This window comes from Felis catus, chromosome B4, assembly GCF_018350175.1.
Source record: "Felis catus isolate Fca126 chromosome B4, F.catus_Fca126_mat1.0, whole genome shotgun sequence".
Classification (NCBI taxonomy): Eukaryota; Metazoa; Chordata; class Mammalia; order Carnivora; family Felidae; genus Felis; species Felis catus.
Genome location: NC_058374.1, coordinates 41,366,343 through 41,510,521, shown reverse-complemented (window position 1 = coordinate 41,510,521; position 144,179 = coordinate 41,366,343). Strand labels below are relative to the sequence as shown.

Below are 144,179 nucleotides of genomic sequence, written 5' to 3'. Positions count from 1 at the left end.
TTCTGTGCTGACAGCTTGGAGCCTGGAGCCTGCTTCAGATTCTGTGTCTCCCTTTCTCTGCCCCTCCCCTGCTCATTCTCTGTCCCTCTCTCTCTCAAAAATAAATAAACATTAAAAATATTTTAAAAATATATGGAATACTTAAAGTGCCTCTGATACATGTTCTTTTTCTTTAAAGCTGTCATGTTCATCTGTTGAAAGTAAATGTGAAACTTTTCACTTCCTCCTCCTTGAAGTCATGCAAATGTGCAAAGGAGAACAGACCCAGACAGGGTGGCTGAGGACGCTGGCCACACTCTTTCTAACCACTGACTGCACATTGAGGGCACTGAGCAAGCTTCCTAGTGGGTCGACATTGCCCAGATCCTTTTTGGGAATCACGAATCCCAGATCCTTTTTGGGAATCACGTGATTTGGGAATCACGAATAGTTTCCAGATGGATAAGGCATGGAGGTCTGTCATGAGTTTGTCACCTGCATGATATGATACCTTTAGTATTTCATTTCTTTGTGTCCAAGGGATTCTCCCTTGGGACATGGGCATTCTTGAACAATTTGGGGGGCATGGAAATTAACACCACCTTTCTGCTGCTCCACTCTATGCTATATCTGAATCTAGAACATCCCAACATGAACCATAATATCTTCTTTCTTTTTCTTTTTTTTAATTTTTTTTTTAATGTTTATTTATTTTGGGGACAGAGAGAGACAGAGCATGAATGGGGGAGGGGCAGAGAGAGGGAGACACAGAATCGGAAGCAGGCTCCAGGCTCTGAGCCATCAGCCCAGAGCCTGACGCGGGGCTCAAACTCACGGACCGCGAGATCCTGACCTGAGCTGAAGTCCGACGCTTAACCGACTGAGCCACCCAGGCGCCCCCCTTCTTTTTCTTTGAGTAGGTTCCACACCCAGCATGGAGCCCAATGCTGGGGTTGAACTCACGACTCTGAGATCAAGACCTGAACTGAAGTCAAGGGTGGGATGCTTAACTGACTGAGTCATCCAGGTACCCCATAATATCTTTCTTCTTTTAATGTTTATTAATTTTTGAGAGAGAGAGAGAGAGGGAGAATGAGCGGGGGAGGGGCAGAGAGAGAGGGGGACAAGAGAATCTGAAGCGGGCTCTGCACTGAAAGCAGCAAGCCCAATGTGGGGCCTGGAACCTGTGAGACCTATCACAGGTTTGTGGTGATTTGATTACAGGGAGTTTCACCGTATTTCGGCATTTTTTTTTGTTTGGGGCCACAAAACTTTTACACTCTAAGCATTAGATCTTAAATTTTTTTTCCCCCAACGTTTATTTATTTTTGGGACAGAGAGAGACAGAGCATGAACGGGGGAGGGGCAGAGAGAGAGGGAGACACAGAATCGGAAACAGGCTCCAGGCTCTGAGCCATCAGCCCAGAGCCCGACGCGGGGCTCGAACTCCCGGACCGCGAGATCGTGACCTGGCTGAAGTCGGACGCTTAACCGACTGTGCCACCCAGGCGCCCCTAAGCATTAGATCTTAAATTCAGGAGGGATGACAGCCTCAGGCTGAAGTGTTTGACACCTTTTTCCTCTTTTAGACAAAATTATTTTTAGCAGTAACCCTGAAATGAAGTAATTACATTTCATGCCTGCTCTTACTAGACAAAAGGGGTCCAAGTTGGAATCTGCCCTCCTTTTCACAGTTTTAATTTTTAAACACAAAAAATCCAAGGAAACAGGTAAAATAACTCAATTTATTCCTTTTGTCTTTACATCCTTAGTGCTGTCATTGTTTCCTTTGAATCTCCTGTTTAAACCAGAGATAAGTAGTGTGCCCAGATGGATGGGCTGACCTAGCATGAAGGGCCATCCCACTGGAAAGGGGCATGCGTGGCTGAATTGGAAGTCGAGGGGACCACCGTGTAACTGGAGTTTCCGGAATGAAATTCTCTGTAGAAGATAATGTTTCTTCTTATTTTTTGCAAGTTTATTTATTTATTTTGAGAGAGAGAGGTAGGGAGAGAGAGAGTGTGGGAGTACAGTGGGGGAGGGGCAGAGAGAGAGAAGGAGAGAGAATCTTAAGCAGGCTTCACGCCCAGCATGGAGCCTGACGTGGGCCTCGATCTCACAAACCGTGAGCCCAAATCAAGAGTTGGACACTTAAGCAACTGAGCCACCCCCGTGCCCTGAATATAATGTTTCTTAAAGATATGCTATGAAAATATGCTAATATTTATTATTGAAAGCCAATGGCAACCAAAGCATTAGTTTAGATTTATTTGTTTATTATTATTTTTTTAATGTTTATTTATTTTTGAGAGAGACAGAGACAGAATATGAGTGGATTAGGGGCAGAGAGAGAAGGCGACACAGAATCCGAAGCAGGCTCCAGGCTCTGAGCCGTCAGCACAGAGCCCGACGCGGGGCTCGAACTCACGAGCTGCGGGATCATGACCTGAGCCGAAGTCAGACGCTCAACCGACTGAGCCGCCCAGTCACCCCTAGATTTAGAACTTAGACCAACAAGATATATTTTCGGGAAGGAATATTTTGTTACTGATGTCGTCTAGAATTGCTGGCTGAGGTGATAAGAGCAGCTGGCTTTTGGTTGATCACTGTTTTAAAATTCTCGATAGACAGTGCACCCCTTTGCCTCCCCTTGGTGGCAGGGTGACAGTTTCCACTACCCTGCTTTTGTGCGCAGTTGATGAGAGGTCTACCTTTCGTTTATAAAGTGGCAAAACAGTGGCTCATGCCAACAGACAGGTGGGACAAGAGAATTGGCAGAGGCCCTGACTGTAGGCAGAAATATCTCAGGAAGGAGGTGACAGAATATGAGCTGGTGGAAATGAATTGCCCTTCCAATGGTGCTGAGTACCTGTTGGCAGATTTAATGACCTCTGTTTTACACAGCAGCCAACACAAGCCCTTGGCCCCCTTTTCCTTGTTCCTGTCTCTATTCTGCAATCCCGATGCAGATATTGCCCTCCTTGACCATGAGGCAGAGGGACTGACCTGTAAGGGCTGGCAGAGTGGGAAGCAGTCTGGGACCCCAGGACTCCATTAAGAGCCCTCATATCTCCAGACTTTACTCAAGTGAGAGATAAATGAGATTCCATGCTTTCTGGGGTTTCTAGCACTTCCAGGGGTCAGGGAAGGCCCTGACATTTAAGGGACCTAATATTTAAAGGATGAATGGGTGTTTTTGGAGTAAAAAAGAAGAGTGAAGAGAATTTCCAGGAGTAGGAAGTTCATGTAGGAAAGTCAGGAGCCAAGAGACAGCATGGTGAATATAAGGAATGGAAAGGAGCTCAAGGTGGGGAAACTCAAAGTTCAAGGGGATTTGGGGGGTCTTGAGAAGGAACTCTGGAAGAATGGCAAATGATTTGTCTGTGTTTGTTAGCCTCACCTAACATCCCAGTTGGGGAGCTCTGCTGTTCTAGGAAGTTCTCAGAGGCCAAACCGAGAAATCCAGGGCCCTGCCCTCCCAGGGTTGCCCCAGGCAACTTCTATTAGTAAAGAATCCTGTTTATTACCATGTGACTCACAGGCACCTGTGGTTTCCATGGTTGCCACCCACAATGAAGCATAAGTCCATTCCTAGAGGGTGGGGTTTGCTGGTGGGGCTGTTCTCTCCCTTGTCTGGTTCAGCACCCAGCAGAGCTGCCCAGCATATAGCAGAGGAGATGGGTGGGGGGACTCTCGGGGGTGAGTTTCTTTGGGAGGGGATGAGAGAGAGGCTGGGGCACGGGGCTGAGTGGGGTTAAGGAACTGAGTGGGGTTACCGTGTGTAACGGAGAACTGTGCAGCCCCTACTCTCTCCAAATACGGGAGGATCCCAGGAGATGGAGAGACAGGGGACCTTGGGACACGGAAGGGTTAGAGCAGGATTTGGGAGACCTGGCCAACTTCTTCACCAGGGACAAGCAGGGTTTATTCCCCATTGTGGTGGTAGGAATGATAGGCCAAGTATACAAATGCAAAGCCAGGGGGATTGGGCTGTTTGACAACTGGTGGGGTTGTACAGGAAGGAACCAGAAGAAGAGGAAGCTAAAATATAGACAGCACTTTAAAAATTCATTAACTAATTAATTTTTAAAGTTTATTTATTTTGAGAGAGAGAGAGAATCCCAAGCAGGTTCTGCACTGTCCATCACGGGGCTCAATCCCACGAACTGTGAGATCATGACCTAAGCAGAAATCAAGAGTCGGACGCTTAACTGATTGAGCCACCCAGGCACCCCATATAGCATTTAGGAAAAATGATTTCATCTCATACATTTGCACAGTCTCACAGGTTACAAAGCATTTGAGCATCCATTGTCTCATTTGCTTTTCACAGAAGCCCTGGGAAGAAATCAGAAAAAAAAAATACCAATGTATTCTAAACTGGGGAGACTGGGGTTTATAGAAGTTATTTAACATACCCAAGGTCAAAACCAGGACCAGAATCTAGCCCTCCTTGCTCCCTGTCCAGTTCTTTGTATTAAATCTGTGTTTCTTAAACTTTGGTACCCATAGGACATTTTAATGGATGTCTGGTACATAAAAAGTTCCTAAATTTAAAAAAATGTTTATTTTGAGAGAGAGAGACCTCACAAGCAGGAGAGAGGCAAAGAGAGAGACATAGAATGAGAAGCAGGCTCCAGGATCTGAGCCCCCAGAGCCCAACACGGGGCTCAAACCCACGAACTATATCACAATCTGAGCCAAAGTCAGATGCTTAACCGACTGAGCCACCAGGCACCCCATTTTGATAAATTTTTTAAAATTTATTTTTATTTTTTTTAACGTTTATTCATTTTTGAGACAGAGAGACAGAGCATGAACGGGGGAGGGTCAGAGAGAGGGAGACACAGAATCTGAAACAGGCTCCAGGCTCTGAGCTGTCAGCACAGAGCCCGATGCGGGGCTCGAACTCACGGACCACGAGATCATGACCTGAGCCAAAGTCAGCCACTTAACCGACTGAGCCACCCAGGCGCCCCTCATTTTGATAAATTTTAAAAATTATCACAATTTTTAAAATAGTGTAAAAAAACATGTAAAAGTAACAACAATGGCTTTGTTTTAAATCAATGAGAATGATATGTTTGTAATCTTCACTAAGGTATTTGTATTCAGCTCGATATCAGATAGTTTGAGCCATAGCTTGGATCCCATAACCAGCAGGGCTGTTTTTTTTTTTTTTTTTTTTTTTTTTTCCTAAACGTTTCTACTAAGTTAAGAAAATTGAAGGAATGGCATTAAGTGCTTCATCAGCCAGTCCTGGGTAAGCGGATTAAACTTGGACTCAGAACTGTGGAGAGCATTCTTAGTGACAATTGTTTGCAAACTACCAGGACCTAGGTCTATTAACACATGACGCATAAAAGTTGGAATATTAACTATTGTAACCTAGGAGGTGGGGGCAAATGGATTTCTTATCCAATCCTCAGCTTTGTTCAGCTTTGGAAAGCACTTCTTGTTATGATGTAGAAGTTCAAGTGTGTGTGTGTGTGTGTGTGCGTGTGTGTGTGTGTGTGTGGTAAAATACATAACACAGACCTTTCCGTTTCATCAAAGTGGTTTTAAATATGCCCAATAATGTGGTTTTTTTTATTTCTTTCTTAAATAAATCAAATATGGGACGCCTTGGTGGGTCAGTCAGTTAAGCGTCTGACTTCGGCTCAGGTCATGATCTCGCGGTTTGTGAGTTTGAGCCCCACGTCGGGCTCTGTGCTGACCGCTCAGAGTCTGGAGCCTGCTTCAGATTCTGTGTCTCCCTCTCTCTCTGCACACCCCCTCCCGGCTCATGCTCTGTGTCTCTCTGTCTCTCAAAAATGAATAAATGTAAAAAAATTTTTTTTTAAAATCAAATGTTAGGAAATAGTAAAACTTTGATGCTGCCATAGTTCTAGTTTTGAGAAATCCCCATATTGTATTCCCAACATTAAAATTGTGAAATTTCACTCAGAACCTGAGTTCTGAGTTTCTGACATATTGCTAAGGTATGTGAGTAGACCATTCGCAGTTGGAGAGATGTTCTTTGTTGACATTATCAATGTCATGAAGTGTCACCGTGCATTTCAAAAACTCATATAGTGAAAAGGAAGAAGTAGAACTATCTTTGTTTATCTTTATAGTAAAACTACTATATATAAAAAGACATGATCTTTTATCTAGAAGACCCTAAAGAATTTACAAAACACCAATTAGAACTAATAAATAAGTTCAGCAAAGTTGCAGGATACAGGATCAATATACAAAAAACAATTGTGTTTCTATACACTAGCAATGAACAATTTGAAAATGAAGTTAAGAAAATTCCATTTATAATAGCATCAAAAATAATAAAATCCTGGGGCACCTGGGTAGGCTTTGTCAGTGAAGCGACCAACTCTTGATCTCGGCTCAGGTCATGATCTCATGGTTTCATGGGTTTGAGCCCCACATCGGGCTCTGTGCTGACCATGTATGGAAACTGCTTGAGATTCTCTCTCTCTCTCTCTCTCTCTCTCTCTCTCTCTCTCTCTCTCCCCACTCTGCCCCTCCCCTGGTCTCTCATTCTCTCTGTCTCTCTTAAAAAAATACTTAGGGATAAACTTAACCAAAAAAGTACAAGACTTGTACACTCTGAATCATTGTTAAAATAAGTTAGAGATGGTCTACGTAAATCTAACCACATCCTGTGTTCAGTGTCTGGAGAGTTTAATATTGTTAAGATGGCAATACTTGCCAAATTGATCTCCAGACTCAATGCAATCCCTGTCAAAAATGCTTTTTTTTTTTCCAGAAATGAATTTCAAATAAATGAAATAAATGAATTTCAAATAAAGCAAGGGACCAAGAATAACCTGTAAAACAGTCTTAAGAAAGGACAAAGCCGAAAGACTCACACTTCTCAATTTCAAAATTTGCTACAAAGTTACAGTAATCAAAATAGTGTGGTGCTGGTGTAAGGAGACCTATAGACCTATGGAGTAGAATTGAGAGTCTAAAAACAAACTCATATACTTATGGTCAGTTGATTTTTTTTAATTAATTAATTAATTTATTTTTAAAATGTTTTTATTTATTTTTGAGACAGAGAGAGACCGAGCATGAGCAGGGGAGGGGCAGAGAGAGAGGGAGACACAGAATCGGAAGCAGGCTCCAGGCTCTGAGCCGTCAGCCCAGAGCCAGACGCGGGGCTCAAACTCGCGGACTGTGAGATCATGACCTGAGCTGAAGTCAGATGCTTAACTGACTGAGCCACCCAGTCACCCCCAATCAGTTGATTTTTGACAAAGGTGCCAAGACAGCTCAATGGGGAAATTTTTTTTTCAACAAATGATGCTGGGACAAGTGGACATCCACATGCAAAAGAATGAATTTGGACTTCTATCTTATGTCATCTACAAATCTTAACTCAAAATAGTTCAAAGATCTAAATAAAAGAACTGAAAGTAGACGGCTTTTAGAAGGAAACACAGGTGAAACTCCACATGGTTTCAGATTAGGCAATGATTTCCTAGAACACCAAAAGCACAAATAAAGAAAAAAAAATATCAATGCGACTTTATCAAAATTAAAAATTTTTGTGGGTTTAGGGTGCCTGGGTGGCTCAGTTGGTTGACCGTCTGACTCTCAATTTTGGCTCAGGTCATAATCCCAGGGTCGTGGGATCAAGCTCCATGTTGGGCTCTGAGCTGAGCATGAAGCCTGCTTAAGATTCTCTCTCTCAATCTCTCTCTCTCTCTCTCTCCCCCTCCACTCTTCCCCCACCCTAAAATAAAAAAAAAATGTGTGTGTCAAAGGACGCTAACAAGAAAGTGAAAAGACAATAGAATTAGAACAAATATATGCAAATCATATATCTGATAAGGGTCTAGTATCCAGAATATATAAAAAAACTCTTACAGCTCAGCAATAAAAAGAAAACCCAAGTAAAAAATGGGCAAGAGATTTGAATAAGCATTTCTCCAAAGATATACAAGGGGCCAATAAACACATGAAAAAATGCTCAATGTCATTAGTTATTAGGAAAATGCAAATCAAAACCTCGAGACACCACCTCACACCCACTAGAATAGTTATAATAATAATAGTAATTACAAAAAGGAAAATAACAGGTGCTAGTGAGAAGGTAGAGGAATCGGAACCCTCTTACACTGCTATTGGGAATGTAAATTGGTTCAGCAGCTGTGGAAAACAGTTTGGCAATTCTTCAAAAGTTTATAGAATCACCGTATGACCCTGTGATTCCATTCCTGGGTATACGCCTGGAAGAATTGATAACACGTTCACACAAAAACTTGTACATGAATGTTCAGAGCAGCATTACCCACAATAGCCAAAAAAGTAGAACCAATACACTGTTCGTCAGGTGATTAATAGACAAAATGTGATATAGCCATGTGATGGAATACTATGCAGCCATAAAAAGGATTGCAGTATTGAGGCCAGCTACAACACGGGAGAACCTGGAAAACATGATGCTAAGAGAAAGAAGCCAACCCTAAAAGACCACGTACTGTGCGGTTCCATTGATAGAAAATGTCCGGAATAGGCAAATCCTTAGAGACAGAAAGTAGATCAGCAGTTGCCAAGGGATGGGGGAAGGAAGGAATTTGGACTAACTGCTAATAGGTGTGGGGTTTCTTTTTGAGATGACAGAGACGTTTTGGAATCAGTAATGCTGGTTACATAACATAGTAAATATACTAAAACCTCTGCAGTATATCCCGTAGAATGGTGAATTTTATGTTACATGAATCATATCTCAATGAAAATGTTAAAACAAAACAAAGCCAATCCATGTGACCACCTTTGCCCTCTAGAGTCAGAGGATCTGCTAGGAGTTGGGAGGAGGAAGCAGTTTCTGGGACACGCTGCCTATTTCTATGTGAACGTGTTGGAAAGAATGTAACCTTGGTGACTGCAATTTGAATCACGGTGAAAATATTTTCTACTTCCTTCAACACTGAATTGGATTCAGGAGGCATATCGAAGGCTGTCAGCGGTTCTCTGTGAATTGAAGTGTTCAAACTAGCATTCGTGTGATGCAAACAATAATCACCTTTATTGAGCACTTTCTGTCTGCTAGACATTGTCCTGAGCACTTCGGATGTATTTCTTCACTGACCTTTACCAGAACTGTATGAAACAGGAATTATTATTATGATTACTATCATAACCATTCCCCTTTTTTAGAGGGAAAGAACCCGAAGCACGGAGGAGTATAACTTCTTTCATTACGATTTCAACTTCCTGCCTTCTGGCTCCCGAAGTCAGTGCTCCATCTGTACTAATGCCAATGTGCCTCTTTCATTCACAAAATGATCTCTGGTAACACAAAATAATTTTTCTCTTGTGGCAGGGAAGTTTAGAGGTAAGGAGAACAAAAATTCATGGACTGTTTTGCCACCATACGTCTCGTCTCTACTCTAAAAGCGATGTCACGGTCTGCGTGTCAGGATTTTAGCCAACTCCGAAGAGACATGAATACTAGTGTGCATTCAGGATGGTGACTGCTCTTGTACCCCGTTTGCCAGTTATGTGATACCCAACAGTAGTATTTGCTAAAGCTGCTTTCTCTCTGAGTATTTATGTCATTAACTTCACAACTGGTTTGTCTGTCTTCTCTGTTGTGTGACTTGTACCTGTATTTGCTCTGAGGAGTGAGGACAACTTGGAGTGATGTGCTATATTTTTGGTGCCTTTTTCTGCCTTTGGCACAAAATTAAAATTTTATTCTGGGAAGTGCTAGTGTGTGCTTATTTTGAAAAAAAAAAATCATTAGGCTCTAAGTTTTGATGACTTTGAGCCATGATTTGACATTTCACAGCTTGATAAAGCTTTGGGGACAAGGGGTGAATAGTCAATAAAACCTAGTTTCCAGATAATCTTTGTGGTAGCTCCTATCTGCAGTTTCTTTTTTGCTTATTGTGCAAAATAATCACTCTGACATTTTTCTTTGTCTCAGTACATGTAAACATATTATGTTCCCACTGAAATCCTGCTCACTGTTTATGGATGACATTGTTCTGAGTTGTCAGATCTATATTACTATCTTCATTGCTACTTTTATGACTCCAGAAAGAACTCTGAACCATTAATGACTTTTTTTGTAATTTGGGGATAAAACATAGCACAACACTCTGAACACGTAAAGTACTTTTAAAACCTAAGCAAAAACATGCATAGACTGGTCCCTTGAATGAAAGCAGTCCTGAAATCTTTAGAAATGTAATAATTGTTAACATGAGAGATCTGTGACAGCCATAATCAATGCTGTATTTCAAATTTGTGAAAGATGGGGAACAAAATTGTTTATCACGTTTTCCCCTGAAACTGCCAGTCTCTAGTTGATAAAACTGCCCTTGGAAACATTTCGGTGCTCCAAGAGATTTTATTTTATTTTATTTTATTTATTTATTTATTTATTTATTTATTTATTTATTTAATATGAAATTTATTGTCAGATTGGTTTCCATGCAACACCCGGTGCTCATTCCAAAAGGTGCCCTCCTCACTACCCATCACCCACCCTCCCCTCCCTCCCACCCCCCATCAGCCCTCAGTTTGTTCTCACTTTTTAAGAGTCTCTTATGCTTTGGCTCTCCGAGAGATTTTATTTATTTATTTTTTTAAGAAGTTTTTTTTTTTAATGTTTTTATTTATTTTTGAAGGAGAGAGAGAGACAGAGCATGAGCGGGGGAGGAGCAGAGAGAGAGGGAGACACAGAATTCGAAGCAGGCTCCAGGCTCTAAGCTGTCAGCAAGAGCCCAATGCGATGCGGGGCTCAAAACCGCAAACTGTGAGATCTTGACCTGAACCGAAGCCGGATGCTCAACCGACTGAGCCCCCCTCCCCGCCCCCCCCCAGGCGCCCCTGCTCCACGAGATTTTAAATTCCAAAGAGATGAGCTGCGGGGATGGTGATTGAAGGATAAATGGTAGACAAAGGCCCCGGGAAGCACTGAGGGTAGACTCCCAGGGTGGATTCAAGCACCTTCCCAGGAATCATGCATTTCCTCCTCTGGCCTGGGGGGTCCTTATGCCAGAGTTACAGCCCACCACCAGGGGGCACTGTACAACCAGGGACGCCAGCCATGTTTCTTCTTGGGTCTATTTAGAGTTCTTTGTTTCCTCCAGGCGTTCCTGAACGCTACCCAAGCCTCAGCAATTTAATCCTATTCATCTCATTTTTCTCCTTTATATTCAGGGTTCTGAACCTGGGGACTGTGGTCAGGCTTCTGATGGTCAGTGATCATCTAGAATTTATATATAAAATTTGCGTGCCTGTGATGAGCTAGCTGTATTTTTCTAGTTAGAGGAAAGTTTTATAGTTTTAGTCAAACTTTCAAAGGGATCTGTGACGTTCCTCCACCCCGGACCCCCAAAAAGCAATAGTATTCCCTTGAAGGTGTAGAATGTAATGGTGTCAGGTACTAATTTGTTGACATCTACTAGTGGCAAGCACCTAATATACACTTAATATAATGTTATTTAACATAATCCTGAAAAACACCTTGTAAGATATCTTCACTTCACAGATAAAGAAACTGAAGTTCAAAGAGGGGAATGTACTTTGCTCCAGGTCACACAGCGGCTTCACGGGGAGGCTGGGATTTAATTCCAGGAGTGGTTGATTCTCACTGCGCTATTGATACTCCGAGCAAAAAGCAAGGGAGACTCACCAGCACACATGCAGGAGGTACTGGCTTGTGTCCAGTGGTGTGCTGGGTGCCAGGGACAGAGCGGGGAACCAATAGACTTGCTGCTTGTCATCCTCAAGCTCAGCTGCTAGTGGTGGTCATGTTCATGGGAAACAGACAGTAAACAAATACGCCTTCAGTTGCACATTAAGAAAAGTGCTGGAAAGGAAATAAATAGGGGACAGCGACATAGAAAAACGGGGAAATCTCCAGGTAGGTTGGCCAGGGAAGGCCTGAGGAAATAGCATGTCAGCTCAGACTAAAGGGTGAAGGAGCCTGCCTTGGGAAGGGGCAGAGCCGGAGCCCTCCAGGGAGGGAAGAGCCTGGCCTGGGTGTGCATCTGATGGGTTGCTGGCGTGGCTGAGCAGGGGACCATGAGCAGAGGTGAGGGTGACAGGGAAGCAGAAGTCGTAGTCTCAGAGAAATGAAAGGCCATCGTGGGGTTTAAAACAGGCGAGAAATGCCAGCTAATTTATGTTTTTCTTATTTTACTTTTGATTGTAAAATGAAACACATGAAATAAAATTTACTGTCTTAACCACTTTGCAAGCTTACAGCTCAGTAGTTTAAGTGCATTCAGATTGTGCATTCCATTTCTAGAAGTGTTTTCATTTCGCAAAACTAAAACTCTACACCCATTAAATAACAGGTCTTCTCCCACCTACTTTCCAGCCCCTGGCAATCACCATTCTACTTCCTGTCTCTGTGAATTTGACTAGGCTAAGTGCCTCCTGTAAGTGGAATCGTACAGGACACAAATATACGGTATTTTCTAGTGACTGGCTTATTTCACTCAGCATTATGTCCTCAGGGTTCATCCATGTTGAGGCATGTGTCAGAATTTCCTTCCATTTTGACGCTGACTAATCATCTTCTGTATGTGTACCCCGTTAGGTTTACCTAGTCATCTGTCAGTGGACACTTGTGTGACTTCCACCTTTTGACTAGTGTGAGTAATGCTGCCGTGACCATGAGCGTCCAAATATCTCTTCAGGACCATGCTTTCCGTTGTTTTTCTTTTCTTTTTAATTCATGTGTTAGAAGTGATAATATATGAGTTTGACACGAATTTCAAAAGATACAAAATCACTGTGTCTGGGGTGGAGGAGCGTTGGAGCCAGTCAAAAGTGCGAGGATGTTATGTGGTCCAGGTTGGCCACGGGGTGGCCTGGCCTGCGGTGGTGGCCTGCTGATGGAGAACAGTGGACAATATCGGTCCATTCTTAAAGTCCTGGGAGGCCTTCAAGGAGCCACGTCAAATAGGCAGTCTTGTGGGCAGGAGTCGTGTTGACGTAGATGATATCTGAGGTTGTGAGGATGGTGAAGATGGCTGAGGCAGAGCGAACTGGAGAAGACGGGGGCCTGGGACCAGATCTGGATGTTCAGTTGGGTAAGAGGAGGAAGCTGAAGAGGAGACAAAGGACTAGAAGGAGGGGGGAAGCATGGGCCCCAGGGGGTGAGAGGAGGGAGTGATCCACTATGGGGTCCTGGTGGTGACAATGGCAGGGCAGAGGGGCAGCGCCCCCTGGATGTGAACAAGAGTAGTTCCAGCCCAAGCTGGGGGCAGAGGCCAGCAGAAGCAAGAACAGGGGTGCAGGAGTGCAGACAGCAAGGGCAGACAGCTCTATCAAGAAGCTGGGTTCTGAAGATCAACAGAGAAATGGGCAGTCCTGAGCTAGAGGGATGTGGAGAAAGAGCCGGGTTTTTGGTAGTTGTTTGGGCTTTTAAAATGCCTTCCACTATGGAAAACAGTATGGAGGTTCCTCAAAAATTTTATTTTATTTTATTTTTTTAAAAGAAAATTTTTTTCAACATTTTTTATTTATTTTTGGGACAGAGAGAGACAGAGCATGAACAGGGGAGGGGCAGAGAGAGAGGGAGACACAGAATCGGAAACAGGCTCCAGGCTCTGAGCCATCAGCCCAGAGCCTGACGCGGGGCTTGAACTCACGGACCGAGAGATCGTGACCTGGCTGAAGTCGGAGGCTTAACCGACTGCGCCACCCAGGCGCCTCTCAAAAATTTTAAAATAGAAGTAGCGTTGGGATCCAGTAATTCCACTGTTGGGTATTTACTCAAAGAAAATGAAAACACTAATCAAAAAGATATAGGCACCCCATGTTTACCGCAGCGTTATTTACAATAGCCAAGATAAGGAAGCAACCTAAGTGTCCACCAACAGATGAATGGATAAAGAAGATGTGGTGTGTATATACATACCATGAATGTTACTCAACCATCAAAAGAATGATATCTCGCCATTTGCAACAACATGGATGGACCTAGAGGGTGTTATGCTAAGTGAAATAAATCAGAGAAAGACAAATACCATATAATCTCACTTATGTGGAATCAAAAAAAACAAATGAACAAATGAACAGAAACAGACTCATAAATACAGAGAACAAACTGGTAGTTGCCAGAAGGGAAGGGGTTAAGAGACACAAACTTGCAACTATAAAATCATGGGGATGAAAAGCATAGGAAATGCAGTCAATATTATCATGATAACTTTGTATGGTGACAGGCAGTAACTATGCTTAATCATGGTGAGCATTTCATAATAGAATTGTGGAATTGCTATGTTGTACACCTGAAATGAATACAATGGTACGTGTCAACTGTACCTCAATAAAAATAAAAATAAAGAAAATTAAAGAAAATTTAACTAGAAAGCAAATGCATGTATAAGACCATGATTGATGTTGAAGGGAATGATGGGGGTGGCAGAGAGAATGAAGACAGCAGCTGTCAGAGTGGGGATAGCAGGAGAAATCAACAAGATGGATCCAGGGCTCCTGTGGATGGCTGGTTTTGGGGAAGAGAGACTCTTCCCCTGTGGTATCAGGAAAGGAAAAGGAGATGGGGTCCGGTGTTGGTGGGTGAATTTGGTCACAGGAGGTTGAGAAAGCTCCTGTCTGCTGGCTCTATGTTCTGAGGAAGTGAGAAAAAAGCTTTCAGGTGAAATTCAGGAGGGTCAGGGCCAGGAGCAGGTTTGGGGGGCAAGGAGAATGCGAGAGGGAGCTTGCTTCAGAAACATCTTAGGATCATTGGCTGCTCCTGGGGCCCTGCTGGAGGGTGGCGGGCAAGAAGTCATAGCAACATCATCCGCCTGGTTGATGTGGTTTCTCCAGCAATGTCTGACTCTGTTTGTGTGGCCTGAAGAAGTTCATCCAGAGCTGAGGTTTTGTTAGCCGAGTATGATGGGAGGAAAAGAGGAGATTGAGGATTTGTGAGTGGATCTAATGAGGATCCATTGACCGTCTCTTGGTGGAGAGGGAAGAGAAGCCAGAGGAGGGGCGACAGGCTGGAGGTCTCTGTGACACCAACGGATTGGTTTGTAGGTAGTCTGTGAGCAGGTGGCCCGAGCTGGGATGACGGCACAGGTGCTTGGGGAGGCGGGGCAGTTTCAGGTTGGAGATAAGAACCAGGGTGTGCTGAGGGGGAGGAATTTGTCATCACAACGGAAGAGGAAAAGAGAGGCCGCAGTGATGGCAAGGTCATGTGTGTGGATGTGGAGGCCCTGGAAGAACGGGAGGAGTGAGGTGGAAAGCAGGGTGGGGACCAGGGGCTGAGCCTTTAGGGAAGGAAGGGGAGTGGCCAGGAGGCCAGAAGATGGCAGCAAGAGGGAGGACAGGGTGCTAAAGCTGGATGCCCAGATTCTTCAAGGACGTTTTGAAGGGGTGGCAGGGCTGGTGGTGGGACATAACTTCTGGAAGCAGCCATGAAAAGCCGGAAGGGCGCCAACTCACTTCTGGCCCCTAACGTATGTGGGGAATGTGAGCATATGTTCAAGGCTGGATTTGAAGAAGAAATTTCTGACCTTGCCGGGCAGGGTGTGAGGCATGAAGACTGGCAGCTAAAGGAGTCCTAGGAGGTGTCTTTTCTTCCAGGACAGGTTGAGAAGCGGAACTGTCCCCACCCCCAATCCTTCATTTCCCTATCTCCCAATCTTTCTGAAGCCTGTTAGGGGCTGTCTGACCTCATGTGCTGGAGAGATTTCATCCATTCCACACAATTCTACTGAGCCACAGATATGTGGTCTGTTCCAGGCACTGCAGAGACAGAGAAAAAAAAAACAACAGAGAAACATAACAGAGAAAAGAAACCCCTGTCCCCTCGAGCTAGCTGCCTAGCAGGGGGATTTGTTTAGTTTTTTTTTTTTCTGATGCAAAAGCTACCAGCAGGGTAGATTACTCACGAGTTCTGGAATCTGGATGTGGAATGAGTTAAGAGAGTGAGTCTCTTTTGCTTCTGGGGTGTAGGAAGAGATGGGGTGACTGGAGAGACACGGAAAGAGCACCAGGGCTTGGTGTTCCAAGGGCTGGGGGCTGTGCGACCTTGAATAAGTCATTTACCTTTTTTTTTTTTTAAACTCATCCTGTTGGCTGATCTGCAAAACGGGAATAATCTCTCATTCCTTGGATTGTTGTGGAACTGAACGAAAGCGTTGCCTACATAATTAAGTTGTCTACAAATTGTCATCATGCTATGAAGTCTTTCTTTCTTTCTCCGAGTATGGACACATAACAGCACCTGCTTCACCCAGGGTGGCTGTGGGTGTTTAAATAAAATGAGGCACATTAAAAGGCTTAGCAAGATGTCTGGTACATGTGCTGGATCAATGTTGGCCACTGACATCAGTCCCCAGTTCATCTCCAGAGAATTCTTTGCTGTCTGAGGATCAAGCTCAGCCGGGAAGCGGAAATGGGTAATTGTGCCAGGCTGAGGGCGGGGGTTGAGGATGCTGGGGGCCAGGCGTGGGATCCCCCTGGGCCTGACATGGTGAGCAGATGATGGAGACAGGGGAGCTCAGGGTGGTGTCTCAGTTCCTTGGAGATAAAGGGAAGAGGAGGAGGCCCACTGATGAGGAAGTCTTGTGAGATTTCTAGGGGTAAGGGTAGCTGGAGGAGTGGATGGGGACCTCTGCTTTCCTTTTGCCTGCTCCCTTCTCCCTGTGGGACAAAGTCCCTCACCCATTCATTCATTTGGTACGTTTTCATGGAGGGCCTACTGTGTGAAAACCCTGCGTTTCGAGGGGGGTGAGGGGTGGCCAGCCTGACAAGCAGGCTCACTGTTCTCGCAGGCCCACATCCCGGGTGTGGACAGAGATGGATAGGAGTGGCAGGTGGTAGGCTAGGTCGCTGGTCTTCTCCCTGGAATCTAAGGGTATTTCTGGTCTTTCCTCTCGGAGGTTGGGGTGGCTGGGTAGGCCCCCCCAGCTTCCAGCTCCAATTTGGCATTGGCGTGGGTCCCGAGCAAGGCCAGAAACTCATCTTTTAAAAGCACAATGTAAAAAAAAAAAAAAAAAAAAAAAAAATCACAATGTGTTGGGAGAGAGAGAGGGAAAGAGATCTCTCCCCCCCCCAACTTTTTATTTTGCAAATGCTCCTCTCTACAAGAAAATGAAGAAAGCCCCACAAGGAACCCCATACAGCCTTAAGTTGGCTTCCCTGGAAGCATCCCGTGGGGGCTCGGGCGCGGGCGGGGCGGCGGGCTCGGGAACCCAGGCGGGGCGTCCCGGCTGGCCGCGAGGGGGCGCCGCTGGCCGGCCGGAGGGGCCAGAGCCCGCCCCGTGGGGCCGCGGCGCCCGCGGGTGACTCAACGCAGCGGTGGGAGGATGAGTCAGCTGTCCTCCGACTTCCCGCGCTGCGTCCGGGCCTCGCTTTCCCCCCCTCGGCCTTCCCTGACCGCGCGCACCAAGCTGACCCTGGGAGGGGGCCGGGCCCCGGGGCGCCGCCCTGTCGGCGTGCCAGCTCTCCGCCCGGGCCTCTTGGGACTCGGTTTGGGCCCAGGCCAGGGGCCCCAGGCCTTCCCCGAGGCCAGGGGTGCGCGCTCGGCCCAGCAGCCCGCATTTTCTCTCTGTGGAACCAGGGCTTCAGGAGGAGACTCTGTGCTTGCTGGGGCCCTGGCCTGCCCCGTCCCCCGACGCCCCCCTCCCTGGATCCCGGGGCTGCCGCCCCACCCGGGTTCCTGGAGGCGCTGGCTGCCCTGAGGGGGTTCTGGGACTGAGCCCAGGTGGCATTTCCTGCGGGGAAGAGTGGCCCTCACCCTCCTGTCGGGAATTGCTTCCCTCTGGAAGGGGGCTCAGGGCCCCGCCTGGGCCTGGACCGGGATCTGTGGGCCTTCTCTGCGTGCCAGGGCTGGGCCGCGGGCGTAGCGCAGAGGGAAACATGCCCCCTGCCAAAACCACACGGGAAAGAGCCTGCTCTGTTTCTTGGGTGTGCCCGGGTGTTTTCAGCTCTTCTCAGAGCAGGTCAGAAAGAATAGGAGCCCCTGGGTCCTAGCTGCAGGTTGAAGAAGGTGCCCTGGGAGGGTCTCGCTCAGACCCTTAGGCTGCAAAGGCTTCAGGAGACATGGCAGAGCCTGGGCTATCAGCCTCTCTTTGGGGATCCCTCTCAGGGAGGGAAGTGACTTGTTCCAGGGCCTCAGAGAGGGAGCCCAGAGCTCCTGGGTCTGGGCCTCCCACTCACCAGGTGCATGGAAAGTGACTAAAATAGCGCTTGGCACATAGTCAGCCCTAATATATATACCGCTAATCTTTATGGGGCATTTATGGCATGCCAGGTATTGTTCCAAGTGTTCTCCACATGTTAATGATCTTATCTGACCTCACAACTACACTAAGACATAAATACTATTGTGTCCATATGACAGCTGAGAAAACAGAAGCTCAGAGAACTTAGGTAACTTGCACAAGATCACACAGCTAGGAAGTACAGGGTAGGATTAAACCCAGATCCCTTGACTTTAGAGACTGTGTACATGAGACTGACTTTAAATATTGATGGCATCGGGTAATACAGTAAATGGTTTGCATTCAGGGTCTCTGAAGAGGAGAGTGTTAAACCCAGCGCCAGAGGGAGGAGCCATTTTCCTCTAGCCTTGTTAGCTCTGCCCCTCCTGCCAGAGGCCCAAGCTCTATAGCCTTCTTTCTCTGTAGCCACAGGCCAGAAGAGAATCACTGAGTAGCGCTCTTGTCCCACTGTTGACCATCTGTGTTGTCCCAGTACCTGGTCTCCTGCCTCCACCATTATCCCCGCTGGTTGGGTAGGCCACACTTTCACCTTTAAGGAAAGGTGCCTTTAGCAGGGTTTCCCAAATACTTGTCAAAAGAGTGAAGTGGACTTGGAGTTAGAATCAGTTGGGGAGCATGTGAAACACACAGATCCCCAGCCCATTGGAGAGCAGAGATTCTCAGCCTTGCTCATATGCTGATACCCAGTGGACTTGAAGAGAGCCTGGGTTCTACCCTCTAGAGATTCTGATTGAATAGATCTGGGGGTCAGCCTGGACGTTGGGATGATTCTGGTGTGCAGAGGACGTTGAGCACCACTGAGTCTCCAAAGACTGAATCAGCAGGGTTGAGATGGCCCCAGGAATCTGTAATTTTTAAGACGGAGCTCCAGCAATTTTCTTGTGCAGCTACGTTTGCAAACCTCTGGTGTAGAACCCACTTTCTTCTAACTGGCTTTCAATAGTGTCCCCAGTTTTTCCAATGGAAGCATCTGGGTCAGTCTTTTGGAGTTGCGTCCCTTCTCAACCTCTCCTGGCCCCTACCTCAGTTTACAGAATTTCTCCCCTTAGCAGGCCCGAGCATTCTCACCACCACCCCCACCCTGGTGGGGTTCACTTCTCACTGGTCCTGGGCCAGGTGGTCGGTCACTCCTCTGAGCTTGTCACCTGGACCTGGGACCCTTGAACTCTGAGGGCTCAGGCTAGCCATGTTGGCAGCCACAGGATGTTAGTGACCTCTCATATCTGTCTTCTTTCCTCAGATCTCCAATAGACTGTGTTATCAAGACATGTGAGCTGGATAAAGTGATTGCTTCTTCCCTTCCCCTGGGTCACATTGTTGATCCCTCTCTTTCAGTGTCATATTCCACCCTGGAGTAAAGTTATATCTGTCATCTCTGAGCTTGATAGCCTTTTTTGCTTGCCTTTGGATCCTGAGTGTTATCCTGGATGTTAGATGCACATGCTGTATAGTTGGTGTTGAGTGAGGAGACTAGGGACCCGTGCACTGAATTAACTGTGTGCCCTGGGTCATATCACTTCACCTCTCTGATCCTCAATTTCTGTATCTGTGAAATGGTCACAAGGCTTCCTGTGTGGTTCAAGTGAGGTAGTCTGCAAAGGTGTGCTTTTGTGACTGCAAATCAATCGTGACACCAATGTCATCTATATTCATTGAGTTGGATAAAGTGAGCTTTCTCTTTCCTGGTTGGCAGTATTCGTAGGGAATGCTCAAGATGTCAGCAGCTGATAGTAGAGTCCTTGACTATGGTACATCCTAGAAATGTGCCTCCCTTCCTCATTGAATCAGAATGTACTCACTGAGAGCTTACCCTATGTACCAGGTGTGGAGTTAGGTGTATGGAGGTTCTAGGCCTTTTGTTGGGAGGTAAGGCCATCTACATAGAAAAAGAAGTGGGTAATGCTGGGTAAACACTGAGTACTATAACCTGTGTATGCTTTGGAATTTCAGAGGGACAGTGTGGCATTAACGACCAGAGAATAAATACTCTTTGGGGGGAAGGCCTGAGGGAGAGAGACTGCATTGACAGGCCACCCCTCACCCTGATTTCTATAGTAACCCAGCTCAGGAGGATCGTCCCAGGCAAGGAGGCCTCTTAGGCACCAGCATCAAAAAAGGGTGTCATATAGTGGTCACCAGATGAGACGATGGCCCCTTCCCTGTTTCTTTGCTTTTTATTATCTATCTATTCATTTATATATTTGTTATTTATTTATTTATTTATTTATTTATTTATTTATTTATTTTAATGTTTATTTATTTTGAAGAGACAGATTGAGAGAGAGTGAGCAGGGGAGGGGCACAGAGAGAGGGAGACAGAGGATTTGAAACAGGCTCTGTGCTGATAGCAGCAGAGAGCCAGATGCGGGGCTTGAACTCATGAACCATGAGATCATGACCTGAACCAAAGTCAGACACTTAACTGACCAAGCCACCCAGGTGCCCTGCTTTCTTTTTTTTAAAGTTTGTTTGTTTGTTTGTTTGTTTATAGAGTGTGGGTGTGCATGAGCTGGGGAAGGGCAGGGAAAGAGAAAGGGAGAGAATCCCAAGCAGGCTCCACGCTGTCAGTGCAGAGGCTGATGTGGGGCTCAATCTCATGAACTGTGAAATCATGACCTGAGCCCAAATCAAGAGTCAGATGCTTAACCAACTGAGCCACCCAGCTGCCCCTGTTCTTCTGCTTTTTTATTTTTTATTTATTTTTTTAAGCAAAAAGGCACATCCTTTTTCAAGTAGTTTCCTCTGAAGGGAGAGCTGGTGCCATGCTCTTCTAGAATCTGCTGCTCACTGGTAACCTTTTTTGGTGCACTGAAAAGGAATGACAAGTGAAAGCCTTCCTTTTTCCATTTCACTGGCCGGGGGCAGAGGCAGGGAGCCATGGTTTGATATGTCCTTATGTTGCCAACACAGTAAAAGTTGCTTATTGACGACAGTCTGAACATGTTAGGTTTCCAGATCAGCCCTCACAGATGGCTCCCCCATAACCCGCTCTCTTTCACCCTGGGTTCTCAGGCACCCCCTGTGCCACCTCATTCTGTTATTTCTTCTCCAACGTAACATCATTTGTCCCTGCCCAAACGCACCCCCCCCCCCCCAGCTGCCATCCATTGTTCTCAGAAAAACTCTCTTTGGGAATGGATGCAACAAGGGAAATTACTCTGGGACTGAGGAGGAAGGAAAGAAGGACAGGAATGGAATGGGTGGGTGATGGAAAAAGTGACTTCTAGCCATTCCTGGAGCTTGGGTCTGAAAGGCAATGCAGTGGTTGCCGTGGTGATGGCCAGACAAGCACACTGCTGTTTCCCCTCTTCTCAGAACTGAACAATGTTTGTTGTGCCTTTGTCTTGTACTCTAATACCTCAAGCCCATGCCTGGTATGGAGTACGGATTCTCTAGGTTTAGCTGCTCGTGCCTCAGTTTCCCAGCCTGCTCAAAGGAAGACAAAGAGGGTGTGCTAGATATTCCGTTTGCCCCTCTGTACTCGCTTTCCACCCTTCTCCACCTACTCTGCACCCCAGTGGGCTGACCTTTGTGGACCTCTGCTAGTGGGCTCTTGTCTGGCTTCCAGTCAGCCCACTGGAGGCACCCCAGGACCTGGAGGCTGAGACGAGAATGGGAAGGGCACTCATCCCCCTCCCCTGGCTCACTTGCCACTGGGCTGCTGATTGGCAGTGGTTTCGTTCCTTTCCTGAAGGCCACAGCTCCTGTCAGGTAGCCCTCCCTTGAAGCGCCAGGACTTGCTGGCTCCTGCTCCCTTCCCCTTGCTTCTTTATGCCTCAGAGTGGCAGTGGCTTCTAGCTTTTTCTAGCCCCAGAGTGCTTCACCATCTCTCGTTGGTTTTCTTCAGCCCTGCCTGTTCCTCCATGGTTAGCCTCTGCATCACAGTCTTCTCGGTCACCCCTTCTGGATGCATTCTCTGCTTGCCGCTGAGACCCTGGCTGATATATCTAACAATGAGGAAGGAAGGTAGCTGTCTCAGCACTCCTTTCTTTGTGGTCAGGGCTCCTGCAGGCTGGCTGTGTGGGAGGGGTAGCCGCCTCCGCCTCCGTGTAATCTGAGACATACCCAGAAGTCTACCCTGCTCAGAAATAGCCAGGCTGTAATTCTGAAGTCAGAGGCCATTTCTCTGAATTAAAAAGCTTATCTGTAAAGAGGCCACCCTTCCTAGGAAGGTGAGCACATGATCTAGTCATTCATTTCTCAACGTGTCTTCGTTTCGTCAGATCACAAGCTTGACTTAGCTTCATAAATTCAAGGGCTGTGTTTGTCTTCATTGTGTAGACATGGGTGGCATTTGGCCTGGTGAAGGGTAGGCTTAAATAAATATCTAAATATCTGGTGAATAAATGTATTCACCATTCAGTGACTACTTCCCGAGTACCGACTATGTTCCAGGCACCATTCTAGGTGCTTGCGATATATTCATGAACAAAATAGACAAAGATCCCCCTCAGGCAGAGTGACAGACAATAAATTATATGTATATATAATATTAGAAGATGATGGGTGCCATACAAAAAAAAAGAGCAGGATAAAGGAGATAAGAAGTGGCTGGGGCAGGTGTTATTGAAGTGTTATGTGGGGTGTTTGGGGTAAGCCTTATTGAGAAGATGACATTTACGCAGACCTGAAGGAACAGTGAGGTCTCTGAAGTTTTTGGAAGAGGAGAGTGATAAACACAGAGGGAAGAGCCAGGACAAAGGCTCTGTAGCTGGAACCTGCCTGGCACCAGTAAGACACAATAAAAAGCCCAGTTTGTTTGGAGCAGAGTGAACAAGGGGGAAGTGATTTGCTATGACATCTCGCTTTCTTTTCTGTGCCTGACCTAACATTTAGGGTCTCTTGTACCAGCCCTTAGGCCTCCAAGGAAGCCTCTGGAGAGCCCCACTGAACCCCCTGACCCCAACACAAACTTGCTCTGCTTCCACTGCTATTAGCAGCCGAATCTCCTATTGTTTCCTTAGTGTATCTGATCTCATGGGTAGTTGATCAGGAAAGCAAAAGCTCCTTATAAATTCAACAAATGTTGCTCCTAGGAGTCTTTAGAGTGGATCTTTTATAATCAATTCCATATTGGTGAAATTGAATGCAGTGTAACAGACTGTATTAAGAACAGTCAGGTTCTGTCTGGTCCAAGATGGCAACATAGGAGGCTCCTGAACTCCCCTCTTCCCATGGACTCACTTAATCTACAGTTACATGTAGAGCAGCTTCCTCTGAAAGAAATCCAGAAATCAAATCAGTGACTTCTATACAGTAGATAAATGGGAAAATACCCACCTCAAAATAGGTTGGAAAGACTGGGGTACACTCTTGCTGTAACCCTTACCTCCCACCGTGGCACAGCAACATGCAGATAGAATTCACAATTCCCAACTTCTCTCCAAGGAGCAAAGGGTTTGGACCCAGTATCTTATACCCTAACTTCTAAGACTTCCACTTGAGGGCTAGGGTCCCAAAATACTGAGCTCTGAAAACCAATGGGGCTTGCATCCATAGGACCCACAAGACTATAGGAAACAAAGCAATGGTCCTTAAGGAGAAACCTCCCCTCCCCTCCCCCAGGGCTCAGTGCAGAGGGAGCAGAGAAAATGTCCACCTCCATATTTCCCAGAAAGAAGCATATTTGGATACTTTAAAGTCTGCTGCCTGAGGGTCAGCCTTCTAATTTAGCACACATCTGGGAGCTAACTGTTATCCTCCCAGAAAGTGGAGATGGGAACCCTGGCAAGGCTCTCTCGGTATTCTCCCTCTGGCCTGCTCCAAGTAGCCCGTGTCTCCTTGGAAGGAGCTCGTGTACATGTTTGGTGCCCTGGCTTTTGTAGGTGCCACCTAGAGGACGTGGCCATTGATCATTTGGCTCTGGTGGCCAGCGCTTGTGTTCATGAATCCCACAGGACTGTAGCAAAAAAAGAAGAAAGAAGAAAGAAAGAAAGAAAGAAAGAAAGAAAGAAAGAAAGAAAGAAAGAGAAACAGTTCTTAACTAGCTATCCCTTTAGGACTGAGAGAGAGCAGACAGAAATGTCCATCTCTCAGTCTTTGCCTGAAGGAGATTTATTTGATACTTTAAAAGCTGCCAATAAGTTTGCATCTAGGTGCTGATTAAAATCCTCCCCTTTGGGCACTAACAGGTCTTGGCACATGCTAAACTACTGGGAGCCACTAAGAGCAAGGAAGGTGGCTTGGAAAGTCACATAATTTTGAGAGACAACTAAAGGCTCAGGCTGGGTTGAACAATAAGGTTCATCTCCTACCTTACCAATCTTTCAAGACTGGGAATGAAGTCTGTTTTATCTAATGTGCAGAAACCAATGCAAAGAGTCAAGAGGAGTGGAGAAACAAAGGAATATGTTGCAAACAAAAGAACAATGCAACACTCCAGAAACAGACCTTAATGAAATAGAGATAAGGGATTTACTGTATAGACAATTCCGAAAAAAAAAAAAAAAAGACCATAAAGATGTTAACTAAAGTTAGAAGAACAATGAATGAACACGGTGACAATTTCAACAAAGAGATAGAAAATATAAGGAAGTACTAAACGTAAATCATAGAACTGAAGAATACAATTACTGAACTAAAAAATTCAATAGAGTGGTTCAACAGAAGACTAGACAAATGGAAGAAAGGATCAGCAAACTCAAAAATATGACAGTGAAATTCATCCAATCAGAAGAGGAAAAGAAAGAGAGAGAGAAAAGAAAAAGAGTGAAGACAACTTAAAAATTTTTTTAACGTTTATTCATTTTTTGAGAGACAGAGAGTGGTGGGGGGGAGGGATGGAGAGAGAGAGAGACACAGAATCCAAAGCAGGCTTCAGGCTCTGAACCGAGAACACAGAGCCTGACGCGGGGCTCAAACCCACGAACCGTGAGATCATGACCTGAGCTGAAGCCAGAAGCTTAACTGACTGAGCCACCCAGGCGCCCCATCTCTGAGTGAAGATAACTTAAGAGACTTATGGGATACAGTTAAGTAAATCAATATATGCATTATAGAAGTCCCAGGAGGGAAAGAAAGATTGAAAGAGGCAGAAAGATTATTCAAAGAAATAAGGCTGAAAACTTCCCTAACCTAGGGAAAGAAACAGACATTCAGATCCAGGAAGCTCCGAAAGTTCCAGTCAAGAGGAATCCAAAGAGACCCACAATGGGACACATTATAATTGAATTGTCAAAAGTTAAAAACAAGAAGAAAATCTTAAGAGCAGCAGAAGAAAAAACTGTTACATACAAGGGAAGCCCCATAAGACAATGGGTTTTTATTTAGCAGAAACTTTTCACACCAGAAGAAAGTGGCATGTATATTCAAAGTGCTGAAGAAAAAAAAATTGCCAACCAAGAACACTCTATCCAGCAACAATGTCCTTTAGAATTGAAGGAGAGAGGGGCACTTGGGTGGCTCAGTCGGTTGAGCGTCCGACTTCGGCTCAGGTCATGAACTCATGGTTTGTGAGTTTGAGCCCCATGTCGGGCCCTGTGCTGACAGCTCAGAGCCTGGAGCCTGCTTCAGATTCTGTGTCTCCCTCCCTCTGCCCCTCCCCAACTCATGCTTTCTCTCTCTCTCTGTCAAAAATAAATAAACATTAAAAAAAATTAAAAAAAAAAAAAAGAATTGGAGGAGAGAGTTTTCCAGACAAGCAAAAGCTGCTCATCCCCACTGGACTGGCTTTACAAGAAATGTTAAAGGGACGTTTTAAAGCTGAAATGAAAGGATGCTAATTAGCAACAGAAAAACATATGAAAGAATAAATCTTACTGGTATGGATAAACATATAGTTACATTCAGAATACTGTAAAATGGTGGGGGGTAAAATGGTGGGGGGTGGTGTAGTATGAAGGTTAAAAAACAAAATTATTTTTTCAACTTTTTTTTTTTTGGGACAGAGAGAGACAGAGCATGAACGGGGGAGGGGCAGAGAGAGAGGGAGACACAGAATCAGAAACAGGCTCCAGGCTCCGAGCCATCAGCCCAGAGCCTGACGCAGGGCTCGAACTCATGGACCGCGAGATCGTGACCTGGCTGAAGCCGGACGCTTAACCGACTGCGCCACCCAGGCGCCCCAAAAACAAAATTATTAAAAATAACTATAACAACAATAACTTGTGAATGGGTACCCAAGGGAAAATGATGTAATTTGCAACATTAAAAGCATAAAATGTATGTGAGGGGAGAATAAAAATATAGAGCTTTAGTATGTGTCTAAACTTAAGTTGCTATCAGCTTAAAATAGAGTGCTATAAATTAAGATGTTTGAAGTAAGCCTCATGGTAATCACAAAGCACAACTCTATAGCAAAATACACAAAAGATAGAGAGAAAGGTCGCTAAGCATACCACTAGAGAATATCATCAAATCACAAAGAAGTGAGCAAGAGAAGAAAGAGCAAAAACTTTACAAAACAGCCAGAAAGCAACGAACAAAATTACAATAATAAGTCCTTTTTTTATCAATAATTACTTTAAATGTAAATGGACTAAATTTTCTAATCAAATGACATAAAGTGGATGAATCGAATTAAAAAAAAAAAGACCTAGGAGGAGACCTATGTTGCCTCCAAGAGACTCACTTTAGCTTTAAGGACACACACAGACTGAAAGTAAAGTGATGGAAAAAGATATTCCATGCAAATGGAAACCAAAAGAAAGTAGGGGTAGCTATACCTACATCAGACAAAAATAGACATTAGGCCAAAGACTACAATAAGAGACAAAGAAGGTCATTATTTAATAGTAAAGAGAGTCAATCCAACAAGAGGATATAAGATTTGTAAATATTTACAGACCCAATATGGAAGTACCTAAATGTATAAAGCAAATATTAATAGACCTGAAGGGAGAGATAGAGGGAAGTATTATAATAACAGGGGACTTCACTACCTTATTTTTAATAATTGACAAATCATCCAGACAGAAAATCAATATGGAAGCATATGGTACCTAAACTACATGTTAAACAAGATGGACTTAACAGACATTTTACATCATTCTATCAAACAGTGTCAGAATACACATTCTTCTCAAATGCACACGAAATATTTTCCAGGATAGATTATATGCTAGGGCACAAAACAAGTCTTAATAAATTGTAGAAGACTGAAATAATCTCAAGCACCTTTTCCAACCACAATGGTAGGAAACTAGAATCAAAAGAAGAAAAATGGAAAATTCACAAACACGTGAATATTGAAAAACATGTTGCAGAACAACCAATGAGTGAAAGACAAAACCAGGAGAAATTTTAGAAATCTTGAGACAGATGACAATGGAAATACAACATGCTAAAATGTATGGATTTCTAAGAGATAAGTTCATGGTGATAAATACCGACATTAAGGGGAAAATAGGCCTCAATAAACAACTTTATACCTCAAGGAACTAAGAATAAACTAAGCCCAAAGTTAGTAGATAGAAGGCAATAACAATGATCAAAGTGGAAATAAATGAAATAGAGACTAAATAGACAATAGGAAAGGTCAATGAAACTAAGAGCTGGTTTTTTTTTTTTAATGTTTATTTATTTTAGAGAGAGACAGAGACAGAGTGTGAGTGGGGGAGGGGCAGAGAGAGAGGGAGACACAAAATCTGAGCAGGCTCCAGGCTCTGAGCTGTCAGTATAGAGCCCCACACAGGGGTTCGAACCCACAAACTGCAAGATCATGACCAGAGCCAAAGTCGGAGGATTAACTGAGGCACAGGCACCCTAGGAGCTGAGTTTTTTTGAAAAGATTACAAAAATAGACAAAGCTCTAGCTAGATTCAACACAAAAAGGGGACTCAGACAAAATTATAAACGAAAGAGGAAACATTAGAACCAAAACAAATGATCACACAAATACAAATGATCATTAAGAGACTATGCGGGGGTGCATTGGTGGCTCAGTCAGGTAAGCCTCCAACTCTTAATCTATGTTCAGGTCATGATCTCATGGGGTTGAGCCCTGCCTTGGGCTTTGCACTGACAGCATAGAGCTTGCTTGAGATTCTCTCTCTCCCTCTCCCTCTGCACCTCTTAAAATAAAAAAAAGTAAACTTTAAAGGAAAGGAAAACAGGATATGGAAGAGATTATCTGCACTGTTCACTGCAGCATTATTTACAACAACTAAGATATGGAAGCAACCGAAGAGTCCATCAGTGGATGAATGGGTAAAGAAGATGTAATATATACGTACAGTGGAATAATATTCAGTCATGAGAAAGAGGGAAATCCTACTGTTTGGAACAACATGTATGGATCTTGAGGGCATTGTGTTAAGTGAAATAAGCCAGACAGAGAAAGACAAATACCATATGATATTACTTATCTGTGGAATCTTAAAAAGAGAATAAAGTCTGAGGAACTGATATATAGCCATGGTGACTATAAGTAACTATAATGTATTGTATAATTGAAAGTGATAAGAGTATAACTTAAATGTTCTCACCAAGAAAAAAGAAAAGAAAGAAAAGAAGGAAAAGAAAGAAAAGGAAAGAAAAGAAAAGAAAAGAAAGAAGAAAAGAAAGAAAAGAAAGGAAAGAAAGGAAAAGAAAAAAGAAGAGAAAAAAGAAAGAAGGAAGGAAGAAATGAAGGAAGGAAGGAAGAATATGTATGTGCAGTGATGGAGCTGTTAATGAACTAGAATGGGGGGGGTCCCCTCTCACAGTGTATATGTATATCAAATCACCCTGACGATGTACACCTTAAATGTCTTCCAACTTTTTGTATCAACTGTACCTAGATAAGGCTGAAATAAAAACATCAGGTACTGTATATGTGTGTGTGTATCAGTGTCCTTAGTTGCAAAATGTAGCAGTCATTCTTGTTGTGGTTGGAAAAGGAATTTGTTTTAGAATATTTAATTCCCAGGGAACCTCGGGGAGGACCAGGGAAACTAGTTTGTGGGCAACACAGACCCTGTCTCTGACCACATCAGAAGACCACATCAGAGACCAAATCTCTGACCACCCTATCTCTGCCCACCACCCTCCCTGGGTAAGGGCAGTGCATCCCATGCTGCCCATGCTGGCCCCCAGACGCCGGAGCCTCCAACCCTTCCATCACCAGGGCTTGCGTCCCTCGTGGTAGCTGCCTCCTTAGGCTCTTTCTTCACCTGCACGGTAGTCCTCATTTAGTTTATCTGGTTGGTGGGACGTGGGTCACATGCCTGGTCCCCAGCTACAAAGGAGGCTCGTAAAGCCCGTTTCCTGACTTCTCCCTTGGAAAAGAGGAATTCCCCAGACACAGGGAGGGTATTCGAAGGTGTTGGGCAGCAAGAAAACATGACAAATGTCCCCCACTGTAAAGCTATGTGGGGCCTGTGAGACGAGGTCAAGAGAGGGTCACAGCCCCTATCAGTCTGCATTCTTGGTCGCAGCCGACAGAAACGGACTGTCCTTCCTTAAGCGAAAGGAACTTATTGCAGGGAAGACGGAAGAAGAAAACTACCTGCAGAGGGGAAGGGGTAAAGGTCATTTATGTAGCACCTACTATGTGCTTTGTCACACGCATTATTTCTTTTAAGTTTCATGTGGACCCTGTGAATTGGATATTGTTCCTGCCACGTCACAGGTCAAGAAACTGAGCCTCAGAGGGGTTCAGTGGCCTGAGATGGAAGAGGTAGTAGGTGGCAGATGTAGAAATAAAATTTAGATCTTTCTGATTTAAAACCCTATGCTGTTTCTGTGGCTTATTTTTCTTTACTTTTTGTGTGCATGGATTGTCCAACATCTCCCAATGTTTTTCCTACTGCTGGAGCCCGGCACAGGCAGCGAGTGGGGTGGCTGCCTGAGGCTGTGGTGGCGGAGGAGAGAAGAGGGAGGGCTGTGCCTGTGTGGGCCCTTTGTAGTCAGGTATTTATACATCTGGACCTTCTCCCTTGTAGCAAATATCAGAGATATTTCTTCTGGCTCTTAGACTCGGGGAAGGTGTCCACGCCTCTGTTCCCAGGAACACATCCAGGAGAGGCAGTGCTGGGTGTCAGGTGAGGCCAGGCCAGCCTGGAGGTGCTGGAGACCGCCCTGCCCTCAGCCCTTCTGAGAGAAGTCATCCTGAACCAGGGCCTGGACCGGGGCTTTGGTGTCCGGGCTGTGCCCACACGGGAGGTGCTGGTGATGGGCTGGGCCTTGGGGCAGAGGGGACCCAAGTAGGAAGATGCCCAGAAGGAAGAGAAAAAGAGGCAGCCCATGGGAGAGGTGGTCTGGGCTCTGAGCCCCGGGTGCTGAGCACTGTCCCCCCTGCTGAATTAGAAGGCCCACTTATGGCTGTTCCTGGAATCCTCAGTCTCTTCTCGCTGTAAACTCCTTACGAGAGTCCCCTCTTTTTTGATCTAATTGAGCGAGGATGATTGTGGCAACTGGAAGAAATGCATGTGGGGGCGCCTGGGTGGCTCAGTCAGTTAAGTGTCCGACTTCGGCTCAGGTCATTATCTCGCGGTCTGTGGGTTCGAGCCCTGCGTCGGGCTCTGTGCTGACAGCTCAGAACCTGGAGCCTGTTTCAGATTCTGTGTCTCCCTCTTTCTCTGACTCTCCCCTGTTCATGTGCTCTCTCTCTGTCTCAAAAATAAATAAATGTTAAAAAAAAAAAAATTAAAAAAAAAAAAAAAAAAGAAATGCATGTGGATAGCCCCAGATCACAGAGCCTGATGTGGTCTGCCCTGCCACACTCACAGGGGTCAGGGCCTGGTGGCCTGTGGTGGCCCACACTTGGGTCACTGGCTCCTGTGGTCCATAGGGATGCCTCAGGGCCAGAGTCTGAAGTAGGGGTAAGATTTGGACCAGAAGCCAGGGAGGAGGGAAAGGAAGGGCCAGAAGGACCATGGGGTGGAACCATGAATTTCCAGTCATGACATCACAACATAGCTCTGTCGTGGGGTGGGTTGTGATAGTCAAAGCGCTAGTTTGTATTTTAAAGCATATATTTACTTATTCAATATTTTCAGATTCAAAAGACACAGGAGGGGGGCACCTGGGTGTCTCGGTTAAGCCTCAGAGTTGGGCTCAGGTCGTGATCTCGCAGTTGGTGAGTTCCAGCCCTACATCGGGCTCTGTGCTGACAGCTCAGAGCCTGGAGCCTGCTTCGGATTCTGTGTCTGTCTGTCTGTCTGTCTCTCTCAATAAACAAACAAACAAGCAAACAAGCATTAAATTTGTTTTCCAAAAGGCACAGGAGGGAATACACTAAAAAATCTCCCTCCTTCCTGTCTGGCAGCTCCCACCCCTGAGGCAGAGGTTTCTGCCTCCCAGAAATGTTTCATGCACATAAGCAAACACATTCACATACACATTCTTTCCCCCCACTTATTACATAAATGCCAACATACTATTCCCATTGTCCTGCACCTTGTTTTTTTAATGCATGAATAATTAACTAGCTTCTCCCCTGGAGAGAGCAGATTTGAGATCAACCCTACAGCCAGGTGGCCCTGGCTCATTTGCATTCCGAGGCGCCTTTCTGCAACGGTGAGAGGGGGACGGCCCTTACTTAGGGAGGGGTGTGGGGGGGCACGCGCACAAGTGTCGGTGTGGTGTGGGAGTGCACTACCAACAAGGCCAGCAGGAGAGAGTGCAGAGGCCCCACTCAGAAAGCCTGTCTCTGAGTCTGGTGGCTCACTGCCAAGTCAGGGCCTTAACCCCCCTCAGGCTGATTCCTTCCCGCAAAAGGGTGATGGGGAATGTTCCTTGGGGTTGCTGTGGGGTGTGGAATGAAGATGAGGTGAGAAATAGTCCTGTGAATTGTCAAGTCCTCTGAGGTGAGGGGTTATTCTCAGCCTGACTGAATCGGAAGTGGTTTCCTCCATTTTTCTTAAGGGCAGGTCTGCTGGTCTCTGCTTCTCTCCCACTCACCTCCTTATTTTTGAGTTGGTGGCAGTCATCTCTAGCTCAGGGAGTAAATAGAAGTCCTCCTGGCCCTCCCACCCACACCCACTTACCCATTTATGGGCATCTACCCCACCTCACTTCCCTCTCACCCTCTCTTGGGCATTTGAAACCTGACTCCTCTCCTGCACTCCCCAAATCTTGAACGCCTCTCTCCTCTGGCTCCTTTTAATCAGTATTTCTTCCTGTCTTAAAAAGCAAACCCTCCCTTGCTTCCCCCATCACCTTCCACTGTTTTCCTCTTCCACTCCAAATTTTTTGAAAGATTAGCTTACACTCAGTACCATCACCTCCGGTTCCATTCACTCCCTAGCCCTAGTATTTCTAGATCAAATATTTATTGAGCTCTATGTGTCAGGGGCTGCTCTAAGGACTTGCATGTTCTGACCCTTTACAAAATTTTTTTTAGTTTTTAAATTCTCATTTAGTTTTGAGAGAGAGAGAGGGAGGGAGGGAGGGAGGGAGGGAGGGAGGGAGAGAGAGAGACAGAGGGAGAGAGAGATTGAGAGAGACAACCCAAGCAGGGAAGGGGCAGAGAGAGAGGGAGACACAAGATCTGACGTAGGCTCCAGGCTCTCAGAACCAGACATGGGGCTCGAACTCATGAACCACGAGATCATCACCTGAGCCAAATTTGGACACTTAACCGACTGAGCCACCCAGGCGCCCCATGTCCTGACCCCTTTAATCCTCACCACAACAAGCCAAAGAGGTAGGTGCTACTACTAGCCCATTTTATAGATGAAGAAACTGAGGCCAGAGGTTAAAGGCAATCACACTGAGCGCAACCCACGTGCAGGAAGTAAGTAATTCTGGTTTCAAAGCCAGGCCATCTGCCTCCAGAGCTGGCACACTTAGCCACGTCACTACCTGCCTTCTGGGTGCAGTGGCCTAGTAAACCGATTTGTGCAAGGGCAGTGACCTCTGCTAAAAAACAAAATCCAACTGAGTAAAGCTTTATTAAGTATTTTATGAATTGGGCAGCATCCCATCTAGCAAGCAGAGGGGAGCTCCTGGGAGTTGTTCAAAATTGAGGGTTTTTATAGGGAGGAGGGTGGGGCAAGAATATTATTAGCAAAAGCAAAAGATTGTTTCAGGCCAGGTCATCTTCCTTCCTTCCTTTATTTATTTTTTTTAAGTAATCTTTACACCCAACGTGGGGCTTGAACTCACAACCCGAAGATCAAGAGTCACCTGATCTACTGACTGAGCCAGCGAGGAGCCCCCAGATCATCTTCCTTTAGGGGGTAGGGCGGGGGGGGGGGGTCTGACTAGGTGGATTTCCTCATCTTTTGAGGCATGGAGAGGGCCCGTGGGACACATTACCTCATTGGAGCTGACCAGAAAATTCCAGATTGACTGACTTAAAATTCTACTCCTAGAGGGGTGCCTGGGTGGCTCATTGGATTGAGCATCTGATTCTTGATCTCAAAGTTGTGAGTTCAAGCCCTGTCTTGGGCTCCATGCTGGGTGTGGATCTTATTTTAAAAAAGGAAACAAAAAATTCTACTCCTGGAGAAGTTGAAACTGCAGTTAAGTCTTGGTTTGCTGTCCTGGGAGCACTTGACTCTGAGTTTGGCCTGTAGCTGGCCTTCTTTTTAACATCTCTTGGCTTGTACAATGGCACTTTTCAGACATTCTCCAATGGGTGTTTCCTGCTGCATCCCCAATGACTCTGTATCCTGCCTCGGTTTGGAAGACTTCCATGACCAACTCCCATCCTTCACCCTGGCTGCCATCTTCCTTCTGACCCATCTCTTGGCTCTCATGGCTACTCTACCTGCCATCCCACTTGAACATCACAGAGATATTCTAAACTGCCCCAACTGAATGTAGGCCATTGTTAAGAAGTTTGGATTTTTTCATTTGGGCCTGGGAGGCCATGGAGGGCTGCTAGTCAGAGGTGGGGGTGGCAGTGTTTGATCAGATACATGCTTTCAAAAGCCTCTAGCCTTGAACATGCTGTTCACTGGCAGGTGCCTTCCCCACTTCTGCCCACTTTCTTAGTCAACTCTTGAAATATGTTTGGTCTCAGCTAAAATGTTACTTTCTCCGGGAAGTATTTCCTAAGACCCCCCCACACCCACCCTTATACATACAACCTAAGCACCCTCACTGTAGATTCTAGGTGTCCCCTTCTGTCTCAGATCCCTTATTTTGGACTGTAATTGCCCATTTTCTTGTCTGTGCACCCCTCCCCCAACGGAACTGTTTGGCAAATTTGTCGAGATTTGGCACGCAACATAAAACACTCCATTAAATGTGTGCCGAATGACATTTTAATAATGTAGATCTTTCTGCAACTGTAGAAGGGAAAGAATTTCAACTGTGGAAGGGAAAAGAGTTTCAAGGTGGTGGTTTGGTTCAAGAGGAGTCAAAGGGAGAAGCATGGAAACAGAAACATGAGAATGGAGACAGCTGTGTGGGTGTGTGTCTGTGTTCAGGATGTCTCTTACCTTCCCATCTAGGGGTGGTCACAAGAGCACGGGTTTCAAAGCGTGATGGAACTGCGTTCAAATCCCAGCTCCACTAATTATTGTGTGGTGATCTAGAGAAAGTCCCTTAACCTGTTTCTCAATGACGTAGGTTACCTGAAACTTGTCGTGATGTCAGTGGGCCAGGGCTGTGCTCCTGGTTCTGTGCCGAACTGTCCTGTGCAAATAGCCTCTCCTCTCTGTGCCTCTGTTCCCCATCCGCAAAATGAGAGCAATGGCCAGTTTTTCCAGGGGCACTTTCACGTTCGAGCCTCTTTAGCTTGCTGTATACCTCTTGGATTTTACACTCTGGACCTTTGACACCGCAGGGAACATTTCTCCTGGAAGAAGATGGTGATGTTTCACCCAACAATCGTACACCCACAAGAAAGCATGCCCCTGCCCACCAGAGGAGTGATCAGGGAGGTTGTTTACGCAGAAGAGCCAGCCCTCATGACAGAGACCACCATGGCCTCTTAAAGACTGCTTCAGAGTCACATGGACTTTGGTTGCATCCCCACAGCAGGGAGGCTGAAGATCTGATAAGACCCAGGGCTGATATGACCTAACTTTTGTACAAAGCTTATCTCCTTGGTTTCACAGCAGCCCTGTAGGCAAGGGTTGTGACTCTACACTTATAGCATATTGGATATGGTGAGGGGTTTTATTAGTCAGGGCTTTCCAGAGACAGGACCAGTAGGATATGTATGTGTGTGTGTGTGTGTGTGTGTGTGTGTGTGTATGTATATATGTATGTGTGTATATGTATATATACATACACACACACATATACACACACATGCATATATATATATATACATACACATCCATACATATATACATACACATACATATATACATATGCATACATACATATATATATATACACACATGTTTTTAAAAAAAATTTTACATTTATTTATTTTTGATGGACAGAGACAGAGCACAATTGGAGGAGGGACAGAAAAAGAAAGAGACACAGAATCCAAAGCAGGCTCCAGGCTCAGAGCTGTCAGCACAGAGCCTGACACGGGGCTCGAACACACAGACTGAGAGATCATGACCTGAGCCAAAGTCGCCCAACCGACTGAGCCACCCAGGCGCCTCTTAATATATAAATAGTGATTTGTTTTTAAACATTGGCTCATGTAATTATGGAGGCTGGCAAGTCCAAAATCTGCATGGTGGGCAGTCAGGATGAAAGTCCAGGAAAGAGCCAAGGTTGTGGTTCATGTCCAAAGGCCATCCGCTGCAGAAATTCTTGCTCAGGGAGGTTAGTCTTTTGTTCTATTCGGGCTTTCAGCTGATTGGATGAGGCCTACTCATATAATGGAGGGCAATCAGCTTTACTCAAAGTACACCAATTTTATTTATTTTTTATTATTAATTTTTTAATTTTTTTAATATTTATTTTTGAGAGACAGAAAGACAGAGAGTGAACAGGGGAGGGGCAGAGAAAGAGGGAGACACAGAATCTGAAGCAGGCTCCAGGCTCTGAGCTGTCAGCACAGAGCCCAGGGCGGAGATGGAACCCATGAACCACAAGATCACGACCTGAGCTGAAACCAAGAGTCGGACGCCCAAATGACTGAGCCACTCAGCCACCTCTCAAAGTACACCAATTTTAATGTAAATGCTACCCAAAAACACCTTCAGAGAAACACCCAGAATACTGTTTAACCAAATATCTGGGTGCTGTGGTCAAGCCAAGTTGACACATAAAACTAACCATCATAGGCGCTTTCTGTTTAATCCCTACGACCTGGGAGGTAGATGTTGGGATCCCTGTTAATGGTGAGAAAATGAAGACTCAGAGGAATGATGAGGTTAACTCAGGGTCACAGAGCTACGGTGGCAGGCAGTCATCAAGGGGCCACCTCCTACATAGTGGACACAAGAATTCTTGCTGGGTGGGATACACGAAAACCAACACCCGGGTGACCAGAGCAGAGATGTGTGAAGTCATGGTTAGAACCAGATGGAAAGTATGAACATGCTTCTTACCAGAAAGGAGGCTGCTGGGTAGCTGAGTCACTCCACCTCTCAGTGGCGGGATAAGAGTGGCTCCTTCCTTCCCCCATGTTGTGGAAAGTCCAGAGTATTCCTCAGGATTTCTGAGATTGCCTGGGGTGGAGGTTGGAATGCATTCCCTTGGTCACTTGGCCCCGAGTTCCTGCTTCTGCCCAGGCAGCCATCTTATCCCTCTTGCCTGAGCAGATCCTGTCTGTCAACCTCGGAACCTTTTTCCTTTATTTCAAAACTCACCTCCTTCCCACACCACTAATAAGTGTCTGTGTGGCAGGTTTTACTGATGGCCTGGGGAGATGGAGAGAATTTACGGAGCGTTGGCGATGACTACGAATTGGATATTAGACCACATGTTCTCATACAGGCTTCCTGTAGCCATTTCTACAGCCCCAGCACTGCAGTTGCTTTGCATTCTCCCTTCCTCATCTTCCTTCCTCTTCCTTTCTCTGCCCTCTGTTGTTGCTATCCTCTCCCTCTCAGAAATAAAATTTACTCCCTCACGTTTTCCTTCACAGGAGAATTCTACCTTCTTTCACCCAGAGTGTTCCTTTTGGCTCCAGGCCTTCCTTTGGGGGCCCTGGGGGTGGACAGATGCTTTCCAAGAATTCTTTGAGAGTCAGCGGCTTCCCCCTCTCAGGTGCTCTGGCGCCGGTGGGGTCTGGCTCCTTCTCCCACGGGAGCTGGGATGAGACAGTGTCTGAGGCGAACCCAGGCACGGCCCTTCCTGGGACTGGCTAGGTGAGGAGGCCACCTCCATGTGTCTAGCTGGTGGCAGGTGAAACTCGGTTGCCAGGGTATGTCCCCAATCTACTTCAGCTGAGGGCTCTGGGGCTCCCACACATCTCCGTGGTTTGTCCGTTCTCCCCTGTGACTTGTCAGCAGTGTATGAGCACCCTGGCCAGAGGGCGGGAGGGTCTGGTCTGAAATGGCACTTGACATTTCAGTGTCTGTCAGACTCTCTGCTCAGGTAAACACCCACCATGAAGCCCACAGTTGCCCTCTCCGCTTTGGGCTTTTGTGTTCAGAACCCCTCCTCTGCCTCTTAGGCATCCGCATGTGCCCTGTTGCCTGTTAGGGGCTTTGAAGGATGCACACAAAGCACCGTAGAGTCAGGCTTCCCAGGCCCTGGAGGCCTTGGGGCTTCTGGGAAGCACGGGGTATTGGATGCTGGGGCTGTGGGCTTTGGGGGGCAAACACACATGCTTAAGTCCTGACTCCATTTCCATCACTTATTGTGTTGATTTGGGCCAGTCACTTATCCTTCCTGAGCCTTAGTTTCTTCATTCCTAAAAATGAGGATCACCACACCTTTGTTGTGAGACCTGCTAAGAGGACAAGGAAGGTGAGTTATGGCCAGCACTTTGCACAAGACCCCCATGTTCAGGTCAAGGTCCAGGGAGCAGAGAGGCTAGGCCCTGCCCTCGATATGCTCTGATCCCTAAGAGGAGTGGGGCCTCACCTGGTGCCCCCACCCATCCCCCAGCCTGGCTTCCTCAGGGTCTTTGAAAAGCCTCACCTTTGGGAGATGTGGCCTGTGGCTCCAGCTAAGGTCCCTAACAAAGGCAGCGGAGACTGTTTCACCCATGTGAGTGTTGTAGGTTGACAACCTGAACCATGAGGCCCAGAAAACCCATTTGTGGACGTCAGGATGCTCTGGTCCTCTGAATGATACCCTCAGACGACCCAGCCCTGGGCATGGACAGGGGCCCCTCTGCTGTCCTCTGTGCCTGTCCCTCTCTGTGAGCTGGCAAACTTCACTCAGTGGCAGTGAGCTTCTGTTTAGACGAGCGCTTACAGTCTCTTAGTCAGAGTTTGGACAGAAGAAGAGAGAAGGAAAAAAAAATCAAGTTCAGTGTATTCATTCAATAATTTTTAGTGACACATTCTGTGTACAAGCAGTACCACCTTTAGACCTGGCCCCGGCCCCCACTGCCCCAGCTCCCACTGCAGCGTGCCCTCTGACCCTCTATGCCATGCATGAACTTGACCTGAGGAGTCCTGGGGTGGGGGTGGGGGGGGGTGGGGGGAGGGCGATTCTGCAGCCAGGCCTCGGCTCCAGGAGAACAACCTGAGTCTGTTTGCTCCTGATGGCTGGTATGGGATCACAGAAGACTGAGTTCTGAAATGGTGCTGACCTGTTGATTTTGTGTGGCTCAAATTGTTTCACTAGACAGCGGCCCAGAAAAGGAACATTTGCCCAGGACTGCCTTGCCCACTGTTGGGGGTGGCCCTGGTGCTGGGCACCTTGTCAGGCACTAGAACTAAACAATGTCCTACCCCGCCCACCCCCCACCCTCCCTGCCACCCCAAGCTTATGTTCTGGTCAGGAGAGACGAATTGGGGTGACAGGGGCTATGAAAAGAAAAACAGCAGGTTAAGGAAGATAAATGATGACAAGGAGGGCTGGCTGGGAAGTCCTGAGTGAGGAGCCAGCATTTGAAGAGACGTGGAGGGACACCTGGGTGGCTCAGTGGGTTAAGTGTCTGACTTCGGCTCAGGTCATGATCTCACAGTTTGTGAGTTCGAGCCCCGTGTCAGGCTCTGTGCTGACAGCTCAGGGCCTGGAGCCTGCTTCAGATTCTGTGTCTCCCTCTCTCTCTGTCCCTCGGCCACTCGTGCTCTCTCTCTCTCTCTCTCTCTCTCTCAAAAATAAATAAACATTGAAAAAAAAATTTGAAGAGCAGTAGGAAATGTGCCAGGGTGTACCTAGGGGATGGGCTCTTCAGGCAGAAGGAACAGGAAGTGGAGGCGGGCACAGGCTCAGCCTGAGCCAGAGAGAAAATGATGAGGACAGAGATGTAGTGCCGGCCAGGTGGGGCAGAGAGTCTGCAGACCCTTGAAAAGCCTGGCCCTCACTCCAAGAGAGAGGAAAGACATTGAGGGGTTTGAGCAGAGGAGTACCTGATCTGACTTATGTTTTTAAAAGGGTGACTCCGTTCATTCCTGTTCCCTGCTATGTAGTATTTCATCCTGCAAAGAAAACAATTTAGTTATCTGCTCTCCTGCAATGACCTCTTGGGCCATTCTAGCTCTTCACAACAAGAAACAGCACCGTTGAGAACATTATTTACGCATCTCCGGGTGAGCCCGTGCAGGCATTTCTGTCGAGCAGATACCTAGGAGAGGAATCGCTGAGCTGTATAACGTCATGTCGAAACATCGTGGGAAAAAGGCCGAGTTGTTTCTCAGAGTCGTTGTACCTATTTACACTTCTAACCATATACAGGAGAACCTGTTGCTGTATTTAAATAAAAGCTCTTCCTTGGGGCGCCTGGGTGGCGCAGTCGGTTAAGCGTCCGACTTCAGCCAGGTCACGATCTCGCGGTCCGTGAGTTCGAGCCCCGCGTCAGGCTCTGGGCTGATGGCTCAGAGCCTGGAGCCTGTTTCCGATTCTGTGTCTCCCTCTCTCTCTGCCCCTCCCCCGTTCATGCTCTTATCCTTCATGCTCTGTCTCTCTCTGTCCCAAAAAAAAAAAAAAAAAAAAAAAAAAAGTTGAAGAAAGAAAAAAAATAAAAGCTCTTCCCACACATGGTCTTGTCAGGGTTCATCATTATTATCAGTCGAATGACGTCAAATGGTACTTCCTGTGGCCTTGATTTGCATTTCCCTGATTACTAAGGAAGCTGAACACCTCTCTCCTCATGTAACTTGACCCACCAGCAGCACTGGGCTGGGGTCACTGCTCCTTCCTTTCGAAGCACTTTCTCTGCTAGCATTCCTGGATCCTCCACTCTGTCCTCTCCCCTCACGGGCTTCTCCTTCCCGGTCTCCTTTGCCCCTTTCTCCTCGCCAGCCTGACCTCCTGGCCCTGTCCTGTCCTTGTCTCTCTCCTGTTGTCACGTATTCATAGGCCCTGTCATCTGGACTCATGGCTTTAACAGCAAGCATATGCTAATGTCTCCCAGTTTTAGCTGCTGCCCAGACCTCCTTCTGAACTTCATACATTGAACTTCTGACTATGTCATTCTCTACTTAAATTTCTAATTTGCATCTAAAATTCAACTCCCGGGATGCCGGAGTGGCTCTGACTTTGCCTCAGGTCATGATCTCACAATTTGTGAGCTTGTGAGACTGAGTCCCGTGTTGGGCTCTGCACTGACAGCGTGGAGCCTGCTTGGGATTCTCTCTCTCTCTCTCTCTCTCTCTCTCTCTCTCCCTCCCCACCCCCACGTCTCTGTGCCTCTCCCCCCTTCAAAATAAATAAATAAACACACAAAAAATTTCAACTCCTGATTCCTTCACTCCCTGGACCTCCTCCTAATGTCTTCCTGTATTGGTAAAAGGCAACTTCATACTTATTGTCCCTCAAGCCAAACAACCTTGGGCTCATCCTTGACTTTATCCCATTAGCCAATTTCATTAAGTTTACCTTCAAAATGATACCCACTTTTCACTGCCTCCTCTCCTGGTGGAAGCCACCATCATCTCTCAGCTGGATTAATCCAATAGTATCTTAGCCCACCTGCATCCTCCTCCTTGGTTTCCCTAAAACCTATTCTCTAACCAAAGAGACATTTTTTAGACAGAAGTCAGATCAGAACATGTTCTCTGCTCAAACCCTGTAACGACTGCCCATCTCATTCAGGATAAAACCCAAAGTCCTTGGAATGACCTGAAACCACCTGGCCTCTTGCTACCTTTCTGACTTTTCTCATGTTACCCTCCATTTTGCTCACTCCGATCCAGGCTTGCTGGCCTCTGTGCTGACCCCAGGACCTGTGGGCACCCTGCTGCCTTAGGCTTTTGCACTGGCTGTTGCACTGAAATAGCTTCAATGTTCCTGTTTACTTACTGTCTGCTTCCTCCTGATAAAAACTCTTTGCAGGCTGAGGCTTTCTCTCCTTCCTTTCTCCCTACCTCCTTTCTCTCTTTCTTTCTTTCTTTCTTTCTTTCTTTCTTTCTTTCTTTCTTTCTTTCTTTCTTTCTTTCTTCCCTCCCTCTTTCTCCCTCCCTTCCTTCCCTCTCTTTCTTTCTTTCTTTCTTTCTTTCTTTCTTTCTTTCTTTCTTTCTCTTTCTTTCTTTCTTTCTTTCTCCCTTCCTTCCCTCCCCCTCTTTCTTCTTTCTTTCTTTCCTCCCTCTTTCTCCCTCCCTTCCTTCCCTCTCTTTTTCTTCTTTCTTTCTTTCTTTCTTTCTTTCTTTCTTTCTTTCTTTCTTTCTTTCTTTCTTTCTTTCTTTCTTTCTTCCCTCCCTCTTTCTCCCTCCCTTCCTTCCCTCTCTTTCTTTCTTTCTTTCTCCCTTCCTTCCCTCCCCCTCTTTCTTCTTTCTTTCTTTTCTCCCTCTTTCTCCCTCCCTTCCTTCCCTCTCTTTTTCTTCTTTCTTTCTTTCTTTCTTTCTTTCTTTCTTTCTTTCTCTTTCTTTCTTCCCTCCCTCTTTCTCCCTCCCTTCCTTCCCTCTCTTTCTTTCTTTCTTCCTTCCTTCCCTCCCCCTCTTTCTTCTTTCTTTCTTCCCTCCCTCTTTCTCCCTCCCTCCCTTCCTTCCTTCTCTTTCTCTTTCTTTCTTTTCTTTCTTCTTCCCTCCTTTTCTTTCTTTCTTTCTTTCTTTCTTTCTTTCTTTCTTTCTTTTCTTCCCTCCCTCTTTCTCCCTCCCTTCCTTTTCTTTCTTTCTTTCTTTCTTTCTTTCTTTCTTTCTTTCTTTCTTCTCTCTTTCTCCCTCCCTTCCTTCTCTTTCTTTCTCTTTCTTTCTTTCTTTCTTTCTTACTTTCTTTCTTTCTTTCCTTCAGTTTTATTTATTTAAGTAATCTCTACACCCAACATGGGGCTCAAACTCATGACCCTGAGATCAAGTGTCACACACTCTTCTGACTGAGCCAGCTGGGCACCCCAGGACCTTTGTTGTCTTTACCGCTGTCTCCAGCACCTACAACAGTGCTGGGCACAGAATGGACAACTATTTCTTGAATGAATCGATTACTGGATTATTATTATGAGCTATGTAATCTAAACCAGACAAAGGAAGTTACATCATGAGGGTGAGAGGCGGGGAGAAGGTGATAAGGGCAATGGTTGGGAGGCTCTGGGTAGGTTTGGGAGATTGTTGGATCTGGGCTATTAGCGACAATGAGTTTCAGTGACATGAAGAGATTAAAGAGTGTAATACCTGGGTTGAGTGGGTGAAGTTTCTCCATTGTTCTACCTCCTTGGCTACTTCACCTCAATCTCCTTCATTGGTTTGTCTTCAGCTTTTTGATTTCCAAAATTGGAGTGAAGTAATATAAATGTTTAGGGCAGTGTTTTTCAAATTGAGAGACGTAGCCCACTAGTGAATCATAAAATTAAGTTAGTGCATCTTAAAAAATGAGGTAGAACAGTAACAGCAAATCACGGGTAAGTATCATACTATAAAACTTTATTTAATTTATGTATGTGTAGACCTAGGTGCTAATATATGATGTGTCTTATACTGAGTCGCATGTATGGTTGGGTCGTGGACAAACAAGTTTGAAAGCCACTGGTCACGAGAGTGGCTGAGGAGGCCAAACAACTGACAGGCCAGGTCGTTGGAAGGATTTTATTGTGAATCCTGAAATCACCAAGACTGTAGGGGTAGCACTGGAGAGAAAGATACTTTACCAGGGTCCAAACTCTTCAAGAAATGTCCTGGAAGTCTGTAGATAACTGCAATGAGGTGGTTCTTATTCCTTCGCTAAGACTTCTAGTTCTTTTTTTTTTAATGTTTATTTATTTTTGAGAGAGAGAGAGAGAGACAGAGTGTGAGACAGGGAGGGGCAGAGAGAGAGGGAGACACAGGATCCGAAGCAGGCCCCAGGCTCTGAGCTGTCAGCACAGAGCCTGATGCAGGCAAAACTCAGGAACTGCGAGATCATGACCTGAGCTGAAGTCAGATGCTTAACCGACTGAGCCACCCAGGTGCGCCAAGACTCCTAGTTCTAACCCTTTCCTGCCCTTCCCCAGCCTGGAGCCTGCTGGCTCTTTTTATCCCCACCGGCACATTCCAACCTGCCTCAGTAGCCCTAGCAAGCTGTTTCTGACTCCTGGGTCACAGCCCCAGGGGCCGGTTTCCTCACTCATCTCTCTGGCTTCTCCAAGCATGCTCATTGGTGATAACAGCGGCACAATATCAAAGCCAGCCAGCTTTTACAGAGTCCCTCTCTGTGCTCTAGGGCAACAATGCAAGGTACACATTCCCCTTCGTTTTAAGAAGGGGAGATGGGAGTGCAGAGGTTAAGTGACGTGTGCAAGGTCACTCAGTGGCAGAGTCAAGATTTGAACTCAGGTCTGCTTTCCCTGTGAAGCCTTTGCCAAAACCTCCCCCAAAGGCTGATGGATTCACTCTCACAGACTGTCCTTACAGCATGAAATTCAGATTTCATGCTTCAACACAACTACAAATCACTACATTTCATGGATGTTGGGTTCTATAATTCTGACACAAATTCTGATATGTGGCTTTTTCACCCTACACCGAGTAATTCTCTGACAGCAGTGGGGTGTCCTACAATTCCACTCAATTCTGACACTGTCTACCCGGAGATAGCATCTGATGCCACAGGTTGAAGGCTCAGTCCCACAAGACTGCCTCCCGGTCTCAGACTCCAATCACAAGCCTGGGTTGTTACTTGTGCTTCTGACCAACTGGCTATAAGTGGGAGGTTCCTATGATCCCCTCTGTGGATTCAATTAATTTGCTAGAGCTGCTCACACAACTCAGGAAACCAGTTTACTTACTAGATTACTAGTTATTACAAAGGATGTTAAAGGACACGAATCAACAGCTAGATGAAGAGGTACATAGGGTGGGGTCTCCAACCAGGAGTTCCCGTGGAGTTTGGGGCCTGGCACAGTGGCACGTGGATACGTTCTTGCTCACCGACCTGGAACCAAACCCTATCCTTTTGGGTTTTTATGGAGGCCTCATTACATAGGCAAATGGATTAAATTATTGGCAATTGGTGATTAATTCAACCTCTAGCCTTTCTCCTCTCCCCATATGTCAAGGGGAGGGGACTGAAAGGTCCAACCCTCCAATGCCATGGCTGGTTCTCCTGGCACCCAGCCCCCATCCTTCGGTGCTGTTCCAAAAGTCAACCTCATTAATTTAACCGTAGGTGTGGTTGAAAGGGGTTTGTTATGAGTATCAAGACACCTTTATTGTTCTTATCACTAAGGAAGTTCCTAAAGGAGCTCTATGCCAGAAGTGGGAGTAATATTAGATATATATTTCTTTTTTTTAAATGCTTATTTATTTATTTTGAGAGAGAGAAAGAGAGAGAGAGAGAGTGCTGCATGCATAAGTGGGGGAGGGACTAAGAGAGAGAGAGAGAGAGAGAGAGGGAGAGAGAGAGAATTCCAAGCAGGCTCTGAGCAGCCAGTGCAAAGCCTGATGTGGGGCTTGATCCCATGAACCAAGAGATCATGACCTGAGCCGAATCCAAGAGTTGGCGTCTTAACCGAGTCACCCAGGCGCCCCTTTATATTTCTTATTACAACTCACGATATCACAGGTTCTTTTAAGAGCTGAAGTACAAACATCAAAATTCTTGAATGGCTATTGTGTCTACTGAATGCTAACCTTGCACCCAGAGCTGTGTTGGGGATATAGGGAAAAAGTGAAGGCCGGGCCCTAGCCTCAGGAGGTTACAATCAGGGGACTTGAGACCTTGGAGATTTTCCACATTTAACAACATGAGTCATAATCCAGGAAAGAATTAGAAGCCTTGGAGTGAGGACAAGGAATTTATAAACTCCTGGGTCATGCTTTATCATTTCTCAAAAGTTTTTCACACTTGGTAAAAAGTCTCTCCAACACTATTGGTATAAAATCTTGTTGGCTTCCAGAATCCAGGTCTCCTGTCCAGTAGTTTATACCTTCCACAGGTTGAGATGACAAAAGGACAGTATGGGGCATATATGAATCTGGCTTACAGTGTTAGGGCCTACCTAATCACCAGGTCCTGCCCCATTCTGGGTGTCCAGAGGCCAGGTGCCCCGAGTGAGACTGTGACCCTTCCTAGCCCTGGGCCTGGGCCCTGGGGAATGAGTCTTGTTTAGTCTGACCCACTTATGGTAATTCCACTCCACTTGCCTTGATTTAAGAATGAGCAAACGAGGAGGCGGCTGGGAAGAGGATCAAAATTGGTGAAGGAGAATGGGAGGTACAGGCTTCCAGTTATGGAATGAATAAGTCATGGGGATTAAAGGTTCAGCATTGGCCATATAGTCAATTGTATGGTAATAGCCTTGTATGGTGCTAGCTATGCTTGTGGTGAGTGTAGCATAAAGTATAGAGATGTTGAATCACTATGTTGTACACCTGAAACTAATGTAACACTGTGTGTCAACTATACTTTAATTTTTTTAAAAAAGTTTTTAATTGTTAAAAAGTAAGAGCATTGGAGGGGCACCTGGGTGGCTCAGTGGGTCGAGCGTCCAGCTTTGGCTCAGGTCATGATCTTGCAGTCCATGGGTTTGAAGCCCTGTGTCAGGCTCTGTGCTGACAGCTCAGAGCCTGGAGTCTGCTTCAGATTCTGTGTCTCCTTCTCTCTCTGCCCCTCCCCCACTTGCACTCTATGTGTGTCTCTTTCTCTCTGAAACATAAATAAACTTCAAAAAAAAAAAAAAGTAGGAGCATTGGATAGAAAACAATGAGTCTGTAGTCAACTTTGACCAATGAGATGTGAGGGGATGTCTTCTGAGGGAATCTGGGGAATAATTTTCATGTTCTTAAAAAAAGACACACAGAAGAAATATTTTCTCTTCTATTATTTAAATATAGATGCTATGGGAGGAGATGAAGCCTTGAATTGTTACAGCCACCTTGTGACCATGAAGGGGACACACTAGGGCAAAAGCCAGTGTACTGAGGATGGTCAACCATGGAGGTGCCCTCCCTCTGAATTCCTTACCCAGGAGTAAGTTCCTTATTGGTTAAGATTTTTTGAGTTCAGCCTCCTGATACTTGTAGCCCAAGGCATCTTAACCAATCGAGGCAAAATGTGGCATCAGGTGGCCTTGGCTCTGAGCACTGGAGAAGGTCAAGCAAAGCAGGAGTCGGTGGCAGCCAGAGCTGTAGGCTGGCTGCTGTAACACCAGGCTGGCTGCTGGAAACCTGTGTTTAATGCAAAATACAAACTATTTTCTCCCTGTGTCGCTGTCTGTACACAGTCTCATGAAGTCACCCTTTCGTGTGGTCATTCTGGGACCCGGGATCCTTTTTTTCCTTCTTCTCTGTTGTTGAGATTCTCTCCATTTAGCCTGTAGGCAGGGATGAGGCAGGTGTGCTTGCTTCTTAAGCACTGCAGGCTGGAAGTTACACTCATTGCTTCTACTTTTGTTCCACGGGCTAGAAGTAGTCACGCAGCCCCTCGTGGTTGCAAGGAGACTGGCTGGGCAGCCCCTTCCAGTAACAACTGCAGGGACATTTGACAGTCGGCAGGCCATCTCTGCCAGAAGCTGTGGTGGCTGGGCCTCCAGAGAGGAGGATCCTGGTGAGGGAGGGAAAGAGGGGCTTTCAGCGGGGGATGGGGGACACAGTGTGTATTAAGGTAAAAAGCTGATTCAAAGGGCACCCGGTTGGAGTAAGCCCTGCATTTGGGGTGGAGAGGTATATAGACTTGAGTAGAGAGACTGAGACCAGAATGCAAAAGGCCCTGAATGTCTGTGCCAATCTATTTTGTTTTGTGTTCCCCAAAGTTGAGTTGGGACTGTTATGCAGATGCGCTTTGTCTGGGTCCCTACCTGGTGAGCATTGGGATTCAGGAAGAATCCCATAATATTCCATGGCGTGGATAAAGAAACAGGCTTTACTTATTTATTGAGGGATGGGGAAAAAAGAAAATTTACAAGTCCAGGGTCAACAAAACTAAGTTGTCATATTCTAATAAAGAGACCCTGGTCTTTTTCATAGGGCAAATACGAAAACAACCTTGCCAATGAAAAAACACACAGGCTGCTTGGGGTCAGCTAGTCTGCGTCTGGGTGCTCACTGTTGGCCATGGACCTTGGGTCCTTGGGATGTTAGGTTGTAGGAAACTGAGTTTAGGGCAGCCCTTCCCACTTGGAGAAGAGGAATCCCCATCCCCGTGAGCTCTCTGCCCACACTACCCAGAGTGGGCTCCCAGGGCCATTTTCCAACAACCCTGGTCCTAGCACCGCTGGGACCTGAGGATTTTGTGATCTTTGGTTGAAGATCTAACATTCTTACGTAACATTGCAAGAGGGGTCAGCGCCCTGGGATTCAGCAATAACAATACCATTCATTGTGCGTTGACTATGTGCTAGGTGCTTTATAATTGCACTTAGTAGGCAGAACAAGCAGGGCCCATGGGTTTTAACCTTACAGCCACTCTCTTTTGTCTCTCCCTGTTCCTAAATTGTGTTCATTGGGAGCAGTTCATCTTTGTCCAGGATGGATATGTGGCAGTCCTGTGACTGTCCTGATGACTTTTAAGGTAAAGTCCTAAAGTGGCTTCGAGCTGGCAAAACACAGTCTTCATTCCAGAATTACAAGGTTTAGTCACAGGTGATAGTCAAAACTTCCAATTATAGTTAAAGATATGGCTGCTTTCCCTGTGCTTGGGAAGGAATGTGGCCAGCGTTTCTTTCCTTGCTTGGTCTGCTCACCTAACAGCATTTTCTGAGGTCCAACTTGGGGAAGGCTTTGGGAATCCCAGGCCAACGATCAGGGGCATAGAGCCAGCCTCTCCCCAGCCCTCCCAGTGCCAGCAGCAGTGGGTACATGGCCCCTTCTCTGAGCTTCTAGGGTCTGATGGCCTTACCCCTTCTCTCTGTTCCCCCACCCTGTGGTTTTTTCTGCATTCCTTCCTTCTCTTTTCTGATTTTTTCAGTCCTCTAAAGTGTGTTTAACCAACTCCCTGTATTCAGTTCTTCTTGATGAATTACCTATTTTAGATTCTGTCTTCTTGGTCAGACTCTGGTTGTACATTGGTTAATGATTTCCAACCAGCCAAAATTGAAAAAAGATGTGAATTGTATTAAATACAACAGTCAATTATTTATGGAGAAAATGATGTCACATTTGCTTATGTCAGCCAGGGTTTGATTAAGGTACTGCTCTCCCTGGGAGTGATTCGTATTAACTGAAGTGCTATGACCTTCCTTCTCTAACTCTTCCCTAAACCCAGAGGGTGCCTAATGCGTCATTCATGGACCAAACTATGAATACACCTTCCATCACATTAGCATCATCAGTAGGATATGGGAGTGAGGAGCAGACTCCACTCTCATCCAGAAAGAAATGATATACAGACTGATGGTCACTGAATTTGAGTCTAGGTCTTTCTAGGGCTGGTGGGGGCAGGAGACATGGCAGAAGAGAAAAAAAAAATGTTCCCTTGGGTCTCTCATGACATCACAGAGTTGGGCTTGTTTTCAAGCCATTCAGAGGATTCGTAACTTTAATTTGCTGAATAACATCTTTACATTTTGTCTTCATTCTCTGGTTCAGCTGGTTCATTTAATTACCGATGACTGCTTTGAAGAGGAAGAAAAGTGGACCAAGGAGAGTTTGCCCCTCTTTATTTCCACACCAAGGCAAGGTAGCTAGGTAAAGGCTGCTGCCTTCTGTCCAAATGCTAGAACACTTGTCTGTTGGGGCCTCCACTCCTCACTGTCTCATTGGAGGTGTGTGCTCCTCCTCCTTCTCCTCCCCTCCGCTCTCTCTCCCTTCCTCCTCCTTTCCTTGCCCTTCCCCCCTTACCTTGTTCCTTTTCTTCTTCTTCCCTCCCCTTCTCCTCCTCTTCCCTTTATTTCCTCTTCTTCCATCCTCTCCTCTTCCTCCTTCTCCTTCACCTTCATTTCTCTAATGCTTTTTTTTGTTTTTTTAACAGACGTTGTTTTATGTGTTCCACAGTTTTGGTCAGAAGGTTAAAAAATGTTACCGCCTTCAGTGCACTCTTAAAGCTGTAACTTTACTATCAATCTTGATCAAAGCTGTGCATTCCAACTATCAGAATTGTTACTCTGCAGGCATCCAAATTGGCAAGGAAGAAGTAAAACTCTCACCATATGCAGATGATATGATACTGTACATAGAAAACCCTAAAGATTCCATCAAAAAACTACTAGAACTGATAAATGAATTCAGTAATGTTGCAGGACACAAAACCAATATACAGAAATCTGTTTGTATTTCTGTACACTAATAATAATAAAGCAGAAAGTGAAATTGAGAAATCAATCTCATTTACAGTTGCACCAAAACCAATAAAGTGTCTAGGAAAAAACTTAACCAAAGAGGTGAAAGATCTGTAGTCTGAAAAATATAAAACACTGATGAAAGAAATTTAAGATGATGCAAAGAGAGGGAAAGACATTCCATGCTCATGGGTTGGAAGAACAAATATTGTTAAAATGTCTATGATACGCAAAGCAATCTACAGATTTAACGCAATCCCTATCGAAGGACCAACAACATTTTTCGCAGAGCTAGAACAAACAATCCTAAAATTTGTATGAAACCACAAAAGACCTCGAAGAGCCAAAGCAATCTTAAAAAAGAAAGACAAAACTGGAGCTATCACAATTCCAGATTTCAAGTTATATTACAAAGCAGTAGTAATTATAACAGTAAAATAAATAAACATTAAAAAAAAAAAAGAAAAAGAAACCAGTATTGTACTGGCATAAAAATAGACACATAGACCAATAGAATAGAACAGAAAACCCAGAAATAAACCCACAATTATATGATCAATAATCTTTGACCAAAGAAGAATGAATACACAATGGGAAAAAGACAAACAGCGTTGAGAAAGCTGGACAGCCACATGTAAAAGAATGAAACTGGACCACTTTCACCATATACAAAAATAAACTCAAAATGGATGAAAGACCTAAATGTAAGACCTGAAACCATAAAAATACTTGAAGAGAACACAGGCTCTCTCTGACATTGGCCGTGGCAACATTTTTCTAGATATGTCTCCTGAGGCAAAGGAAATAAAAGCACAAGTAAACTATTGAGACCGTATAAAAATAAAAAGCTTCTACATAGTGAGGGAAACAGTCGACAAAACTAAAAGGCAACTAATGAAATGGGAGAAGATATTTGCAAATGACATTTCCAATACAGAGTTTTATACATATATATATATATATATATATATATATATATATAACCTATATATAAAATATATAAAGAACTGATACAACTCAACACACAAAAAACAAATAATCCATCTAAAAAATGGGCAGAAGACATGAACAGACATTTCTCCAAAGAAGACATCCAGATGGTCAAAAGACACATGAAAAGATACACAACTTCAGGGAAATGCAAACCTCACACCTGTCAGAATGGCTAAAATCAACAACATAAGAAACAAGCGATGGTGAGGATGTGGAGAAAAAGGAACCCTCATGCACTGTTGGGAACACTGATGCAGTCACTGTGGAAAACAGTATGGAGGTTCCTCAAAAAATTAAAAAAGGAACTACCCTATGGTTCAGGAATTGCCCTACTGGGTATTTACCCCCAAAATACAAAAGCACGAATTCAAAGGAATACGTGAGCCTCTGTGTTTATAGCAGCATTATTTATAATAGCCAAATTATGGAAGCAGCCCAAGTATCCATCAACTGATGAATGGATAAAGAAGATGTGGTATATATATATATATATATATATATATATATATATATATGTATATATATATGTATATATATATATATATAATGGAATACTACTCAGCCATCTGAAAGAATGAAATCTTGCCATTTGCAAACAACATGGGTAGGGCTAGAGAGTATTACGCTAAGTGAAACTAGTCAGTCAGAGAAAGACAAATATCACATTATCTCATTCATATGTGGAACTTAGAAAACAAAACAAATGAGCAGGGTGGGGGGAAGTGAAAGAGAAACCAAGAAATAGACTCTTAACTATAGAGAACAAACTGATGGTTAGCAGAGGGGAGGTGGGTTGAGGGATGAGGAAAATGGGGGATGGAGGTTAAAGGGTATACTTACCATCATGAAAAATAAAGTAAAATGAAAAAAAAAATCATTGCTCTGGCCTGCATGCCAATGAACAGCCCCCAAATTCATGTGGAAGTTCATGGAAGCTGCCACCACCCAGTACGTACCACCATGGTAAGTAGGCTCAAGAGTCATGTAACTGGTGTTTAAATGAATCCACAGAAAATTTGCACCTGGCACCCCACTCTGACATCTTATAAGATACATCTTGATGTCTTAGTTGAAACTTCCATGTTATCATCCTGTTACATGCACATTGACATTTTAAAATTGTTAAAAAAATTTTTTTTAAACGTTTATTCATTATTGAGAGACAGAGCGACACAGAGCATGAGCAGGGGAGGGGTAGAGAGAGGGGAGACACAGAATCTGAAGCAGGCTCCAGGCTCTGAGCTGTCAGCACAGAGCCCGACATGGGGCTCGAACTCATAAACTGTGAGATCATGACCTGAGCCGAAGTCGGTCGCCCAACCGACTGAGCCACCCAGGTGCCCCAATTTTAAAATTGTTTTCTAAATTTTAGACTCTATTTTTAGACCAATTTTAGCAACACTGAATGAGAGTTCCCAACTACCTCTTCCTCCCCTCTGCTCCTTACATGTATAACTTTCCACACCATCAACATTGGCATCGATGTGATACATTTGTTACAACTGATGAACCATTGCTGACACATTGTCATCACTCCAAGTCTGCAGTTCACCCGAGGGTACCATAGTTTACTTGGGCATTGTACATTCCACGGGTTTTGACAAGTGCACAATGCCATGTACCCATTATTATATATGGTACCATACAGATAGTTTGACTGCCCTAAAAATCTCCTGTGCTCCACCTATTCATTCTCTCTCCCTTTCTAACCCTTGGCAAATTACCTTTTCACTGTCTCCTTAGTTTTGCCTTTTCCAGAATGTCAGATAGTTGGAATCACATAGTTTGTAGCTTTTTCAGATTGGCTTCTTTCACTTAGTGATATGCATTTAAGGTTTCTCCATGTCTTTTCCACAGCTTGGTAGCTCACTTCTTTCTAATACTTTCGATATGCAAAACTTCCCTGTGAGATAGGTTTTATCAGCTCATACTTACACATGAAGAAACCAAGGCCTATGACGATGCTAGCTGAATGCTAAGGGACGTCCTTTGAACAAAGATCTGTTTCAGGGTCTCATTCTGACCTTTCCTCCATAGCCAATGGGTTTCTCTAGGTTTGGTTGAGCTCTGTGGTCCTGGGCAAGTCACTGCCTCTTTTCTTTGGCCCTCAGTTTCCCCATGTATTAAAAATAGAGAGGGGCACCTGGGTGGCTCACGTCCGACTTTGGCTCAGGTCATGATGTCACAGCTTGTGAATTTGAGCTCTGTGTTGGGCTCTGTGCTGACAGCTCAGAGCCTGGGGCCTGCTTTGGATTCTGTGTCTCTGTCTCTCTCTTCCCCTCCCCTACTTGTGCTGTCTCTCTCTCCCAAAAATAAATAAACGTTAAAAAAGAAAAGAATAGAGAATAATCTTCATGTTTCCCTAACTCCTGGGACAGTGCTGAGGGTCAGTTGGACAGCCCAAACTCTGTGACTGTACTTGCAGGGTATGTTGGAACAACCTCACTGGGTCCCTCACTGCCTTGCTTGGCCAGGTCAGCTCTGGCTCCTAGAGCCCTGGAGAGGAGTAGAGATTCCACATTGGGATAAGATCTGATTCTGTCTGCACAGCTAGAGGGGAAGCAGATGGTTTGGGGAAATCCAATTTAAAAGTAAAGAAATTGAATTAGCTCTCCAGGGGTCTGCTGGCCAATGATTGAGTAAAAACTATTACATTAGCTTCTCAGGCGTCTCCAAGCTAGCATAAAAACTGAGGGCGGGTGGGGTGGCCTGAGGAGAGGAGAGGAGAGAAGAGAACTTAGCTTGGTGGTGGAAAAGTCCTTAGCCGCTGATGATCCCTGGCCTGGGACTGATGAAGCTGTATCTGCCTCTGCCATTGACTTTTCATGGGTCACAGACTCTTTCTGTAACTTTCCTTTCTCAGAGACCCACATGCATAATCCTACCTCTCTTGGAGTGTGGTCACACCTGCTGAAGGAGAACAACCTCAACAAGTGTAACTACTTGGAGAATCTCATTGGAGATTGACCTTCTTGGTTTTTCTCCCCTTTGTATCCTCAAGCCCCTACCCCTCTCCTTAGCTCATGTAAACATCATGTTGCTTGGCTGTCTTTGGAATTTCCATGTCTCTGTGAATTCCCTGTATGTATGCTATTAAATCTGATTGTCTCCTATTAATCTGTCACATGCCAATTTGATTCTTAATCCAGCTGGAAGGATCTTGAAGGGCAGAGGAAATTCTTCCACCCCAACACTGTGTATTTGCTTGGAGACTTACATCTTCATAAGATTTTAGAGATGGGAGGGATGTAGGAGTTCCTCAAGGCCCCACTGGTGCAGGAATTGGCACACCCCATCTCCAGCCTCTCCTGGAGCCTCCTTCACACTTTGGGGGCACACTACTCTGTTGGATAGTCCAAGGTTCTAAGGAGTTTTCTTTGTATTGAGGCATCTGTTCCCTGTGAACTCCACCACAAGTTCTCACTGTGGCCTCTGGAACAACATATGCTGCTGGACCACTTTATAGCACTTTAGATATTTGAAAACCAAGATTGTTGTGTTGTTGGTTCCCCCCACCCCATCCAGGTTAGAATCCCTAGGTCTTTCACTCTCCTTTTGGATGACATGGTTTGAGGCCCCTTCCTAATAAGGTCTCCCTCATCTCCAGCTGCCTTACTTTTTGAGGAGAGGCGCCCCCAGATTGGAGCATCATACTGCCTTAGGGTCTGACTGCTGCATTCGTTGTGGCTGTATTATCTCCCTCCATCTGGACACCTATGTCTCCGGATGGAGCCCCAGATAGCCTCACCTCACAGTTTTGGCTTCTGTTAAGTTTGTGGTAAGCTACATTTCCTTGTCTTTTTTCAAATGAGATTCTTTCTCCATCCTGAATTTATGTAACGAGTTATTTTAATCAAGAGGTTCCAGTGTGTTCCAAGGGGTGCCTGGACGGCTCAGTCGGTTAAGCGTCCAACTTTGGCTCAGGTCATGATCTCGCAGCTCGTGAGTTCAAGGCCCGCATCGGCTCCGTGCTGACAACTCGGAGCCTGGAGCCTGCCTTGGATTCTGTGTCTCCCTCTCTCTCTGCCCCTCCCTGCTTGTGCTCCGTCTCTCTTTCTCTCTCTCTCAAAAATAAACTTTTTTAAAAAAAGAAGAGGTTCCAGTGTGTTTCTGTTAAAAAAAATCCCTCTTATGATGTTAATCCTGGAGGCACCACTGTGTAAAATGTGTGATAAGACTGGAGAAAAACAGAACTGGATTCAAATCTGTATTCAATATATTAACTGTATGATCCTGGGGCAAATACTTAACTTCTCCAAACCTTATGTCTTCCCAGTTTAAAATGGAATAAAAACACCCATAACTCATTGTCCCTTGTCCACCTTCTTTGTATCTAAGATTGGAACAATTAAATACTCATGTTCTCTGCTTCCCTTGTATCTGAGTACTCATGTGACAGATTTTGGTCAATGATGCACAAATGGAAGTCAGCTTCCAGTCTTCTGGGGGAAGCCTTTGCATTTTAGATAAAAGGGGTAGTTGTAGCAAGTATTTGCCCTTCTCCCCTACTTTCTGCTGTGAATATAGAGATGTTTGGAGCTGTGGCAGCTACCTTGTGACAGAGTGGGAGAAGCCAAGAGAATCACAGAAATGCCATCTTTGATATAGTGCCTCACTGCTAACTCAACACCTGAGGTTGCCTCAAGACTTAATATATAAGGGGGAAAAACCCCCACCATCTAGCCAGCCAAACATGCAATTCACGTATTATTCAGCTACAAGTGTAAGGAGGAGGACCTGTGTTAAAATACATTATGTAGATTGCTTGATTTCATTTACTTAATTATTCCTGTTAAGATATAACCTTTGGGTGTCATAATCCATTATTCTAGATCCTAACATCTCTTTGAACTATAATTTTGTTACTCACATTACTGGGTATTCCTCAGAGCTTTGGGACACCTATAATATTTGATAATATTCCAAGTTATTTAAAACATTGATGGGGATAGAGCAAAGCAGGGCCCCCAGCCTACCAATAGATCTCTGCTCTTGCATGGGAGTGTTCACCCAGCTGTGGATCTGCCTCATGGTGCTGTAAGTCCACCCCTACTGCTCTATCCTGGGCCCAAGCAGTTCATGAGGTGTCCTAATTTTCAGTGGAACAAAAATACACTGTCCTTTCGGAGTGTCCTAATGCACTGGTTAAAACCTCTTCCCACGGGAAATGGCAGCAGCATGGAATGAGTGCCAGGATGCCTGCGGTCTTGCCTCCACGCTTGCAACGCTCAGCTCCAGCCTAGAAGGCACGGAGTTTGGGGATTTTAAAGCACTTTCAGTCCTTGAAGGGCACCAGGTAAAGTAATAGCCTTTAATAACCTTTACTACCCACCTTATATTCAAACTTGTAGCCCCTGCACTGCTTTTCACAGCTGAACCAAGAGGCCAATACACCCAGCTGTGTATTCATTCCTCTTTTGCTCAAGGAGGTTCCTTCTGGACCCACAGCTATTAATGCTGTTGGCAGTCTCTTGCCCTTTTGTGACTAAAACTTCCTAAAGGCCTTTGTTCCACAAGCCCTTCAGGCCCTGAGAGCCAGGACCGTCTTGGTTTTGCCCTAATTGCAGAGCGTCAACTAGACTCACCCACCAGGAGTCAGAGCAAGCTTGTTGGGCTGGATCAAGGGCTCTGTGGACCAGCTGGCTCCTTTCTGGGTGTCTGCCAGCTCTCATAGATCCCTCCTATTCTGGTTGTAGGCTCCGTCTATAGGTCAAAGGGTGGCCAAGTCTTTACTACACGCGCTCCTTCCCCGAGCTGCCTGCTGAGGAGTCAGGGATAGATAATCCATTGAAAACTGGGTCAGATTTTCTCTCCCGGACGTTGAGAGAGGTCACTGGACGTTGTCTGTGTGAACTTGGGGGTTCAAGCCTAGTGCTTTTTCCAACCCATGTGGACTGAGTAGCAGAGACAAGTATACTTGTCTCTTTGGAGAGCAAAACAGCACTCAGAAGTGCAGAGCTGCAGGGAATCCTAGTCCACAGTTCCAGGAACCTCCTATGGCTCAACTGTGTTTCCGTTCTTGGGTTCCGTGGGCACCACCTCAAGCTTTCACTTAAGCTAGCCAATTGGTCCTTTATGACAAACTGAACAGACAGGATACAACCCTGAAGTGTTCCTCAATTGAAGCGGTAGCAAGCTGTTACACTCTTGAGTCCATCCACTTTTCAGCGAGGCAGCAGAGTGGAAAGTGTGTGGATGGGACCCGCTTTTCCTAGAGGGAGCTGGCAGTCACAAACAGGGCAGGAATTAGAGCTAATCGGGGATTGTGATGCCTGAGTGAAGACAGTCTCATTCACACTGTCATAAAAAGAACAGTTGGCCTGTTATTTCCACATTGAAACGGTACAGTTAGCTCTCAAATGCTCAGATTAATAGGGCTCCTGGGGCCACAGAACAGCAAGGAGATGCAAGCCTGCTACGCTGATTTCTCCCCCTCCTCACAGGGGAGGCCTGGATGGAAATGAGGCAGCATTTTCAAGTTCACACAAAAAGGTTGCTTTTATGAGGGCTCATGTCTGCTTCTTGAGCTCCTAGCCAGTGTGTGTTTAGCTCCACTACATAGGGTCCTGGCCTCTGTAGGACCCACACCACCATCAGAGGAATAAGAATTGATATAGATTTGTCTGTCCTCATGGGTGCTAACTCATGTTCGACTTCTGGCCTGTTCTTGCTCTCCCCAACTACATCCATCTTCTTGCCTTCCCGACTGTCTGCCCTGTGGGCTTCAAGATCCAGTGTCAAATGCAAAAACAATGGATTTTATTTATTTATTTATTTATTTATTTATTTATTTTTTAAACTCCAGGCTGGAACTCACCACCCTGAGATCAAGACCTGAGATGAGATCAAGAGTCAGAAGCTTAACTGACTGAACCACCCAGGAACCCCGCAAAGACAATGGTCTTAAAGAAACTGTGTAAGCAACTCCAATGATTGTCCAAGGTCAAATCCCTGTAGCAAATTATACACACACACACACACACACACACACACACACACACACATTATAAATATGTATTATATATTATATGTATTATATATATATAATGGATATATAGGATGGAAATTATATATAATATTTAACATCAATATTTTGCTTCCCTGATCAAACCCCGTGTATGCTCTCATTTATTCAACCAATGAATATTAATGGATAACAAATACTTACTGAGCACCTACTATGCACTAGACAATAGGTTCTAGGTGCTTGGGGCACAGCAGTGAATAAAACAAAGTCCCTCCCATCAGGGAGTTGCGTTTACTGTTGCCCCCCCAAGATACAACCTAATGCTACAAGGAGTCGTCGTGGGCTAGGTTCTGGTGTGGACTCCACACCAGGCGCCCCAATTCAGAGCTAAATAAATGTTAATAATTGTGTGATCTTGGATCAAAATCCCTTCATCTCTTGCTTTCTTCATTAGTCACGTAGGGAGACCAACCTCCCAACCTATTTCTCATATAAATGCAGTTAGACAAAACAGCAGTTGAAAGACATGTGAAAAATAAATAGCTGTAAAAAAATAAAGGAAGCAAAAACCAAAAACGAGTCGAGGATATTGTCATCATCATTTATTATGTATCAAATTGTCTTCAACATAAGTTACAACCTGATTAAGTTTGATAGACATTTTTTTATCTATTTAAAGACAAAAAAAATTCTCTTTATGTACAATATCTTTTGTCTAGAGTCTAGCAAATATAGTACCTTTCATTGCAGGATTTCTGCTTAACATAATAAGCAAAAACAAACAACCAAAAAAATGTAAACCAAAGCAAACCAAATCCCCAAATCTCTCAACTACAAATACCAATATTGAATAAAGCATTAAAAACACAAACATGGAATAACTTTTGTTTAGCAATGCGGAATGAATACTAACGTTAGTGGCAAAAAAATAAAAACAAAAACAAAAACAATACAACACCAAAAAAAAAACCCCAAACAACCCCCCCCCCAAAACACAATAAAACAAAACCCCAGGAAAATAAGCAACAATTTTTAGGGGTGGGCTTTCCTGCTCAGGGGTACAAGCTGACTCTAGACCATCTCTCGGCTCCTGCGGATAGCACAGCACAGGATCATACTGAAGATCATGCCAAATATCTAGAAGACAGAAAGGAACATGAGGAACAGGGTGGCATGGCTCAGGGAAGGTTGAGGGACAGGAAAGACGGGAGTCATTCGGGCCAAGACAAACGAGAAGAATGGTGACTGCATGGTCAGGCATGTACAGTGTGCCAAAGCAGGAGAGACGGAGGCTAGCTGGCTCTAATGGGGAGAGCCGCTGACTGGTGGATTCTGAGGGTCTGCAGCCACTTGTCAATGTAAACTGCACAAGCAACTTCCCTGAAGAACTTCCAGAGTGTGACAAATAAGCTCAGAGCTAAATTTAGAATTAAAAAAAAAAAGTTTTATTTAGTTTTGAGAGAGCGTGAATGGGGTGGGGGGCAGCGGGGGGGGGGGGGACAGACGATTGGAAGAGGGCTCACTTGCTGTCAGCAGGGGTTGATGAGGGGCTTGAACTTACAAACTGTGAGATCATGACCCGAGTTGAAGTCAGCCGCTCAGCCAACTGAGCCACCCAGGCGCCCCAATTCAGAGCTAAATTTAATGCTCAAATGCCAGACGTTCCGATAATCCACACAGGCTTGTACTTCCCATCTTTGTGAATGTCTGTTTTATATTCTATTTTAAAAGGTATTATTACGCCTTTTACTGAAAGCTGCCTCAAAGCCTTTCTTAGGTGTAAATAACCACTAAGAAAGGAAAGAATTCTCACTTTCTCGGGATAGTCTTACTGGGGCAGAGGAAGGTCCCTCTTGGGGAATGAGGGAGTAACCCCAGGGAACCTTGTTTGCACTTAATGGTTTCTAGGGCTGATTAGCAAGACAGTAGATTATTTGAAGCCTGGAATCTTCCCTCTGGTTGTCCACCTTTGCATGCCTTTCAGACTATGGGTGTGATGTGTGTGTGTGAAGTAATTCCTGTCCATGTAACTTTCACTGAACTACTTTCTCTGGGAAAAGAAAAGCAGGCACATAACAAAAACAAGTCCTAAAGATTAGGACTCAGGATCACTAACAGGGCTGGGTGATCTACACCCTTGCTACTCAAAGCGTGGTTCATGGACCAGCAGGACCAGCATCCCCTCACATTTGCCCCCTGAACCCTAAGGGTTAGAAGAATGCATTCTGGAGACGCACAGAGCTCAAATCCCAGATGCTTCACTCACGAGCTCAGAGGCTTTGATCGACTCGACCTGTCCCTCTACTCCCTGGTCTGTAAAATGGGAATACTAACAGCTCCCATCTCATAAGTATGGTGAGGATTAAATTAGCTGATGAATGAATTGATTCATTAAAACAGTGCCTGGGCAGACTATGTGCTTCACAGATGTTAATCGCTGTGACATCATTCCCTCCCCACGTCCTCAATACTCACCATCACCACGGCAATCCCAATGCCCACTGCGCCGATGATGTGGAATTTGTTGTGAAAGACTTCTTTGATGGCCTCAGGGCAGGGCTTAGGGGGGCAAACCAAGACTCGGGTCACACACAATCCCCGCTCCAGGCACACCTCCCCCCTCCCACAGCGCCTGTGTCACACCAGGACATTGGGGATCCGGGAGAAAGGGCCAAGGACAGGAGTGCTCAGGTGTCCTCACTGGCGGATGGAAAGGAGAACCAAGAGATATGGAGGTGGGTCCTTAAAGTCTGGGTAAGAAATAAGGGAAGGAAGAAGGGGAAGCACCTGCTTTGGGGCCTATTTCTTATCAGGCCATCAGGCTACTTCCTATTATTCTGAAGTGTGGACATGAGCTCTAGCTTACAGTCGTGAGCTGTTTGTACGTCTAAGAAGCGGGAGTGCAGAATTCAGAGCACAGCTGGGGGAGGCGGGATAGAAGCCAGCAGCTGGCAGATCCAGGTGCCACTAGAACACTTTGCTGTTTCCCGGGTCTGGCCTTTGTTTTGCTGCCCTGGAGGAAACAGAGGCCCCAGGGAGGGGAAGAAAGACATGGCTGCCACGGGGCTCTTCCGTAGGTGGAAGGGGTAGTTCTGAAGCACTTAGATGCCTGTCTTCCCAGAACGAGAGGGCAAGGTTTCACTTCAACCCTTGTGGGATTTGTCCGGAGCAGCGGGGCCAGGGCGCAACAGTTTACCTTCATTGGGTTTTTAAGTTTACCTTCACTGTGATGGATGACAGTATATCCTTTTGGGGGCAGATGTCGGAGATAAACTGTTCTACTCCACCAGCCAAACCACAGCAGTCCAGCTGCAGGGGGAAGCACAGGGATGGGGCCAGAGAAACAAACAAAAAAGGATGATTGGAATGGAGATGCACAGGCTGGTGCAACCAGTCCCCCGTGTGCACGTGCGTTCTGACGGAAGGTCAGCGAGGGTCGCGGTGTTGGCGCAGGTGACATACCGCATAGTGGATGGCTTTCAGGGTGTCCCGCTGGGGCTCATCCTTGGATTTCAGCTTGTTGTAGGTGTCCTTGTAAAACTCCTGGACTTCCTGAATCACCTATGATGGGCGGACGAGAGCGGGGCAGATATGGCTTTTTCAAGAACATATTAACGTCACCTGTTCCATCTTGTTCACGCTCAGCCAACAAATTCTTGTGCTTGGAAAACGTCACTGAGCAGACTGAAGCCACCAGACTGGTCCTGCCTCTCCCAGCACCTCCGGCGCCCTTCTCGTCTCCTCCCACGTCCCTAGGAACCCAATCTGGTTTTCCCTTCTTTTCTTGCACCTTTGGCAGGTCCCTCCCGCCCCAGTTGGCAACTTTTCCTCTACTTGTGCACCGAATGCACTCTCCTCAATCTAAAGAACAACAATAATAATAAAAAAAATTCTACTCCTGACCGGGCTAGTTCCTCAGGCTTGCAGCTTTTCTTTTTCACTTAGAGGCTGTGTGACTTTTGGCAAGTTACTAAACCTCTCTGTACTTCAGTTTCTGCATATGTAGGATGGAGATTATAAGAGTCCGTGCCTCAGTGGTTATTGTGAGGACTTAAATGAGATGCTGCATGATAAGCCCTTAGCGCAGTGTCTGGCAGAGTACTGGGTACCTCAGTACACCCTAGTTTAACAAACGCCTGTCCCTCGCCCCCCCCCGCCCCCAATCAATTAATTAACTGACCAACATCCAGAATTTCTCCAGCAGCTGTCGTGATCATCCCACCCTCTTTCTTCAGTTGTAGCATTTATATCTGGATAATTAAATCTTTTTTTTTTTTAAACAGGGTTCCTGCATCCAGTCTCTCGTCTCTTCTCTCTCTTGCTAAACATGCCAAGACTGCCTTTCCTAATACACGGTTCTGATATGGCCCATCCTGGCCCACAACTCCTCCCTCAGTGGCTCCCCGTCGGAACCCACATTCAGCTGTCTCTGCCGGAAAGTACTGGGTCTCCCACCAACTTTCCTCCTGAAATCCTTTCTCTCATCCAAGATTTAGGTGAGTGTCCCCTTCTCCATGAAGCCAGAAGAGATTTCCTGTTGGCATGCCGCCTTCTCAAACCCCATGGAACTTCTGGATATAAATGACTTCTAGGACACTTCTCCTAGTGCATATTTGCATATATGCATTCTCCAAATGCATATTTGGGTGGAAAGTGCGGGGACCACAGCTTGTGTATCACTGGACCCACACTGGGTCTGGCCAGCACTTGGCTCATGGTGGCACATATTCATAGACTAGGTGAAGGAGCAGGGGGCTCCAGCCCTCGCAGAGGCTCGTTTTCCTAAGCCATCCTTCCAGAGGAGTTGGGGACAGGGCTGCTGAGGTGCGAGACACATACACACACAGACCTGATGAATATTTCTTGAATATCTGCTCCGTGCCAGCACCATTCAGGGAACTGGAAGCTGTGGCTGGCACCACACCCACATCGCCTGCCCTGGGGGAGCTCACACTCTGCTGGGCATGTGGGAGCGTGGTGAAGTAGGAGCATGTTTGATGGCTGAAAGCTGACCAAAGTGGCCAGCTGAGACACCTGTCACTCTCATCATTCCCACCCCCGAATTCCCAAACCTGTATCACTCCCGAGAGGTCTTATGGGAGACACCTACCTCATCTTTGTGGGAATAGCCCCAGATGGCCGCAGCTATTTCAATGGCAAATATCACCAAGAGGAAGCCAAAGAACTAGAAGGCAAAGAAGGGGTAAGATGAGGGGAAATCCCAGCCAGACAACCACAAAGGGTATTCCGGAGGATAAGGGGGAATAACTCCCTGGGAGTTGGGCATCTGGGGGCGCAAATGAACAGCCTGGAAGGGATGGAAGAAATTTATGGAACTGTGAGCATTGAGCCAAGGCGAGGAGCGAAAGCAGTAGTAGGAAGAGATTCCCATTCAGGAGGAAAGAATGGGGCACAGCTGACCCCAGAATTGATATTCCTAAGGTGTTAATTAAGAGTCAGTGATAAGATACCATTGCTCACTCACAAAACCCACAGGGATTTGAGGAAATAAAGAAAGTGAATACACTCTGGAATTTGAAGAAAATTGTTAACAAATTTTAAAATAAGAGAAGGCGAAGGTACCTGTGGATTCAGGGAAAAAAAGCAAACGTGGTCCTCGAAAAGGGGGAAAACAAAGTCCTGGCATTTAGTCGCCTAAAGGAAGTGATAAGACAGAGAGGCTCCAGAACAGAAGAGAAGCAAGGCATCACTACAGGGGAGGAGGGCAAGATGGCTACCTGGCTAGGAGGCTGGGGTGGGGCCTGGAATGGAGCAACACTGTGGGGGCTGAGGATAGCTCATGCCTTTAAGGTACCCTCTGGACCCCATCCCACCCCATCTGTTCTATGAGATCTTGGGGGCGGGGCCCTTGGGTCAGAGTGGCTGTGGGGAGCAGAAGGGGTACTCACCAATCCCAGCATGCACTGGGACTCTTGCACGGCCCCACAGCAGCCCAGGAAACCCACCAGCATCATGAGGGCACCAGCTCCAATCAGAATATAAACTCCTGAGGACAGAGAGCAGAGGGCAAGGCATGGGGTCATTATTGTTGAGACCCAGATATGTGCTCCAATTCTTTTTTCCCCCTCTAAGAATCTGTGCTGCCCCCATCCTTAAAAACAGCCTCCTTGGGGCTCCTGGGTGGCTCAGTCAGTTAAGCATCTAACTTCGGCTCAGGTCATGATCTTGCAGTTCCTGAGTTTGAGCCCCACATCGGGCTCTGTGCTGACAGCTCAGAGCCTGCGGCCTGCTTCAGATTCTGTGTCTCCCTCTCTCTCTGCCCCTTCCCTACTCATGTTCTGTCTCTGTCTCTCTCTCAAAAATAAACATTAAAAAATAAAACAACAACAACAAAAAACAGCCTCTTCCACCTCTGCTTTTAAGTCTCCTCCCCACCAATCTCTTTTCTAGGACCCCGCCCCATTAAGCCCTCACCCCTCTCTTACCCTCACCTTCCTGGAAGGTGCTCATTACCTTCTATAACCAGGACAAAGATACCCATGGGAATCCCCAGGTTTGACTCAGGATGTGAACTGATCCAGTTTGTCAGCTGTTTCCAGCAAGATGAATCCATTCACACTAACTAAAATAGACCCTCCAAACTGGGGCTAACTTCCTGGGACTCTGATGAGACTTCTGCTGGCCTCTACCTGACAGAAGAGTCTGTCAGAGCAAGTTTTCCAAAGGAAAGGGGTTGTGTACACTTAGACATCCATGCTCAGGTGGACCAGCTCTGCCTCATTCCCAGAAGGGATGCCTCTCTGCCCTGCTTCCAGGTGGCGGTGAGGCATGTGCAGTTAGTAACACCCAGGGGCACAGGTTGGCAAAGGTAGGGGTACTTGCTCTAGTGCAAAGAACACAGCCCTGGTGTCAGAAGACCCTTGTTTTGATCTCAACATTGCTACTAACTGCTGTGTGATCATGGGGAAGATGCTCTCCCTCTCTGGGCCTTGGTTTCTTTATCATTAGAATGAGAGGTTGGTGGCTAGAACATTTCAAAACATCCCTTAGAGTGCCCTAAAGAGATCTTACAGTTACAATTCATTTACCCCAGGTGAAGGCTGAAAAGGATCCTCCTTTAAAGGGAGGGTGAGTGAGTGACCCTGTTTCTAAGTCGTCAGTTTGAGTAACTGATGGGGGGAGAGGGAGGCGGTGAGAAGGGAGTGACTTCTGCCTAGGCCCAACATGAAGCAAACCCCTGGGAGGGGAACACACTGGAGCCTGGCCTTCATCATCCTATAACCCCCCAGGGAATGCCCAGATGGACCCATCTTGCAGTTATATTCTTGAAAAGCCGCAGCTGTCCTGCAGGGACCACCCTCTTTCCCAGCTCCCCAACATGCAGGACCCATGGGGACACTGGCAGAGCAATCCCGTGTGCCTCCCTGTCTTGCAGGCATATTCTGTCCAACCTTGGGAAGGACTCCTGTCGCATGGTGAGAGCATGTCTGGGTGTGAAAGCCAGCTCTGTGACCCTGGGGAAGCTGCTTAATCTCTCTGTGCAATAACTTTCTATCTGCAAAACGGGGATGGTACTAATGCCTGCCTCAAGGATCGTTGTAAAGATTAAGTGATCTAACCCAAATGTGCACAACAAATGCTAGCTACTGTTAGTCTTAGTAATACGGAAGATGAATGACAATTATTAATAACCACAGTGATGAATTTTTACATACTCGCGGAACCCTCCCTACGAACTGGGACTAGGGAGACTTCCTTGAAGTGCAGGACTGAAGCTGAGAGAGAGTGTCTGCGATGTTTCCACACAATACACAACAGGGTACTGCAGTGAGAACCTTGGCAGGTGTCACAGTGACCTCACTGTCCCACATCTGCACCCCTAGTCCCGGGGCCGAGGCTTTGCAGGCAACAAACCGTGCAGTCTGCCTGCAGCTGAGGTTCACGGGCAGCACCCAGCAGAGCACACACAAGGGAGCATTTGTGTCTCTGCCTTTTCCCCCCACATCTGTCGTGATGTCAGGTCACGTGGGTTTACTGGCAAACCCCTATGTTGTATGAATATGGGTATTGTTCCCATGCATGCCTGGCCCAGACTGGGCAAGGGGACAAATGCAGCCTGTCCTGGAGTCAAGTCCTATCCTCCCGGGCCGTTTGATACTGTGGGGCCACGGGTGCACTGCATGGGTGCCGTGGGAGGGGCGGCCTCCCTCAGCTTCGGGCTCTGCCATGGGGCCACCAGTGAGCTGCAGCAGTCAGTCAGATGGCCCTGGTTTCTCCCCATCTCACTGGGGCAAGACAACGAAGGATGAGGGTCACTCCTTTGAGCTCTGCGGCAGGGGCTGAATAAATGGGGCGTATTAAGAGATCAAAAGGATTTACAAGCACATGGAATAGAGTCAGTGGGAATGAACAGACAGACATGTTTTCTCTAAGTCCAGACCCCAGTTCATAAGCCGGGACAGCCCTGGCAGAAGTCAGGAGAGTTGGATAAGCAGCAGTAGGGAGCTACACTAAAGGAAAAAGCTTTCCCATGCATAGAGAGAGAGAGAGGGAGAGAGGGGGAGAGGGAGAGGGAGGGAGGGAGGGAGGGAGGGAGAGAGAGAGAGAGAGGACATCCTCGTCCTAATGGGCTTCTTGGTTAATTATAAACATCCATTTCTTGGGCTCAGCAGATGAAGCTTGTAGGACAAAGGGTCTTGTTGGGTTTAAATTTTGCTCAGGTAGCTGCCAATCTGGGGTGTCTTGGCTTACCCTCTTCAGCCAGGGATGAAGACAAGCAACCCCCTGGTGGCTGTCCATGGGGATTTTAGCACCGGCCATCAAACTGGAGCGGGGGCTCATCTGCAAGCCACACCTCCCCCCCCCCCCCCCCCCCGCCAGAAGCCACAGAACCACTGGAAGGCTTGGCGGCCTCTTACAGGGCCACGCAGGGCTTCCCTTTGGAAAGGCTCCTCCTCGCCTGCATCCTGAGCTTGTTAGCAAAGGCCGGCAATGATAAATGACAACGTGTTCCCCTTTATAAAACAAGTGAATGTTAGCTTTCTGTCTGACTCATGGAAAAAGTTATTTGTCACGGAGCCTTCTCCAGGATTACTGTATTAATTTGCTTAAGGGCTGTTTATTCTTCCTTTTTCAGGCTGACAGTGCAGACCTAGCCAGAGAGAAAAAGCCTTTGGTGCAGCAGAAGCAAATGCCCGGGTGTCCTTTTATACACGAAACTGAGCATTCTTTTCCCCTGTGTATCAGGACTCTGGGCTTCAGCGACAGAGTGACACATCAGACTCTTGGCATCACCCCAAGCCCATCTCGCAACTTAGAACAGTTTATTGTCTCCAAAGACTCAGTCGGGGCTTCAAAGGAACCCTACGCGGCTCCCCACTGGCTCTCTCTCTCGGTCCTGCTTCCTTCCACCGATGGCCGATGGCCGTTCACACTAACAAGCCAAGCCCAGCAGGTAGTTCTCTGTCTCAGAGAGGTGTGGGGTGTGTAAGCTCTGCCAGTTTCAGGATGGGGAGAACCAGACACAGGGCAACAAAACAAACTGCCCGAGGCCGCTAACTGCCCTAGCTCGCAGAGGGCAAAAGCCATGTATTCTGGAAATTATCAGGTGCCTTGTCATAAAGAAAGGAATGACCCTGGGGAGGGGTGGCCATCTGTGGCCTCTGGCTGGAGCCCCCAGATGTCCTCATTTAGTGGTGATGGTTCTGGAAGGGCACCAAGGAGTTAAGAAGGGCTGCTGGCCCCGGACCAAGAAAATGAAGTTCCCCAACACGTTTGCGGCCTGGGATTACGGATACTGCTGACGGGCTGAATCTCCCAGGGCCTGAATTGGAGAGAAGGCCCATATAAGGCTGTCAGCTGTTCTGGATTCACTACTGACTGTTCTGAATGTTGGAAAGTTTCATTTTTAACTTGCTTCTCTGCCTGGTTACGTGTTCTTTCTTTATTTTAGAAGCTGTTGCCCCCCTGGAGAAAAGACACCCCTGGGTCCTTCAGGTTTTCTGAAGGGCCAGTTGTGTGGTCAGGCTGGCCTGGGGGCTGCCCCGCAGATGGTTAGTGCCCCAGTGCCAGGTACGGTCACCCCACGATGCTGGGAATATCGGCAGGGGTGGAGCTGACACTCTGCTGGAAGAGGGGCCATGGGCCAATACAAAGGCTGGTGTCACAGCTCAAGGGGGAAGGGGATCCACAGAATGAAGCCTCCTTGGCCCTTTGCCCATGGATGACAATGACTCAGTTTCCCAGAGCACTTGGTGAATTGCAAGGCCTAGCCAAACCCAGGCGGTCACTCGTCTGACTGATGTTCTAGTGTCACCTGAATTACCCTCCTTTGCTTGGGCTTCTGCAAGCAGAATACAATCATCAAAGTGGAGCCCTTTCCTAGGGAAGCAAAGCGTCAACAGTCCTCTGTTAGATCCGAGGGGGTGATGGCCACTGGCCTCCAACTAGAAATCCCTGAGTGTCTTTGGGACTGTGCCTTCAAGTCACCTTCCTGGTCACTTCAGGTAGGAACACTGGCCTCCTGCATCTTGTGAGATTCCCAGAGGCAGGCTGTGCCTCCTCCACCCGTGTGCTCATCACTCTTCTGCCACCCTGTGCACCTTCTCCACCCCATCTGTCATTGGCTGGCTCTGGCCACCAGCGTTGGTGACCTCTCTCTCCCAACTACAGTTTGGGTGAGGTCAAAGGCCAAGGTTCCCCCAACAGGGAACATCTAGTCGGTGGAGATCACTTCTATTCCCACATGGGGCATCCTCCCCACAATCTAGCATGGGTAATACAAGAAGCAGCTTTTGGGGGCACCTGGGTGGCTCAGTCAGTTAAGCCTCTGATATCAGGTCAGGTTCATGAGTTTGAGCCCTGCGCTGGGCTCTGTGCTGACAGCTCAAAGCCCAGAGGCTGTTTTGGATTCTGTGTCTCCCTCTCTCTCTCTGCTCTTCCCCTGCTCATATTCTGTCTCTCAAAAATAAATAAACGTTAAAAAAAAAGGGGGGGGGGCACCTGGGTGGCTCAGTCAGTTAAATATCAGAGTTTGGCTCAGGTCATGATCTCATGGCCATGAGTTTGAGCCCCACATCGGGCTCTATGCTGACAGCTCAGGGCCTGGAGCCTGCTTCAGATTCTGTGTCTCCCTCTCTCTCTGCCCCTCCCCTGCTCACACACACACACACACACTCTCTCTCAAAAATAAATAGAGATTAAAAAATAAATAAAAATAAAAAATATTCTTAAAAAAAAAAAAAGCAGCAGCTTTGGTAAGCCTGGGCTCGAATCCCAGCCCTGCCTCTTAAGGGGTACGAGCTTGGGCAAGTTCTTTAACCTCTCTAGGCCTTGCTTTCTTCATTGAGAAGATGCTAATCATTCCATGTACCCTACGGAATTATGAGGATTAAATCACATAACAATATACATGAGAGTGTGAGCGACACATGAAGGAGGAGTTGTCTCCCTCCTAATATGTCCACTTGCCAGTGAGATTTTTGCTGCCCACATCTAAAAACACTTAGAATTAGTCAGAGTCCTAGAGACCGAAAGATAGAACCAGGGCTGTGGGGCCGCTGGGAGAGGTGGGGCCACTGGGAAAGGTGCAGCCAGGCACCCTGCACAGAACGGTGCAGACAGAGCAGGAGGCCAGGCTGTCCTCAGGACAACTGGTCCCAACAGGATGCCACTCACTTCCACATGTGTGCAGATATGCTCTCCCCTCTCCCCTAGAGGGTTCACAGCTCCCTGGTGCGGCGAGGGGGTGCTCCAGGTCCCCCCCTCAGCACAGTACCCTCGTGCTGCTCTCTCTCCACAGGGCCGCATTCCAGGCTCCCAGCCGCAGACCTGCAAAAATGCTGTTGCTAAAACAAGTCAGGGCACTATGGAAACCTGCTTCCTAAAACCTCGTGTGCGCGTGTGTGTGTGTAGTTTTTTTGTTTTTGTTGTTTTTTTTTTTCTTTTTTTCAAAAAACATACTTGTGCTTTTCTTTCCTTCACTTTCTTTCTGGAAATAGGGACACACACCCTAAAAAACAACAGCAACAAGCAATACAAGCAGGGAAACATCCAGAGGGCCTGGGTGCGTGTGGCTAAGCAGGCTGGGTAGGCCCGGCCCAGGTGGCCTCTGAAAGGGGGTGCATGTGTCCGCCAGCCACCTTGTCCTTCCAGAAGGCCTGGGGAATACTCTCTTCAGCCTGTGTTTTCCATCTTTTTTTAAAAATAACTCCTTTGGTGGGTGGGAAGGAAGTGACCAAACTTACACTTTGAGCCTGATGACATGACAGTGTAATCCTAAAAATAGGGGGCTCCTCCGTTTCTCGTAAATGAAGTGTTTCCTACCCCCAACACAGAAAGAAGGGCTACGGATTTTGTGTCGACTAGAAACTGGGGGTGAGCCTTGGTGGTGACCCAGCAGGTGAAAAGGACAGACTAATGGTAGAAAAGACAAAAGAATGCCCAGGAGCCATGTGTAACCTGCTAAGCCTATTTGTGTTTAAACTGGAAACTTTTGCCCTAAAGCAAAAGCACTTTAGAAAACACACAAATAGGGGCGCCTGGGTGGCTCAGTTGGTTAAGTGGCCGATTTTGGCTCAGGTCATGAGGTCATGATCTCGCTGTTCATGAGTTCGAGCCCTGCCAGCTCTTGTGCTAACAGCTCGGAGCGTGGAGCCTGTTTTGGATTCTGTGTCTCCCTCTCTCTCTGTTCCTCCCCCACTCATGCTCTGTCTCTGTCTTTGTCTCAAAAATAAACATTAAAAAAGAAAACAAATAAAACCAAATACCCTGTGGCATTTACCAGCACTAAGGGTCTGACTCTCTTATTAATCCTGACTGTACTATGCAGGAGACAGGTGTTTTGGGTCTCAGAGCCCCTATCTGTACAGTGGGGAGGACTCACCCCTCCTACTCCTGGGACTCTGGATCCCCAGGACAAAGTTTTTTGAATTAAAGAAATGATCAAGCCTAAGGAGACATGACATTAAGAGAGGGTCAGGGACAAGAACAGAGGTTCTTAAACCCTCAAGAGTGGCAGTAACTTTGGCAAAGCCCATTTCCTATTGGGGGAATGGTCAGAATGCCAGACTTAGTCAGCATGAAGAAACCAACCACATCAGTCCGATGCAAATTTGCGGCACATGCAATACCAAGCATGGCTGGAAAGGGACGTGACAGGCCAGTGTGGCCAGAGCAAAAGTCTTTCCCAGGCCCATCCCTGGATCAACACAGAATCTCCATGGTTGGAGGAAGTACTGTCTCCCCCTGCTCACCTGTGTAGAAGCTGGAAGGTTGACTGTCTTGCTCGAAGATGCTCTTGGTCTGAGAGTCGAATCGGAGCCATAGTCCAACAGCAAGGACCGCGATCCCAGCAAGCTGCAGGATATACAGGATGTGGACATCAGTCCTGGCTGCTGGTAGGAGCACAGCCCCACAACACCAAAGGGGACACTTGCAAAGGGTTCTGGGACCACCCTTGGTGGTCCCTGCCTCTCACCGTGCACCTGGTAGTAACAGGGGCCCAGTGTGGGAATCAGTCCATTTGCTAAAAATATCAGTAAGCTGGGAACAATTACTTACTAGCAGTCCAGCCGGTAGAATGGATACTTCATGGACACTAGAATACTCCACAGCAGTGAAAAATGAGCCACTGTAGCTACATGCAATACTATGAGTGCATCTCATGATGCCAAACAACAGCAGCAAGAGACACCAAAAAAACATACAATGTGATGCCTTATAGTTAAGAACTGCTCTGCTTTTCAGAGGTACATATAAATGACCAAGATAAAGAAAAGAATTAACATAGAGTCAAGTGTGCGGTGCCCTGTAGGGGAAGGAAGGGATTTCTGATAAGGGAATAGCACTTGTGAGAGCAGGGTCTAGGGCACTGGCAATATTATAGCTCTTAACTTGGGTGGTGGTGACGCGGATATTCCCTTCCTGATTATTCTTTAATCTGTTCATGTTTCAGATGTACTCTGTATATGTACCATATGATAAAAAAGAAGCAGGTTGCTCAAGGGGCACAGCCATGCACCAATGAGGTCGATTCCTTACAAAATCACACGGCTCATTAAGTGACATAGAGCAGCGTCTTCCCTAAGTGGCCGACATTTGTCCCTTTCCTTTCACCCTGGGAAACCTCACAGGCTGACCCCCTCCCATTCCAGGTTTTAGATGCCTGCTTCCTTACGAGTGATCCTTACATAAACATCAGATAAGACACTTCTGAGTAATCTCCCAGTCTTCTGAAAATCCCATTTTGTAGGTGGGCAAGTTGAGATACTGGACCCTAAAGGGCAGCCCTTCCCACCAAGGGACAGAACCGAGGTGCCAAATCCCAGCCTGGCACTGTTGAACTAGAGGCCTGTGCAGGCGGCACCCCCTGCCAAGTTGTCCTTGACCCCCAGGGCCAGCTGGTCTCCCCAGACTCTCACTCGGACCAGGATTTGCATGAGAGTGATTCCCATGGATGCCTCCTCAACAGAGGCGCCCTATGTCAGAGCCCTGCTCCTGAGAGAGCTTGGTTCTCTGCCCTGAGAGCTGGGACGGCCCACCGTGTGGCCAGGCCTCTCTTTCTTTAATTGTTTGTTCCACTTCCTTTCCCCAGGACTTGGTGGTGGGTGTAGACGTGTCGGGTGGAGGTGGAGGTGGTGACGGTGGAAAGGACGACCCAGGAACTCAGCCTGCCATAGGGTCAAAACTGTGCCCATGCCTCCAGTGGTGTATTTCCACAGCGAGGCTCTGAATTTCCTGGCTCAGAGCCCTATTGCCTCAGTTTTCCCATCTGTAGAACAGGAGTGGCGAGATGTGGCCCTTCCTTGCTTTTTAAGTATGGCTAAAAGTAAAGGAGATCATATTAGAAGTACTTCCGAAAGAGGAACCCAACGGGCTTTGTGAGAAGAACTTTATCAGCACCCCGGTCACCAGCATCACACTCCTCCCCGCGGAGGAGAGTCATTCCGCATCTCCCCAGATCTCTTAGGCTTCATGTGACAGAAGGCAACCACCAAACATCGGTAGGAAGTACATACCCCCAGGTGCCCCATGGCGGACAGTGCAGGAAAGAAAAACTCATGGTTGCCAGGCTTTCCTTCTTATTCACAGGATACTTGCAGGTGAGTGAGGGTCTCCTGGCCTAATTCCAAGACAGCAGACATGGCTCCGTGGGGAAAAGTAGGAGTCTCCCTCCCCATTTCTAGCCTGGATGCTCTGGCACAGACTGGGTTCTCCTGACTCATGAGTGCCACTGTTGGGGCAGGGACACAGTGGGGACAGGCTGGGACCTCCCTGTAAACTGAGTAGAGGACAAGCACACACTAAGTGGGTCCTGACTCTGGTGGGCAGGCTCTGGCCTAGCTCCCCCCTGGGCTCCTGGAGAGTTAAAAGAAAGAAGGCAATACTTTCTCCTCTCCCCACAACATATGGAGGCCCAGTGAGGCTCCTGGACAATGGGAGACTGAGGCTGCTGGCTTCCCTATGGACATGACAGTGTTAACCTGAGAATGCTGTGGGCAGGGACTGAACATGCACTGGAGGTACAGTCAGCACTTGCCACAAACCTTGTCCTCAGTCCTCCCTCTTGTTGACAACACCTGGGACCTAAGAGAGGTCCGTGTCCCTTACTGTCATTTCTGCTCTACGCTTGTGCTTATCAAAGAATTAGCCTCGGGACACCTGGGTAGTTCAATCGGTTAAGTGTCTGACTCTTGATCTCAGCTTAGGTCATGATTTCAGGGTTGTGAGTTCAAGCACTGTGTTGGGCTTCATGCTGGGCGTGAAGCCTACTTAAAAAAGCAGAAACAGGGGTGCCTGGGTGGCTCAGGCAGTTAAGCCACCAACTTTGGCTCAAGTCATAATCTTGCGGTTCATGAGTTCGAGCCCCACATCGGGCTCTATGCTGACAGCTCAGAGGCTGGAGCCTGCTTCAGATTCTGTGTCTCCCTCTCTCTCTGCCCCTCCCCGACTTGCACTCTGTCTGTCTCTCTCTCTCTCTCTCTCAAAAATAAACATTAATTTTTTTTTTTTAAAACAAAAACAAGTTAGCCTCAGTTATTTCTCTTTGGGTATGATTCCATGGATAACAAGAGGGTACCCACCTAAAGCCTGAAATGGTGAGGCCTCTTCCATTTTATAATTTCAAGGAGCCTGAGCCAATCTGTAAAAGTCCAGTCATTTATCTGGTCTATACACACATGTGTCAAAAAGGACACTGTACTGGAGAATTGGAACCAGGAGAGAAAGGACTTCAGGTCTCACCCTGGCTAAGGACAAGGCCAGACAGAGTCGGGAGTCCATGTTTGGACCCCACCCAAAACCTGGCCTCACACTGCTTGGTTGTCAAAGCCATAACACTTTACTAAAAGGAGAAAGAAAAAGCAGCTGGCTCTGGAGAAATGGAAAAAGCAGTAACGATCTCAGTTTCTTACGCCTATAAACTCACCAAAAGAGACAAGGAGGAAGGTCTAAGAAACCCAGGTGGAGGAGAGGGTCAGGGGCAGAACCGGGAGCACATAGTTCACAAAAATCAGAGGAATGAGCCCTGCTGCTCTTTTGGATTGAATTACTCAGTTAATTGGCCTGAGGGGAAGATATGTAAGCCATTAGCTGCCCCATTTTCTGTAATGCTATTGGAGAAATGGCTTTATCGGCCGGGTAACCGATGGATGGTTCAGGGTTACAGGGCCACATATAATGGGTGTCACCTAATAATGGCTCATGGTTGTGCAGGCAGTATTATCTAAGGAGCTCGAGAGTTACTTTCTAGAAGGGTTCACTTTTTGGTGTGGCACTGAGGGGGGTCCCAGGCCCCCACCTGGCTCTCACCCCTAGCTATGTGGAATACTAGGAGAAAACAAATGGCAAGAACCAGGGAGAACTTCACCTGTGACAAAACTGTCACACTGAGTCGCTTATGAAGGGACTCCATGAAGTAAGAAATCGGGGATCTGGGAGGCCAAGAAGTTGCTGGTTTCCTCCCAGGTTAGTCAGCTGATGTGTGGCAGGAACGTTGGCCACACAGTCGTCATGGTGGCCGCCTTGCTTTGTAACAGTGCAGGATCTGAGCAGGTCTGATGTAGACGTTCAGTTAGCAGATTCCTGATCACAGGTGCCCCTCCCCCACCATGTAAAGGACAGCAATCAGCCTCAGACCACCAGCTGGGTGGTGGGGATGGATGTGAAAAGTCCAGAGCCTCTACTCCTAGCCTGAGGCACTGCCCAGTCTGCCTGCTTACCTCATTCTCAAAGGAAGCCAAAGGAAAACCTTTGGCTGAGAAAAGGTCCTTTGCCTTCAGGCCAAAAATGGTCCCATCTATCTGACAGTGCAGGGAAAAAAAGGATAGCCTTTCCCCATTGTTTTATTGGAAATTCTTAAATTCTTCACGCATGTTCCTTTTGTTCTTAGAAGACAGCCATGAGAAAAACCTAAACTGAGGACATTCTACAAAATACTTGCTCGTCAGCACTTCTCAGAACTGCTAAGGTTATGAGAAACCAGGGAAGACAGAAACGGTCACAAATCATAGACGGAGAAGTATGACAACCATCGTGTGGTACCACGGATGGGACCCTGGCACAGAAAGAGGACATGACTGGTAAAACAAGTGAAATCTGAGTAAGTTTAGTTTAGTTGACAGCAACAGTATCAGTGTTGGTTTCTTAGCTGTGACAAATGTGATGTGGTAATTAGAGGTGCTAACCACGGGGGAAATTCTTGGGACATAGGGCGTTCGCTATACTGTCTTTGCAAACTTTCTGCAGATCTGAAACTGTTCTAAAACTAAGAACGTATATACTTGTGTGTGCACATGTATATACATATTTATCAAGCCGGGGCTTCTCTTTCAAAGCTTCTAGGTCTCTCTATCCTAAAATTCCCAACAGAAACGAACTCTCTCTTCTTCCAGGCTCACTGCTCCTTCTGGTTGCCCTGTGCACTCACCCCTGAGCTGGTGGCTTACCCCTCTCCAGGTCCCCACAAAGTGGTCACGGTATAATGCACCCAGCCCTCCATGTGGACAGCAGCCATGTCCCTGAAAGGCTTAGGTCAGTCGCTCAGTTTTAAGATTTCAGGTGTTAGCTGTGTCTTCATGTTTTCTGATCTCTCTGCAGCAGGACACCACGGAACCCTGATCCCACCTTCTCCTTACCCGCCCCTTAGATGGAATCACTCAGGTTCCCAAATAAGTCCCCTGCATCCTCGCCTCGGCTCATGCCAGGCCTTCCTTCTGGAATGCCGTCCTGGCCACCCGGGCCTGCTGCTTCCCCACCAAGACGTCCTCAGTCTCTGGAGGAAACGCAATCCCACCAGCTGCAGCATCATCACACACGCCCTTTTTCTCGAGGGTGTTCTGGGCTAGGGTCTCACTAGAGTGCAAGTTCCTTCAGGGCAGGGCTGCTTCTCAGTCATTCTGGCAGCTCACCCACCCCATCCATACCTTGGACACAACAGTGAATACATTCTAAATTCATGAATAAATGATCAGTCAATCAACAAATAATCATCCGACAAATGAGAGGATTGCTGCAATGGGAGAGAGTCTCTGAAATCCACCAGAATCCGCTCTCTCTGCTCCTCTTCTCTTCAATAAGCTTCCTCTCCCTTCTGGCCTTTCCTCCAGATTCAGCTTCTAGTTTCTCGCTAGAAACTGCCAAGTCAGAAACTGCCAAGAACAATAACCTGAGAAAGACCCACCATGGCATGTGATGAGTATCGCAGTGAGATTCAGGGACAAATCCATAGAAAGTCTTTTGAAAACGAGAGTTTATGAAAAGTCCATGAGTCACTGTCCTCACCCCACGAATAAGGCCAGTTCGACACTCCAATCTTTGGTGAGCACACAGGTAACCCCGTCACCCGGGGCTTATGCCAATTCCAGGGGCCATGAAAACCCAGCAGGGCCCAAGCTCAGGCTCACAGAGAACCATTTTCTGGTCACCCCTCTGCCGCCACGGAAAGCACCACTCAGGAAAAAGGCAGCCACGCGAAGCCGAGTGCTTCAACGAGTCACGCCATGAATCTCGCTAGAGGGCCAGGCCCAGGGATCCTACACTAAAACACACCTAGAGTTAAAGGAAGTGTCTTTAATTCCAAAGGAAGATTGAAAACAAATCAAAGCATAATGCCACTTAGGGGCACCTGGTTGCTCTGGACCCGGTGCCAAGTTTGCAAAACTGGTTCCAGTTAGGACCTGGGAAACTATTTACATGCAGGCAGCCCCACTGACGGAAACATTTGAATGACGCCTGCAGAAAGATGTGACAAGAAGGGCAGCTGCGTGTGTGTGTGTGCATGTGTGTGCATGTGCATGTGGTGCTGTGTCCTACCCCTCTACAGGAAACAGCCCTGTTTGCCTTGGACAAATCCCACTTCAAAGAAAAATCTCATGGCAAACAAACTGGGTGGTCTTGGCTAGACCCCCCTTTCCTCCAGGTCCCCTTTTTCTTTTGTAATATGACCTGACCGGTCACACATTTTGTTAAAGGACAAAACATTTATCACGCTTTCTCTATCCAACTGCCTTAGAAAGCCCGGAAGGGGGAGGGTGGATCATTCTCCACCAGCGGTTTCTCTCTAAGGCTGACCTCAGATTTTAAGTGGTCACATCTGCACTTTTGGGGGGTTGCAGGTAGGCCGTAGTAAGAGGACAGGGGTAGGGTAAGGAGGGGTGCTGGCCTTCCTGCTTCTCGCTGTCCTTCTGGAAAAGCAATGGCCATGCGGTTACTTTAGTGAGCCGGTGGTCAGTAAGATGCTATAACATTCTTCAGTGCGGGGCAGAAAGAATGACAAAGCAAAGGAGTAGGAGGCCCTGGTTCTGTCACCTGTCATTTGCATGCATGTGCCAACCAGACCTGGTCTACATGGGGTGGATGTCAGAATCACCTGGGGAATTCTACATGTGCATCTGTCTCAGCACCCCCCTCCTCCAGGGTGTTTTCCGGCACACCTCTGCTGAGAAGCCCCAGATTAGCAGACAGCCATGGACTCTGGGTGTAACTCTGGTCTGCCACCTAGATGCTGTTTCATACTAAGCACTTTCCTTAGCTTCTCCAGCCCTTAGAGTTCTCATTTGGGCACAAGATTGCAGGACGCCTGTCCTGCCTTTAATCTAGCTTGAAGGGGAGGATAAATCATGTAACCCATGTACTACACTCTGCAGACCACAATGACCACAATGTGGCATAGCCAGCCAGATTCCGTAGGGAAAATAAGGACGGTAATAAGAATAATAAACCTTGAGAAAGACACAACACGACAGGGGGGCAGTTCATGGAAGTCGGTGGCTATCAGTTGTGTCCCTCTGCAGTTGGACAGGGTGGTTGGGCAGGAGGGAACAGGGCAATCTAGGACACTGGGGTTCTGGTTTCTGTGGGTCTGTGCGAGTTGCGGTGCGGTGGAGGATGATGGATAAATTTACCTCCTCCACACCCACACTGGCCACCCGCAGACAGGAATGGTCAAAGGAAAGTGGGGAAGGAAGGTTGAAGGGGACAGTCAGCTCTGTCCCGGGATCACAGGCTGCTTCCCTGGGTGAATTAAAAAAGCAGATCAGAGAAGGAGGGGATTTTATCTCTTTACTTTCCTCCTTCAGTAGGATATGCATCAACCCTCGTTATTTACTCATTTTTTTTTAAAGGACTAAGCATGGGAGACCTGTAGGCATAGTTCCCCATGGCACCTGGGAAGTCGGTAACAGACTGAATACCAAGGATGTGAGTTTCCCCTACCGGCCTTTTCTGGGCCCCCGAATACCAGTCACGCTTTAAGAAAGCCTCAGAAGCAGAGATAAGGGCCTCTATGTTCACACAGGCCTCAACATTTAAAAACAAGTCAGGCCACCCAGACCTGTGGGCTCGAGCCTCACCCATCTCCATGGCAACCCTGGCTCACCGCTGACTGCCAAGCCTCGGATGGGCTGATTCACCCGTCAGGAGGCTGGGCCCGGCGCTGGCAGCATGCACCAACAGGAGTCCAGTCCTCACCACCTCTTCTGATCCTCTCCTGGCACCCTCCGCTCCCACCTCCAAACGAAGGCTGAGGCTGTCATCTTTGGAAGGACAAAGACGCCTGGCAGGAGCGGAGGCTGGAGTCCTCCTGTACCCAGTCCCACCACGCAGGAAAACAATGACAAAAACCAAACGCCACTCTCCTGAGTGGAGAAAAAACTACCATGACTTGCCTTCAATTAAGGATCACAAGTAAAATGTTACTTCCTGGCAGAATTTAAAGATAGCAACAAGGGACCTGTTATTAACTTTAGTTTTATTAGAGAGGACTTGAAAAGCTGCAGAGGTGACAGTCCTGGAGAATAAGTCCCTCTGTGGGTATGATCGTCCTGGGGGGTCATCTCCTCCCTCTGGACAACTTCTGCTCTGAGGCTTTGACCAAGCCACTGATTTGGGGGCAGTGCTCAGATCGACAGAAGCTGGGCCACTGGGAAACTTATCTTTAGGCCAGCGGGTCGCCATGTGTGGTCACCAGACCAGCAGCAGCACCTGGGAATTTGTTGGACATGAAAATCACTGCCCCCATCCATCCTAGACTTACTGAATTAGAAATGGGTGCGGTGGGGCCCAGCAATCCCCCCAGATGATTCTGATGCTTGCTCAAGTTTGAGAACCACTGTTCTGGACCTTTATGTAAACACCAAACAATCGGATGACATGGAGAAGCTTTCCTCTGGGCACAGAGACTAGCTTCCTTTTTCTTTCTTTCTTCTTTTAATTAAAAAACATTTTTTTTAACATTTATTTATTTTGTTAAATAGAGACAGAGCGGCAAGCGGGGGAGGCGCAGAGAGAGAGGGAGATACAGAATCTGAAGCAGGCTCCAGGCTCCGAGCTGTCAGCACAGAGCCCGACGCGGGGCTTGAACTCATGAACCTTGAGATCATGACCTGAGCTGAAGTCAGACGCTTAACCCACTGAGCCACCCAGGCGCCCCCATGAGCCACCCAGGCACGCCCAGAGACTAGCTTTCTAAATGCCAGTGCTGAAGGTCAGGAAGCCATGGAGTGGGGCGGGGGGTAGAAGCTTTCTCTGGGCTCAGCCCTTACGTGGAACAGTGTTTCGCCATTCCACTTTACACTGTAATCTGGAGAGTATGGGCTCAACTCTTCCACCTAGTGCTGTAGAGCCATGCGACTGGGCCTCATGCTGCATGGTGATAGTCAAAGGGAGGACACAGGTCAGGTAAGTGGGAAGGAAGCAAGAGTTAAGAAAGAGATAATGGCTGGACAACTCTATCTTGAACCCACTGAGCCTAGGCACTCATAGTAAATGGTTCAAGTTAGAACCTGCATTTGGCTTCCAAATAAGTTTTCATCACACAAGCTCAGCCCTGTGAACTCTCCTCTCCAAGAAGCCAAAATGACTCCCACAGCCTCCACAGCAGGGCGGTCTTGGTAAAAAATTCCTCCTCCTCCTGATTTCTGCAGCCTGAGTTCTCCCTAGGCTGGACAGCCATTAGGTACGAGTGGATTCTTTTCCTCAACTAATTATAAATTCTAGGGGGCAAAATTTTATTTTTTTTTTGTAAAGAATATATGCAGAGGCTGATGGTCAACAATGTCATAGGTTAGTGTTGAGTTGACGTCTGGCAGGCTTTTCTGTCCATGAGCAACTCCTCCAGAGGCTACAGAAGGGAAAATCAATAATACAATAATAGGAATAGTTACTCTCTATGGGCATCTATGCACGTCTCACATTATAGGAGGTGAATGACATACATCATCTCATTTAATCCTCTCATCACCTTTAGAGATAAAACAGGTTCCAAGAGGTTAAGTAACAACTCACTCCAGAGGACATGGCAGCAAGAGGCAACATTCACACTGAACCAGATCCACACAGACAACTCAAAGCTGCCTCTTCCTGACACCGTGCTCTCTCCCTGGCCAGCTGGTGAATGGGAAGACTAGGAACCCCTAGGAACTTTTCTCGGGGAATGAGAAGGTCATCTGGACATGCTGAATTTAGCAAAATGCTCTGACCTAAACCTTAATTTGTCTGCTGTGGTGAAGTGATTCAGACTCAGGGTGCCAACCCCAGCCGAGGGGAAAGCCAAGAGGGACGGAGCTCACTGACCACTAACTTCTCCTTGGGGTTTGTTCTCTCTCTCTCTCCTTTCCCTTCTCCTCTGTTGAGGCTGGGAGAGGTGGTGGTTTCAATCCACCATCACCGGGTGCCAGGGAAAACGTACCCTTTGGGGCCAGCTCTGCCTTCTTTCCCCTTCCTGTGGGGTCCACATAGAAGCAATGGTGACTTTGGCTCTGCCCCACTCTGAGACCTGGCTTCAAGGTGTCAAGAAAGTTCTAGGTAAGAGGAATCTACCTCTTCCTGGGAAGCACAAGTGAACAGGAGAGGTGTCGAGGCTATCCTTCCTGGTTTGGAGGAAGGGCAGATTTCTTCCTCTTATGGCTATTGTTGAATTCCCAGTTCGACTCCACAAGGGGAGGGGGGCCCTCTGACAAATGGCCCTGATGCTGGGGCCACTCCCATCTATGTGCAAAACTGGTCCCTCCCCTCACCCACCTTTCCCATACTGGGGAAATCTCTAAAATGGGCATTTTGTGGACAGATGGAAAGACAAGTCCTCTAATTCACCTTCTAAAAGGGATAAAACCTAGGGGTAAAGGTTCAGCCTTGAACAATCCAGCGTGATGTGGCTTTACAGAACTGAGGGGAGAAGACATGGATGAATGTGACTCTTTAGGCCAGCTTCAATCTCTGAAACATTCCGAGAGGCAGTAGTAACAGTAACTATAGCAGTAGCTGCCGGAACTAACACCCGAGTTCTTGCTTGGAGCCAGGCACTGCGATAAGCTTTTTACATTAAATATGCCACCATTTCTAACAACCCTAAGACTTTGGGGGTGTTACCTTCATTACTCAAACAAGGAAAGTGTGGCTTAAGGAGAGTCACTGATTTCCCCCAGGAATCTGCATTTCTGACAAGTCAACTCCTCCCACACCCAACAATCGCTGTGTCATAAAGGGCCCTGCTACCATGTGCTCTTCTTTTACACCACACCAGGGCACATCAGAAAGTCAACAACAAGCCCAACGGTCCCTGAGAAGCCAGGTCCTTGGGGAGGCACACTGCTGCCTCTTGTGACCATTTACAGCCCTAAATACCGAGGAAATTATGGCACCTACCCCATATAATTCAATATTTTAAAAAATCAGTATTATAAAATAAATATAAAGAAGGTCAGAAAAGTTCTTATTTTCTCCATGATTCCTTGGGCTTACCTGCATTGCTGACATCCTAAGCACCTGTTTGGCCTGCTCGCTGAGCTTGCAGGGGTTCACCTTCTGGGGATCCCAGTGCACTTGGAGGGGGGGGGGTCTCTTGGGTGGAAGGGTGAAAGTGGTTCAATAGCTATAGCCTATGGGTGCCATCAGTTTGCTAAGAGTGGCTCTGTTGGGCCAGTGTGTGTTCCAGTGTGACTTCAGGCTAATGGGAACATGCCCTATAGGAGTGACAGTGGGATTTCCCAGGGAGACGAGGAATGTGAGGGAGCTAGATTTCTACAGTAAGGTCCTGCTGCCCCTTGTGAATCTAAGAGGACTGGTAGGACTGCCTTATGCACTTAGAGGTAGTTCTGATCATCCCAGTTTGAGATGAGGAAACAGGCTCAGAGAGGTAGTTACTTCCCCAAAGTCACAGAGCAGGTATGGAGCAAGTCAGCCATCAACTCTCTCCCTCTGTCACATGCACAGCACGTGCCATGTAGAGGTTAATTACTCGACTGCCTGTCTCATCCCTGGTGGAAGGGAGCTAGCGTGGTCCCCTCTCTGGGGTGGGGCAGAAGGTGAAGGGCCTTGTAAGCTTTTTCTCAGCACACCTTAATGATAATTAGGCAGTGACCTGCTCGGAACAAGCTCAAGAGTTGAGAAATCCTCCCTTCCAAGGACATCACCATCAGTTAAAAACCAGAGCTCTTATTCTGCCCAAGAGAGGAGAAAAATTTCAGCTGATATGATGGGTTAGTAGTAAGGGGATGAAGGATAGAGAGGGAGGGCATCTGCCCAAGATAACCTCTTTCTAAACAAGAAACCTCATTTCAAGTTTCCACTGCCTGCTTGCCAGACATGCAGCATACATCAGCCAGCCCATAAATCTGTTTTCTGCTGAAAGCAGGCATTCTGATCTTAACCAAAATCATCTGATGTGGGGGATTGTTTGGGGGATGTTTTGCTTTAAATTCCAGAATACCACACATTTGTTTTCCATTGTGTATGCCTCACTAAGACACTTGGCGATTACACACACACACACACACACACACACACACACACACACACACTCTCTCTCTCTCTCTCTCTCTCTCTCTTATTTTAGCCATGTGGACCAGTTAGCTTTCATTCCATCTGTGGGAACAGTTGCCACTTGCTTGCATGGCCCTGAATGGTGGGAGATGCCCCTTTTTTTTATACCTTTGAAACAATGCCATGTGGCATGTGGATTAGCAGTGTTGGCAAAAGGCATGCCCAGCACCGCTCAGTTAAATGGCCCTCCTTCCCCAACATGGTGCATTCTGAGCACAGAGCCAGGAAACGAGCAAGAGCCAAGGTCCCCAACTGTTGTGTCTGACCTATCATCTATCCCATCCCTTTGCCACGATCCCTGCCTACATTTTAGGTCTCTTAATTATAGCTCCCATTTGCATAACATGGGTTTCAACTCATACACAAGTCCAACTATATGCAGATTTATTTGATAAATACAGTACAGTCTTGTGAATGTATCTTCTCTTCCTTATGATCTTCTTAATAACATTTTCATTTCTCTTGATTATCTTATTGTAAGAACACAGTATATATAATACATATAAGATACAGAGCATGTGCTAATTGACTTATCGGTTAGGCTTCTGGTCAACAGGAGGCTATTAGTAGTTAAGTTTTGGGGAAGTCAAAAGTTATAAAGAGATTTTTGACTGCATGGGGGTTGGTGCCCCTAACCCCCGCATTGTTCAGGGGTCAACTGTATGTCACTGGACAGCTAGCACGACAACACAGCACTTCACCTGTAGTATCTCATTTTCACGGTAGACCCACCAAGTAGGTACTATTTACTTTCATTTTTTAGATGAGAAAACTTGGGCACAGAAGCAGCTTGTCTGAGATCACATAGCAAATAAGTGGCCGGGTTAGAACTTGAACCGTGGACAGTCGGACTACAAAGCCCATATTCTCAATCATTTTGCTAAACTGTCTTTTAGATCAGTTTCATTGATTTCAGAGCCAGAATTTTTCACTTTTGTGCTGTCTCCCTCCTAGCCACATCTGATCCCATTTCAAAAGGGTACCTTCTATCCTTAAAGGTCCCAAGAGAGCCCACCAAAGGGCTTTACCTTCTCAGGACAGACAAACACCTGCAACAGCCACCTGGCCACAGGTGCCCCGTGAACCTGGCCTCTCTCCAAGGCCAGCTGCCCGATGGACAGTCTAGAGAGAGAATGCACTTCCTCCTGCTGGCCTCTGGCCCAAGAGTGGCGTCCACACCCTTGCTGCACTGGCCAGAAAATCTGTGTGGACACAAGCACTGCTCTGGGAAACAGATTCCCCGCAGTAACTTGGCATGTTTTCTTCTTATCCCAACTTCGCTACTGTCACAAACCTGGCAAGTGCAGACACTGTTAGATCTGCCCAGTGGCCACCGTCCTTGCATCCCCTATAGGAATGGCACCAAGGTGAGGCCCAGAACCTCTGCCCTTTCCCCACAACACCATCCTGCCAGCAAAGGGCACGAGAGGGCATGACCGCAGGCCTGTGTTGCAGCCCCAGCCATGGGGTCCTGAGAGGCACCAGCCACATGAGGATAATGCCAGCTTCCCACACTGATGGTCCCTCCCCAGCACCGGATGAGAATCTAATTCCTATCTGAAATAAGCTTTCTGGGTCTCTTAAGGGTTATGTGTCTTAGGGACTCAGAGCTATAATATAGGGGGGGGCAAGGGAAAGTAGGGGATGTGGAGATGTTCCCAGGCTTGCAGAAAGGAGGCTTTAGAAAGCCTGAGCATAATAGTAACAGATTTAAATGTGCAGCCCCCTACTGCAAGAAGCAACGTGAAGCATTCATACTGCGTGGGGGAGAGCGGGAGACCGTCTTAGTGGGAAGGGTTTCTTGGGTCTGGACTGTGCATTCTGCTCCAGGAGCAGAGCTGCTGTGGGGGGTGAGGAAGCCTGCCACCCACCGGAGGGGGACACCGATGTGAGCTGTGTGTACAATCACTCACCTAGGCGGGAAGAGGTGATTTTGATTTGAACATATATATAGCTATGTCTGAGTCCATTTGGGCTGCTATGACCAAATACCATCAACGGGGTGTCTTAACAAGAAATTATTGCTCACAGTTCTGGAGGCTGGGAACTCTGAGATCAAGGTACCAACAGACTTGGGGTCTGGTGAGGAGTTGCTTCCTGGTTCACAGAGGGCTGTCTTCTTGCTATAATCTCACATGGTAGAAGGAAGGAGGATGCTCTCTGGGGCCTCTTCTTTTATAAGAGCACCAATCCTATTCATGAGAGTGAGTCAATCACCCTGAAAGCCCCTACCTCCAAATACCATCATGCTGGGTTTTAGAACTTAACATATACATTTTGGGGCGGGGGGGAACACCTTCCAGTGTATAGCAAACTATCTTTTAAAAACACCAAACTTCTGTTGACTTGGAAAGCAATGCGTTCACAATTAAGTAAGGGTTTGCTGATCTTTTCATTTAAAGTTTTAATAAATCAATTTTATCATTTATCATGCTATTGATTTGATCAATGTAGGTTTAAAGATAAAACCGGAGTGTTATATAGAAATTTGTTTTGAATTCAGTGAAACTGTCTGATTTACTTGATTGTATTTTTGAAGCCCTGGTCAAGGATTTGCTGCTACGATCCATGTGTTGTGCTGTTTTTACACTTGGACACTGACATGTAGCTCATGCTGGGAACAGAAGCAAGGGACTGTGTCCTGAGCGCAGGAGGCAAGGGCTTGGTAGAAGTCACGGGCCATTGGCCTGCCCGGCCTGAGAGGTGTTCAGTGGAACCTGGAATCTACGTTGAACATAATAGAAACAGGATTAAGCTTTGGAGGGTTTCTTTTGTAACAGCACCAGCAAGAGTCACTGTTTCAGCTCCCCTGCACAATGCCTGCCAAGAGGATTGAACACGCAGGATCTTTAAAACCCAGATTTCTGATTTTTCTCCAAGTCAATAGTCCCCAAACCTCTCTACCCAGGGATCTTTGCTACAATCAAATGAATCCAGTCCCGTCTCCAAGTCAGAGGGCTTCACCCTCCTCTGCTATTCAGCCAGACTGAGTATCATCTCCTCAGGAGTCCAAATCCCCAAATGATCCCCCAGAGATACCCTTCCCTTTCCAAAGTCCTCAAGGGCAAGGCCAGGGAAGGTTGGCTGATTTTAGTCTCCATTGGGTGGGAAGGAGGAGGGGGGAAAGACAGAACTCAGTTCTTCCTAAACAAATACAAATCACCCAAGCTATGGGAAACCTAACCCAAGAAGCAAAACTTGGCTAGAAGCTCATAAAGTTGGATTCTTCATGTGGACTAGAAACACAGAACACTCATTAAATTAATCGAGAGTCAAAGCCACTCCCTGGGCAATGATTAAGCTGAGAGTCAGAGCAAGTATGGGTGGGGAGGCTAGATCTCCAGTCTACACTGTTGTTGATCATCAGGGAACTTAGCCTTTCTCAAATCACCCCCAATTCCCCCACATAGTCCTTGGGCAACCCACTACTCATGGCTAAAACAAGGGATTCAGAATAGAGAAGAGGTTGCTTGGAAAATAAGAGAGAAAAACTAAAATGAGGTGTTCATAACCTAAGGTCCATTGGCCTCCAGAAAAAAAAAGCAAAAACAGAAACAAAACAAAACAACAACAAAAAGGCCTAACATTTTCCTGGAGGCCGGTCCTACTGATTTTGTGGGATTCCCTAAAAATCTGGTTAAGCTCCATGAATCTAGGACGATAGCACACAGTACTTACAAACTATCCAGAACCAAGTACTTTTTTGGGGTGGTGGTTGGGGGTCGGGGGAGTTGGAATTACGGGTGGATGTAATTGTTATAAAATTATCTCATCTGGAGGCAGGATGCTGCTTTCCACAGCTGGATGCCATCACTTGATGGAAAATGAAAATGTCCCTGGACCAGCACGACTTTTTCCACAGAATGAAACAGGCAAGTGATCTGCAGTCGGACTTCAAAAACATAAATTTTAAAAATGTATTATTGAGATCAGCTCTTCTGGTCTCCTGAATTCCCCGTAGTTGAGAGCATGGGGCCAACAGGCCCTTCCCCAGGTTTTCAGAACCCTAAAACAATGAAGTCATCACCCTCCTGTATGGAAGAGATGGAAAGGTGGTTTCTGAAGGGCTTTGGTTGAAAAGACCTGTGGAAGGAAGTCCCACTGACTCCCACCTGGGGAGGGGGGATCACAGAAAATAAACATGCAGCTCCTCAAACTTCACTGTCTTCTCCCCAGCTGGACACAGTTCTATTGAGAACATCCAGCTACCAAGGAGACAACAGGTTACAGGAGCCACGATGACCCATGACCTGCGGTCCCTTATCCTTGCAGCTGGGCGCACCCAGGAAAGAACTGTCAAGGCTGTGTTCTTTAGAAGAAAAGGTGCTTTGGCAAGTTCAAGGTGTATTATTAAGTTGCAGACTGTGTGACCAAAAGCCACACCTCCTTATAAAATTGAATCGAACCGGAAAACAAACACGGGACACACAGCTCTGCGTCTAACAGGGAAGATTCACGTGTAATACCAAAGGGTGTGAGAGCACTGACTTGTGAGGTTTGAAACCACAGATGCCTCATTTGGCAGAGTTAAGTGCTCTGGCAGGGATGGCCCTCCGTGGGGCTGCTTATCAAAGTGGATCCAAATTCAGGTCTTAACCAGCAACATCTTCCTTGGAGTACAAAAGAGTAAGGTCTGGAACGGTGCCATGGGGCACTTTGAAAGCGAAGGGGGAGAGAGAGACAGACAAAGAGAGAGAGTGAGCGTGTGTGTGTGTGTGTGTGTGTGTGTGTGTGTGTAGAGGAATCCCCTTCCCCCCAAATCAGGAGTCAGGTCTTTGTTGTTGACAACCAATGCAGGGAAAAGTGCGGGGAAAGCCATCAAGATTCTGGGCAGAGGACAAAGGGAGAAGTCCTATTTTCCTTAGCAGATGCAGACACCTGGCCTCAACTCACCTCTCCCCAAACCTGCCAGCCTCAGTACAAACACAGCCAGCTTTCCCAGAGCTCTGGCTGTCTGTGTGCCAAAGTTGGGGAGCCATTTTAGGGAACAGTCCTAGCTGCTTGCTCGGCCCCACGCTGAAGGTCAACAGCTTCTGGGGGAATTGGCAAGTTGAGTGGGAAGGGCTTCTGCCACTGCCACCCGCCTAGGTCCATACCCCTCCCTGACCCTGAAGCCTGATGTCTTAGGGTTCCTGTGCTGTGTAGTTTATTTTCAGAAGTGGGGTGCCGCCCCATAATCAAACGTGTAGCCACACATAAAATGGAGTGGGTGTCCCAAAGCGGGAATCATTGAGGCGGGGTGGATCATGAGGCTGGCAGTGATGCAAGAAGAGAAGGAAAGGAAGGGGGGGGGATGTGTGTGGATTCTGAATGTGGATTCCTGCCTATGTCCCTGGTTTCAATTTCCACACTTCTTGCTTAGGGAAGTGCTCCCACCCTCCCCACCGCTTCCATCTACCTCCAACAGAGGAGCAACCACAGCTGGAGTAAACAGAAAGTTAAGGCTACTATGCCAAGTGCAGCACATACATTCTCTTTTTGCCTACAACAATGCCATGGGGTAGACGCTGGCTCCATCTGGTGATGGGGAGACTGAACCCAGAGTGGCGTGCTGGTCAGTGGGCAGGACTACCACAAATGGCTGAGGGCGAGGAAAACAGAGAGCCCCCAAACATAGGGACCCCATCCAGGGCAAGAGAGGGGAAAATGTGAGGTTAACAGGAAAGAGACCAAGAATCAGGCCCCAGAGGTAAAGACCCAAATGAAGCCAGGCTCCGAGGACAAGCCTTCATAGCCACTGCACATGTCCATCCCCCAACTCTGATTTTGACTTTGGGTTGTGTGGGGAAGTCCTATTGCTGTAGGTATTTGGGGTGGGGCCAGGCTCATAGACTGAGCTGAAGGGATTTCTGTGACCATTTGTTTCAACCCATCATCAATTCCTCAGATGAGGAAACTGAGGTCTGGAGCACAAAAGCAACCTCTCCAAGGTTTCAAAGTGACATGAGGACAAAGCTAGACTGAGACCCAGGTCCCTGTCCAGGTTCCCACTGTTTTTTTTGGCGGGGGTGGGGGAGGGTGGGTAGGTAGGGCGGTCTGGAGGAAATACAGAAACACTAAAACAGAGCCAAGAAGTTAGCGTTGTGAGGGTGCTGGATGAACAGGGTGCTTGGTCTGGCAGTAAGCAATGGAGGCCCCACTTGGGGAGGGCAGGGGTGCAGGCTCAGCTGTCACTGAGGGTTCCCCAGGGCTGAAGGCAGGGCCAGGGAAGAGGTGTACCCTCTCCCCACCCTCCTAAGCCCACCACCACTGAGGTGGGCTTTTCTCTGGGTCCCTGCGAGGCTACCCCTCTCAGCATCCTTTGTTCAGGAGGTGCTGGTGGCTCCTGGCCTCACAACTCCTATTTTTCAAGGCCCATATCAGATCCCAAATGCTAAGTTTATAAATCTCGGGTCTCAAAAAAAGGTACCTGGTACCTTTCATCCCAGGTAACTGGGATGAAAAGTACATTGGACTTTAGGCCAACCAGACCTGCCTTCAAACTTACTTCTCGAGGTATCCTGCAACATGACCCTGGATAAGTCATTTAACTTCTCTGGGGACTCTTTTCCTGGTCATCAGTACAATGGGGATGATGCTTCCTGCTCTGGCTAGATCATGAGACTTGGAAAGGGCCTTTGCAGGCTGCACAAGTGGATCCTGATACCCCTTTATTCCATCATCTCTACAGGGCCCTTGATACAACACTACTGAACAATAGTTGATTCAGGAGAACGTAGCTAACCCCCCTACACCAGCTCATTTGCCAGGTCCCCTTGTTGGTTTCATGATGGAGACAGAAGAGGATGGGACTCAAGTAAGGGACACAAGGGTTGTGGTATTGGTTCGGTCTCTGTGATCCTGGGCCAATCATCCCTCTCTGGTTCTCTGCTTCTTCATTATGAATACTAGGGCCAGACTGGATGATCACTAGAGCCCTTCCTAATTCTGGACCCAAACATTCCCAGAGTGAGTCATTTCTGTTTCAGATGACATAGCTGATCAGCAGCACCTAGCCCAGGCCAGGGCAGCTCTGAATGTGGGTGGGGTGGTAGGCTGGAGACAATAAGAGACAGCAGATCCCAGAGGAGCCCTGGAGCCTCCCATCAGGCTCCTGCATGTGCTACAGGGCAGACTTGGGGTATGAAGGCCCATGGTAGTCTGTGGTTCCTTCCCAGCCTGAAACCCTGATGCAGCCTAGGCAGATAGCTGAGGACTAACCAACAGACGGGCGGGGCGGGAGAGGGGGGGGCGGTGTGTGTGGCGGAGGCTGTGCTGGGGAGGGGAGAGGAAAACTCCCCAAAGGACAAGGGTGGGGTGGGGCGGGGCTAACCCGCCTTCTCACATTCTTTTCTGGTGCCAGCGGTTGGGGAGAGGAGGAAGCCAAGCCTGGGAGCTAGCTGGCAGCCTGGCTGCTGGGGGCCGGTGGGAACACCAGGAGGAAGTAATGCCCACCACCAGGAGGTCTCCCTAAAACAGGCCAAGTGTTGGGCAGGGGCACATCTATGTGCCATCCTCACTAGAACATGTGTTAGGTATGGTAACTCTTGCAAGGGCAAGAGTCAGCTCCGGAGAGAGGATTAAAATCTCAAGAGGTTTGTCCCAAGGTTCCTGGGGACCCCAGTGACCAGCTCCAGGGGAATAAGTACAGTATATTTTTTTGTTACAAGGCTCTGGTGGCATGCCTGTTTCTACAGCCATCTCTCGAGTGGCCTAAGGGCTGCCTTTCCAAATCCCTTTCTGACTGCAAAGGAGCAAATATTGCCCATCTGTGTGCAAGGGATGTAGTCCTCAGACTATTCCTTGCTTCTTTTCTGTCTCTGGGTGGTCCCTTAATCCTCCAAGAGAAAGTGTGGAGGGGACATCCCCTTTTCTGCTGCTTCCCTCTGGCATTCCATTTGCAGAAAAGCTGAGTGTGGCCAGCAGTGGGAGTCAGGTAGCTTCCTGGCCTGGTGTCCTCTCCAGGTGAACTTCCACTCTCCGTGGCCCCGCCTTGCCACTGGGTGGGCTGGCATGGGGGCGTAGGCGAGGCCGGAGGCCCTGGGCTGGCAGTGGGCGGCAGGCACCTGATCTTTCCCCGGAAATGGAGAAACACTGGACTAAAAGCGCCAACAGGCATCTGCCCCTCCTCTCCCCAACTCTCCCAGAGTTCTCTCCAGTTCAGATACTTATCGCCTTTGAAAAAAAAAAAAAAAATCAAGACAAGCTAGTCTTTCAGGTAGTTTCGAGACAGTTTGGACTTTCTCACGGTGGCGGCTCAGAATCAAGCCCGCAGGTACCTCCTCGAGGGTGGACGGGGTCCTAGTCCTCCCTCCCTCTCCCTTTCCAGTGTAAAAGTGTCAACAGCTCCAGGCTGAGCTCTCCCCGCGCCGCTGAAGTCCTCAGAGCATCCCCCCTCCTCGAGGCCCCTGCCACTTGTGAGACCCCACCCAGATCACGAACTGTACTGCCCGCCACAGTCCTCCTTGGCCATGGCCCCAAGTTCCCAGAAGAGGGGTGCTCCGTTTCTCTCTGCCGTCTTCCCCCTCCTGCACTCGGAGGAGTTTGGGATGGGAACAGACACAAACCCCACCCCAAACCCTCGGCGAAAGAAAGGGCTGGGGCCGGTCTCCGCGCCCCAGCTCGCTAGGGCCCCCCGCATCCTCCTGCCAGCTCGGCTTCGGAGTCTTCTATGATCGTGCCCGCCCAGCTCGTCCCCGGACCCCATCGAGGAGCCAGCTGGCGACCGCAGTGCCTTTTCTCTTCCCGCCCAGAGTCCACCCGGCGCGGGCAGCGCCAGTTACCGGCACTTCCGACCGCGGACGGGGTTCCCGGGACGAACAGGTGGCCCCGCAGAGGAGCGCGCGGCAGTCGCACTCACTCACCCAGAAGATGAAATTAAATCCGAAGAGCAGGTATTTGATACACTTGGTGCCTCCTTTGACCGGCATCGTGCGGGCTAGACGGGCCTGGACCGGACTGGTGAGGGACTGGGGGGACGCGCGGCCGGGACGAGCGGCACCAGGCTTCGGAACGAGGTGTCGGCGGCTGCGGGCTGGCCTCCGGGCTGCACTTTTAAAAAGTGCCACTCCTTACTGCGCGCGAGGGCTGCGGTGCGCATGTGCCGTGGACCCCGCCCCCGGCCGACCCCGCCCCTGGCCCCACCTGCCCCGCCAATGCCGGCCGGCCGGCTACTGCCCAGGTTCCGGGGACTCCGGCTCAGCAGTCCCGGAGCCTGCACTCTCATTTCTCCTCCCGCCTCCCGCACAGCCCTCTTTCCCCCTAATCGGCCATACCCTCCTTCCCGCCACAGACCTCCCGCTTTCCTCTCAACCGTCCAGGGATCACTCCAGACTGACACCGTCCCCCCTCCCCCCCCCCCCCCCCCCCCCAGCCGCTTTTACCTAGGAGTTCTATGGAGGCCTCGCCCTTCGCCCTTCGGTTCTCGCTTTGTTGATTCTGGGCTTCCTGCCTGAGTCCTCTTTGGGGAGATTTTCCTAGGGTCGTTGGGGTAGAGTCCCCTTGCCCGCAGAATGAGGGCTCTTCTTGCTCAGGGCTCCCCTTGAAGAGAAGCTGCCTGGCTTTATTTCTCCTTGAGGTGGCTCCTTGCAAACTTTCATTTGGAGTACACTTACTTGGCACATCATGCGGAGTAGGAGGAATTAGAAGCTGGCAATCCAGGTGGGAAGAGAGGTTGGAGGCTTATGGGAGTAATTTTCAAATATAATCACCGAATGGTAATATGGCTGAGAATCGGGTGGTCCTGGAGTGCTTCCTGGCCTTGAGGTTTAAATGCCCTGAGAGGAGGAGAGTTTGTAGCCAGGCTTCTGTTCTTACCTCTACTCCATATCACCCTCTGTCTTTTTTTTTTTTTTTTTTTTTCAACGTTTATTTATTTTTGGGACAGAGAGAGACAGAGCATGAATGGGGGAGGGGCAGAGAGAGAGGGAGACACAGAATCGGAAACAGGCTCCAGGCTCTGAGCTATCATCAGCCCAGAGCCCGACGCGGGGCTCGAACTCCCGGACCGCGAGATCGTGACCTGGCTGAAGTCGGGACGCTTAACCGACTGCGCCACCCAGGCGCCCTCTGTCTTGCCCTTTGGCCTCGGGATGCTGAGTTCTGAGCCTGTTTCTCCTCCACCCAAAAACTTTCAAAAACTTTTCCCCATTCAATGGCCCAAGTTGAAATTCCCCATACTGCATCCAGCTCCTTGTGCTGAACACTGCTCTACCTGGAACACACTGCCCCATTCACTCCTCACCTCTGCCTGGCCTTGCATGTGGTGTGTGCCCTCTGGTTGGCTGGCCCTGCCCTCTTCAGATGTAGACACTCTGAGGCTCCTCTAACATTCCTTTCCTGTTTCTCACTAAAGGACGAGGAGAGTCTTTTCAAGTCCCAAAAACCCCTTTATTTAAGTTTTTCAAAACGAATTATCGTTTGCAAAAGCAAGAAACATCAAAAAATACCAACAAGCAAAAAAAGAATATAACTCAATTTCACCCACTAGAAACAGAGGGGGTCAGCACTTTGTAGCTCTTATCTTGCTGTTTATTATCACTGTCATATTTGGCTCATTGATTCATTCATTCAAAAACATTCTTCAGTGTCTACTTATAAGGGGGCTCATTAGGGGCAGGGGCTGGGTGTCCACTGGTGGAGGGATTCAGGCATCCAGACAATGAGGGAGAGTGCTATTTGGGTGTCATAGCTCTGAACAGATTGGTAAGTAATGCTGCAGAACCACAGGGAAAGTTGTAATCACTGGAGAACATTGGGCAAAGCCTGGGGCTGGGGCTGTCTGGGGTCTGGGCTGGAGCTCATGGTTGGGGAAGGTACGTGGGAGGTGAAGGTGGAGACCCAGCTGGGGTGAGGTGAAAGGGAGCCTCCCCTCCGCACTTTGCACCCTGAGGTAAGGGGTCGCCCACTGAAGGGTTCAGGCAGGGAATGGGTTCCATCTGTTGTGTGATTTAGGTTGATGGCTACCTGTATTTTAGGCAGCTGGGTGGGGGAGGGCAGGAGGTACAGGCATTTGGCCCCTTGAAGTTAAGGGCTATTGTTTGTGCAGACCTTGGCTCAGAGCTTTGGGGGATTATGTGGAAGGTGACAGGTGACAAGTTGTTGTATGGGGTGGGGGGGCCCTGCAACTGGGTAGTGTGAGGGGAGCATGGGACACAAAAGGTGAGGTGAGGTGAGAACATATGGAGAGCAGTTAGGAGGCTCTAGAATAGTTCAGGTGAGAGACAAAGAGAAATGGATGGGGGGGGGCAGGGGGCGGCGGGGAGGGGCTGGAGAGTGCAAGCAAAACCAGAAGAGGGGACAGTATGTGTGTGTGGGGGGGGGGGCGTGGTGAGGAGAGATCCCAGCCAGAACAGCAAGAGACAGATTATGGAGGATCCATGCACGGGTTCTAGTGCTTCTCAGGAACCCACTATGCCTTGGACTGCACTGTATACTGAGATGGAGGGAGCTCTGATCCTCACGGAAGAATCTCCATGCAGGGCAGGTAAGTGTGAGCTCAGGGAATCTTGGCTCAGGGGAGATGTGGTCTAGGAACAAGGGGCGACACAGGGTGCATCCCCAAGCCTGCTAGAGTCAGGAGAGGCTTCTCAGTGCAGGGAACACAGCAGCAGCTGACTTTGGGAGGCGGGGTGGAGAGAATTCCAGGCCTAGGGAACTGTATATGCAAAGGCACAGAGCAGGAAACTACAGGCGGCTGGCCGCTCTGGGGAAACTGCCACTAGTGGATGAGAAGGAGAAGGAAGGATGAACAGGAAGGAGGAGCCAGGAAAACAGGGCTCCCTACAGTTTACACAGCACCAAGAGCAGTCAAGTGGAGGAATTTTGGTAATGCTCTACCTCAGTCACTCACCGTAATCTAGTGTCCACTGAGGATGATTGGGGCAGGGCAGTATGTGGGGGTGGTAAAGAAAACAATGTCCCATTGTGTTGCTCTCAGGCAGAGGCTACCTATCTAGGGAGAACTGGTCTAACGAAAGAAGATTTTATCTTTTTATATTCTTCTCTCCTCGCCTCCCCTCACCCCAACCTGTTCACAAGCAAAGGTGGGAGGAGTTCAGTAAATATTTAAGCTTATAGTAGAAACTACTTCCTAGGGTAATGTGCATATTGAATGAGGTAATCCACTAGGAGGGCCTGGTACAGTGCCTGCCACACAAGTGCTCAAGAAATGTTATCTATTGTTACTATTACTATTATTATTTATACTCAAGAAACAACGGAGGGGGGCATAGTTAAGCTCCCAATTACAATCAAGGGGGTCCTTATCATGTGAGTGTGGCGATAGATCTGAATTCTTCATCTGAACTTTTGGTTTATTTTGGACAAGTCCCTTCCTCTCTCTGGGCCTCAAGTTCCGCACCTGTAGGAACATTTTGGATTAGGAGATGGCGGGGCTCCTGCATTGTGACATGCTATGATGCAACAAGCCTCTGGGCCAAAGTGTGTTTATTACACACAGTTAGTTCTACAGGCAACCAGGAAAAGCAGAGATGGAAAAAATATGGTTTGCTTTAGCTGAAAGGGGAAAATCTGGGTAAGCCCCTGAGTCAGAGATCACATGGAGGCAGAGAGGGCTTCCAGCCTTTGTGGCGCTGGGAGTGGGAAACTTTTCCTCCCTTCCCTCAGGGCATCCTGTTTCTGGAAAAACCCAGATTCAGGCTGAAGGTCCACTTTGGCTTTTGTGCGCCCCCTGGTGTTAAGATTGGAAGCCTCAGGGGCGAGGCGAGTTAATGAACCCGCCACACCCATCTCCAGCTGTGGGTCGCAACAGGCAAGACCCACAATCTCTGTCCACTAACGCCCTCCTGGCCGCCAGGATCACACCAGTGATCATTCTGTGGCTTGTTTTCTCCCTGATGCTGCTGTAGCATTTCACGCTGCTGACCATCCCTTCTTTCTGGACATTTCTCCCTTGGTGTTCCTGGTGCTGTACCATCTTGGTTTACTCCCTTCACTTCTAGAAACTTCTTTCCTGCTCCTCTTACTAAGCTCAAATGCCACCATTTCATGAAGTCTTCCTTGAACATCCCAGTCTTTTCCTCCGTGGATTACTTTGTTTGAATCTTCCTCACGTGTGACTCATTGACCGTTATCATGTTCTCTTGTGGGTACACATTTTGGTGGTGAGCTTCTCTAAAGGATCCTTCACTTGATTAATTTCTGGGTTCTCCATAGCTCCCAGTCCCTTGGTGGCCCATCCAGGTCCTCTGGACACGTGTGTGGAAAAACTGCAGAGGACTGGTTTTTCTCAGGCTTTAGTCCTCTGCCCTCTGCTCCCCTCTAGACTCTCTCTGAATACTCACCTCCCTCACCATTTCTCTTTTGAGCTGACCTCTCCCTAAACTCGTCATGATATCCAAGGGCCTGTTGGGCATTTCTACTTTAATGGCCCCTCACATCCTAATCCCCCAAATCTGTGAAGATGTCACCTTACACGTCAGAGGGCATTTTGCACACATGATTAACTTAGGGATCTTGAGGTGGATTATGCTGGTGAGTCAGGTGTGATCATGAGAGTCCTTACGAGAAAAGACAGGAGGGTCAGAGTCACAAAAGGAGATGTGAAGGTGGAAGCAGAGGTCCGAGTGGCGTGGGGCCACACGCCAAGGGACACAGGTAGCTGGCAACAGCAAGGAAGCCAAATCTCCCTCAGCCAGAAGGAACAGCTCACTTTAGATTTCAGGCCTTAATGTGTTACAGAAGCAAGAGGAGTCTCAAAATTAACATCCAGATCAGAATTCATGACCTCGAAGGCCTCCCTGCACCGGAAGCCTTCTCCTCACTCTCTCATCTGTCAGCCCGGAATTTCATGTCACCTGTGACTGCCTGTCCCTCCAGCCCCACACCTGCTTCAAGAATGTGGTGCTTGCTTCTGGGTATCTCTCATGCCACTGCTGGCAGTTACCACAGAGGCTGTCCAATTTAGAGATACGGAAGCAAGGGTAAGGCAGGAGATAGTGATTTGTGGCAAAGATCAGGCCTCAGGCCTCTGCCTCCAGCTCCGAGGGGGTTTCTCAGCCTTCATTCCTCCTGCCTCCTGTGGGCTATGCCCTCAAAGCTCTTCCTCAACCCAACAACCATCCCACCCTCCTCCGACCCCTTGTCTTCGCCTATCCAGTCTGCACACATTGCTTGACTGGCTTTGTGCTGTCACTGGGCTGGGGCTGCTCCACGCCTATGCCCACCTTCTTTCCATTGCATTAAACACACACGCAGTCAACGGGTGGTCACCCATGAAGATGCCATGGAGAGTTGGCCGTGAAGAGTTGGATGAGGAATGAGAGCTCATAGGCCAGAGAACACCATTCTTTTATTTTTAAAAAATGTTTGTTTACTTTTAGAGAATGCAAGGGAGGGAAGGTCAGAGAGAGAGAGAGAGAGAGAGAGAGAGCGAGCGAGCTACCTGGGTCTCGATCCCATGAACTGTGGGATCACCTGAGCCGAAATGAAGAGGCAGATGCTTAACTGACTGAGCCACCCATTCGCCCCAGAGAGATCATTCTAAAATCCCTTTCAGGATGTCTCTTTCTTCAAGCTTGCGATCTGTGGCAGGCACTCCTGCCTTGTCCCCTGCCCCCGGCACAGCCCTGCCAGCCTTCTCTCCATTTGGAGCAATGGAGCACTCACTTGGCATTTCCAGTTTGTAGCCTCCACTCCCACTACCCCAGCTTGGCAAAGCAAGTCGTATTTCTCAGGATCTGTCCTCTTTAAAAGACTGGGGGGGGGGAGGGGTTGTAAGTAATGGATATTTAATCAACTTTTGTCATACTCCTAAAGCTTTGTTTTGCTCTTCCCTACTCATTTTTCCTGCTTGAAAACCTCCCAACTGCCCCTGCGTCTACACTGTTTTCCTCGGCACTGTCACTTTCTAACAGAATGGGAACTTTTCTTAGTGTGTGTACTGTCACTGTCTGCCTCCACCTGCTGGAAGGAATATAAGCTCCAGCAGAGTGGGGAGTTTGGACTGTCCTGTTCACAGACATGTCCCAAGTGCCTTGAACAGTGCCTGACACACAGCAGGTACTTGGGAAATATTTATTTATTGAACGTATGAAAAGCTAATGTTCCAATTCTGAAATCATCACTAAGGCCCTGGGCCCTCTTAACTGAAACTTACAATTCTGATATTTATAATTCTCTTAGGATCCATGCTCACTCCTGCATCTATGCCCGAGCTCCCACCTCCTCTGTCCTCAGCTGGGACATCCTCCTCTCTTCCCTTGTGTGCAGCTGACATGGCTTGAGGCCAATGGGGCCTCCACCTTCCCCAGTACCCTTGGTCACCGGAGGCTGCTCTGACCACCGCCCCCCCACCCCCCGCCACACCTCAGTATTCTTGTAGCAGTTTTCTTCTGAATCACCCACTAGACTTGTTCAGACATTGTCCCAGATGGTAATATCACATTTCATGAGTCTTTAAGAAAAATCTCCCAACCAGATTATCAGCTCCTGTGGTACCCACTGTAGGTGCTCTACAGATACTCAGTGAAAAACAGTCCAAAGAATAACTCTTAGATGGGCACATGTGATGTGCCAGGTGCTGTTCTACCTGCTATAGAAACTCATTTAGCCCACAAATAGCCCTCTGAGTCAATAGTCTTATTACCTCCCCTTTACAAATGGGTAAACTGAGGTACGAGGAGGTTAATTAACTTGCTAGGAAGCAGCAAAGCCAGGATTTGAACTCCCATGGACCAGCTCCAGAGACCAGTGGATGTGTTAACACTTTTTGCCTTTGATCGTGGCAGAGGGTGAAGGGGGTGCAGGTGACGCCCCAAGGGCTGGGCCATCCCGAAGGTGCCTCTGAGCAAGCTGACTCCCTGAGTCTTAGGGGCTGACCACAGGTGAAATTTGCACCTTGGCTGGCCTCTGCTAGCGTCTGGCTTTCTGAGCCTCCCTTTCCACAGGTGTGGAGCTGGGCGATTTACTGCTTTTCCTCTGCCATTCGGAGTGAAGATGACTGCTGACTTCTGTTCTGGGTAGTAGTTCCGGATTCAGGAGAAGGGTCAGAGGCTGGACACAGGCTCCTCCCAGAGGAGGGGTGTGTGTGTGTGTGTGTGTGTGTGTGTGTAAGACCTGGGACCCTAGTGTGTGTGGGTTCGGGCAGATATGGGCAGGTGTAATACACTTAAGGTAAGCCTAGGGGTAAGAAGCTGTCACTACCGTCTGCCTGGGGCCTGTGAGAAGGGTTGTGAGAGGGAGAATATTGCCACAGGGTCATTGCCTGAAGATCGATAAAGTCTGGACCCCCCTGCACAATGCAGGAGGTTATCTGGCCTATGCTGATGTCTGTCACCCATTTCCCCACTTCTAGAACCTGATGTGCTCTAGACATTTTGCTCTACTTTTCTTTTTTTCTTACTCTCTTTCTTGATAGCCTTTTAAAGTCCGGAATAACTCTAGGGTTACAGAAAAGTTGTAAAAATAGTACAGCTTCTCCCTAATGTTAACATCTTATGTTACCATGGGATGTTTGTCCAAACTAAGAAGTTAACACTGGTACAGTACTATTAACTGAACAGATTTTATTCGTATTTCATCAGTTTTTCCACTCATGTCCATTTCCTGTTCCAGTATCCAATCCAAGATCTCACAGTGATTTAGTATCTTGCATTTCTTTTAATTCTCTGAATTCACTGGGCTCATGCCGGCCTGTTTGCCTTGGAGCCTGCCATTTTCTTTCTCACAGTAACTTTCCTGCTCACAGCAAATTCTTATTCATCCTGCAGTAACCCTTTTTTTGAGTCAAAAATAATGTGGGGAACTTGGTAGGAGTGGGATTTGGGTATCTGGCCCTTCACAGTACTGAGTGGGGGAAAATGCCATTCCCCTTTCCACGCCCAGGATCTCATTTGACTCTCACTTGGGTTTTATATATCCTTCTTTACACAAATGCAAACAAATACTAACGCATATTACTACTCATTCCCCCTTCTCCCAGCCGTGGTTACTCAAGGTCCACAGGTGACTTTCATAGGACAGCATAGTTGGCCAGTGGCAGAGGGGGAACCTGAACCCAAGTCTCTGAGTTCCAGTTTCATCGGCTGGCTGCCTGGATCCTTCATGCGTGGCCTGTCTCTGCTGTCCTCGGTTGTCCAATCTGGGTATGCCTCGGTATAACACTTGGCACAGTGTGGTGGATGGTGGGCTTCCTGTGGGTTCTCACCTCCGTGCATATTTAAAGTGATTGTATCATCCTTGGCTTTGGGGACTTTCCTCAGGTTACTCCAGGCTATGTTGTGGCTGGTGTCCCCAACACTCATCAACCCACCTCTGCCCAACAGTCCAGGAAAGCCCCCAGGATGCCAGACCCCTGGGTTCCCTGAGTCCGTGTACCACTTGGGGCTTTGGTGGACTTTCGGCACCGCCCCCCCATCCTCCCACCCCCAAGTCGCCATTGTGTGGGGTGCTGTCTCTCACCTACCACCTTTTGGGGATGTTTGGGAGGCTAACTTTTCCATGAAGCATGAGGGGTGTATTTTCCTCTAAATTTAACTTGAGGTAATTTAACATCTGAAGTTTAACATTTAGATGATTGAAAAAGAAAGATATAAGAGTGGAGAGGGAGAAGTGTCCCTCTTAGAAATTGTTCTAGATTAGGATTTAGGAGTCATATCAACCTTAGGCAACATATGGGCCTGGGATCCTTATTGAACCAGATCAATTATTTAAAAGATTTTTTTTAGGCAATTAAGGAAATTTAAATATTGACTATGTATTAGATGATGTTAAGGAAATACTGTAATTTTTTAAGTGGATGATGGTATTGTATATTTTTGAAACACCCTATCTCTTAGAGATTCATCCTGAAGTTTTTAAGCCTAGAATGATCTGGTGTCTGGGACTTTCTTTAAACTTCTCAGCCCCTTCCCGAAAAGTGGGGAGGCAAAAGAAATATGAATGGCAAAATGGTGGTCATTGTTGATGCACGGTGAAGGTACATGGGATTCATTATACTACTCTCTGTACTTTTGCGTGTATTTGAACACTTCCATAATGACAAATCTTCATCCAACCTCCTATCCCCTATCAGTCTACCCCCGCTCCCAGCAACCAGTGCTGGTTTCTATGCATGGTTCTTTATGCAAATACTAATACATATTATTCCTCACTCCCTTTCCCCACCATTTTTTAGCACCTTTTGTTACTGGTGCGTTTGCCTTTTCCCATCTTGATTATGTGCAGTGGGCAGAATAATGCCTCCCCCAAATGTCCACATTCTAGTCCCTAGAACCTGTGCATATGTTACTTTACATGGCAAAGGGGACTTTGCAGATATGACTAAGATACGGACGATTATCCTGAATTATACAGATGGACCCAGTCTCAGCACATGTATCCTTAAAATCAGTGTTGTGGTCCTGGCTATGGTTAGAGGGAGAGGTGATAAAAGGTCAGAAAGACAGGACAGTGCTGGCTTGAAAGCCAGAGGAAAGGAGCCACAAGCCAAGGAATGAGGACAGCCTCTAGCAGCTGGAAAAGACCAAGAAACGAATTTTTCTTCCCTAAAGCCCCCAGAACTAGGAACACAGCCCTGCAGGCACCTGGTTTTAGCACGATGAGAGCCACGTGTCAGACTTCTGAGCTCTAGAAAGGCAGTATGATAAATGTGTGTTTAAGTTTATGGTAATTTGTTACAGCAGCAATGGAAAGGTGCTGCCTTCCGTCTTGGAGATACTTCTGTATCAGAATAGAGATTGTGCAGCACTGGTTTCCCAGGTTATATACACTGGCTCTGAAGTCTGACAGATCTGGGCTGGAGTCTCAGCTCTGCCGCATACAAGCTGTGCTGTTTCAGGCAAGTTACATCATGTCTCTGAGACTGTCTGCTTATCTGTAAAAAAGGGAGTAATAAAAGCACCTGTCTCATAGGGTTGTTTGGAGGGTTAAATCATGCAGCCCATGCAAACAATGAGCACAGTGCCTGACAATAGTAAATGCACATAAAAGGACAGCTGTCAAAGTATGGAAAGAGCCGTAATGTCCATCGAGATGGAAGAATGGATAAAGAAGATGTGATATATATATATATATATATATATATATGACATACATATGTGATATATATGTATACATATCACATATGTATATGTATATATACATATATACACACTATATATATACATATACACATGTATATATATACATGTATATATATTCACACAGTGGATACAGTGGAATATTACTTGGCAGTCAAAAAGAATGAAATCTTGCCATTTGCAACTATGTAGATGGAACTAGAAGGTATTATGCCAAGATTAGTCAGTCAGAGAAAGACAAATATCATATGACTTCACTCATATGAGGACTTTAAAATACAAAACAGATGAACATAAGGGAAAGGAAGCAAAAGTAATATAAAAATAAGGAGGGGGACAAAACATAAGAGTCTTATTTATTTATTTTTAAAAATTTTTAATCTTTATTCATTTTTGAGAGAGAAACAGAGTGTGAGCAGGGAAGGAGCAAAGACAGAGGGAGACAGAGAATCCAAAGCAGGCTCCAGGCCCCGAGCCATCGGTGCAGAGCCTGATGCGGGACTCAAACCCACAAACCGTGAGATCATGACCTGAGCTGAAGTTGGATGTTCAACCCACTGAGCCACCCAGGCGCCCCGAGACTTTTAAATACAGAGAACAAACAGGCTTGCTGGAGAGGTTGGGTTGGGGGATGGGCTAAATGGGTAAGGGGCATTAAGGAAGACACTTGTTGGGATGAGCACTGGGTGTTATACATAGGGGATGAACCACTGGAATCTACTCCTGAAATCATTATTGCACTATATGCTAACTAACTTGGATGTAAATTAAAAAAAAAAATAATAATAATAAATTAATTTAAACAAAAAGGCCAGCTGTTAGTAATACTATTAACATAATTACCATAACAAGGATCTTTCCCTGGGTGCTCCAGGGATAGCTCCAAAGCAGCATCTGAGAGAGGGTGGCCATCACTGCTCTCCTATTTTTTCCCAAGTTGAGGCTCCCTCCTTCCCACACGAAGGGCGTGTCAAGGGCCAGTGGATCCTGGTAGGCTCCCATGCTGCTCCCACATGGCGTAGCTTCTCTGAGTGATGGGGACCTCCGGGATCCCTCTCGGTACCTGTGCGAGCTCACCTCCTGCTCGGGCTGGCAGTCTCCTATGGGTCTTTGTGGTTATTGGAAAGGTTTTCACCCTCCCTGTGACCCCTGTCCATGTTCTGCCTTCTGGCCACCACATGGAATGAGTTTGCTTTCCCTTCCACAAGGCAGTCCTACTGCTTTTTAGATGAGTGTGGAGTGGGAGAAGGAGTGTCCTAGGCTGGGGGCAGGGATGGGGGCACTTACTTGCTGAATGGCCCTGGGATTATGTGAGCCTTTTCTGTTTCCATCATCTGTAGAAAAGGAACAAAAATATCTATGTTTCAGCATCCTTGTGGGACCCTATGGAAAATATCCCCCACACAGTAAATTCAGCTTCCGTTCTCTCCCACTCCAGGCCACACCTTAACTGCTCCTTGGGGAGGAGGTTTGAAGTCTGCCCCGCCCCCTCTGGCTACTGGGGAGTACAGGGCCCTGACCTAGAGCCGGCCTCCAGGGATCCATAATCACTTGGAATCTTCTGCTACGGGATAGTCTGCTGTCAACCCTTCCCCGCCCCACCTTGGGCCTTCTCTCTGCTTGGCTTCCAGGCAGGAACAGCCTTGTCCTCTTTGAGGTTTGGGGAAGCACTGTCCTCTCACTGCTGAAGATGGAGCCCCCACCCCCACCCCCCAGCTCTCCCTGCTTCTCTGGCCTCACTGTGCCTGATGATGGGCTAAAACTCCTCTCCCTGCTACACAATCCCACAGATGCTAATGCTTTTACTCGGCATGGAAATACTTCCTTATTTTTAGCTCTGGCCCTGGTCCATCCCTCTGCACCCCTCTCTTTGTTAACTTGTCCAGATCTGCAAGTTGTTTTCCCAAATTTGTAGAGTCACAAGAATGCACTCTGGTCACAACACTTACAGGGCCTGTGCCCACACTTCTCCCAGTCACCTTGTTTACTTGTACATATCTGTTTCTGCCATATACATCCTCAAAAGTGTCTCCCCAGCTTCTTCCTCAATTCCTGTACCTGCCCTGTCCCTCCCTCCAGCAGAGAGGAACAGTCCCAGAAAAACCAGAAGCTGGAGGGGTCAAGGGAAGATGGTGAGAGGGAGACATCATTTCCTTCCTGGCCCCAAGAGGCCAGCTGGGGAGGGTGTTATATACCGTCCTGTGCATGCACAAGCATGCGTACACACACACACACACACACACACACACACACACACACTGTGTCCTGCCTTCTGTGGCGGGTGGGGGGGATGGCTGTGGCTGGATTAGCCAGCTTTCCGAGGAAAAGTGGTTAACCCAGAGATTACTGTGCTTTCCCTCCCATTTAAATTTAAGATGAACAAACAAACAACCGCCGTTGGAACAAAGAGTCTTAAACTAACATTGACACAGAAAACCAGGCTTCTAAATTGAGACATGCAGTGTTTCCCCAAGCCTGGCAGTCCACGTTCCTCTCTCTTGAGGCAAGCTGGGTTCCACATATTTAGCATGAATTCCACGTCTGGGGCTTGCCTTGCTCCCAAACTGAGACTGGAAGTTCCCTGAGGGCATGGGACATTTTGTTCGCCTTCCTTTTGTATCCCCAGGTCCTCAGGGTGAAGCCCAATTCCTTAGGGCCCGCAGTATATGGTGCACCTCTCCCAACACATACACCCTGGACTCTCGGCTGTTCCTGAAATCAACAGGCACACTCCCCCTCTGGCCTGGGCACTCGGTGTTTCACCGAATCCCTCCTTCTTCTGGGCCTCTGCTCTGAAGCACCCCTATTGGATAGCTTCTCAGCTTTACCAGTGACACAACCCAGCCCAGCCCAGCTCAGTCACCCATTCCCTGTCCTCCTCCCCTGCTTTGTTCCTCCATCACCCTTAATCACCACCTGAAGCACATTGGTTTGTTTTGCCTCTGTCTCCTTCCACTTGAATGTAAACTTCACAGGGACAATGGCAGTCCTTTTATTTGCTGCTCTATCTCTGGGGCCTAGACCAGGCCTTCAGTGGGTGTTAGTACATAGCTGTTGAAAAGGGAGTGCTTCATATATGTGGATGGATGTGGCTTGCAGTGGATGCTTCTCAGCTGGGACAGCTGGGCCCCTGGATAAGGACCTCGTCAAGAGAGAAAGGGGCCCGCTTGGCCTCCCTCTGAGGGCTAAGTGGCCACCCACTGTCCAGGCAGAACACAGAGTGGGGAGGGCTGGTGTGTGGGACTAGGCCTAGTCAGAGGTGAGGTGTCCCTGGCTCAGCAGCCAGCCATTCCTGCCCGTCCCTTCCTGTGCAGTGAGTAAGCCAGGTTGGGGAAATGAGCCAGGAAAGTGGCCCCAGTCAGGAATACAGCGGGGTTAGGGGTCAACAAAACAAGAACTCGCACCCCTCCCGCTCTGCCCATCAGAGGCGCCTTTTCTCTACCTCCCATCTCTGTTTTGGTCAGTGTCTTTCTGGGTTGAATCGTGCCCCCCACTCCCGAATTCATATGTTGAGGTCCCCACCGCCGTGTACCTCAGAATATGACTGCAACTGGAAATCACGTCACTGCAGATAGAATCAGTCAAGTTAAAATAAGATTACACTGGGCTAGAGTGGGCCCCTAATCCAATATGATTCTGTCCTTATAAAAAGAATGCCAGCCACGCAGACAGGGATGGATTTTGGAGACGTGATGCTAAATGCAATTAGCCAGGCACAAAAGGACAAATATTGTACGGTTCCCCTTCTGAGGTACCTAGAATAGTCAAACTCCTGAAGACAGAAGAGAGATCAGTGGCTACCAGGGGCTAGGGTAATGGGGGATGGGGACAGAGTTTCAGTTTGGGAAGATGCAGAAGTTCTGGAGATGGATGGCGGTGATGATTGCCCAACGTTGTGAATGTGCTTCATGCCACTGAACTCTTAGGCTTCAAAATGGTTGAAATGGTAAATTGTTTCGTTATGTATATTTTACACACACACACACACACACACACACACACACACACACACACACTCACAAAGGCCCTGTGAAGAGAAAGAGACACAGACAAAGGGAAGACATTGTGAAGACAGGGAGAACACCATTGACAAGCCAAGGAACACCCACAAGGGGGACTGCAAACCCACAGAGGTAGGGGAGACGCATGAAATGCTGTCCCTCACAGCCTCAGCAGGAACCAACCCTGTCCCCCTTGTGTCAGACCTCTGGCCCCTGGGGCCATGAGACCATACATTCTCATTGTTTACCCCTGAGTCTGCAGTAGGTTCCAGCAGCCCCAGGAAATGGATATAATACCTCTCCTGGTGGTAATGCTTCCTGCCAGGGTCCCTTGATTTCTGGAATTCAGACTCACAGAGAGAAGAGCTGGTTTGTGAGGATTCTTCTGCTTCTGCCTTTCTTTCATTCCATTTGTTCTCTTGGTTGCTCCTTCCCTCCACTGCCTCCTCCCCCTTCTCTACGGTCCCATCACAATATAGGAACAATTACTTGTTCAATGTCTATCTCCCCCTCTAGACTGTGGGTCCAGGAAGCCAGGGACCTTTTGTGCTCATTCACTGCCGTGTCCTCAGTGCCTGGCCCTTTGGAGCACTGGGTACACATTGTAAATGAATGAGCACTGTAGGAAGGGGAAGGAATGAGTCTTGTCATGACCGCCCTCTACCCCTACGCCCTGGTTCAGTCAGACGTGTGTTGATAAAATGTGCTTATAATGGCAGAGGCAGTAGAATCCCCCTCCTGACCATGCCAGCTGATTGGGATCTCTCCTGGGTGGGTTAGTTGCTACTGCAGAAAGTCCCAGGGGCAGGGCAAGGGCCTGGTGGACAAAGCTGTTTCCTTAGGTCTGTCCAATTCACACCTAGCACTTGTCCAGTAAAAGAAGGGCTAAGGAAGAAGCTGGTCCATATTATGTCAGGCAGAGCCTGGAACCGGATTGGAGAAGAGTCCTGGGTGGATATTGGAGTACGCATTCCTCTTCCTCTTTCTTACTCCTGACCCACTCTGCTTCTCTGTTGTGGGAGAAAAAAAATAGGAGTGGGGGTGAGAAGTAGAAAGAAATAAAAGTCCTCTCCTCATCTTTTATTTTTATTCATAGATTCGATGACTATTTATCGACTGACCATGTGCCTGATACTCTGTTTACGCCAAGGATGGAGAGGTGAATAGACTCATTCCCCAACCTCAAGGAGCTCACAGCCTGAACAGGGTGATAGGCAAACTGTCCCAGAATAAGGTCACAGCTGCTCTGATGGAGGCTATGCAGGTGGCTGTGGGAGCAGAGGAGATACTCTGAGTGTGGGACTTAGTGAAGGCTGCATCAAGGAGGTGCCCTCAGAGAAAGGACTTGATGGATGAATAGGAGTTTGACATATAAAGAAGAGGAGACGGTGGGGAACGGGGAAAGCGTAATATAAGCAGAGAGCATAGCACCTGGCAAGGTGGGAAGTCACAAAAGGGCTATGTAGATCTGGGGTGACGGACGTGGGCATGGAGGTGGTGGGAGGTTGTAGGGAGATGGTGTGGCCAGAGTGCCTGCTGGCCTGGACTCACCAACTTGGGCGTGCTCCTGAGAGTGAGAGGGAGTGAGTCTAGGCCTCGTGTGTGCGCTGGTTATTTTCTCTTTGTTCTCCTTCCTTCTAGCCCATCCACTCACTTCTCACCTTCTCCAAACACTGCTTCACCCAGGCTCCCTGGCCCCCTGGTTGGAGGACAGGAGGAGAGATAGGTTGGGGTATTTATCCCCCGGTTCCCTTGTCACACTCCAGGCAGTGGCTGCATCCCTCTGTGGCCATAGCTCTGGCTTTCCTTGGCTTCAGTAGCATGGTTTCTCTCTGCCTCTCAGGCCTAGGGAGGGGGAGGCTTTCTGCTGCCCACAGCTGGTCCCCAGAGGCATCCCCACCCCTGTCCATTCACTTAATCCTGCATTAAACTCTCTTTAGAAAACCCCTCTGAGAGTTCCTCTGCTTCCCCCCAGCAGCCTGCCTGATGCAGTAGGGGTGTGGCTTAGTCAGCATTTGGTGGGCAAAATAGCCCTGGTGAGGAGGTAGACAGGTGGGGAGGGACGGAGCCAGGAATGCTAGTTAAGACACTTTTAAAGTCCAGGTAAGTGGGGGAACCTGGGTGGCTCAGTCAGTTAAGCATCTGACTGGCTCAGGTCATGATCTTGGGTTCGCGGGTTCAAGCCCCACAGCGGGCTCTTTGCTCTGGCAGAGCCCGCTTCAAATCCTCTGCCTCCCTCTCTCTCTGCCCCTCCCCTGTTGGTGCTCTCTCTCTCTCTCTCAAAATGAATAAAAATAAACTTAAAAACTTAAATAAAGTCCAGGTGAGAGACGATGGGCTGGCATTGACCCAGTGACAATGGGATGGACAGGAGGGACCAGAGCTGGGAGGCATTTCTGAATTAGAACTGTCAAGTTTTGGTGACTTACTGGGTAGATGGGGGAAGTGAGCGGAAGCGAAAGATGGACCCCCAGAATCTGCTTGGAAGACAGAAAATATCGGTTCACAATTGCTGCCCAATAAGCCGTTAAATCTATTTCCAATCCAAATTTGGGACTGTTTAGTTTTTGCTTAACCTCTCCTATCTTGAAAACACTTAAGTACCCTTGGAGGCTGTGGTTTAGATACCAATAGGGCAAAATTGTTATCCAACAGGAGGCTGTTCAAAGAACCAGAGACAAAGCCACTGAATCAGAGACAAAGACAAGGTGGATGACGGAGTTTAATTCATTTTCATTTTCACACGTGCGCATCTCAGGCCACTGAGCATCCATTCACCCTTTGGGTAAAAAAGCACCTCACCTGCCCTTTAAGAACCTCCCCTTCCTTCCCCCCACCCCTGCTCCCCATTCTGGCACTTATACTTTGGGTGGGATTGATCCCACTCTATGAGTCAGCCCGACTGGCCAAAACCAGTTTGTCTTCCAGGCTTGGGAGGGGCCTGGGCTCCAACCAGAGCCAATGAGACTTTCTGGAAGAGAGGTGGGGGCTCCTCCCCCACAGGCTTGAATCTGGAAGCGTGGACATGGGAACCACTGTCTCCATTTTTGCCATCGGAGGTGGCCTGAGAAGACACCAGCTCAGGGAGCAGATCAAAGACGAGCTGAGACATGGAAAGAAACCAGGGTTTTGTGGTAGCGTAAACCTCACTCAGGCAACACCAGAAGAGGCTCAGCCCTTCTGCTGGACTTTTCAGTTCTGTGAGCTTGTATTTGGTTTCTGCCTTTTTCTTTTTTTCTTTGGTCACTTGCCGCTGAGAGAGTCCTAGACGAAACAGCAGATGTCATCAAATTGTGTCTTAGATTCTAGTTTTTTAGAGACAGTGCTTCGTGGAAAGTGTAATGGGATTTGGTGAGAACATCACAGTTCCCCACTTAGGCTAGCTCCTTCCATCTCAGGTCTGTGTTTGTGAAACAGTGCCAGGAACGCCTGCCTATTTTGAAGGAAAAGTAAGAAAAAGAAAAACTGTAAGGTGTTTTCAGATTTTCATTACTGTTATTTTTATGCGCTCCTTGTGGGTAGGAACTAGAGTGGTTTTTTTTTTGTTTTTGTTTTTTTTTTTGTATACCACAGAGACCACTAAAGTACCTCACACAAAGCAGGTGGTCAATAAAACTAGAGCTCTGTTTGAATCAAATTGAATGTTCTTCCTGCTGATTCTGTCCAAACTACAGAGGAGGAAAATGGAGTCCCAGAGAGACGAATGATCAAGCCATACGCCAGGAGCAGACTTGGGAATCCTGTTGCTGAACTCAGCTGAGGTCAGAAACCTCAGTGAAGCTCCATCCCTTTGAGATGATGAGGTGACACTTGAGTCGTCCGGTCCCATTGAAAGGGCGGGCCTACGCCGGCCAACTCCATCTTGTTCTGTGTGCTTCACCTTGGCCACGCCTCCTCCCCTTGAGTAACCCCCCCCCCGGCCCCCCCGCAACAGGACTCGGACCCTTACCCAGCCAATCGGCTGAGGCCACAGCCATTACCTCACCAACTGCCCCTAGGCCTCAATACAACCTTTGTCCTTTTGATACTCTCCCCGGTATCTCACCGCTGCGTCGATGCAGGTAGGGGATTGAGCTCGAGCTAGCTCGAATAAAGGCTCTTTTGCTTTTACATCGGACTCGCCTCCCTGGCGGTATTTGGGGATCACGAATTCTGGGCATAACACCATGGCCTCTGTCACTAGCCTGTGGGGTAACTTTGGAGAAATCCCTTTCAGCCCTCTGGGCCCAGGTTCCTCATCATTTGAATGGGGTTAGTCCTCACCTGTAAGCCTCAGGGGGCAAATTGACCGGCCACACCCCCCTGCCCCCCCAAGGTGAGATAAGTGTGATATTCCTGGCTGCCCAAGGACAAAGAAAAGGGGAAAAACAAATGGTTAACTGATCAAGACCATAGTCCCACAGGACCTGAGTCTCCATCTATTGACAAATATCTTAGTAAATCACAAGAAAAAGGCAATCTCAATAGCTTAATCTCCAGAAACCTACAGACTCCTTCTCCTGGAGCCCCACCATCACCCCTCCATAGTGATGTGGGAAACGAAGGCAGAAGGAAATGGCAGAACTAAATGTCGTTATAACCTGCAGCCCATTGACAAATACTTGAGGCTGGCAGAGTAAAAAGTTTCTCCAGGAACTCCCTACGGTCTGAATGCTAATGCTTTGCTAGAGGGAAAAACAACGTTAGCCTGACAATAGCTAGGCCTCCACTATCCTGGGAATCTTCTTTAGCATATGAAAATCTCCCTGGAAACTACCCCTGGACTTTAGGCCTCCTAACCCCTAACCCCGTAGTATAAAACCAGTCTCTCCTCATGGTCCCCTGGGCAGCTCTTTCTGCCCACGGGTACTGTCCCCGTGCTTTAATAAAATCACCTTTTTGCACCAAAGATGTTTTCAAGAATCCTTTCTTGGCCAACGGCTCCGGACCCCGCGAACCCCATTGTCACCCCAAAACCTCATCACAGAGGTCTTTTTCAGCAGGTGCTGCATGAGGAAGAAAGCTGTGTGCTGGGGTGCCCTCCAAGCGCCCTCGTCCACATGATTTCCTGTGCTTTTTCCCAGGCTGTGAGAGATTTCCCTCAGCGACAGGGAGAAAGCTGAGGCACTGAGAAGTTGAGTGTCCTGCTGAAGGCCATCCAGCTAATCAGAGACACGGCAGAATTCACACCCACTATTGTGACTTTCAGTTCAGGCCTGGCACAGGCCTCTGTGCCACTTGTTGGGAAAGCCAGTGCCCCTAGGGACTTGCTCACAGATGGTGCTCCATAAATGCTGAGGGGTAGGCTCAGAGGAAGCCGGCTTGTCCCAAGGCCAAGACCGGTGCTGGTCTGGCCACTCTGCAGATGGCCTTGCTGAGGCCTGGCTGGTGGGGGCGCTGGAGGCCCAGGTTACCCAGTGGTTTATTTGGGAGGTGGGTGCTGTGTTCCTGACGGAGGTGGGGTTGCTTCAGCAGGACTTGGTGAGCAGCCTCTCTCAGGCACCAAGGGAGGCACGGCTCAGACGCTGGGCCGTGAATAGCTCTTCCGGCCATTGTGCTCACCAGTGCCCCGGGTCATGAACACAGAGGCCAGGATGCCTTTGTAGAAGTCACAGCAACACCCTGTACTTCCCCCCGCATTCCAAGGAGGCTCCTGAGTTTGGTCACTTATGGGAGGTCTTCCAGACACCCCTTTCCTCTTCCTCTCCTGGACGCCATCCTTTTCGGGACCCAACGACAACTCTTCATGGTGTGATCTGAGGGCTGTGGGAGGGCCTGTAACAACGTGGCTCTCCCCATGTTGGGCAGCCCTCCTTCCAGACGTTATCTCTTGGCTACACAAAATATTAACGTCACAGCAAATATTTCCTGATTTAGGCTCTGTTTAAGAGCTTTACATACTAATTTTGTCAACAAATCGATGAAATAGATGCTATTGTTATCGCTCCCTGCCTGTTGTTATGAAGGCAACTGAAGCATGGAGGGGTCCAGTAACTCCCCCAAAGACACATCAACAGTGAGTGGCAGAGTCAGGCCTCAGACCTCATGCATCTGAGGCCGCAGCCTATGTTCTTAACCACCTTGCCGCATTACCCTCTGTGTTAGCCTGGTAGTTTGTACTTTGGAAATGGGTAAGGATGAAACAGACATTCACTCATGAATCTTTTTATTTTATAAGTTTTTATTTTACAATATTTTTAGATTGGGGCACCTGGGTGGCTCAGTCGGTTAAGCGTTCAACTTCAGCTCAGGTAATGATCTCACAGTTTGTGGGTTTGAGCCCTGTGTCGGCCTCTTTGCTGACAGCTCGCAGCCTGGAACTGTAGAGAATGAATTTAAAATTTTGTATGTCTTGCCTATTGTTCGATGTGAGCACCGTTAAATTTTTCTAGACTTAGTTTGCTATACCCTAAGATTATAAAAATACTTACTAACCAGCATTTTCTCGCTTCTGTAATCTTGCTTGCTTAACACATTCCTTCCCTTCCCCCTTCCCCCTTCCCCCTTTTTCTCCCGCCACAAGTAACTGACAAAGCCTTCCCGCCAAAGGACAGACAAAGGACGCCCAATCAGAGAACAACAAATGTCCTTACTTTAAAATCAACTAATCAGGCCCCTCATAATTTGAAACCTCCCCTGTGCTATTTGTCTCTGTCTATAAAAACGCTGTACCAATCCTGATCGGGGCCTCTTAGCGTCACCGGCAACAAGTCCGCGGAGGTCCAGGTTCGAACCTGCAATAAACGACCCTTGCCGCTTTGACTCTGGTGGTCTCTTGTGGGGGGTTTCGTGACCTCGGGCATTACAGAACCTGCTTCAGATTCTGTGTCCTCCTCTCTCTGTCCCTCCTCCGTTCGCACTCTGTCTCTCTCTTTCAAAAATAAATGAACATTGGGGCCCCTGGGTGGCTCAGTCGGTTGAGCGTCTGACTTCAGCTCAGGTCATGATCTCACGGTCCGTGAGTTCGAGCTCCGCGTCAGGCTCTGTGCTGACAGTTCAGAGCCTGGAGCCTGTTTCGGAGTCTGTGTCTCCCTCTCTCTCTGACCCTCCCCCATTCATGCTCTGTCTCTCTCTGTCTCAAAAATAAATAAATGTTAAAAAAAATTAAAATAAATGAACATTAAAAAAATTAAATATTAGAATATTTTTAGATTTATAGAACTGTTGTGCAGATATAGTACAGAGAATTCCTGTTAACCTGTGTCCAGTTTCTCCTATTATAGACCTGCATTAGTATGGCACATACATCACTATTAATGAACCAATATAGATACATTATCATTAAGTAAAGTATACAGTTTATTTAGATTTCTTTCTTTCTTTATTTTTTTACCTAATGTTCCTTTTCTGTTCCAGGATGCCACATTACATTCAGTTGTCATGTCTCCTTAGGCTCCTTTTGGCTATGACAATTTCTTAGACTTTCCTTGTTTTTGATGACCTTGACAATTTTGAGGAGTATGGTCAGGAATTTTGTAGAGTGTTCCTCAAATAGGGGCGTCTGGGTGCCTCAGTTGGTTACATGTTCAACTTTGGCTCAGGTCATGATCTCACAGTTCGTGAGTTCGAACCTCACGTCACGCTCTGTGCTGACAGCTCAGAGACTGGAATCTGCTTCAGATTCTTTGTGCCGCTCTCTCTCTCTGCCCCTCCCTCTATCTCAAAAATAAATAAACATTAAAAAAATTTAGAATGTTCCTCAGTTAGAATTTGTCTGATATTTTCTCATGATTAGGTTGGGGTTAGGGCTTTTGGGGAGGAAGATCACAGAGGTAACATGCCGTTTTCATTATATATCAAGAATACATACTATCAACATGACCTGTGACTGTTGATTTATTACATATCAAGGGTATATACTATCAACATGACCTGTGACTGTTGGTGTTGACGTTGACCACGTGGCAGGGGTAGCATTTGTCCATTGTAAACTTACTCTCCCTTTCCAGTACTGTACTTAAGAGGTATTTTTTGAGCTCTAGGAGGAGATGAAGCTGGTGACTTTCTTAGAAGCAGGGACAGGGGAGGGAGGGCAGAGCAGGGTGATGGCTGTTCTTCTGCATCAGAATTAAAGAAATTGCACTTGCCCAGGAGGAGAAGCTGGCGGCTTCTGAGGCAGGTTTGATGTAAGAGTCAGATCTGGGGTTAGAGCCAGAGCAGACACTTAGCACCGCCCAGGGTTAGGAGAGGTACCTGGCCATTCCCTGGAGAATCAGACCAGACAGGCCTCGCCACCCAGCTTGGGTCTCATTTTCACGGACCTCCTCTCTCAATAAGTGATAATCAGACACAGAGACACACAGTGACAGCACACAAAAAAGATACATGCTGTTCAACTCTAAACTCGCATCTATCTTACCATTGGGCCATTTTGGGTAAGAGTTCAGGATCAATATTTGTTATAAATCCTGAAATGATTTTGTAGATTTACACCATAAGATTGTATTATACTTTCAGGCTGAGGGTGTAAATTTTGCATTGTAAATATTTGAAACAGATCTCAAGTTTTGTAACCTTGTTTGGGTACTTCCTCATTTTATAAAATATATGTACTGGCAATCTAAAAATACGGCAGTGGTCTGGGCCCCCTCCTGGGACACCTGAGAGATGCTGCCTCCTTCAAGCACCAAGGGCTGGTGAGAGGTGATCCCCAAGCCTAGCAGACTCAGAGGGCCAGCTGGACCAGAGCTACACAGAACTCTGTGGCCAAGTCATGTGCTTACATTAGTCTGTCTGACGAGTTACATTTGTCTGTCTGAGCTAAATGTGTGACATTGAATTTGACATTTAGTTGATCTGAGAGGCAAGGCCCTGGCAGGCCAGATTTTGGTCCCAGTGTTGGAAGGAATGTGGGAAAATAAAAGGATGCTTTGCATGGAAGTGGCCATCTATGATTTCCAGAATACCTCCAAAAGCCTGTCGCTGTGCGGACATTACATAATTAGAGATAAAGATCCGTGGATATTTGGGGGTCTAGGAGTTACTCGTTAAATGAAAATGCTCCTAGGATATGAAATCCCTGTGGCTGTTGGCAACAAATATGGCAGAGGAGGTTAACCAGCTTCCTGAAAACAGCCAAGTCCTATGAGAGAGGAGGCCCAAGACAGAAGTCTGGAGAAGGGTGACAGGCAAAGCCGCAAGGGGCAGGGGGTGAGGAGACACAGACTGGGGCAATGAAGGGAGGCTCCAAGGACACTCATGAGTCTGTGGAAAGCTGTCCCTGTGACATCCTATTTATATCTGTTTGACCTCAGATATCTGAGTCACTCCCCCATTGCTTCAGTTTTCCCGACTTCTCTGGAACATCTCTGTAATGGTCCCGTGGTCAGGATGGGACCCTTTCCCTCACTTTCCCACCACACACTGTGCCTTTATCACCCCTGCCATGGCCACCATCAGCTAACTACACTGTCCCAAGTGGGATTATACCTGATTTAATTCTCACAGCCCTGGGGCATAGGGCAATAGCCTTCACTTCACGGTTGGGGAAACAGCTTTTTAGAGGTTAAATAGCATACGCAATGCCACCTGCCAGCGATGGGTGGGTGTAGGGCCTCCATGGCGACGTCAATCTGGTTGGGGGCTGGCAAACTTTTCCTACAAAAAGTATTTTAGGCTTTGTGGGTGACATATGGTGTCCTGTCCTCTACCTTCTCCCACTGTCTTCAACACTTTAAGAATGTGAAAACCATTCTTAGCTCATGAGTGGTACACAGACAGGCCACCAGCTAGATTTGGCCTGCAGGCCATGGCTTACTGACCCCTGGTAACAGGTAAATGGCAATGCAGAATCGTACACCCTCCCAGATTTCAGAGGGTGTCCAAAACCCACTCAGAGAATCCTGGCCCGGGAGGGTGGCAGGGTGACGTATCTGGTCCAGATGGGTGCTGGTTTGCTGAAGACTGACTAGGATGTGGGCTCTGGGGCTTCGGTCATTGCCTGTCCTGCTGGGCAGTCATGCCCCTCACACCTGCCCCTCTGCCTGCCCGACCTCCCCTCTGCTCCCTACTCTGTGGAAAGCCTTGTGGGGGTCATTGGGCCCGGGAGTCTCCACCTCCTCCCCATCCTGTCATCCTCTCCTTTCTCCTGGGACTTCTGTTCTTGGCTGGGTAAGGCCAGCTGAGAAGATCCATAATCAGCCACTTGTCCCCAAGCTTTTTTGCCAGGCTGCCTTGGCATGGGGTGGGAGATACTGAGGCAGAAGAAGGAGAAAAGGCATGAGAAGGCTGCCGCCAGAAGGGAGGAATGCAGTGGCCTGGGCAGGAAGATTGGCAACCTCTTTGTTCCCTAAGGCGTCTCAGAGTTAAGGAGGTTTGGGAAAGGAAGCTCTCATGTAAACACAGGAGATTCTGTTTGTGTGTGGCGGGGGGCGGGGAGTGGGGGGGGGGTGGAGGGCTGTCTTGCATGTGTATCATGTTCAGCCAGTGCCTGTGTGCCTGTGCAGAGGCCACATGGAAGGAGCAAAAGCCTCAGGCTCTAGGCGACATAAAAAAAGAGTTAGGCCAGGTCTATACCTGGGTTCAAGTCACTGATGCATCAGTGACCAACTATGTGACATGGGCTCAGTCCTTCAACCTCTCAGACATTCGCTCTCCTCGTCTATAAAATGGAAATAGCAATAGCGGTCTCACAGGCGTTATAAAGTGTACACAATAACACTATTTGTTAAACACTTCCTACACACCAGGCGCTATTCTCAAAGGCTTTCGGTATTTACTTTATCCTCACTATTTGTGGATTCCACGTTTGCAAATTCACCTCCTTACTAACACTTATTTGTAACCCTCAAATCAGTACTCTGGGGGTTTTCACAGTCAGTCAAGAACATGGGCAGACCAGTGAAACATTGGAGTCGCCTGGTATGTGTGTTGCCAGCTGAGGTCAAACAAGGCGACGCTCTGCCTTCTTGTTTCAGCAGAGACTGCCCTTTTCGTGGCCGATTTGGTGCCATGTTTTTCTTGTTTTGGTGCTTTTTGTTGGTGATTTCACCATTTAACATGCCCCCCAATGTTAGGAAAACTGGACAGCTACATGCAAAAAACTGTCTTACATTATACACAAAAACAAACTCAAAAGGAATTAAAGACCTAAATTTCAGAACTGAAACCATAAAACTTAAAAGAAAACACAGGTAGTAATCTCTTTGACATCAGCCATAGCAGCATTTTCCTAGATATGTCTCCTCAGGCAAAGGAAACAAAACCAAACATAAACTACTGGGACTACACTGAAATAAAAAGCTTCCGCACAGCAAAGGAAACCATCAACAAAATAAAAAGGCAACCTGCTGAATGGGAGAAGATATTTGCAAATGATATAGCCAATAAGCGGGTTAAAATCCACACACACACAAAAGAACTTCTACAACTCAACATCAAAAAAAAAAAAAAAAAAACCCAAACAATTTGATTTAAAAATGGACAGAGCACCTAAGTAGACATTTTTCCAAAGATGACATCCAGATGGCCAACAGACACGTGAAAGGATGCTCAACATCACTCATCATCAGGGTGATGCAAATCAAAACCACAATGAGATGTCACCTCACCCCCGTCAGAATGGCTAGAATAAAAAAGACAAGAAATAAGTGTTAGTAAGGATATGGAGAAAAGGGAAACCTCGTGCACTGTTGGTGGAAATGTAAATTTTTGTAGTTACTGTGGAAAACAGAAAGGAGGTTCCTCAAAAAATTAAAAATAGAAATACCACATGATCCAGTGATTCCACTACTGGGTATTTACCCAAAGAGAATGAAAACACGAATTCCAAAGGATATACACACCCCTATGTTTATTGTAGCATTGCTTAAAATAGCCAAGATATGGAAGCAACCCAAACGTCCATCGAAAAATGAATGGATAAAGAAGAGGTGATATATATATATACATATATACATATACACATATATATATGTATATATATATGTGTATATATATATATACGTATATATATATGTGTGTGTGTATATATATATATATATATATATATATACACACACACAATGGAATGTTTCTCAGCCATAAAAATGACATCTTGCCATATGTGATAATATGGATGGGCCTAGAGGGTGTTATTCCAGGTGAAATAGACAGGAAAGACAATACGTGATTTCACTTATATGTGGAATCTAAACAAAACAAATGAACAAACAAACAAACAAGCAAACCAATGAGACTCTCAAATAAAAAGTGGTGGCTGCCAAAGGGGAGGGGGATGGGGAGACAGATGAAATAAATAAAAGGATTAAAAGGTACAAACTTGCAGTTATAAAATAAATGTTGAAGAGGTGAAAAGTCCAGCATAGGGAATATCGTCAAGAATATTGTCATAAGTATGATGACAGATAGTGACTACGCTTCTCGTGGTGAGCCTTGAGTAACGTATAGAATTGTCAAATTTATATGTAGCACCCTGAAACTGATACAGCATTGTATACCAGTTATCCTTCAATAAACAAAGAACAGTGCTTATACGTTCAAGAAGTCTGTAATGCACCTTATGAAGAAAGATGTGTTAGATAAGCTTCGTCTGGGCATGAGTTGTAGAACTGTAGGCTGTGAGTTCATGTGAATGAATCAACACTAGACGTCAAATGAAAGCGTGACTGCTTGCAGGAAACTAACCATCCTCTACTTCCCCAGGGACAACGGTTTAATATTTGCTAATTCGTTGTGCAGCAACTTTATAGAACATCACTTCCCTGGATGCCAAGAATCAACTGTAGTAACTCAGGTCATCATCACGACCCTACTAGGTAGAGCTCTCGTTATCATCTCAATTTTGCTGATGAGAACGTGGAGGCACAGAGAGGTTGCCTAGTTTATTAGACACCATACAGCTCTAGGTAACTGAGCTGGCATCAAAGCCAGGCTGTGGCTTCGGAGTGAAGTAAAGCAATGTGCAGAGAGCCTTTGGCAGTGTCCCACACATCATGTGTGCTCATCAAGGTTCTGCCACTCAGGGCCACTGTGGCCCCTGGATTAGATGGGCTCTGAAGGCCTTTCTGCTCGGATATTCTAAGGCCTTTGATTTCTGCCAGTTCTTCCAAGTTTGCAGGAGTGGGCTGGACCTGCAGGCTGGTGGGTGAGGAGCTGAAGTTACAGGAGTAGAAATGGGGGTGGACAGGCTTTGGGCATGGGAGGGAACATGCTGGGGCAGAAGATCCCATGGGCTTAGGTGGTGTCCCAGAGAAGCCCAGGGAGAAACTTGGCTGTCACCTCTCCTGGTTGTACCAATGTCTTCAGAGTTGGCTCCTCACTGAATGGGGGTGGCTGGGAGGGGTACGATAGGCTCTTTCTCTTTCACAGAAGAGTCACTTGAAGCTGAGAAGGCTCTCCAAGATGACAGACACTTCGGGACAGACCAAGAACAGATTTCACGAGGAATGATATGAAAAGTATTCAACAACTGTGTAACACAAGCCACTGGCCAAAAATCCCAGATGCTGCTGTAGACAAGGAGGCTGTCTGCACTGGGGATGTCCTGCCTGCTCAGTTCTGCCTCCTCTGCCTCTGTGTCACATGCACGGATGTGCGGAGGTAGGTGGATTTTTCCTCTTCAATAAGAATGGTACCATTGTCTGTGTTCTATCATGTCACATGAATCTTTAGCAGGTGCCCTTCCTGGAAAATTCTAGTGGTGGGGGTATTAGTGGTAGGGCTCACCTCTCCTGCACATCACAGTAATTATCCATTAAGTGCCCTGTTAGTGAAGAGGGAGGACCAGGAATCTGGAGAGAAGGTCTGAGCTCAAATCTGGGGTGTTCATCAGCCCGTGACCTGGTGCAAGTATTTCTGCCCTTCTAAGTCCGGTTCTCTTTGGGGTAAAGTCAGATAAAACAACCCACCTCACAGGGTGTGGTAAAGATTGAGTACAGTTTTACAGGTGACCACACTCCAAATGTTGAAAAATTCTGTGCATCAGATGAAAAGAATTGAGCTGGGCTCTATCCCAGGAGGCTCACGCAGGGAGCAGGGGCTCGACGTGTAGGTCAGATGGAACTGCTTTGGATACCCATGCATCAGAACTGTGACTTGTCCCCACATTCTCCTTCCCTTCTTCCATAGTCATTAGATTTGGGTTGGAAACATGACTTCCCAGAATAAAGGATCTTTCCCAGATCCCTTTGGCCCCACAGCCAAGTTCTGGCCAATGGATGTGCACAGAAGTGGTGGGTGCAGCTTCTGGGCATGTCCTTAAAGGGCAGGACTCTAGCTGCTACAGCCCTCCCCCACCCAGCTCTTTCCTTCCTCTTCCTGACTGTCCAGAGCCCGGATGTGGTGACCAACTGTCTGAGGCCATGAGATATGGCCTGTCTCCCACCCCCACCCCGGGGATGGCAGAGCAAACATAGACGGTGCCGGGTCTCCACCATGAGGAGTTGTAGCAGCCTGGACTACTATGTACAGAGCAGTGCACGAGGGAGAAATGCTTTCTATCTTGTTTATATCACAGTTATTTGGATTGCCTGTTACAGCAGTTAGATCCATAGCCTAACTGTGTGAAGGTGAACCTGATGGTGAAGTCAAAATGGTAAACCAGTTCTCAACAGGCTAGTTGCCAGTGCATTGCTTTTGTTTAAGGATGGGTGTTGGGCTGGGAAGGGCAGGTGGATATAAGAATTCCCTGGAAGGGTGCCTGGGTGGCTCAGTAGGTTCAAGTTCAACTCTTGATCTTGGCTCAGGTCACGATCTAATGGTTTGTGAGTTCAAGCCCTGTGTCAGGCTTTGAGCTGACAGCCTGGAGCCTGCTTGAAATTCTCTCTCCTTCTCTCTCTGCCCCTCCTCCACTCTCTCAAAATAGATAAACTGCCAGACATCTTCAGGTCATCCTGGGAAGAGTTGATCACCAGGCAAGACTTTAGGGATATCAATGGCATAAATATTCTTCCTCCACCTACCCGTTCCCTCATGTCTCCCTCTCTTCCTGGCTCCCTTCCTCTCTCCCTTATCATGGGCCATGCATCATACCCACTCTATATCCCCGAGGATCCAGCAAGGAAGAATAACACACAGTTCCTGCCTTCAGGGCATGATATAATGCCGACTTGAGCCACTTAGGTCATGAACGTCAGGGTGACCCTCAACCCTTCTCTTTCTCTCATACCCTGCAAGGAATTCATCAGCACATCTTGTCAGACCTATTTTCAAAATATAACCAGAATCACTGGGAGCCTGAGTGGCTCAGTCAGTTAAGCATCTCACTTCAGCTCAGGTCATGACCTCATGGTTCGTGAGTTTGAGCCCCACATCGGGCTCTCTGCTGTCAGCACAAAGCCTGAGGATCTTCTGTTCTCTCTCTCTCTCTGCCCCTTCCCTGCTTGCTCTCACTCTCTTAAAAAAAAGAAAGAAAGAAAAAAAAGATAAAATAACCAGAATCCACACTTGCACTCCTACTATCCTGGTCTAAGCTACCACCGTGAGCTCCCTAGCAGGTTTCTACGCTTTTTTACCCTCTCACCCTCTTACCCATATAGTCTGTTCTCAACAGAGCACCCAGAAGGACCTTCTTAGAACATAAATCAGTTTGTGTCACTTCTCTGCTCAGAAGTTTCCAATGATTCCAGAGTAGTCCTCACATTCCTTTAATTGGCCCACAAAACCCCAGGTAATGCGGCCCCCGAGTCTTGCCCCTCGTTCACTTCACATGGGGCTGCCATGAGCACCACTGGCATGTTTCCACCTCAGGGAATTGGTGTGCAGCTCTCTTTGCCTTGAATATTTTCCCCTGGAAAGCCCATGGCTTTTCCGTCATCCAGCCCTCTGCTCTCACATCACCTTCTCGGAGAGGACCTCCTCACTACCCTCCATAAATATCACTCTCCCTATCACTTGCTGCCTGCCTTACCCTACTGCACTTGCTTCCTGGCATTTGTTACCAACTTACATTTGTTTCAGGTGCCGGCAGAGTGAGATCTGGGGGAGGACTGTCTTCCTGGTTTGCCTTCTGTCCTCACATGGGCTTCCTTGGTATTCACACAAACGTAGAGATCTCCTGTCTCCTCCTCTTCTTATAAGGCCACTATCTCATCTTGGGGGCCCCACCCTACAGCCTACCTGAAGCCTAACTACCTTTCAAAGGCCCCCTGCCAAATGGACATCACAGTGGGGCTTAGGGTTTCAACATGTGAGTGTCAGAAGCACACAGATGGTTTAGCCCATGGCACTTTTCATTGACTTCCTCTCGCCACTGAGTATAAGCTCTTTGAGTGGATCGTCTGGCACTCCGGATCTCCATCGCCTGCAATGATGCCAGGGCACAGCTGGGGCTCAGCATGTTTGCTGGATGGGGAGCAGAGAGTGCAGGATGAACTGCTCTAACAGCACAGAAGCAGAACTGCCTCCTCCAGGGTCCAGAGATGCAAATCGATCTGGGCCTTGGAGGCTGATGGGGTGGGGGTGCTTGGCCTCGGTCCACTCAAATGGCCCAGCAAGCCAGCCAGGCCACTGCTCCGACCTCCATTCTGGAGAGTTTGGTGACCAGGGAGCCATCAGGCAGGAGCTGGAGGGATAGATGTTTCCACTAGTCAGGAACTATGTCCAGGGTGGTCAGCAGAGTGAGAGGCAGGGGCAGGAACGATAGCTGGGATAAGAGACAGGGTTTTGGTGGCAGGGGAGGGGCAGGAGCAGGGGTGGTGGTGGGTGGGCCGGCAGAAGGGATCGGGGTGTGGACCCAACCTTTTCCAGACCAGCTGCCGGAGTCTGCTGCGGCGCCCGCTGTCTGCATCCAGGCCTGGCTGTGTGTTTACTCGGCCAGAACTTTGGGCAGCCTTGGCCTTTCCTTGCAGAATAGTTATTGCTGAACTCTGGAGGCAGAGTTAAGTAAATACTGGCTCCCAGATACGGGAACTAAAATCATACAGGAAACGTTGAGGTGGGAGGGGAGCAAGAGGGCCCGTGCTGGGCCTCTCCTGCCGGGGGCCCCCAGGAGCACTCCCCCAACTCATTCATCCCCAGCCCTGTGAGAAGTGAAGGGGGTCATCCTGTGTTTTCCAGCGTAAACTTTTCTTCATGGCATTCATTCGTTCCTTTGTCTGGCAAACCCTTACTAAGCACTCCATGCCACTAGCAGGCTAGGAATGCAGGAAACCCGAGTGTGCCAAAATTTGTATCCAGTGTTCACGGTCTCCCTCTTCTGCAGGTTCCCCTCTCTTGCTCTTGAAACTTCTCCCCACGTCAATTCCAAGCCCTAGACTGGTGCTGTCTGCCTGGGAGATGCTGGTAAATGTTATGGTATGCTAGTAAATGTTTTACATGTGACTCTCTGGAAATGAAGCCCTGATCTGTAGCTGATTAACATGGTGTAAATATTCTCACCGTGGCTACATATGGCTACATTTTCATGCTGCCAATGTGATGTCACTGAATTACAATGTGATGTCACCGAATCACAATGTGATGTCACTGGATGCAAAATTGGGCAGAGTAGCTCAGAGTAGATGGTATAGCACATCCACCATGCAGATACACTAGTCTGTCTGTATAACCTCAAGAGCACAGATAATAATAAAATACAAAATAATTAGGAAATGAGTTTTGAGTAGTTATTGTCTCTGTGTTAAATATCATTTAATTATAAGCTTATATATAATTTAATTTTAAATAATGAGTGTATTTAATAATTGTATTTAATAATTGAGTCACCAAATTCCCGAAAATGTAACAATCCCCTCTTGCAAGCCACCTTATCACTGCCTGGGAGCTTGGGCGTCACAACAGATCTACTGAATCACAGTAGGAACTTTAAACACTTTTAACAATGTCCTAATAATTTGTGTGCATGTCAGAGTTTGATAAATGTGGCCTTAGAGGTAATCACTGTTTACAATTTTGTTTGCATCTTTTAGAACTTTTGCACAGTGCAGATGCATATAATTTTTTATATTTTTCCGGCTTTTTCTTTAAATATTTTTTTATTAGATGTTACTTTTCATTTTATTTTTTTATTATTTTTTAATGTTTATTTATTTTTGAGAGACAGAGAGAGACAGAGTGTGAGCGGGGGAGGGGCAGAGAGAGAGAAAGACACAGAATCTGAAGAGGCTCCAGGCTCTGAGCTGTCAGCACAGAGACCGACGCGGGGCTTGAACTCACAAGCCTTGAGATCATGACCTGAGCCGAAGTTGGATGCTTAACCGACTGAGCCACCCAGGTGCCCCTAGATGTTACTTTTTAAAGCAGCTTTAGGTTCACAGCAAAATTGGGCAGAAGGTAAGAGATTTCCCATATATTTCCTGTCCCCACACAGGAATATCAACATATCCCAGCAGGGTGGTACATTTGTTACCACTGAAGAACCCATGTTGACCCATCATTATCACCCAGAGTCCATAATTTACAGCAGGATTCATTCTTTGTGTGCACATTTTACAGGTTTGGACAAACTTATAATAACCTGTATCCACCATTGCAGTATCACACAGAATAGTTTTATCGCTTTAAATAGAAGCATATCATTTTTGTTTTGTTTTATTTTTGAATAAAAATAGAGTCATGTTGTAAATGTTTTGCAGGTTTTTTTTTTAAGTTAATATGTCTGATAGCTTTCCATGTCAGTCTATAGAGATCTAGTTATTTTTAAGGTCTCCACAGTCTCTTAGGGTATGAATGAATCATAATAAAAAAATAATCATTGCTCTGAATGGACACATAGTGTTTTCCCATTTTGCTTCAAGAAAAATTTTTTTTACTTTTTTTTTTTTTTTCGAGAGAGTAAGAGTGAGTGCAAGCTGGGGAGGGGTAGAGGGAGATGGAGAGCGAGAACCTTAAGCAGGCTTTAGGCTCACATGACCATGGGATCATGACCTGAGCCAAAATTGAGTCAGACGCTTAACTGACTAGCCAGCCAGGCTGCCAAGGCTGCCCAGGAAACCTCTTCATTAAATCTTTTCCCCTTAACTTTCTCTCAAATTATCAAAATCTATCTTTAAAAAACTCTGAAAACGAATTTATACTAAAGGTTAGAGGCTGAAAATAATGGTTTATTTTATTATTTTTTTTTGAAAATACTAGTTTAAAGTATCTTTCTTCTTCCCCAGATTTAAAATGCTTAGTTAAAACTTGTCAACAGTTATTGATATATTTATGCATAAGTTTCTAAGTAAGCTGACAGGGAATATGAAGAAGCTAGATACAGCACAACCTTAAAATGCTGATAGCCCAGGGGTACCTGGGTGGCTCAGTTGGTTAAGCATCCGACTTTGGCTCAGGTCACGGTTCATGGGTTCAAGCCCCGCGTTAGGCTCTGTGCTGATAGCTCAGAGCCTGAAGCCTTCTTCAGATTCTGTGTCTCCCTCTCTCTCTGCCCCTCCCCCACTCACGCTCTGTCTCTGTCTCTCAAAAATGAATAAATGTTTTAAAAAATTAAAAAAAGGAAGGGCTAAACTTTTAAATAAATAAATAAATAAAAATTTTAAATGCTGATAGCCCAGCAAAGGGAGTACAATCTGTGGACATATATATAATCACAAAATGAAGTAGAACATATACTAGGATCTGTTTCTACCCACAGAACACTTCTGACACCAGTAGGTGGGTTTTTTTTCCCCCTGCTAACCAATTCTCTGATATCAGCTGAGTGTCCTACAATTTAATTTGATTGTGACACAATCTACCTGGAGTTAGCAAGAGATCTCACAAGCTCAAGGACTCAGCCTCACAAAAATGACCCTACTTCAGACACCAATTGCAAGTCTCAGGCTTCCTTTACTTCTGACCAAAAGGCTATAAACTGGAGGTTTCCATGACCAGTCTTGCCCTCTGGCTTGATAATTTGCTAGAATGCATCACAGAATTCATGCTTCATAGACAATCACTTTCCTTGCATGTACCAATTTATTATATATAACTCAGGAAAGCCAAATGGAGGAGATGCGTAGGGCAAGGTACGATAGAGTTTCCACGCCTGATAGGTTCTCCAATCTGAAAGTTCTCTCGGTTCAACTGTTGGGGGTTCTCATGGAAATTCCATTACACAGCATGACTGATTAAATCACTGGGTATTGGTGGTTAGCTCAATCTCAGACCCCTCTCCACTCCCTAGGGGTGTGGGGTGGGACTGAAAGTCCTAACCCTCTGATCATGCCTGGGTCTTTCTGTATGTAACCAGCCCCCATCCTGAAGCTCTGTAGGGACCCAGCCACAGGTCACCTCATTAGCATACAAAAAGGCGCCATTATCACTCTGGAGAATCCACGGATCTTAGAAGTTCTGGTGTCAGGAACCAAGGACCAAGACCAAATATAACAAAAGGATCAAGACCAAATATTATAACAATATTATAATTGTATCACCCCCTCACTCAGGAAATTAGAAGGCTTTTAGGATCTTGCCAGGAGCTGGGACTAAGATGAAATATGTATTTTTAATTATATCACCATATCACCACATGTGATGGAGACAGGACAGTTACAAGCAGCATTGGTACTGTAAGAATATAGAAGGAGGGAGAAAACTTTAACTAAGAAACTGATGGCATTAGAGGCATTGACCATTAACTGGGGAAGCGCCCATGTGTCCAGGGCCCTCAAACAGCATCGTAAGACAGGTGAGATGGTGCCGTCAGCCTTAGGCTCATAGGGTCGGATGGGAAGAGAGTCGCAGGGGCCAGGGAGTACTCTTGCCTGGTGCAGGGGATACAACGTTCACGACCATCCTAAAGTGAGGTTTTCTTCCTCTCATCCTTTTTTTCTCCAGGTCTAGTTCCTGGCTCCTGTATTTTCCAGGAACCCTGATCTCCAAAGATGACGGACATTCTAGTTGGTTCCTGCCTGAGGCTCAGCTTAACCTGTGTGGTGGCTCTGTCAGGGCCCTGTTCCTTTGCTCCAACAGGAATCAGATTGTGATCAGTCTTGGAATGCATTCCAGAGCTGGCTGCAGCCCCAAGCCTTGCCTGGCTGGACAGCCTTGGTGCTACACATCAGTCCTCACGTCTTCCTTCCCGGCTCCTCACACACCGCCAGTGGGTCCCTGAACCCTGAGTTTCCATTAGTGGGCTGTGTGACACCAGGCAGGTACCAGGCAGGAACCTTTGCTACTTCCCAGGGTACAGACTGACCCTCCACCCTTGGCTTGATTCACCTTTGTGTCTTGCCAGCCCAGGCTTCAAGCCCAATCTAGCAGCCCAGGTCAAATTTGGCTGGAAATTTTTGCTTCAAGAACTTAAGTCTTCCACCCTCTGTAACAAGGCTTATCTGTTCCTTAAGAAAGGGGTGGCGGTTCTCTTTGAGGGCGGTTTTTGTTTTGTTTTAAAATTTCATGCATAAAAAATAAATGTAAAATGCATGTGATGAAGCAAATTTACAAAATGAACATCTTTGAACACATTAGCTTATCTAAGAATTAGAACGTGATCACATGGTTGCATCTGCCTCCATGCCTCCTTCCCTGCTCTGTTGGCCGGCCTCTCACTATCCTGAATTTCGTGTTTATTATTTCCTTGTTTTTAAGAGCAGCTTCATATACATATGTGTATATCCACAAACTGAGTATTTACTTTTGCTTATTTTTGAACCTTATGAAAATAGAGTCATATTGTATGCAGATATTTTGCTGTTCTAGATAATATTGCTTTTCATCAAATAAAATGGTGTTCGGAGTGATCACATCAACTTATAATCCTATAAGCAGTATGTACGAGTTCACATTGGTTTACATTCTAACAACCACTTAGCAGTAGCAGACTTAAATTTTTTGCCAAACCCGTTCATGTAAAATGGTATTTTATTATGGACTTAGCTAATTTCCTTGATTATTAATAAAATTGAGCTTCTTTCCATATTCTCATTTACCAGGTGGGTTTTCTTGTCTTTGAAACACCTATGCTTGGGGCACCTGGGTGGCTCAGTTGGTTAAGTTTCAACTTTGGCTTAGGTCAGGATCTCACAGTCCGTGGATTCGAGCCCTGCGTCAGGCTCTGTGCTGACAGCTCAGAGCCTAGAGCTTGCTTCGAATTCTGTGTCTCCCTCTCTCTCTGCCCTTCCCCCGCTCATGCTCTGTCTTTCTCTCTCTCTCTCAGAAATAAATAAACACTAAAAAAAAAGAGAAAAAACCCCAGAAACACCTATGCTTATCTTTTGGCTATTACACAATTGCATTAATTATCTTAATGATTTGTAGAAGGTCTTTATATATCCTGGGTAATAGTTCCGTATTGGTTATATGTTTTATGGATATGTTCTCCCAGCTTATATCTTGTTTTTTGATAAACAAAAATTTTACATTTTAATGTAGCTAAATACATTAATTGTCTTATGATTAGTATTTTTACTTGCTTAATAAATCTACTCTGTGATCACAAAGATATTTTCTTCCCAAAATTTTAAAGTTTCACCTTTCATATTAAAAATTTTTTTTTAATGTTTATTTATTTCTAAGAGAGAAACAGAGCATGAGCAGGGGAGGGGCAGAGAGAGAGGGAGACAGAATCCGAAGCAGGCTACAGGCTCCGAGCTGTCAGCACAGAGCCCGATGTGGGGGCTCAAACTCATGAACAGAGAGATCATGACCTGAGCTAAAGTCAGACACTTTCTGACTAAGCCACCCAGGCACCCCTCACCTTTCATATTTAATCTCCTAATCCACTGTGAATGATTATTGAGTATGGTGTAAGCTAGGGATCGAATTTCATTTTCTTTCCCATATGCATAAATGATTATTCCAATATTATTTATTGAACAGTCCAACTTTACCCAATTGATCTATGATATCAACTTTGTCATATATAAAATTTCTGTATAACTGTGGGTCTGTTTCCTGGCTCTTGATCTAAGTCCTCTGATCACTTTGTCTAAACCTGCACTAATACCATTCAGTCTAAAATGCAATAGATTTATAATAAGTCTTGATATCTTGTAGGGTAAGTCCTCCCATCCCATTCTTAAGGAGTATATTGTCTATTTTTGGCCAATAGCACTCTTATCTATCCATCTATCGATTGATCAATTGATAGATAGATCAGCTTGTTGAAGTCCTTAAAAAGTTTGTTGAGATTTTGATTGGCATTGTATTTGGTCTACATATAAATTGGGGAGAACTAATGCTGTTGTGATATTGAATCTAAATATTCATAACATAACTCTCAAATTATTTAGGTCTTAATTAATGTCTTCTAATAATGTTTTGTTATTTTTTTCCCTACATGTATTGAACATCTTTTTTTCAATCTGTTATTATGTTCTTATAGTCCTGAATTACATTAAATAAGTTTCTTTTTTTTTTTACAATTGTATTTTCTTTTGCTAGTGTATGTAAATGAAGTAGATTTTAAAACATTGATCTTTTTTTTTTTTAATTTTTTTTTTCAACATTTATTTATTTTTGGGACAGAGAGAGACAGAGCATGAACGGGGGAGGGGCAGAGAGAGAGGGAGACACAGAATCGGAAACAAGCTCCAGGCTCTGAGCCATCAGCCCAGATCCTGACGCGGGGCTCGAACTCACGGACCGCGAGATCGTGACCTGGCTGAAGTCGAACGCTTAACCGACTGCGCCACCCAGGCGCCCCAAAACATTGATCTTATATTTGGTTGCCTTGCAAAAGATTTCTATTGATTTGTACTATTTTGTTTGTAGATATTTTTGAGACAATTATATGTGATTAATGATAAGCTTGTTTTTTTAAAGACTTCATTATTTATGACTTGAATTTATTTTCCTTGTTTTGTTGCATTGGCCAGGGTTTCCAAGTAGTTTAAACAGATATGGTAAGAGTGGGCATTCTATCTTGTTATTTTAATGGGAATGATTTTACATTTCTTATACATTCGCGTTAGAATGATGAGGTTTTTGTTAATCTTAGTTAACTTAAAGTATTTTATTCTATTCCCAGTTTGCTGAGTAAATTTGTCAAATGCTTTTTCTGCATCAAATGAGATGCTAATATTAATTAATTAATTATTTTATATTGAGGTATAATTGACATTATATTAGTTTCAGGTATACAACATAAATGATTTGTTATATATATGAATTGCAAAATAATCACCACCAAAAGCCTAGTTAACATTAGTCACCATACATAGTTAACAAATTTCTTTTCTTTTCTTTTTTTTTTTTAATGTTTATTTATTATTGAGAGACACAGAGCATGAGCAGGGGAGGGTCTGAGAGATAGAGAGACACAGAATCTGAAGCAGGCTCCAGGCTCTGAGATGTCAGCACAGAGCCTGAAGCGGGGCTCAAACTCACAAACTGTGAGATCATGACCTGAGCTGAAGTCAGATGCTTAACCAACTGAGTCACCCAGGCGCCCCAGTTTTTTTCTTGTGATAGGAACTTCTAAGATTTACGCTCTTGGCAACTTTCAAATATAAAATGTAGTATTATTAACTATAGTCACCATGTTGTACATTACATACCCATGATTTATTATAACTGGAAATTTGTACTTTTTGATCATTGTCACCCATTTGACACCCCCCTTCCCCCCCCCCCCACACATACTCCCTGCTTCTGGTAACTACCAATTTGCTTTCTCTGAGCTATTTTTTTTAGACTCCACATATAAGTGAGATCATACAGTATTTATTTGTTGTTCTCTGACTTATTTCATTTAGCTTAATGCCCTCAAGATCCATCCATATTGTTGCGAATGGTATGATTTTATTTTTAAAGGGCTGAATAATATTCCTGAAATAAACATTTTCTTTATCCATTTATTCACTGATGGACACTTGGGTTGTTTCCATATCTTGGCTATTGTAAATAATTCTGCAATGAACATGAAAGTGCATATATCTTGCCAAGTCAGTGTTTTTATTTTCTCTGGACTGTCCAGAAGTGGAATTGCTGGACCATATGTCAGTTCTATTTTTCTTTTTTTGAGGAACCTTCCACCAGTTTACATTCCCACCAAAATGTCTGAATAGGTATTTTTCCAAAGAAGACCTACAAATTGCAAATAGGTACATAAAAAGATGTTCAACATCATGATTCATCAGGGAAACGCAAATCAAAACCACAATGAGATATCACCTTACATCTGTTAGAATGGCTTACTACCAAAAAGATAAGAGATATCAGGTGTTGGCCAGAATGTGGAGAATAGGAAACACTTGTATCCTGTTGGTGGAAGTGTAAATTGGTGCAGCCATTCATATTTTTACCCTTTAATTTGCTAGTGTGGTGTTTCATAATCTATAATAATAGATTTTCTAATGCTAAACCACTCCTAAATTTCTGGAATAAATAAAACTTGGTCATAATATATTATCTTTTTTACATACTGTTGGACTCGGTTGCTAATACTTTGTTTAGGACTTTTTACATTTACTTTTTACTCTATGTTCATGAGTAATCTGACCAGTGATTTTCTTTTCTCACTTTTCATTTCTCATATTTGGCTTTGTCATTAAGGTCGTATTGGATTCATAGTCTTGAATTAGGGATAATTTTCTTCATGGAAGAGTCTGCCGGTGATTCTCTAATAGTTATTTGGTCCTTCTTGAACAGAATGCCAACTTTCACCTGGCAACATACTTAAAGATGATATTTCCCAGCTTCCTTCATAGTCCCCCATGTGATTAAGCTTTGGTCACTATCTCTTTATTGGTACTATAGTAAGTCACTTCTCTGTAGAGAAGTGATTATATTCATAGCCTTGGCCTCTGGGATTTATTTATGCCTTGCACTGAGAAATCAATCTTCAAGGGCATTTGTTTCTAATAGTGACTAGTTTCATTAAACCTAAAAATGTGATCTAACATATTTTAAATATTATCAATAGTTTAAATAATACTAATATTATAAATATTAATAATCAAATATTATAATACTATGAATATTATTGAATATATTAATATATATTTTTCTACCTTGGGATAAGATTAATGATTTCATTGTTTCTTGATACACATTTTTAGCTTCTCTAGATACCTTAACATAGTGGAAAAAAATATCAATTCTTGAAGTCACTAAACCAGCAACCATTTGCATGAAAGGATGTCAGTTATGAAACATTTTCAGCTTTTACAAAGATTTTTAAAGACTTTTTCTCTAATGGTAAGAAAGCTTGCTCCTAAACATATGAACCAGTGCAACTTTTGTATTAAACTAATAACAATAATTAAAAAATGAATTATCATGGGATACAGCATGACTTACTGACCCATGAGTTAGTAGTATGCTGAAATTTTTCCAGGCATATGGAAATTAAAAAATAATTAGATTTTTTTTTTCAACGTTTATTTATTTTTGGGACAGAGAGAGACAGAGCATGAACGGGGGAGGGGCAGAGAGAGAGGGAGACACAGAATCGGAAACAGGCTCCAGGCTCTGAGCCATCAGCCCAGAGCCTGACACGGGGCTCGAACTCACGGACCGAGAGATCGTGACCTGGCTGAAGTCGGAGGCTTAACCGACTGCGCCACCCAGGCACCCCTAGATTTTTTAATTTACTTCCAATTAATTGTGTTATACTGAGAAACATCTTAATATTGATTCCTTGAAATTTTTTGAGACCTGTTTTGTGGTTTAGTACTTGGTAAATTTTTACAAATGTTCTAAGTGTATCCTCTCTAGTTGTTGGGTATAGAATTCTATATATGTCCAATCAAACTTATTAATTGTATTGTTCAAATTTCTTCTTTTTTTTCTTTCCTTTTCTTTTTTTCTTTTCTTTTCTTTTCTTTTCTTTTCTTTTCTTTTCTTTTCTTTTTTTCTGTCTCTTTGATCTAACAGTAATAGAGAAAGGTATGTTGTCATCTCCCCCATGATGGTGAATTTGTCAGTCTCTTCCTGAGCTCTAAACCAATTTTTTTAAAGTAGGCTTAATGCCCAGCATGGAGTCCAATGTGGGGCTTGAACTCACAACTCTGAGATCAAGACCTGAGCTGAGATCAAGAGTCGGAAGCATAGTCAACTGAACCATCAGGTGCCCCCAATCTCTCCCTGAGTTCTGTGAATTTCTTGTTTTATACATCTTGGGCCTATTTTATTATTTTGTTAGGTTAGTGATAATTATATCTTCTTAATAAATTGAACTTTTTATCATTATTTAATCTCATTCTCTATCTGTAATAGTACATTTTTTTTTAAAAGTCCATTTTGTCTGATATTAATACAGCCATCCCAACTTCAACTATTTCCATGTGCTTAATTTTAGGTTGCCTCTCATAAACATCATAGAATTATGTGGTATCCAGCTTCCAAGATAGACTCCTATGAGTCTTGCCCCAGTATTCACACCCCTGATATATCTACTCCAACACTAAAAAGGGCTGACCTGTGGAAAATATTGTGGAAATAACAAAGTTGGACTCCCAATGTTAGGTCATAAAAGACAATGTGTCTTTCATTTTGCTTTCTCTTGGATCACTTGAACTGGCAGAAGCCAATCACAATACCATGAGTACATTTAAACATCCCTATGGAGAGGTTAACACAACAAGGCACTAGGATCTCCTGACAACAAACAGCACCAACTTACCAGCCTTGTGGGTGAGCCATCTGGGAAGCAGACTCTCCAGCCCTAGTCAAGCCTTCAGATGACTGGGGTCCCAGCCGGCTAGCCAAATGCAGAGGAATATTTCTTAGCATCCACAAAGAGATATGGTTTCTTGTTTTCTTGAAACTCAGCTTTCTTGGTGTATCTTATTTTTTTCACTTTGATAGAGAAATGACTACCAAGAAATGTTTCTATACTCTATACACAATGACAAGGCACTTGGTATGGCAAAAAATGGCAACTGGATTGGGGCTGTATTGTTGGAGACATGATAGCATGTGGAAGGGACTGGAAAGTGGGAGGGATCACGCCTATCTAGAGCACACCATCCTTTCCAGCTGATTTTTCCTTTATGAGAATGTGGCCCTGTGATGTAAGATGAGCCAGTCTTCCAAGTGATGCCAGAAATCCATATCTTTTAGCATAAAAGATCCTGAATTTTTAATATTGGCTCAAGATTTAGAAATGCATACGGAAGTGAAGCACACCCACACACAGAATCATGTGCACAAATGGCTGATACTTTGGGACTTTGGGGCAGGTGAGGGCCAGAGACTTTTCAGCACTTTCTCAAGGCCGGGTACTAAGCAGGTGGAGACTCTGACGCTGAGATTCTGGGATTAAATATATGCAGCTTTTCATTCAAATCAAGGTGATTTGATCTCACTGTTTGCTTGCCCCAAGGGCAGTTCCTAAGTGTCTGTGGCCTTTGCTTCGAGCAAGAGGCTCCATTCTCCGTGAAGGACTTCAAGGAGGTGGGGGCAGCTTGTTCAAGGCCCATAGTTGAGGACGCATTAAGTTTTCCATGCAAATTATAGCAGGTAATTCAGTTTCACAGAAAGGGAGAGAGGTTGAAAATTTAGGAGGACAGAAGAATTTGGGGAAGCAAAAAGAGATACCTGTTTTTTTCCTAAATCAACAAAGGCTTTGTAGTATGGGAGAAGCCATTTCATGCAGATAATGATTATGTTACAGGAAGCTGAAAAGATAAGAGGCAAGTTCCCATGGTGTGTGAATGTGGGCATAAAAGCCTCCGGTGAGAGGGCGTGGCCTGGTTTGCAGAGCCATTTTCTGGGTCTCCAAGCACATGCCTGGACCTGTGGACTAACTGAATTAAAAGCAGGGAGTGCTTGGTCCAGCCAAATCATCCTATCCCAAAGCTCTTTCCTACCAGCGAAGTCTCAACTGAGGGGATTCTAACCCGTGCTTCATAGTCAACCGGAGAGGCCTTAGCCAGAGATTCTGGGGCCCATCAGCGCAGTCTGCCCTTTGGGAGAGTCCTGGGGAAAGCGCCCAGCCCTAAGACTTCCTCCACCTGTGAAACCTGATGCCTCTGTTTTTGGATTTGAGGGCTGAGCCAGCAGGAAGTCTCCGCTTGGACTAGACAGAGGGGAAGGCCGTGATGGTATCTGGCTGAGAGCACTGGACCAAGAGTCAGAGGGCAAGGGGTGAACAGGGACTTTTCCTCTCCCTCGCTGTGTGGCTAGTGGCAAGTCACTTTACTGGGCGTTTACTTCCTCATCTGCAAACTGGGAACAACACCGCCTGTTCTTGCTAACTCACGGTGGTGGTAGAAGGCTCTGAGGAGGTCGTGTCCGTGAAGGTATCCTGAAAACTAACAAGCAGCACAGAAAGGATTCATGTTGCATCCAGCACATTTATACCTCTCCAGCCCTATCACCTACCATGTTTCCGCCTGTGTTCTGTGTTCCAGCCACGCAAACCATCTTTCAGTTTCTTTGCAGGCAACTCCTTTCTGCCACTGGGCCTTTGCACCTGCTTGTTCCGTGGCCTGAAGTGTTTCTTGGCTTGGTTTTTCTCTTACTCGTCACATAGAACTCAGCTCAGTTGGCAACCCCTCCATCCTCCGCCCCCATCAGTTTAGGTTGGAACCCTCTCTTACACGTGTGCTGTTATGCCCAGAATTCGTGATCCCCAAAGACCACTAGGGAGCCGAGTCCGATGCAAAAGCAAAGAGCCTTTATTCGAGCTAGCTCGAGCTCAATCCCCTACCTGCACCGACGCAGCGGTGAGATACCAGGGAAAGAGAGCGAGTTTCAAAAGGACAAAGGTTTTATTGGGGCCTGGGGGCAGTTGGTGAGGTAATGGCTATGGCCTCAGCCGATTGGCTGGGGAGGGGTCCTGGGGAAGGGTCCGGCAGGTGAGGGAGGGTTTACTCGAGGGGAGGAGGTGTGGTCAAGGTGAAGGACACAGAACAAGATGGAGTCAAGGGGAGGAGGTGTGGTCAAGGTGAAGGACACAGAACAAGATGGAGTCAAGGGGAGGAGGTGTGGTCAAGGTGAAGGACACAGAACAAGATGGAGTCGGCTGGCGTAGGCCCGCCCTTTCATTCCCCCCTTGTCATGTAGCTTACGGACCCAATCATGGGACCGGCTGCATTTATGGTGACAAGGAGAACAGAGTCTGGAGGTTTACGCAAAGTTCTGGGAACCAAGTGTCCCTGGGATGGCTCTGGGAGGTCTGATTAAGTATTGTCCCCGAGCTGGTGTCTATGATCTGCCAGGTGATGTTTTGGGGGGCGTGGGGACTCCCGGCAGCATGAGCAATGACAAGCAGAGTTAACAGAGTTACCAATATTAGGTAGGTCGAATGCGCTGTAGCTTGAGCTTGAGCGGGTTGTGTTGGTCCCAACTGATGGCCCATCGCGTGACGAAGTCCTTCCGGATCGAGGAGGGGTCCGCTGGCTGAGCGTGGGTGTGATGGACCCAGGTCGCGATGCCGTCTACCTTGAGAGCGGTGGGGGTTGTCAACACCACGATGTAGGGTCCCTTCCAGCGCGGCTCGAGAGTCTCTCGGTGGTGCCTCTTGACTCTTGACGTAGACCCAGTCTCCCGGCCTGTACTGATGAGGTGTCGGGATCGGGCCAGCCTCGTAGATGGCACGGAGGCGCGGCCAAATGTCCTCGTGCGCCCTCTGGAGCCCGCTCAAGGAAAGAAAAAGTTCTTGATCTTTAAACTCAGCAATAAGTTCAGCTCAAAGGCTGGGAATAACAGGGGGTGGCCTGCCAAACATGATCTCATAGGGAGTAAAACCCAGAGTGTAAGGAGTGTTTCTAACCCAATAAAGGGCGTACGGTAGGAGAGTCACCCAGTCCCCGCCAGTCTCCATGGTTAATTTGGTAAGGGTCTCTTTTAGGGTTCTATTCATTCTTTCTACCTGTCCTGAGCTCTGGGGCCTATAAGCACAATGTAATTTCCAGTTTGCCCCCACCGCCTTGGCTACTGCCTGTGTTACCTGTGAGATAAAAGCTGGTCCATTGTCTGATCCTACCAGGGCAGGAAAACCATACCTGGGTAAGATGTCTTCTAGTAGCTTCTTAGCCACCGTCTGAGCCGTTTCATGCTTGGTTGGGTATGCCTCCACCCAGCCAGAGAAGGTGTCTGTAAATACTAAAAGATATTTAAAACCATACTTTCCTGGTTTGACTTCAATGAAGTCGACTTCCCATTGGGCTCCCGGTCTGGTGCCTCTGAGCCTGGTTCCTTTTTTTTTTATTTGATGTGGCCCTCGCGTTGGTGAGTTGGCAGGTCTTGCAGGCAGATACAACTTGCTCTATTTTGGTGTCCTGTTGGTGAATCCTCTCCCTGCATATCTGAGCCTTCTTCGCGGATGCCCGGTATCCTAAGGCCCCCAGGGTAGCCAGCAGGTCCTGGGTCCCTCGCTCACAGTCTTTGGCAGTGTCGGCAGCAATCAGGATGTCATCTACATACTGTAGAAGGGTGAGGCCAGGGTGCTCCCTTCTGTACTCACCCAGGTCCTCGTGTAGCGCCTCGTCAAAGATGGTGGGTGAATTTTTGAATCCCTGAGGTAGCCGTGTCCAGGTGAGTTGTCCACTGTAGCCCTCCTCCGGATCATGCCACTCGAAGGCGAACAAGGGTTGGCTCTGGGGTGCCAGCGGCAGACTGAAGAAGGCGTCCTTTAAATCTAGTACAGTATACCAGACCCTGGAGGGCGCTAAGGAGCTCAAGAGAGTATGTGGGTTGGGAACAGTTGGGTGTATGTCCACGACCCACTTATTTACTTCCCGGAGGTCTTGTACCGGTCGGTAGTCGTTTGTGTGAGGCTTTTTGACCGGCAGTAGGGGGGTGTTCCAGGCAGACTGGCAAGGAACTAGTACCCCTAGGCTTCGTAGTCTCCGGATGTGTGGCTGGATCCCCTTCCAGGCCTCCTGAGACATGGGGTATTGTTTGATCCTTACCGGACTCTCTCCTGGCTTGAGCTCTACCAGGACTGGGGTCCTATGAGCGGCTAGTCCCATCCCCCCTGTCTCTGCCCAAACCGAGGGGAATTCTTGTAGCCATCTGTCTATATTATCCTCTCTCGGGAGCGCCTCCTGGTGGAGGAGGTATTCATCCTCCAGTTTCATGGTCAGGACCTGGATGGGGTGGCCCTTGCCATCGGTGACCTGAGGCCCCCCTTGTCTGAAAGTTATCTGAGCTCCAATCTTGGTCAGTAAGTCCCGTCCTAACAGCGGGTAGGGGCATTCTGGTATTACCATAAAGGAGTGGGATACCCGGCCCGTTCCCAAATCTACTGTTCTTCGGGTAGTCCATGAATACTGGCTCATACCAGTTGCCCCTTGTACCCAGGACTTCTTGCTAGCTAGTTTTCCTTGTGGGGTGCGGAGGACCGAATGTTGTGCTCCGGTGTCGACAAGGAAGTCAATAGGGGTCCCCTCCACTTTAAGAGTTACCCTGGGTTCGGGGAGAGGGTCCGAACCCTGACTCCCCTAATCACTTAGTTCATCCAGCTCTAGGACTTTTACTCGATCAGTCTTGCTTCCCTTCCAGCCGGCCCATTTCGGACAATCTCGGGCCCAATGCCCTATCTCCTTGCAGTATGCGCACTGATCCTTCTGCAGCCTCTGCTTCCCCCCCTTGGTGGTGCTTTTACCTTTTCTTGCGTCATCTGCCAGCTGCCGGAGACGGCGGTCTCGTTCCTCGGGGAAGTCAGCAGTGGTAGCTAGCAGTATTCTGGCCAGGTCTCGAGTCTGCTTACTGCTGGCAGCCGCCATGGCGCGAGCCTGCTTGTCCTCAGGAGGCTCCCGGTTATTATATACCTTTTCGGCTACCACCAGTAAGTCCTGCAGACTTTTTTCTCCTAGTCTATCTATTTTCTGTAATTTTCTCCTAATGTCTATGGCCGATTGGTTTACAAAGGCCATGATAACAGCTGCCTTGCTTTCCAGAGCCTCTGGATCCATGGGGGTATAGGTACGGAATGCCTCCATGATCCTTTCTAAAAAGGCAGCCGGAGATTCATCTTTTCCCTGTTGTACATTTCCTACCTTGGCCAAATTGGTTGGCTTTCTAGCAGCCATTCGGAGACCCCCCATTAGAGTCTGGCGGTAGACCCGGAGCCTCTCCTTACCTTCTGCCGTGTTGAAATCCCACTGGGGCCGAGTTAAGGGGAAGGAGGCCTCTATCTGAGCCTGGTTGGTGGTGGGATTCCCGTCTGCGCCCGGAACTAGTTTTCGGGCCTCATTGAGGATTCTTTCTCTTTCTTCAGTCGTGAACAGGACCTGCAAAAGCTGCCGGCAATCGTCCCATGTGGGCTGATGGGTAAAAAGAACAGAGTCTAATAAATCAATAAGCCCTGCCGGTTTCTCAGAAAACTTAGGATTCTGAGCTTTCCAATTGTAGAGGTCACTAGTGGCGAAAGGCCAATAGTGATGGGGCTGATTCCCCTCCGCGTCTGGGGGTCCGGTGGCTCGCAGGGGCAGAATAGTAGAGTCGGCGGCGGAGGCGGATTGCTCCCTCTGAGCCCTTTGTCTGGTAAATGGCGGGCTTCCCCCTGGGGTGTTTCCGCCTCCCGCTCTCGGAACAGCATCTGCCTCCCCCGGAGGGGGAGGATGGTGTTCTTCCGGCATCCTAGAGGGGTTATACGGGGGAGGAAAAATTAATTCTTCTTCAGTACCCCCCTGTAGGACAGGGTAGAGGGGTGCTGAAGGCTGGGTAAGACGTTTCCTCTTCTCTGTCTCCTGCAAAGCAAGAATGGGTTTTGGCTCCGGAGGGAGCAGGGTTAGGAAGGGCTTAAGCCAAGAGGGTGGGTCTTCTACAAGGTCCTGCCAAGTGATAATGTAAGGGAGCTGATCAAGATGGCCCATCTTAGGCTGAGAGATGATACTCCTGACTCGGTGGATGGTAGGGAGGTCGAAGGTCCCCTCTGGTGGCCATCCGACATTGAAAGTTGGCCACTCGCTAGAACAAAAAAACTGCAACCGACTCTTTCGGACTTCCACACTGAGGTTGTTAGCTCTTCCCCTCACATCCTGAAAGTGATCAATCATAATACTTAGAGGAGTAGTCTGAGTCTGTCCCATAACGTCCGTCCAGTAAGTCCACAGAGCAAAACAGAGAAACACAAAAACAGACAAACAGAGGGCCCCTAGAAAGTCTTCCAACTCCATGGAAGCAAAACTGAGAGCTAGCTTAGACATTTGAGGGGATTCCATGTCCCTCCAAAACCGATGAGGGGATTCCACGTCCCTCCAAAGACGACGGCCTCACGCCGACCAGCGGGAGCGACCCGCCTCGTCTCAGACCTTTGAGGGGATTCCACGTCCCTCCAGAAGGGAGAATCGGAACGTCTTCCGAAACTCCCGGCCCGTGGTCCTCCAGTGCGTCCACCTAGACCGCGTCGGGCACTACCAGAATTCCAGAAATGAGCTCACACAGAAAAGACAGAACAAACAGACACTAACCGTGGCCAGTCAGGCTCTCCGGGTCGGGGGTCCCTCGGGGTCTTGGGGATCCCGGACGAGCCCCCAAATGTTATGCCCAGAATTCGTGATCCCCAAAGACCACTAGGGAGCCGAGTCCGATGCAAAAGCAAAGAGCCTTTATTCGAGCTAGCTCGAGCTCAATCCCCTACCTGCACCGACGCAGCGGTGAGATACCAGGGAAAGAGAGCGAGTTTCAAAAGGACAAAGGTTTTATTGGGGCCTGGGGGCAGTTGGTGAGGTAATGGCTATGGCCTCAGCCGATTGGCTGGGGAGGGGTCCTGGGGAAGGGTCCGGCAGGTGAGGGAGGGTTTACTCGAGGGGAGGAGGTGTGGTCAAGGTGAAGGACACAGAACAAGATGGAGTCAAGGGGAGGAGGTGTGGTCAAGGTGAAGGACACAGAACAAGATGGAGTCAAGGGGAGGAGGTGTGGTCAAGGTGAAGGACACAGAACAAGATGGAGTCGGCTGGCGTAGGCCCGCCCTTTCAGTGCCTCCACAGCATCACTATCTTACTGACATGGCTCTTATCCCTGTTTGCAGTTCTAATTTGTATAGATTTATGTCAGTTCTTGTCACTAGACCATAAGCTCCATGAGGTCAGGGAATGATGTGTTTTTGCTCATTTTTGTATTCCCAGAGCCTAGCCCAGATCCCAAACAAATATTGGTAACTGTAGAGTATGTTGAAGAGTGTGGGTAGCAGGGATTCTGGATATAGGAGCCTGGGTTAGGAATCTTCATAAAGAGGGAGAACAGTCAGGAGAGTCTCCTCTCTGAATAAGCTCCGTGTTAGCACTTTTCTTCCACTTCTTTTACGCCAAGCTGTGCCCCACTTTGTGATGACGTGTTGCCCGTATATATTGTATATATCAAATGATGGCAACTAATTGTTCACGGTAAGCAAGGAATGCCTCTGTGTCCATCAGGACAGGCAAGTACCTCTGGGTCCAGAGAATAGCCCGCTGGAGCAAGAAGTGGGTTTCAGAACAAGGAGAACAAAATCTGTTAGTAGATGCCACTCTGTCTGGAACACTGCTTGGGAGACTTGAATTATTAATAAAAATTCTAGGAAGTCTGCTAGCTTTTCAGGAACCTTGATCCAATTAAGGGAAGATAAATTCCAAATACACTTCCAAGCACCATTATTATTATTTTTTTTTCATTTTGAAAGCCTCATATTGATGTACAATATTCATAATGAAAACACACAGATCCTAAGTACCCAGTTCAGTACTTTCTCACAAACTAGACACTCCCTGTCATCACCAGCACCCAGGCTCAGAAATTCCACATCACCGGCACCCCAGAAAGTCCTCTCATGCTGCTTTCCAATCATTCCCCCCTCCTCCAAGGGGAACCACTCTCCTGACTTCTAACAGCTTAGATTTGTTCTGCCAACTTTTGTGTTCTATGTAAATGGCATATCCAGTAAGTACTTTACTGAATCTGGCTCCTTTCACTCAACATTATACTTTTGAAATTCATCCACATTGTTGTGTGTGGTTGGGGATATTTCTCACTGCTATATAATAACCCATCGCGTGAACATAGCACAATTGTGTTTATCCGTTCTGCTGTTGATGGGCATTCGGGTTGTTTCCAATTTGGGGCTATTACAAATAGAGGCATTGATAAGTTTGATTCACTGTAAAGAGGTATTAAAAGGTAAATCAAGGGGCGCCTGGGTGGCGCAGTCGGTTAAGCGTCTGACTTCAGCCAGGTCACGATCTCGCGGTCGTGAGTTCGAGCCCCGCGTCAGGCTCTGGGCTGATGGCTCGGAGCCTGGAGCCTGTTTCCGATTCTGTGTCTCCCTCTCTCTCTGCCCCTCCCCCATTCATGCTCTGTCTCTCTCTGTCCCAAAAATAAATAAACGTTGGAAAAAAAAAAAAAGGTAAATCAAGCTGCTTTTCACTGTGCTTGTTTCGCAGTTTTGTTTTCAAAATTGTTTTCTAGGGAAGTGAAAATCTGGGTGAAGAAAGAGCATATCCCTTTTCCTCAGAATTCACAGGTGACTTCTCCTTTCTCCTTCTCTCTTCTGAAACTTTACTTTGTAAGCTGAATTCTCCATGACTTTCTGTGTTTGGTTTCCCCCCTCACTTTTTTTAACACTAAAAAAGTGCAGAACATCTTAAAGACATTAGGTACTATCATAAGCGTATTGTGAAAAAACTGGAAAATACAGAGAAGTTTAAAGAAGAAAATGACAACCTCCTGCCATCCAGAGATAAGTGTAAATATGTTAGCATATTTTTAAAAAAGATTTTACTTTTTTTTTACTTTTTTTTTTTTTTTTTAGTGTTTGTTTATTTTTGAGAGACAGGGAGAGACAGCATGAGCCGGAGAGGGCAGAGAGAGAGAGAGGGAGACCCAGAATATGAAGCAGGCTCCAGGCTCTGAGCTGTCAGCCCAGAGCCCGATGCGGGGCTTGAACTCACAGACCACGAGATCATGACCTGAGCCGAAGTCGGATGCTCAACCGACTGAGCCACCCAGGTGCCCCCAAAAAAGATTTTACTTTTAAGTAACCTCAGCACCCAGTGTGGGGCTTGAACCCATGACCCCAAGATCAAGAGTCTCCTACTCTACTGACTGAGCCAGCCAGGAGCACACTCTGTGTTAGCCTATCTCTTCAGTGTTTTTTTCTCCATACGTTTTACATAGTTGCAATTACATGGAATATGCATATTCATCTGTCCTGTCACTTAAAGATTATTCCACAAACATTTCCCCATGTCATTTGTAACTGTTCTTCAACACTGTTTTTCCCAGCTACGTGATAATTCATCCCATGTGCGTGCCAAAAGTTATTCGACTAATCTAAACTGGGACGTGTAGGATGCTTACACTTCCATTTTGACAATTAGAAACAATGCTGCAGTGACTATCTTGGATGCAGATCTTTGCCCTCATTGTAGGTAGTTTCCTTCAGTTAATTCCTAGAAGTGGACTTAACCGGATCAAGAGTTGAACACGTTACAGGAGTCTGATACATCATGTGTTCCCAAGTTGCCATATTTATACTCCCACTAGTTTGAAGAGCTGAGAGCACGAAAGAACACATTCCATTGCATCTTTACATTCTTTGCATATCGCTTCATATGGAGTATCTTCATATGTTTGGTTTGAGGTATTTTAAAATTTCTCTTCTGATTTATTTTTTGACCTCCAAGTTATTTGGAAGTATGCTTTGAAATTTCCAAATATATGAGGATTAAAAACATTTTTTAAGTTGACTTTTAAAAAAAAAAATTTTTTTTTAATGTTTATTTATTTTTGAGACAGAGAGAGACAGAGCATGAACGGGGGAGGGGCAGAGAGAGAGAGGGAGACACAGAATCGGAAACAGGCTCCAGGCTCTGAGCCATCAGCCCAGAGCCCGACGCGGGGCTCGAACTCACGACCGCGAGATCGTGACCTGGCTGAAGTCGGACGCTTAACCGGCTGCGTCACCCAGGCGCCCCTTAAGTTGACTTTTCAATGTAAATTGTAGTGTGCTCAGAGAATATGGAGTGCATGTTACCTATTTATCCTCTGAAATGTGCCGGAAATTGTGCATAATTAATTTTTGTAAATGTTGGGGTGACTAACCATCTCTATTTGTTTGGGACTGAGGGGTTCCTGGGATGAAGGACTTTCAGTGCTAAACTCAGGAGACTCCTGGTCAAACAGGACTGTTATCTTCTGTGTACCTGAGGATACTGTGGATTCTCCAATTATTGGTGCAAAGTTCCAAACAGATACATTAGATCAACCTTATATATTGTTTTTTAAAAACAATTTTTAGTTAAAATCTTTATTTTCAGAAAATTATAGCTTCATGTGCAATTGTAAGGAGTAGTACAGAGAGATCCATTGCAATTCCCCTTAATGGTAACATCTTGTAAAACCGTAGGAAAATATCACCTCCAGGAAACTGACATGGATGCAACCCACCCATTTTATTCAGAGTTCAGTAGTTTTACTTGTGTTCGTGTGTGTGTGTGTGTGTGTGTGTGTGTGTGTATTTAGTTCTGTACAATTTTATCACATGTGGGTTTGTGTCTCCACTACCTTGTCAACATATGGCCATCACAACAAAGACCCGTCTCATTGCTCTTTTAT

The 144,179-nt window shown here is 46.8% G+C and overlaps 2 protein-coding genes and 3 long non-coding RNA genes across 5 annotated transcripts; 2 read left to right on the top strand and 3 right to left on the bottom strand.

The window, feature by feature from the left end:
- Positions 1-58,222: 58,222 nt before the first annotated feature.
- CD9 (CD9 molecule) lies at positions 58,223-91,803 on the bottom strand. The gene is given in 8 exon segments (NM_001009305.1): positions 58,223-58,753; positions 60,092-60,175; positions 60,836-60,925; positions 61,079-61,177; positions 62,727-62,801; positions 63,526-63,623; positions 70,831-70,933; positions 91,738-91,803. Coding segments are annotated over 8 exon segments (681 nt in total). The 3' UTR covers positions 58,223-58,687.
- A 7,122-nt stretch (positions 91,804-98,925) lies between these two features.
- LOC123386516 lies at positions 98,926-109,470 on the top strand. The gene is made up of 3 exons (XR_006600490.1): positions 98,926-99,978; positions 107,011-107,073; positions 108,570-109,470. It is a non-coding gene; the product is annotated as an uncharacterized LOC123386516 (long non-coding RNA).
- A 448-nt stretch (positions 109,471-109,918) lies between these two features.
- Positions 109,919-127,589, top strand: LOC123386515. Its single transcript, XR_006600489.1, has 3 exons — positions 109,919-109,975; positions 119,202-119,432; positions 126,588-127,589. It is a non-coding gene; the product is annotated as an uncharacterized LOC123386515 (long non-coding RNA).
- On the bottom strand, positions 118,694-123,202 carry LOC123386514. Its single transcript, XR_006600488.1, has 2 exons — positions 122,571-123,202; positions 118,694-122,394 (listed from the first exon to the last, which is right to left on the bottom strand). It is a non-coding gene; the product is annotated as an uncharacterized LOC123386514 (long non-coding RNA).
- A 10,109-nt stretch (positions 127,590-137,698) lies between the features above and the next one.
- LOC123386820 lies at positions 137,699-139,291 on the bottom strand (the record flags this gene model as incomplete). Its single annotated transcript, XM_045062639.1, is given in 1 exon segment — positions 137,699-139,291. A coding segment is annotated over 1 exon segment (1,527 nt), but the record flags the coding sequence as incomplete, so codon positions are not given.
- Between the last annotated feature and the right edge of the window lie 4,888 nt (positions 139,292-144,179).